This window comes from Talpa europaea, assembly GCF_964194135.1.
Source record: "Talpa europaea genome assembly, chromosome: 10".
Taxonomy (NCBI): Eukaryota; Metazoa; Chordata; class Mammalia; order Eulipotyphla; family Talpidae; genus Talpa; species Talpa europaea.
The window spans coordinates 87,075,460-87,197,465 of NC_140077.1; the positions used below are offsets into that span (position 1 = coordinate 87,075,460).

The following is a 122,006-nucleotide window of genomic DNA, read 5'->3' on the forward strand; positions in this document are numbered from 1 at the left end:
AAGGTTGAGAAAATTTGTATTCTACATAAGTTGAACCATTTTAAGATTTTTTTTCCTGTGATTTTGATATATTTGCTGTCTTGTTTTGGCTAATGCCTCCAGATGTTTTTGTTTTGTTTTGTTTTGTTTTGTTTTTGTTTTTTTGCTTGGACTGATGAACTGTTTTTCCAGTAATGCAGGGCTTTTGCTTTCCACAATGGACAATACCTGGAGGGACTGACTGGTTTTCTTTCACACTGGAACCTGGAAAAATTTTTCATCTGAGACTGCATCCCAACATCCATATATTCAATCTTCATCACCATGGAAATGGTGGCAAAAAGGGAAAGGGGGGAATTGTTAGGGGGAAAAGGATGTCCTGAGCTAGTTCCATACAGGCTTTGTAGACTCCACCCCCTACTCCAGACCAAAGCCAAAAGACACTGGAAACTCCAAATCCCATCACCACCAAAGGGAAGGTGGCTGGGACCTGAGGGTGGGGTTAAGCAACCAGGTTGGTATAAAGCCAGACACATGGGCTTTGGAGGGATCCCCCATTTTGGCTCTCCGCCAGCTCACAGCATCTGGCCAGCTCTGAGAGTGCCTTTGGGTTTCCAGGTGGGCGGATTGGGTAGGATGCATTAAAGACTTTATTTCCCTATTTTCTCCCTGAGTTGTACATTTCCTTAATTCCCTTTCCCTTGTAAATAAACCTTTTATTAACCTTTTGTGTGTGCCTTTAGTGGAGTATTAATAAGTCCCTTTTAAGCACGCGGGTGAGGACCCACAGCCAGGCAACCCATTTTATTTTATATCGGGATTGCCCTATAACATCAGGAGGGCAGGGGCTTCATTTCTCTTGTTTACACCACATCCCCAGTGTTGGCATCAATACCTGGGATATTTCAGAAGATCGGGGACACTAACCCTGCTTTGATCCACTTCCAAAGTGGGGATATGCACTTACCCTTCAGTGTTCTCGGTGAGAAATCAAAGAGAAAGTCTTTCCCTGGATCCACAACTTACAGGAGTAAAGTAGGCGGGGGTGTCTGTGGCCAGCTCTTTGCCAGCTAGAGCTGGAACATGAGAAACGCATCAAGGAAAGATAAGAACCATGGGAGGAGAAGCTTTACTTCTACCCCTGTTTTTAACTGAGCTCTAAAGACAGATTAACAAGCACACCACATAGGAGAACCCAAAACCAAAGTAACTCAAAATGGCAACTTACAGGACATCTTCAACAAAAGCCAATACCCTTTTAGAGAAATGATGGGAAAACTGTCATTTCCAAGGGAAGCAAATTCAGAGAAGGTAAATATATGGGAGCTAATGAAGTCACCTATTGTTTGCAGATTGCCCTGGAGGATCTCTGGGCTGATAAGTATCTCCAGTAGAAGGAAAATTTATCTCCTACCTTTAGGCAGAAAAGAGAGATTTCTTGGGTTTTGTGCTGCTTAATTGCATTCAGTTCAAAATAAGTTTTAGTGAAAAGGGTCATAGTTCAGGGTAACATATTCTGGTTTTTTCACATATCTCTGATCCAAACAAACCTGAACTCTGACCCATTCCCAGTTGCAGGTGCCCTAGAATTTCTTTGCTTTATCTAAATTCCATGTCTGTCGTTTGCAAGAATCGCAACAGTGGAAATTGTAATGAGAACCATTATGGTGCCTCAGCCTTGGTTTGTGTTCTTACTGTGTGTGTTGGCAGATGGAGTTTCGAGATTTTTCTTGATTGTCTTCAGGTTTTTAATTAAATGAGAACAAAATCAAAAGATGGGGCACTTATTAATCACCAGGATGACTTATTTATTACTGAGGAACTGTCTGGAAAAATCAATTTATTGCAAATGTTTCTGCAGGTTTGCAGATTTTTAGGTAATTAACAAAAGCTGTTATAATTCACACAAAAAGAACATTCATTGTGTTGCCAATAACACATTTTGATAAATTAGAGCCTGATTGTGTTGAATTTGTGAAAAGTGTGGATTTAAAATTGCAGAGTAGCACAGGCACGATTTGTAGTTATGACCCAACTGTTAGGGTCACTGGCCACATATAGCATCTAGAGACTGCCAGGGCCAGTAAAGGGGTGTGTGGTGTGTGCATGGGGGGAATAGGAGGGGGAGGAATGGGAGGAGGAGGAGAAGAGAGATATTTATTAGGGATTTACCTACTTATTCATTAAAGATGATAATATGGATATTGGGAAACAGTAATAACCTGTCATCTTGCAAGAAATGAAACAGTTTAAAAAAAAATACTCCCCAGAACCAGATAAGGGTAAAGGCTCTCTTATGCCTTGCAAGAAGAGCTATGCATGGTCTGCAGAGCTCATTTAGCTCTCTAGCACAAGAAGGCCAGCAGCCTCTGAATCATCAACAATTAAGGCTTTAATTGTCTCTCACTGGAGGGTACGCCAGTCAGCAGCCCAGACCCTCTCTGATAAAGCAGTTAACTTCCATTTCTGCCTTGGGGGAATATTCCCAACTGCATAGGCTTTGGGCTGGTAATTAGTCATACTTCCCCAAAAGGCCTTTGCCTATGACCTGCTCTCCCAACCCTTGCCCTGTTCCAGAACCCTGGCTACCCTAAGCTGCTTCCCACACCCTGGCACAGTGGGTGACCTGTCAGGAAGCCTTGGGCAGCCACCCCAGGCCTGTGAAGCAAGGGCCCAGCATTAGCTAACTGCATAGATCCCAGGTTGGAGAGAGCCCACATCCCAGACACCCTGATTTGACTTGTTACATGAGGGGGTGCCTGGCTTCTCCAGCAGCCAGTTCTCCCAGGGGTCTCTAATTGGAGAATCCTCTGGTCACCTCATGTGTCTACTGCCTCACCAAGCAGTCCAGAAACCTCAGGGCCCACCTTCTTGCCAGTTTTCCCCAAGAGCCTGCTTTGGTAACCTTGCCTCTTAGACCCTTGAACTTTCTGAGCCCGGCAGGCTGTTCAGCTAGGCACACAGGTGCTTATTAAGCACTCATTAGCAGGCCTCGGCAACTGGACCTTCCCCACTCTCAAGAATGAAGCCGGGGCAGAAGGTCCCAACCTCCCAGGGTAGAGGGAGCCCATCCCAAGCCATCCAGGAATATCATGGAGGCACAGCTACATGTTGCCCCATATGGACATGCTGTGCTGAGTCCCACTGCTCTGCCACCAAGTCTCCAGGGGCCTCCTACCCCCTAGGAGGATACCCCTGGCAGTGAGCCCCTCACCTGGCAAGGCAGTAGAGAAATCTGCAGCTCAGCCTTCGTGGGAAATACATGCAGTTGTGTAGAACAGTGCTTGCAAGCACACGGCTTGTCCCCCAGGAGTCTCCTCCAGCGACCCGGCCATGCCTAGCAAGCCATCCACCCCGTGCTTGCAGCGCATGCTCGCGCCTAACCATCTGGCCAGCCCGGATCTGGAAAAGTTCACAGCACGGGAAGGGCTGGACCAAAGCCTCCAGCTTGGGGGAGGGGAGGGGACAAGACCACTTCCTAATTCGTAGCCCTATCCAACCTAAAGGTGTCTCTTTTCCTGAAGGCAGAACTGGGGGCTCTCGAAAGTCTTGATAGGGCCTTTGGGATGGGCTAAGGGGATCCTTGCCTAAGGGACCTGGGAAGCCTCGGCCTCTCTGAGCCCTGGGCTATGTGGGCAGGCAGGAGAGCCAGCAGCACTTGCGGGTAGCAATTTGGAACTAGGGGACAATGGACCCAGCTCAGCACCCAGCACCCAGGTTGGGATCTAGGTCGGGAGGGCCCAGGGTTCTTGGGGCCCCTCGGCTTGGCCCAGTGTCCCATCTGCACCTGACAGAAGCCCTTCGCCAACTTTATTGGCCGCCTGGGCTGGGAGACATTGTGAGTGCTGGTTCAGGAAGTGTCCTGGGAACCGAGCAGCAGCACTGCCAAGTGGGGACCAACTATCGCCACTTGGCAGCACAGAATCAGTTGAAATTCGGGGTGGCCCCCAAGCCATGAGATGTTCCCTTTTGGCTTGGAGGTGCCATGACCCTGTCTGGTGGTGGACCCAGGGTGCCTTGGACCTACAGACAAGGTACCAGCTGCACATGCTCATAGCTAGAGGTTCCGGGAAGCAGGGGCCTAGATGACTTTCAAGGGCCTGGTCAATGGCATGGGTTTCGATGGAGGTGGTGGGACTGGGGTGGGGGGCTATGACAAAAGAGCTGCTTATTCCTAACTCTATCCAACTTCAAGGCAGCTCTTTGCATGAGGGCCAGCTGGAGGGACCTTAAAAGTCCTGATAGAGGGCCTCCCTGGTGGCGCAAGAGTTTAAGAGGCAACCTATGAAGCTATTCTCAGCCACTGCAACACGAGTTGGATCCCACAGCCAGGGAGATACCCACATGGCGCTACAGACCTCTCCTGACTCACCCGCTGCTCCCCTCAGTGGTGTATTTCAGTAAATCTGCCTGTTCTGCTCCCCACTGTCTCTGATGAATCCTTTCACCACCCACACCTCTGGCCTGTACCCCAGTTCTTGTATGTATAAATAAATCTTAAAAAAAATAAGTCCCTATAGAGCAAATACTGTTTTAAAAAGATCAATGGGGCCTCCCCTGGTGGCGTAGCGGTTGAGTGCTGGGCTGCGAAGCTGCCCGCAGCTTCTGCAGCGCCAGTTCGATCCCTGGCCACCAGCAAGGGTCCCACATGGCGAGATAGACCTCTCCTGCCGCGCCCGCTGCACCCCTCAGCAGTGTATTTCGTCAGTTTGCTTGTTCTGTTCCCTGCTCTGGCTCTGGTGAATTCTCTCACCCTCCCACGCTTCTGACTGTACCCAGTGCTTGTAAAAATAAATAAATAAATCTTTAAAAAAAATAAATAAAAATGAACAATGATGTAAAAAATATATAAATAAAAGAAAAAGTCCTGATAGGGAGAGCCTGGCTGGGGTCCTTCCCTGAGAGACTTCTGGGAGGCTCCCCTGCTAGAGAGGCCTTTGCTGCAGGGACTGGGGGCAGAGAGCAAAGTGTGCATGTACATCCTGCATCTAACCCGAGGGTGTTTGCACCTGCTAGCCCTCCCTGTTGGGGCCAGGACTTAGTTCCAGGGGTTGGATGCTATTTCGACCCTTCCAGGGACTCAGCCTGTGGCAAGGCCTCCATTCCTCAGGAGCTTTTCACTGGTTATCTCATTCTTTACCACCTTGACATCTCTGTAGCTGGTGATTGGCCTCACATGCGGCAGTTAGCTTCCCACAGAATGAGGTCTCAAAAAAAAAAAAAAAAAAAGAGCAAAAGAGGGCCTCCCTGGTGGCACAAGTGGTTAAGCACTGCACTATGAAGCAATCCGTAGCCTTTGCAGCATGAGTTCGATCGCCGGCCAGGGAGCAAACCACATGGTGCAAGAGACCTCTCCTGACTCTCCCGCTGCTCTCCTCAGCAGTGTACTTTGGTCAATCTGCCTGTTCTGTTCCCCACTCTGTCTCTGGTGAATCCTCTCTCACACACACACACATCTCTGGCCTGTACCCCAGCTCTTGTATGCATAAATAAATAAAATCTTTTTTTAAAAAAGAGAGCAAAAGAGTAGCCATAGTGTGTGTCTCTTCGAGTTATCTCAGAGGTGCATATCATCACTTTTAAAGTGTTCTGTTGGGCACAAATGCCACATAACTTCAGTGAGGAATGGGGGATGGATAGCTTTGGCTGGCTGAGCCCTGCATTCCCCACCTCTTGGGCTACCAGGTTGCCCCTTTCAGGCTGGGAGCAGATCATGCCTATGCTGGGCCCCTGAAGGCTGGACACTGGCTAGGAGAGAAGGAAAGATGTCTGTGTAGTGCCGTGGTCTGAAGGAGGGGGCTGCTGGAAGGAGGCAGAGCTGAGTGGCCATTTTGGGAGCCTTTAATAGGGAGCAGTGCACTTGGGCTGGCTCTGGCTGTGGTTGGAACTGTGGTGGACAGCATCCTCCAAGTTCCCATCATATGAAAAAAATTTATTATTATATGATATGATGGATGTTAACTGAACTTCACATATATACAAATACTAGATAATTGTAGACTTGAAACTAATATAAACATATATTTCCCCCCCCAAAAAAAAATTTCTGTTGTTGTTGCATAAACTAATGTTCTTCAAAAGGGAAGTAAATCCAATTTGAAGAACATTAGTTTATGCAATAACGACAGAAAAATTTTTTTGTGGGGGGAAATATTGAGGCATCTCATCGACCCCAGTGCTATATGTTTCAGTAGTTCTAGAACAAATCTGGCAAGCAAATACCTAAGCAACACTCTCTATTTCTCCTCTTTCTTATACCTGAAGATGACCATTGTATATCTATTTTAAGTGAATCTTTATTCTTATTGAGATATGACATATATATTATATGTTTATATTATATATGTTTATATTATATAAACATATATGTCAATTATATATGGGCTTATATATGTCAATTATATAAGTGAATCTTTATTCTTATTGAGATATGACATATATTATGTTTATATTATATATGTTTATATTATATAAACATATATGTCAATTATATCTCAATAAGAATAAAGATTCACTTAAAATAGATATACAATGGTCATCTTCAGGTATAAGAAAGAGGAGAAATAGGGAGTGTTGCTTAGGTATTTGCTTGCCAGATTTGTTCTAGACCTACTGAAACATATAACACTGGGGTCCATGAGATGCCTGTATCAAACCTGTTTTACAAATGGAAACACTGAGAAGTAACTTGTGCCACCTGGTTAGAAACAGGCAGCAGAGCTGAGACTCAACCAATATCACTTTGACTCTTGAGCCCATCATTTATCCCTTAAGCTTCTGGAATAAAGTGTTTCCCTTTTTCATCTGCTGTAGGTAGTTCATACCCTTCATGTGAATTGTGACTTGCTTTGATGGAAGAAGCAGAAACCGCGGTGACATGATTCATTCTTAATGGAGACACTGGCTGCCAGTACCTCACTTTCCAGCCCACTGCTGCTTCAGCAACCCTGATAGCATCTTGGTAGGGAGGAAGCATAGGTCAGACTCATCACACTGAGCCAACTCATGGAGAACATTCGAGAAGCCACCCAAACCGAGTTGGTGTCTCATGAGAAAGACATAAACTTATTTTGTTTTAAACCACCGAGATTGGGGGTTGTCTGTTTATGCAGCATAATCTAAATATTCTGATATGTTCTACCAAGCATACCTTATTCTCCAGACTTATTTCCATCCTTGATTTCACAGCAAATCAATTTCTATTTCCCCACCTCTTAGAGCTATCATTTTAGTTATAGACGACTGCATTGTTATTTCTTGTGATTTTATTATGAGTTGAGTGGGCTCAGCTGTGTGGTTCATCACTTCCATGTAGTCTAGGGAACTAGGCTGGAGCTGAAATGTGTAAGATGGTCTTTCTTTCATCCTTGGGGGCTTGTCTCCACGCGGCGGCCTCTTGTCATTCAAAAAGAAGCCCAAGTTTCTTTACAACAAGGAGTTTATCAGCCTTCCACTTGCATCATGTCTCACTGGCCAAAGCAAGTCACATGCCAAGCGCAGAGTCAGTGTAGGTGGGACTGGAGGAGGATGTGAATTCCAGAAGGCCTGGTTCCCTGAGGGCCTTCAGTATGACCATGTGTCACAGTCACTGATAGTCTTAACAAGCAATACTCACAGATTTTGAAAGTTTTCACATTTATTATCTCATTTTGTTTAACAATAACCCTAGAGAAACAAACAACAACAACAACAAAAAAATACCATCCCTGTTTTACAAAAAAAAAAAGACCTTGGCTCAGCTATAGGGACACATATCACCCACTGGTAAGTGGTGGCCTGGAGCCATGAGCTGTGAGTCCCAGGCTGTTCTTGTAGATCTCAGCCACCCCTGGCCAGCACCATCTCTGTTACCCAGCTATGACTTCCATGTCTGATCATTCTGGGTTTTAAAATTTTGTTAACGAGGTCATTTTTCCAAATATTTTCTTTTCAGCTTAGATGTTTTGATTATTTGGGGAGAAATGCAGCCAATTCCCAGTGACTTTGATATTTTTACTGCATTACTAGTAAAGCTTGTTTATTGGGAAACAAGCCTTAAGTAAACCAAAGAGGCTATTTGTCAAACCTTGAAAGGAAATATATTTAGATTTCATGATGTCCATAGTTGCTTCTGAAGACAAGCTTTTTTCTGCACCCTGGTGCCATGACCAAGTGCTCAGCCTAAAACTTCCAAGCCCAAGTACCTTAACGCATTTATACTACTGACTGCACAAATGTCAATACTAACAGACCACAACTGACCAACACAACTTCTATCACTGCGGTAGAGTTGAGTTGGGGGGCTTATAAATAAAAATTTATATTGAAAAAGAATAATCTAGAATTATTCTCATTATTGCTTGTAATTCCTGGATACCGGAGATGAATCACAAGCAGATTGAGGTCAGATCAGGCTCAGAAGTACTAGCTGTGATGCTGTTAACATGGAAATCAATGGCCTAGGAAGAGAGATCCAGGGAACTACCATTATCAACTGGAATCTGCCCTCCCCAGAAGAGGCCCTCACCAGGGAACGCCCTGGTGGGACTCCTGTCCTCTGGTCCCATAATCAAGGCCCCCAACTTCCAGGGAACTCTTCTCATTAGGAGCCCTGGCTGGCTGGGCCTTGGATCCATTCCCTTCACCTTCCTGGTCACTTTCCTTGTGTGGAGAGAAGGAAACATTTAATTGTAAATTCAATACCCTGTGACCTTCAACCCTGCCCTTGGAGCATGAGAAACAGTCTCAGGGGTCACCCATTGACCTTTTTACAAGCCAGCATTTGGCTTTCTAACTTCACAGGTGTGAGGCAAATACAAAGTGTCACAGGGTGGGCACATTCGAAAATTAGTCAGTCTGACCATAGGAACTCAGTGAAATTGTATGTGGTATGAGATTACCAGGTGGACAAATGCTCTTCACTGTTGGCCAAAGCAGGAATGACCACCCTCCCATCCCAGGGCCCTCAATGTACCCAGCAGGAGATCACATACCTCATTTTGTGTTCGATAGTATTGTTTTAGCATATACTGATACTTGGGTTGGTTAAGACCAAACAAGACAGCAAATCTTTCACCAAGGAAGTCACAAGCTAGAAGAAAGAACAAGCATTTTGGTAAACTGAGTTCATAAGTAAACTTAGAGTTGGCTTTAGTACCAACTCTAAGTGCCAATAGTTTAAACTTCCTAGAAGTGATCTTTTACGATACATAACATCAAGGCTGACAAGAGATTTCAACTGGTCTGGGGGCCTCGAAAAATTCGAGAACTCAAACTTGTTAAATCTTCTATGTTCACATGGGATCACATCTAAACTCCCCTTTCCAGATGACTATCCCAGCAGAGATCTTCAGATTAGAACAGGTGCAGCAGGCGTCCTGAGCAATGAGCATCAATGCTGCCCATCCCCATGGGAATTAATTAATCTTCAGCGTTAGCATATTTCAAATTATATCAAAAATTTGATCTAGCATTACCTAAATGCATGTCAGAAATTCTTCCAGACAAACTCCCCCTTAGCAGTTTAAAGCCTGCCTGGTCTGCCTGTAGTCAGAGTAGCGAGGCGACTGGCAGCCTCAGCATAGCATCTCTGATTGTTAGAGTGGACAAAGGTTTAGCTTGCATAATGGGTAGTTTATTCCATTGAAGAGTTGACTCAAAAAGGATTGCTTATTGTCTTCAAAAATTTGAAGTTCTGCCCCATAAAAAAGTAACCCAGTTTTTGGTTTTGGAAACAACTAAGATCAATAGGAAGAACTTTAAAGAAGACAAAATATAAGTTTACTAACAAGAAGATAGAAAAGATGCAAAGGTTTGTCAGAAGATGTGAGTTCTGTGCATCGAATGTATAAAAGCAAAAAGCTAGAAATGATCAAATCATCACTTCTTCAGAATGTCATGGAGTATATTAATTATTGGCAATCCCATATAACCCTGAGGATCTTTCCATCTTAATTAAAGACAAAAAATAACCTTACTGGTACTTACTTGAAAATGAGATGCTTGCTATTCTCTTTGTCCAAAACCATAGGTAGGGTCCCCATGAAAGTTTAGACTGGAAAAAGAGAGAGAAAGAAATCAAGTTAGAGTAACTGATATAAAGAGTGGTAACTGAAGGGCCTCCCTGGTGACACAGGGGTTGAAGCCTGAGCACTATCAAGCTATTAGCAGCCACTGCAGCATGAGTTCCATCCCAAGCCAGGGAGCTGACCCACACAGCACAGCAGACTTTTCCTTTCTCCCCCGCTGCTCCCCTCAGCAGTATATTTCAGTAGCTCTGCCTGTTCTGCTCCTCACTCTGTCTCTGGTGAATCCTCTCATCCTCTGTACCTCTGGCCTACACCCCAGTTCTTGTATGCATAAATAAATAAAAATAAATCATAAAAAAGAGTGGTAATTGCAGTCTTTCATTTAGAGATTTCAAAAAGCTTATTCCATTTTTGCTATTAGATGAGAAAACTATAATTATCAAGATTTTGAGCTGACTGTTCAAGTATCTAGAAAGGAGAACAAAGAGTTAGCTCAAAACTGTATCTTCTACAAATCTGGTATGACTTCATCCAATCCCTTATATTCACTAATATAATATTTTAAGCTTACAGGGTCAAGTGTTGTATCCATTCTCTCTTGGTTTTCTTCCTCTTCCTCTGTACTATATTCTTCCATGATGTCTCCATCAACAAAATGGATGATTCTTTTGGGAGTAGTTCTTTTAGAAGGGTCACTCATTTCTAGTTCTAACTTCTGGATACTGTCTTTTCCAGAAGAAAACAAAACAACTAGTAAGTTAAAAATAAATTATCTTAGGGCAAGTTTTCTGAGGTAGTATTTGTATAGCAGAGAAGGGTCTAGTTATCTTCAGTGGATGGTAAAGACAGATATCAGAGGCAGTCACAGCTGTGATCTCATCAGTTCTTCAAATCCAAGAGAGGACTGTTTAGCTCTGTAGCAAAAAGCAGAAGAGATTCAATAAATAGTGGAAATGTGAAATTTTTGTCTGCAAACAAAATTTTAGCAGGGTTCTCTCAGCCTCTACTAATTGTAAAATCCAAAACTTCAAATAGGAAGGGATCATAGTAGCTTCAATCACTTCAATAAATATTGAGAGGCAGTACAGGTAATGGCTAAGAGTATACACACTTTGCAAAGATGGTAAAAAATATTTGGCAAGTAAAGGACTTATATTCAGAGTATGTAAAGAACTGCTACATTTCAATAGGTAACAAGCAATTCAATTAAAATATAGGCAGATGATTTGGATTTTTTATTGCCATTATCATTACTAAAGAAGATTTAAACAAAATTTGTTAAACAAACTTTGGAAAAGATGCTCAATGTCATAATGCAAATTGAAACAATATTGAGATATTGTGCTCATGAGAGGGCTAAAATTGAAAAGATTAACAATGCCAAATGTTGAGGAGTAAGTGAAGTAACTGGAACTTTCACAATGCTAGTGTAAAGGCAAAATGATAGTCCATTTGGATACAGTTTGGCAGTTTCCTAAAAGTTAAATCTATATCTACAATATAAATCTTGTAATTCCATGTTCTTTTCAGTCCTGGGTCCCAATTCCAATGTGAGTCAGGGGAGGGTTGAAACTGACTATACATTTGAATGTATAGCAGTCTTATAAAATTGAAGAGTAAATGAGTCAAGATACTGAAATTTACAATAATTTTTAGCAAAATTTCTAATAGCTAACAAAAAAATTTTAATAGCTAACAAAAGTTAGCTATTATTAAGTACTCATCATTTCATTAAAAGTGTATGTGTCAGACACTAATATGGTAAGCACACTATTGTCTTAATTAAAACACTATATTTTAAGATTACATCAGCAAATATGGCTGGCTGAGCTGATATGGAAGACTCCTCCTTCCTGTTCAAAAACACAGAAAGTCTAGATAAAATAAACAAGCAGAACATTAAATTGGTTTGCATTAAAGAAGTAAGTAGCAGAGAGACAAACAGAGGTGGGAGGTAGGTTTGAAAAAGAACTGAATAGAAATTCCAGAAATGAAATATATAGTGAACATAGGATTTGTTGCGTGGAGATTAAACATAGTGAAAAAAATCAGGATATCTCTGATAACACAGGGTAGTGAAATTTGTATTCCATTAACAGGAAAGAAAAGTTATGCAATAAAAAAAGCAGATGAGAAATTTCAAAATTCTAGAAATAAATAGAAACAATGGAGGAGGTTATATAAAGTTGTAATGGCTATGAATTTTCCATATTTGAGGTAAGACACAAATCTTCAAATGTGAGTAATACAAATAATACTAAGAGGAATTAGTAAAAATAAAATAAAATTTAGATCACAGAAATCTGTAAATTCATAGATGAGGCATATAGATAACTCATAAAGAAATATCAAATAGACCAGACTTCAAACTAGAAACAACAATTGCAAAACACCTAATTATTGCCAAGAAGAGTTCAATGCCCACCATACCAAATATTAAGAGAGTTAAAATAACACAATTTCAGACTTACAAAAACTGAGAGCTAACCATTCCTGCATCTTTACTGAAAGATAATAATATCAGACTGTATGTCAACAAAAAGGAAACCAAACCCAGAAGTAAGAGCTGGATGCAAAAAACAAATACATATGCATGAGTATACAGAGCAGCAAATCTCAATAAGGAGGAAGCCTGAAAAACTCTGAAGGGTGCAGTATAGAAACAGCAGCATAAGCTATTAGACCACAAGAGCATAAATACAAGGAACCAACCTCTTTATTGTCCTGGAATACATTGGATAGGATAGTTGTTAAGTATGCATGTTAAAATAATATAAAGGTAACTGGAAAAATAATGGAATTAGAATGCACAGCTTCAGAACCAGTAGGAGAAATAAAAAAGGAAATAAGTAATCAACCCAACAGAAGGTGAGAAATAGAGGGGAAACAGAAAATGCATGATTAATGAAACGCTAAATAAGTTATCAGAAATACTTCTAAATAAAGCAATAATCACAATGAACAGAAGTGAATCATGTCACATACTGCAAAGTCTAGCAGACTGAATTTTGCAGATATTTAAGGCAATACAAGCATGACTGAATATACACATGCATAAACAAACATATTTATGCACATATGAATAAATCAGCAAATCTTATTGGTGCAACACTGGATTAATGCCTTTGTCAATGATTAAATGTGTCATCTGGGGCAAGTGATGTGGCACCTGCCCAGCCCTGAGTCCTCTGAGTGGCATTTCTCTCAACGACTTAGTGAAAACTGTCACAAAGGTGCCTCCGGTAAGAAATAGGGATCATTGTTACCATTTAGTTTTGATGCCAAAGAGCCCCCCACCCCAGATCACCATTTTAAGTTCACATTTAAGACCAACAACATGCTAAGCATAATACTGTCATCTCACTGCCAACAGAACACACTCTATGCAACAATAAAAAGAAAAGTACTTTCCAAAGGAGACTCACCCACATAAGTCCTCTACTTTTTCTGCAATGCTTCAGTTATGAAAATAGTGCAAAAAATTGTTTGAAAGTAGTGCAAAATTTGGAGCAAGAAGTTGTTTGGTAAATGAGCAGGCAATAAGGCGAGGCTGAGCCATCCCTCTTCCCCAAGTCTGCCAATGCAATTGTGTATCTTTCGGGCGGGTTGTGTTTGAGTTGTGGGAAGTCAGGGTGTATTTACACACACAGCATGAAACAATCGGTGGCCCTCAAACTAATCTTCACATTAGAATCACCTGGGGGTCTCTTAGCTCTTCCAAGTTCAGGCCACACCCCAGACCACTAAGTAACAACCCTGGAGACAGTAGCTGTTGAAACACTCCAGGTGGTTCTGATGGAAGATAAGAGCAGAAAAGTTGGAAAGGAGGTGCCACAAGACCAGAAACCTGGTTCAGGCAATGCCAGGAGCTGGAGGCAAGGGTGGAAGGGATTAACATAGCCTTAAACCAGCTATAGAAATGAAAACTCCAGAAGCCAACTGCAATAGCTAGTAGCAGACTGCTATAGAGAGTATCAGGAGGCGCAGAGGGGTGGGGTGTGGAGGATAAGGAATTTGAGGGCCTTTGTAGAGACTCACTGGTCCTTACAAATCAACCTAGTCGCATGGAGAAGTAATTAGTTTAACAAAGGTTAACAACTGCACCAGGGACTGAGCCCCTCCCAAAGAGAAGATTATCAGGGTGATTTCTGCCCTGGCACAGGCAGCAACCCTTCTGCCCACCTGTGACTCTGCAGGTGCTTCTCTTTGCCAACCTTTTGCAGAGCAGGGGCAGCAGCCCTTCTGCCCACCTGTGACAGGTGGCCCTGCTGGTGCTTCTCTTCACTGACACACTCCCTTTGCTAAACATCTCGGGCAGCTCCTCCCAAGGCTGCCCACCTGTGACTATGCAGGCCCCTCTTTTACCAAACATGTCCCTTTAGGGGGCAGCTCTTTCTGTCTGTGCAAGTATTTTTTATCCTTCCCTTTTTATAATAAACCTGCCCTTTTGGTTTTGTTTTGTTTTTAAGATTTATTTTATATAAGAACTGGGGTACAGGCCAGATGTGCAGGAGGGTGAGAGGATTCACCAGAAACAGAGCAGGGAACAGAACAGGCAGACTGACGAAATACACTGCTGAGGGGCGCAGCAGGCGCAACAGGAGAGGTCTGCCATGCCAAGTGGGACCCTAGCCAGCCCACCGGGATTGAAACGGTGCTGCAGAGGCTGCTGACAGCTTCACAGCACTTCGCTCAACTGCTCAACTGCTCAACTGCCTGAGCCACCAGGGGAGGCCCAAACCTGCCCTTTTGGATATAAGGCCTCTGTCTCTTGGAGGAACTCACCAGTGCCGCAGAAAGGGGAGCTCTAGTGAAACTTCCCAGAGTTAACCCAAGACTTGGGGACGGACGAGGGATGGCTCAACCTTGCCTTATTGCCTGCTCATTTACCAAATGACTTCTTGCTCCAAATTTTGCACTACTTTCAAGCAATTTTTTGCACTTTTTTAAAAATTAATTAATTTATTTATACAAGCACTGGGTACAGTCAGAATCACGGGAGTGTGAGAGAACTCACCAGAGCCAGAGTGGGGAACAGAACAGGCAGAAGAACCAAAATACACTGCTGAGGGGAGCAGCGGGCGCAGCAGGAGAGGTCTGCATGCCATGTGGGACCCTCGCCGGTGGGTGGGGATCGAACCGGGGCTGCAGAGGCTGCGGCAGCTTCTCAGCCCAGCACTCAACAGCTGCACCACCAGGGGAGGCCCAGTTTTTTGCACTATTTTCATAACAAATTAAAGCATTGACAGAAAAAGTAGAGGACTTATGTGGGTGAGTCTCCTTTGGAAAGTACTTTTCTCTTCCACTTTCTGAACCCAACATCTCCAAAACTGACCTCAGTCTGATGCCCAGGCAGGTTTGGGCACAGGAAGGAATTTGGGAAAGAATGTGGCTTTTAGATGAACAGAGACTTGTGTTTGTGATTTGCCATGCTGCCACCCAGCTAGTGCTCTGAAATCTCGTCTACGTTTTTTGTTGTTTTTTTTTTCCTACGAGGGCTTCTGGCTTTCCGCTTGCTTTCTGGTCTTTCCTGCCTGACCTCGACCTCAACTTAAAAACTTCAAAGTTTAAGAATAATGCCTAAATCATTACAATTTTCTCTTCTCAAAGCCATCTCTCAACTCATACATTTCCAAACCAGAGGGAACAGAGACACACCCCCATCCACCTGTCACCCCTATTATAAACTAACATTTTGTTCTTCATGATAACCGTGTAGTACATTAAATTCACACATGCATGTTTTAATTCAGAGGGCTTGGGCCTCCCTGGTGGCGCAAGGAAGGGGTTAAGACGCAACCTCTAAAGCTGTCCACAGCTGCTGCAGCACAAGTTCAATCCCTGGCCAGGAAGCTGACCCGCATGAGGCAACAGACCTCTCCTGCCTCTCCCACTGCTCCCCTCAGCAGTGCATTTCACTCAGTCTGCCTTTTCTGTTCCCTGCTCTGTCTCTGGTGAATCCTCTCACCTCCCCCACCCCATACCTCTGGCCTGTACCCCAGCTCTTGTATGCATAAATAAATAAATCTTTAAAAAAGTTTTTTTTTTTTTAAATTCAGGTCATAAAGGAGAAGGTGAAGAGAGAAAACTAAGTTGACTTAGTGAGTGTTTTTCTGCCACCTAGTGGAATCTTTGGAAAGTGCTAGGCAAAATTAATCTTAGTCATCAGAGCTCGTCATGTGGTGGGGCTTAATACCCAAGAGTTTGGAATCTATTTTTATTTATGGAAACTACCAAGCATTGACAACTTCACAGCAAGTATCTTGACATGGATGTTTTGTAAGTGTTGTAAATGACCTTTCAAAGGGCTACATAGTCCCTAAAACATGACTTTTATCTCCATTTAATTCTTATAAACACCTCTTTGTTTCTTAAAAACCCCAAATCTAGGTTATCATGGAGCACTTTTAAGTATATAATGCGATTAATAGGCCATACAATCTCCCTGACCTTTCTACAGTGGGGTACCCCAGGGATTGGTGATTGAATCTTTTTTCATCTACTCCCTTAACTGCCATTTGGTTCTACCATTTTAAATACTCCCTTCGCACACTCCTATGTCCAATACTTTTATCTCTAGGTCCGATTCTTTGATTCAACTGCCTACTTGATGTCTTCTCTTCTTGGATGTCTGATAGAATCTTGGTCTTGATATATTGAAATCTTTGCTCATATTTTGTGCTCTCTTCCTTTTTTGTTCCCACCAACCCCCCACCACACTCTTACATCTCCACCCCTGGCAGTATTCCCACTTCAGTAACTTCATTCTTTCACTTGCTCAGACCAAAAATGCAGGAGCCCTTCATTCTCCTTTATCAGATGTCACATTAAATCCATCAGGAAATTGTATTCATTATTTCTGGAATCCAAATACTACCCCATTCACTACCAACACCCTGGTCTAAGCCAAGGTTAAGCTTCTGTGAAAGCAGGATACGACACCCAAAGCCCCACTTCACAGAACAGTATTCACTCCTGGTTTCTCGAGGCCTGTCACCTGAAACTTGCCCACTCCCATCAGTTACTGCCTATTGGAGTGAGGAAGAGTCAGGGCAAGCAGGGTAGATTGAGGAATCAGGTGAGGAAAAAGGTGATATACAAAGCACTGCTCCTCCTTGAAATTGATTAGGACCTGGCAGGATTTTATGTATTTTCATTATCAAACTGAGTCTCTGGCCCCAATCACCAGGGCTCAGCAACATTACTGACATACTTACCTCACAGGGGTGTTGCCCAATTCTCCATCACGGCAAATGTAGGAAATTGCCTAAAATTCTGGAGGTGGCATGTGTGGTAACTTCAGCCACCAAGAATCCTGCCCAGCTAGCCTCAGACAGCCAGGATCAACTGCTTAAGGCAAACTACTTGAGAAGCTTCAAATATACAATCTCAATCAAGTGATTGAGCTAACACTATCCCCATGGGGCACACCCAAGGTGTCAAGTGCCCACACCTACCTCAGGCACACCACTGGCACTAGATACATTGAAATGCATGCTCAAATATGGCTTCCTGTTCTATAATTCAGAGGTATTTTAATCCCTTTAATAAATGTTTTATTACTGAAACTTTTAAACAAAAATTTAAATTCTAACCATATTGTTCAAATATGAATGTCTTTAGACATAGTTATGGTAACCCAAAGTGACACAGCAAATTTATTTTTATGCACATTAAGAAAAAAGAAATGTATTTTCTAAAGCACAAAGACTGAAAAATAAGGAAATGTATTTAGAGTTTTATCTGAATACATTTAGATAGCACTGAAAATGCCATCTTGTTTCCAAAGTACAAAGTTTTCTACAGTATACTATAGTGCCAATGATAAGCTCTCTGGCTTAGTGTACAAGACTGATTGTATTGCTCTGGATAACTGAATGAGATATATGGTATATACAACCAATCAAAATCCTACTTTGAGATTAAGAGATGATAGGTACTAGAAAAATGTAAATAGAACCAAAAAGGTCAAGAGAATTTAATATTTAATAAACTCACTAACATAAAACTACTAGCACAAATGCTTGTCATTTTAAAATGTTACTGTGAAGAATTATGATTTTGCTTTGCATTAAATCTGTTATTGGCTTAATAAATGTAAAAACATTTATCAACAAAAAAATCCCAGGGACATTGTAAGTGAAATACCTTTATTTTCATAAATAAAAAGATAATTCCTTATACAAACACCTTTTAGCAGAGTATGTTAGCTCTCATTATGGGTCTAAGTATGAAATGTACACAAAAGTTAACACAAATAGTTATCTCTAGATCAGTCTCATGCAATCTCTTTACACTTGTAAACTTTCCAAAATTTCCAACACCATTTCAAATATTATGTATAATGGGATATTTAAGTCACAAAATTTCACCTTTGCTGAGTCAAGAGGATATTACTGCTTATGTCAAAGTTACCAATTACTGATTTAAAGTAATGCCAGTATTTACCTCATTTTACAGAAGCACTGAGCAATTGTTTCCATTGCTGATAAGGTGGTATCACAAAATCCACAAAATGTCAATGTGAAAATTTAGTTAACTAGGTTAATAAGCACTAGTAACTAAAAAAAGATCCTATAGTCAGAGTAATAAGCTGGCACAAAGTACTGTTTAAAGTTTTGTCAGTAAATGGCATAGAGTAAACAAATGACTGATTTTGTAGTAATGATCACACAAAATACAGTTAAACTTAAATTTTTTTTTTGGATACAGCAAAATAAATGTTCAGATATCACTCCGCTTATTCTGGAAGCTGCAGATTTAAATATTAAATGCTATATTGCGAAGAGTAATTAGCATTTTCACATATTTTTTAAAAAAATCTTAGTCTATGTAGCTTTTTATCAGAGGTGTAAACTATGATTTATTATCATTTACTTGAACAGAATATTGATTCAGATAGGTATAATCTATTCTTCATAATGAAATGCTTATTCCTATTTCAACACTTTATGTGGATTTACAAATTTTTCCCGAGGCTGCTGCGTGGACTCAGTGGTTTCTCTATGTTGAGAGTTCAGCACAGTGCCTGACACGTTAAAACCTCTCAAAAATAACTATTATCATTCCTATTAAGATAAACAATCCCTCATTTATAATAGGAATGAGAAAGGTAGCTAATACTTTTGACTAAATAATCAAAAGATGATAATCCTAAAGATGTATAACTTGTGTAAAAGTATTATGCATCCACTATTTCCCAAGTTTGTGTTTATACTAGAACTAATGGTTTCAAATACAAGCTATTTTTAAAATCATACTGTATGTTTTCTAAGTTTTTGCTACAGCCTTTGGCCTAAAGCAATACCAACTCTGAATCAAAACGTGTATTAGAAAATCATATAAAAATAATGTAAGCTGAAATCAGGTAGCAAAGGCATTTTACTGTAACTTCTGTGACAAAGTAGTGTTACCAGTGTAATTCAGGACAACCTATCTTGTTTAAAGTTTTTTTCTTTATATCATGCAATATTTGACTTCTGCAAAAACATTTTCTTCCTTTCTCTGTTCTCACATAGAAACACCAAGAGCTGTTAGAAAGTTCTATCCTCTAGGTAAAAAAAAAAAAAAAAACATTAGAAAAGGTACTTGTAGAAAATCTCTGAGCTGGAAATGAAGAGCAAAGCTACCAAAAAAGAGCATTTCAATGGTCACAACCTCCCTATCAACACTCATTTCTAAGGGAATTCTGGAGTCTAACATATGTAAAGAATGAAGATTTTCTGACCCTTAAGTGACTTTTTTTCACCAGAAAAGATAAGGGACTCAGAATTAACATAATAGTGAGGAGAGGGAAAAACTGTCTTAAAAACCCTTTTTTCTGTCATTCTCTGCTATCAAATAAGAGAACAAAAAATAGAAACAGTTTTTGTGAAGACAGAAAAACCTACCTGAAACCACATGATTCTGACCTATATTAACTTGAAATTTATTACTACCCCGAGTCTGGAGAAAAAAACAAACCCCATAAATACCCTTAAGAGGCACCATAATAGTCTTTCAAGTGTTATCCTGAATAAAAGGAGTCTGAACACAAAGCATGGAATGAAAACAAACTGAAGGCAGATTCCCTCTAAATGTACTTGATTATTCTATATAGAGGCTTCGGAGAAATCATTTCATGAAATATGAAGTTCCAAGGTTCATCTTATCTACTAGCATCTACTAGCAGAGAAATTCCAAGTGCATGTTGTAGTAATGCATTTTAGGAAATGGAGCACCCTGTGTCCTTTTGAGGCTTGATATCTGGTTCTTTCACAGGTTTCACCACCTCTTCTGGTTTGGGTTTGGTCTATGGAGGAAGGAAATTATAGTGTTAAGTACATTAACCAAGATCTGGAAAACAAACACTGTGTCCTTTTTAACTCAGACTTTTGAAAGAGGTCATATTACATCACACAACAGATTAACACAGCCATTCCAGAAGCTACATAGCAACTAAATTTAAGACAAAAGTAGAAAGCAACATCCCCATGAGGATGCAAGCCCAGAGAAAAATCAAATTAACTGTACTCTTCTGTTCTCTGAGGAGGGGAAGTCGAGTGATGATGGCGCCATGTATGTGAGACTCTTAAATTTGGAAATAACCAATGAAAGTAATAAGCAATCACTTAGGGCATTAACTTAAGAGATTGAACAGGATACAAAGATAGTTATGTTAAGAAATAATGGCTTCAGGGGCCTCCCCGGTGGCGCAGCGGTTGAGCGCTGGGTTGCGAAGCTGCCATGGCTTCTGCGGCGCCAGTTCGATCCCCGGCTGCTCCCGGCCACCGGAGGAGGGTCCCACATGGCGCGCAGACCTCTCCTGCCGCCCGCTGCTCCCCTCAGCAGTGTACTTCGGTACTTCTGCCTGCTCTGCTCCCCGCTCTGGCTCTGGTGAATTCTCTCACCCTCCCACACTTCTGACTGTACCCAGTGCATGTATAAACAAAACAAACAAACAAACAAATAAATAAAACATGCCTCCATTAAAAAAAAAAAATTAAAAGAAAAAAAAAATAATGGCTTCAGTACGGGTTTGAAATATTATAATGAAAACAATCCAATTTCAAGGAAGGAGTTATGGCTGAAAAACAATCTCCCATCCCCTTTTTCACAGATCTTCTCTTTGGTAGTCAAAATTCAAATCTTCCACTTAGTCAAACGTTTGATTTCCTACACCAAGATGTACTTAGATACAAATAAATAAAAGTAGTCTTGTTTTACTCCTGATGATTTCATAGAGTTGACATTTGGTCAAATCTTCACATACCCTGCATTATGCTAAATCAAAAACAGCATTGCTATAGCAACACAAACACAGAGGAGCCACCTTTTCCAGCTCTTTTCTCCCACACTCGCCTTAAAGACGACATGGACAAGCTGTAAACAAGGTAGGATAATGTGCTGAAAACAACATCAGTTACGTAGAAAATAAGAAGACATGTAAGGCCCAGAGATCCTAACTCTGAGTTCTACATGAATTATATTTGCAAGTAATTAACTAATTTAACATTCAGACAAAAATACAGATCTACTTAAAGAGAGAAACATATCAAACTGCTAACTCTGATCCTTCTAAATTTTCATGAACGAATGAACAGAACCCAATCTCATACACTGTCATCCTTGGGTCTTTTGGTGAGATCAAATGCAGCCAGTGTTTCTGGTGTCCAGTGTTCATTCACAGGAGGAAACTCAAAAGGTACAGGTTCTACAAGACCGTAATTTGCTTTGAGTTCCAGTTGTGGGGCTTCTGTTGGGATTTTTTGAAAGTAACTGCAAAAAGCAATTTAAACAGCAATTCATTCTTAGAGAATAGAAACTGTGCTATTACTAACAATATTAACATTTAAATATTTTAAACATGTATACTATTACTAATATTACTAAACAGTACACTATACTCACATGAATCCATTTTCTCTCTCACATTTTTCTAGGGTGTTCTTCACAAGATTTCCAAGTTTCCTAAAGAACAAGTGCCCTGAAGGTTTGACTGTTGGTCCAGGGCCTTTGGTTTCTCCATATTCTTTGCATAATGCTTCTGCCTTTGCATAAACTGCATGTGAAAGGGATATACAGTCATTTGACTATACTTGTTGATTTATACCAAAAAGACATTAAATCAGAAATGGGAGAAAACGGGGCCTCACCGGTGGCGCAGCGGTTGAGCGCTGGGTTGCGAAGCTGCCCACAGCCTCTGCAGCGCTGGTTCGATCCCCGGCTGCTACCCGGTACCAGAGGAGGGTCCCACATGGCACGCAGACCTCTCCTGCCGCCCGCTGCTCCCCTCCCCTCAGCAGTGTACTTTGGTCCTTCTGCCTGCTCTGCTCCCCGCTCTGGCTCTGGTGAATTCTCTCACCCTCCCGCGCTTCTGACTATACCCAGTGTTTGTATAAATAAATAAATAAATCTTTAAAAAAAAAAAGGGAAATGGGAGAAAACGTTGTTCTCCTTGACGTAGTATAGTATAATAGCAACAACAACAGTGTAAGGGAAAGGTGGACATTTCTACAGGTTCCTTGGTCTTTGAAATATGTTTTGCTTTTCTCCAATTACCTCATTCATTCCCAATTCCCTTGCATGAACTCTCTCAAACTTTTAAATGCCTATTTAAAAGTAGTACCTATTTTGGCAGGAATACTTACATTTTTCTGCTTCTTGGAGAGCCCTGATTGCTTCACCACACTTATCACTAGACAACAGAGTCTGCCCATGATAACAGTAAGCCTGATTAAAAAAAGAAAAAAGTTTATTTTCTACCCAAATCCTGCTTCCCACTGTCATCTTATATATACAGCATGAAAATAAATGCTTTTGTCCACTGAAGCATCAAGGCAGTCCCTTACACATTTCTGTATTAAAACTTCCCCCCAGTCTGTGGAATCATGTCAAGCTGTGAGCCCAGCTAGCCTTCTAAACATGGGCTAAAAGCAAGAAATATTAAGTGAAACTTTCTAAAATTAGGGCATGGGGGGGAAGGAGGAAATTACTATGTTAATGCAGAGGGAGAGGGAAGGATGGTTTTGAGGTTATGGAACAAATACGGATTTTTTGGTTTTGTTTTTTAAGATTTATTTATTTATGCATACAAGAACTATGGTACAGGCCAGAGCTGTGGGGGGGTGAGAGAATTCACCAGAGACAGAATGGGGAGCAGAACAGGCAGATCTACTGACATACACTGCTGAGGGAAGCAGTGGGCAAGTCAGGAGAGGTCTGCTGCACCAAGTGGGTAGCTCCCTGGCCGGGGATCGAATTTGTGCTTCAGTGGCTGCTAATAGCTTCATAGGCTGCGTCTTAACCCCTTGCTCCACCAGGGAGGCACAGGAACAAATATGTTTTAAGAGAAATTAGGGGCCTCCCTGGTGGCACAGGCAGTTGAGCGCAGCGCTGTGAAGCTGTCTGCAGACTCTGCAGGGCCAGTTCGATCCCCGCCGGCCTTGGAGCAACCCACAAGGTGAGCCGATATCTCCCGTCTCGCCCGTTGCTCCCCTCAGCGGTGTATTTCGTCTGTCTCCCTGTTCTATTCCCCACTCTGTCTCTGGTGAATCCTCTCACCCTCCTGCGCATCTGGACTATACCCTGGTTCTTGTATAAATGAAAATAAACCTTTAAAAATATACATATATATGAATATAAAGTAGGACATGTTCATTCTATAAATGTCTTTATTAGTGCAGAGACTGCAACTGATCTTACGTAGTGTGCTTGAGAAGAGATATATAAAATATAAGAAATGAAAGATACTTAGACCTAAAAAAGGTTTCTGATGATCTCATATATGATATTCTAATCAACAAAATTTCTTTGGTAGATATGACAAGAGTTTCTAAGTAATTTCCAAAACAGTGCTTATGAGTTAGTTCTTCACCGATCCAGGTGAAAGATCATGCAGGGTAAGCATTAATATAACTAGTAAATGCCTTTCTCCATGTATATATAAGATAAAACAAATGAGAGAATTTTTGCTAAGTATGTGGAAGGTTCCAGCTGAACAGTGGGATTCCATCACTATCATCCAGTTCCACATTTCCACAGCTTCTCGTCTCCCACTTCAGTTCACAAAGGCTGCACTGTCAGCAACCACTTACTGAGAGTGGCCCATTAAACATGAAACACCGATAGAGGCTCTGAGATGACAGAGCTGGCACTTAAGGGGCTGGAAAGATAGTACTTTACATCATTTTTAGGGCTATAAATACTTACATAAGCTGTGTAGAAACACATTTTCAAGTGAAGATATTTCCTCCATTTAGCAGTGTACACAGGCTCCAAACTGGATAAAGTATGATCTAAAGTTACATTTTAAAAAGCAAAATATAATTTTACCCTGATTCACTAGAAGACTTTTAGTTCACGTGTTCAGATGCTACAGGCAGAATGCCCTTCAAGTTTAAAACTCAAGCACTTACACATTTAAAAAACCTTGTTTTATATAGAGTGACTTATTTCCCCATAACTGTATTTAAATACCATGGCAGGGGCTTCCCTGGTGGCACAAGGGGTTAAAACACAACCTATGAAGCTATCCACAGCCACTGCAGCACGAGTTCGATCCCCTGCCAGGGAGCTACCCACACGGCGCAGCAGACCTCTCCTGACTTGCCTGCTGCTCCCCTCAGCAGTGTATTTCAGTCAGTCTGCCTGTTCTATTCCCCACTCTGTCTCTGGTGAATCCTCTCACCCTCCCACATCTCTGGCCTGTACCCCAATTCTTGTATGCATAAATAAATCTTTAAACAAATAAATACCATGGCACCTCTATGAATTGATGCTTAATGTACCTTAAGTTCAAGGTAATGACAGTAACAGATGAAACTAAGAACTTCAAGGTATATACAAACTCCACTGTTATCTTTTTTAAATTTTTTTCTGAGATTTTATTTTTATTTATACAAGAACAGGGGTATAGGCCAGAGGTGCGGGAGGGTGAGAGGATTCACCAAAGACAGAGCAGGTAATGGAACAGGCAGACTGACTGAAATACACTGCTGAGGGGAGCAGCGGGCAAGGCAGGAGAGGTCTACTGTGTCATGTGGGTATCTCGCCGGCCAGCTGGGATCAAATCTGTGCTGCAGAGGTTGCGGACAGCTTCATGGTGCAGCGCTCAACTGCCTGCGCCACCAGGGGAGGACCATCTTTTTAATTTATATGCAAAGAGTATTCCACATCAGAAACATAGAGGATGACTTTACCACCCTTTTCTAAATCCCCACTGGATCTTGTATAAGACACACACATATCTTGCCAAACATCCCTCAAAAATCAGTATCTTTCTATTTCCCATTTTGCCGTTTTTGTCGGTTTTCATCATTTCCTTCATACACTATAAAATCATCTCTTCACCAGTGTTAAGCAGAGTCAGGGAACTGCTCCTTCACCCAGCAAGCCCACTTTTCATCCTGCAACCATAGGGACTTTCCTTAAATTCAAATTAAGTTACTTACTTGGTATCTTGTAAGGGGTACCAATCTACCATATAAAGGTCACGCTTCCTGGAGAAGCTTACCAACCATTCCTGACCTCACACACACACTGTACTTTCCTGACCTTTTCTCCCACCACCATCCTGTGTTTCATTTGAGAGCGTCTGTCTAAAGGGTCCGGAATATATACATACTACAGAGTGTGTTCTTCTCTTCCCATGCTCTAAATAAAGTTCCTGGACAAACTCAGAACTTCTATTTACATTTCATAACAGGGCAAAAATACCACCTTTCTTTGTAAACCTTTCTCCAGCATGCCTGGATCCTTTATGGTTTCCTTTTTTTTTTTTAAATCTCACTGCTAGAATGTCTTATTTCATGCTATAATAATGTGGTTATATGCTTGTCTCCATATTCCTAGACTGTAAATATGTTCTACGGATCTACTTTGAATGCCCAACAACTGTAACAGTAAGCATCATCTCATCAAGAGAAACATACGCATGTTTCCTAAATAAGTGAATGAAAGGAACACGCTATTCAGAACTCTGTAGTTCCCAACTTCCCACCTGCCAGCAGTTAAATAACAAATTAGTTACATTAACTCTCTGGATTTCAGTTTTTTGTCTAAAAAAGGGTAGTAACTACAAAGCTGTCACAGAGACCAAAAAAATTAAAATGTCAAAAGCAAACTGGCTGTATCTTATGTTTCTGCTAAGTATGTACAGCATCCTACTTTCTATTACAAAGTATGCTGCATATTAATTGAACAGCTCTAATTCTTTCATTTATTTTAACTAAGATTAATAATACAAGTATTAATACACTTTTGCAAATGAAACAATCAGAATCTTTTGGTTTACTTGTTCTCTATTGAGAAAAAAATCATCAAATCTGAAGAACATAGATAAAAAATATGACTTAAAAGCTTACCAGCTTTTTGATAGAAATTGGCCGTTTCATATGCCAATGCAGCGATTAGGCCAGGAGCATGTTTTAGTTCAATTGCTCGAGCAATTGTTACTGCAACCAAAATATAATAAAGTGTTAAGTTCACCTGCATTCAGTCTAAAATCAATTACAATAGCAAAAGACAGCCTGATCGTCTATTTGGGATTTTGATAAAGCTTAACAAGAAAAGTAAGTTACAGGAAACTGCAAACCTGAACAAACAAAACACAGAGCTTGTTAATTTTGATACCATTTCTTTAAATAAATCACTAGTCAATTACTAGTTAATCAAAGAAAATATTATGATGTAAAAGGAAACAAATACTTTCAGGGTATGGAGTTTAAGTAGAGAAAAACAAGTCTACAAAGGTTTTGCCTACAAAGGTTTTGCCCTTCTCATTTGCCGACACTGACAGGAGGATTTCAAGAGAAGCCCAATGGTGTAAGAACAAAAGGCACAAGCAAGGAGAGAGGGTAAAAGATGAGTTGCAGAATTAATTCATGCTGTCAGAAAAGATATGAAATCAAAATCTTCTTATGAAGAGCCAATAAACTGTTAGGCTTTTTCCTGTGAACTACAAATGAAAGCAAAAGGCTAGATGTAAAATTATTCCTCATTGAAAATTTCTCAAAACCTGAAACTCAGTTAATTTTAAAAACAGAATCAAGTGCCAGTATAGATTTTCTTAAAAAAAGAAAATCTTACAATATTTTGGATACCTTCTTGAGCTTCAGCCTGACACTGGATAACATAGGTGTCTATGAGTCGTGCTTCTAAGTCCCGCCCCTTCTCTGCAGGCGTAATGAGTTTTGGGATATGACTTTCCTGAGGAAAAAAAGAATAAAACCAAACAAGTCAATTTTATTTTATCCCTGTTATTAGAGATAAAAAGATAAGTTATGAGGTACTCAAATTACATGTACAAATAAAAACTGTAAAAAAGAAGCAATATTATTAAGTTACAAGGAATAAAAATTCTTGTAAACTAGAACTTCTAAAGTCTTTTATAAGCTTTTGCAAAACACAAATTCAAAAGTAGAATTTGGATTATAGACTGCTTAGAGATGCAAATCATGTAAGATTAAATGAAAATGAAGTTCTCTTTTGCCTGAAAGCAAGAATTATTCACATTAGTAAGTATAAATGTAAAAATGATTACAATCCCACAGCTAACTGAGGATCACAGCTTTTCATTGTAAAAGTGTCTTATTTACCATGAGAAAACTGAACTTTGGCCTCCAGTAAATAGTGGTTTAATTAGAAAGGGCGGGGGATAGTAACCACTGCTTTGTCAAATAATTTAGTATGAGCGTGTACTGGCTGCCCTTCTGTCATTTCACTGAGAGACAGACACTCAGTTCAGTTTTGCAGACTACTGAATGCTACTGGCAACTGCTGCAGAGATCAACAAGAAATGGTAAAAACCATACATTGTTCTGCAACGCTTTACCTTTTCAAAAGAAACAGAAAAATAAGCAGTGCATTAACAATTTAAATCTTCAAATTCTAAAATTTACCGGTGATTTTCTAAAATGAAAACATTTACTATTTTGTAATTGGCTACACTTATCAACAAAGTACTTAAAGAGAAATGAACACATACTAGCTCTTTTTATGTAAAGAAATTTTCCCCACCCCCGCAAAAGCCCTAAGATTATTTAAGAATTAAAGCATTAAGAATATATATGTGTAGGCCTCCCCAGTGGCGCAGCGGTTGAGCGCTGGGTTGCGAGGCTGCCCGCAGCCTCTGCGGCCCCAACTCGATCCCCGGCTGCTCCCCGGCCAACGGAGGGTCCTACATGGCTCGCAGACCTCTCCTGCCGCCTGCTGCCCCCCTCAGCAGTGTACTTCAGTCCTGCCTGCTCTGCTCCCTGCTCTGGCTCTGGTGAATTCTCTCACCCTCCCGCGCTTCTGACTGTACCCAGTGCTAGTATAAATAAATAAAAATAAATCTTTAAAAAAAAAAAGTTACCAGTGAATGGCTGGCATAAAAAAAAAGTATATGTGTATCTTCATTAGTACAGAGTTATTTTACCTTTAAATGTTTAAAAATCCCAGCTGCAATTTTTAGGCTTCGATGAACTTCCTTTGCTTCATCTTCTGTTATGCTTAAAGACAGTGGTTATATTAGAGGATGAATCCCATTTCTGACATAAAAGCCAGTAACTAATACACCATCATAAATGGCACTTGTGTTTCTCATCACTATCTCCTTCATTTTAAAAAATCTGACACTTAAAAAAGTAACAAATGCACATTAAAATTACCTAAAGATAAAGTACAACAAATGAAAACAAGAGCGCCCCTGTATAGAGGAATGGACAAAAGGCTTGTTTTTCCTTCCAGATAACCCGTGCATAAACAAATGTAAAATCTTACACACTCAATGAATGCACACACTTAAAACACACAAACAAGTTCTCTACCCACTCTTCTCTTGCTTTGATCACCCAAGTTACTTTAAAGATAATTTTAGATCAGCATTTACAATTCAACTCATTTTTAAAAGGCTCATGTATTGATGCACCCTAGTAGGTAGCTAGCAGGTTCCCATTGCTAATATATGCTTTTGCTACTATAAAAATGTTATCTCATTTTATGTCACATACTTTTTAAGCCTTTTGTATTTCTTTTCCAGTGAAATATCTATGTCTTTTCCGTATTTTCAACTGATCTGCTAGTCTTTTTCATGTTCAGCTTGAAAGCATATGTCATAAAAACACTTTGTTACATGCACTGCTTTTTTTTTTTGACTTATCTGCCATTCGTTTAACTTTGTTTATGGTAGATTTCTATTGAAAGATCTTCACTGATAAGATTATTAAATTTTTTTTCTTTTAATGCTGGGCTCCCTATTTCTGGTTAAGTATATTATGAGGCAACCTTTCAACTATCAAAGTGGTATTTTCATCAACAGCCTAGACAGTCTAATAATGAAGCTACACATATTTGAAAACTAAATGCATATGCATACAACGCTCCCTTTTAACTTACTTTTCTTTTCCAGCCAGTCTTGAAGCATATTTGGTATACCATAAAGCTACATTAAATCCCATGGAAATTAATTCAAAAACAGCATCTTGCTGGGCACTAGAATTATAAACATAATCATTAAATTCTTTCATTGACAAATCTCTGCACGAAGTCAACTGTACATAAAACTCAAAAAAATAAAAAGCTATATGCTACTGGTATAAGGGAAAAACAGTCTGTGTTTAATACAGAAAGAAAGACACACACACACACACACACACACGCACACAAAATGGCCCAGTACAACAGTAAATATCAATAGTAGTTCCAAAGCTTATTGTACCTAGAATAGCTCTAGAAATGCAGACCTCTGGGGCTTATGCCCAGAGAATCAAAAAATCTGGGACGGGTCCCAGAATTTGCATTTTTAACAAGCATCCATTTTATTATGATACAGATGGTTAAGAAAACAGAATTCAGAAAGCATTTCAAGGTAGAGCAAGGAAAGGCGGCCTACTGGTATGTGCACATAATCTGAATTGTACCTTGAAAGATGGTTAGAAGGAAAGGACAACCCAGGTGAAGGAATGACACTATTAAAGCACAACAAAATATAAATACTTTTCTGGCAGTAGAGACCCAACTAGCATCATTAGAGCTTGGGGTTTGCAAAAAGAAATCAAAGAACAGAAGAGCTAAAGGCCCAACTAAGAGAAACTACAAGATTCCCCATGTAAGCCACTCAGCATACTGCAGCCTTAAAAACAAGTACATTTTATATTATATCTTTTAATTCTATGAATACCAATAAGACTGTAACTATATTAAGCAAATAAGATCATACTAATTTTTGTTCACTATCATTTTTATGAGATCATGAAAACTCTTGGGACATCTATTTCAAATGAGTAAGAAAGCACAATACCCGTATTTTACATATGCAGCGCTGAAATATAGAAAAATTACCCAAAGGGAAGAAACTAGACTGAGGATTATATTTTTTTATAAATCTCTATCCTTCAAAAGGATAGAGATTTTTTAGATTAAAAGATTTGGTATGAGGTTCTCCCTGGTGGCGCAAGGGATTAAGATGCAACCTATGAAGCTATTCGCAGCCACTGCAGGATGAGTTCGATCCCCCACCAGGGAGCTACCCACATTGCGCAGCTTACCTCTCCTGTCTCGCCCACTATTCCCCTCAGCAGTGTATTTCAGTCGATCTACCTGTTCTATTCCCCGCTCTGTCTCTGGTGAATCCTCTCACTCCCCAACACCTCTGGCCTGTACCCCAGTTCTTGCATGCATAAATAAATCAATCTTAAAAATAAAAAGATTTGGTATAAAACAGTTCAGGAGAAACAAATTATATTTTCACTTAATGGAGAATATTAGTTTAGGTCAAATGTTTTTTTAATTTCTGGTAGGAGAAAATGCTGACCAGACTTATTTAATCCTTCACCAACAAAGGTTATGAGTGAACTACTGGCAAAACAACTACAAAAAGGGCTTTAATTTACTGTTAACACTGCTTACCTTGGAACCTGTCCTTGTAATGTATCAGTCCACTTGAAATTTTGAATATATCTTAACTTGCTTTCTTGAGTAGATTCATCCAGTGAATTTATGAAACCTATAAAAGGTATAAAACATTTCACTTTTAGCTTATCAAGTGCTTTGCTTAGAAAATTTTTCAGGTAATGATTTACCCACGTGTCTGAATGAAACTCATAGTCCCTCTGTCCCTTTCTATATCTTAACATGCCCCCTAAGTAACATAATATGAAATATGTACACATTCGATGTTACAAGACCACATACCACCCTTACATTCTCACATAACTGAAGCTCCAGCAGACCAAAGAATATGGCCTAAAAGTCTAAGCTATTCAAATCTGAAGTCTAGAATTTCCTGTGAACTTGTCCTGTTTTTGTTTTTTTTTAACTCAGAAGTTCATATAAATAACCAACCTTGTAAAAATGAAAAATAGGTATCTGCTGCATTCTTCATCATTTCTGGATTACAACTCAAATCAGTGAACAGTTCAAGCAGTCGTGCTCTGGATGATCTCAAGTCACTAATATCAGAAAGAGATAGAAATGTTAAGTCAGCTGTTAAGAGGGGTTCTGGGACCCAATTCCAAAGGGAAGGAGTGCTTTCCCCCCACCAAGTAATGTTCCAACACAAGCTGGAAGTCCTACAAGTCAACTCAATTCTGACACCATCCACATGCAGAGAGCATCAGATTCTACCGGTGAAGGGTTCAGTCCCACAAGACTGCCCACCATCTCTCCATGTATAAGCTGCCAACAGCAACCCCAGTTTGTTGTTACCTGTATTTCTGACCAATTGGCTTTAAATCAGGCTGTAACCCAACCTCCTCCTTGGGTTCCTGGAGCAGTTCACAGAACTCAGAGAAACCTTTCACTTACTAGCTAATATAAAAGATGTAACTCAACATAGTCAAATGGAAATCTAAGATGCATAGGCAAGGTGGGGGGATAGGGTGCAAGACTTCCATGTCCTCATAGAGCACCCTACTTCCAGCACTCCCACAAGCTCACCAATCTGAAAGGTTACAGAACCCCATTCTTTTGTGTCTAATGGATGTTCTATTAGAGCAGCATCACTGATTAAATCACTGGTCTTTTGGATGGGGCTCATTCTCCAGCCTCTCTGGAGGTCAGGGGATGGCGACTGCAAGTTCCAACTCTTTTTTTTTTTTTAAACGATTTATTTATTTATTTACACAAGCACTGGGTACAGTCAGAAGCACGGGAGGGTGAGAGAATTCACCAGAGCCAGAGCGGGGAGCAGAGCAGGCAGAAGGACCGAAGTGCACTGCTGAGGGGAGCAGAGGGCGGCAGGAGAGGTCTGCGCGCCATGTGGGACCCTCCTCCGACGGCTGGGGAGCAGTCGGGGATCGAACTGGCGCTGCAGAGACTGCAGGCAGTTTCGCAACCCAGCGCTCAACCACAGCGCCACAGGGGGAGGCCCAGTTCCAACTCTTTAATCACATGGTTGGATTTTTGGAAAATCAACCCCAATCACTGGGGAGGGGTCCAAAAGTCACCTCACTGACACCTTTGTTGCCCTTTACCACTTAGAAATTTCCTAGGTTTTTAAGGACTCTGTGCCAGAACTTGGGAAGAAGACCACATCTGTATTTCTTATTATAAATCACTATGCCACAGCTCTATTATGGGAACCTGCATAAAAGTGAGTTAAACATTTAATTGTAAAAGAATTAAAAAACAATGCACATACCTCTAAGGCACTACTATGTACTTAGGAATGAATTTAATTGGGGCTAACACTAGAGATAAATGAAATATCCAGTAACAACTGTTGTAAAAGTTGCACTAAAACAAACTCAACCCTTAAAGAGGAAATCATGGATATAATTATGTAATTAAAGCATATTACAAGTTTTAGCATTAAGGAAACAAGCATTTAAGATGGAGGAAGGATTAAGAACAAGCAAGTTACGCTGATCAACTCACAATGAAAGTGTTAGGAAAAATGGAAATTTAATGTGTTTATGATTTTAGTATCACATTATTTTAAGTTTTGACATTACACACAAAATGTCAAAACAGACTTAAAGAAAACAGTGTAAAAATGTAATTGTGTTCTCTCATTAAGCCCACACATAAAGAAAACGGGACCATGGGCTCCATTTTCCTTTACTTTCCTGCAGCAGTAAATACTGCAGATCCTTTCTTCTTGAAATTCTTTTCTCTCAATTCCAGTAACACTAAATTTCCCAGGTTCTCCTTTGTCTCTGAAAGTTCCTTCTATATTTTTCTCTGTCCCTCTTACTCCTATGTCCAAACATATTCAGTCCTTGGCGTTCCAGTTTTCTCCCTGTTGAGATCCCATCTTTACATCCAATCCTATATCTATATCAGCTCTAACTTGGTCCTATTCCAGTTCCACCTCTAATTTCAGAAGGTACCTAGCTTACTTAGGGTTCCAAAATCACATGATAGGGGAAATGACTAAAGACACTTGAAATGCCCTTAAATGAAAAAAGACAGTAGGCACCGTATACTCAGAAATTAGTAGGTGAAAGCAAGTTAGGTGAAAGCAGATTCTCGAAATTCTTTGGCGAGTAAAATTAAACTAAGATTTCAAATATCTTCCTAATGTAGCAGTGATATTCCAAGAGAGCAGACTTTGTTGTCAAATGTCTAGATAATGCTAATTCATTGTACCAGCACTGAGACCTATTCCAAAAAAGCATACCCAGCATACCCCCACAATTGCAGAAAGCTGACCAAAAATCAGATAAGCTTCTTGAAATTCTTTTCTCTCTATCCCAGTAACACTAAATTTCGCATGTTCTCCTTCCTCTGAAAGATCCTTTTTACTTTTTTCTAAATCTATCCTTATTGAATTATTTAGCTAGAAGTTGGGAAGGAATAATTCCTAGACTAGGAGAAAATGGAATCCTTAAGGCCAGTTCAAGACTCCAATAGTTGGCTGGCCACTTCCAAGCAGGCACTCAATCATCCCGTGCAACCCAACTGAAGTAGCCATATACATCATAAAAGTACAGAATTTGAGAAAAACGTGTATTAGAACTATTTAAGCTCTTCATTGTCAAGATGAGTAATTAGACCCAAAGAAGTTAAGAGCCTTGCCCAAACCTACAGACAAAATAGTAAAACTGGGACCAACTTCTAGGAGTCTCAGCCCAGAGCAAACTATAAGCTGAATGGTGTTTTTGTATGGCCCATAGTTAACTTTTGTAAAAATGATAAAAGAATATGCAACAGTGACTGTATGTAGCTCAGCCTAAAATATTTACTCTTTATCCCTTTACAGAAAAGTCTGCTGACACCTGGTCCAGATTAACAAGCTAGTTTCCCTATCCTTCACTCCAATTACTTCTTTCCACAAGCAGCAACTCCTGCTTTTCCATTGTTGGTAGCAAGAATGTCTTGACGATCTAGGTTCTGTATCTCATAGGCTGTCCTGTCCAACTTCCCATCAGTCAACCTGGTCAGTGATTTCTCCTTTGAAATCTCTTTTGCACCTACCACTTTTATTCCAGTCAAAGTGCTCTACTCATTAGCCTGAGAACAAGGTTTTCATGACAGACTGATGTTTTTCCTCCCTTCTTACTATAGAATAAATCTGAGATCAGCAAATGTTTTCTTGAAGAGTTCAAAAATATTTTAGGCTGTTTGTGAGATAAACTATTTTAGTCCATATGAGTTTGCTACTATGGAGGAAAGTAGCCAGACTATAAATAAATGGGGGGTGTATGTGTGTGGGAGTAGGGGTTTACAGGTTAGCTGTGTTTGAACTTTATTTATTTAAAAAAAAAAAACAACAATGGATCAAATATGAGACACAGCTTGCCATTCCCTGATGAAAGTATACAATTTATTCAAACCTGTTCTAGGTCATCCCTCTCTCTCCCTGCTCAGAACCCAATGAATTTACTGTCTAGTAAATCAATAATTTCCACCTACAACGTTAAGGAGTCTAATTGTGTAATGTAGAGCTTAACCTTTTTATTGTAATTGCTTACTAATCTAAAATTAAGAAACCTGGCCTAGAAGACTCAAAAGTTAAGTAATCTGTGGTTTAACTCTTCAGATGTCATTTATAAGTTTATAAGTAATCTAAGGTTAGGGATATTGGGTCACATACATCTTTACTGTCCAAGAGATCTAAAAAAAAGTACCCTGGATCCAAAAGCAGCAGTCAATACATACTGGTTGACATAGACTAAAACTTACCTGCAAATTTTTGAAGCAGCAGTACTGGTAGCCACGCCATAGTAGTTAAAGGAGACAGGAGCTGTGGCTTTTAATGGGTTCCTATGAAACCAATGCGTCATTTTCTCCAGATATTGTCTGAAAGCAAAAATGAAGTGCATAAAAATTAAATGTTAAACATTTAACAAACAACGTCCATAGCATAAAAATTATTTTTAAAGTGAAAGATTACTAGAGGATATTTATTTTTATATTAAACATACATATACAAACAAGATGCTTCATGACTACAAGTCAATATCACTGTCTGTAAGTAGTCTGTTTTGATCAGGCCTATTTAAAAACAGCATTTGGAGATTTAGCCACAGTAGTGACAATGTTAAATATATCAGAGTTGTAATATTTCCACATTACCGTGCATAAAAATCACTGTAAATGGGGGGGGGGGGTGTGCTTGTTAAAATGCATGTTCGGGGCCTCCCCTGGTGGCGCAGCAGTTGAGCACTGGGCTGCGAAGCTGCCCGCAGCCTCTGCAGTGCAGGTTTGATCCCTGGCCGCCAGCGAGGGTCCCACATGGAGTGCAGAACTCTCCTGCCGCACCCCTCAGCAGTGTATTTCGTCAGTTTGCCTGTTCTATTCACTGCTCTGGCTCTGGTGAATTCTCTCACCCTCTCGCGCTTTTGACTGTACCCAGTGCTTGTATAAATAAATCAATCTTTAAAAAAATAAAATAAAATACATTTTCAACAGTTAAGTTAGGACCTAAGATAATAATGCTGCTGGTCCCAAACTCCCCTTCTGAGTAGCAAAGTACAGTGAGTCCTCACTTAATGTGGTGCACAGGTTCTTGAACTACAACTTTAAGCAAAACAACACAGTAACACCAAGTCCTCAAATAACTTGGTTTCTTCCCAACATTTTAATGAGAGGACATTACATGAGGACCACCTAGACTGTGATTGGACAGCTCCAAAAGAGAAAGGCACAGGACCAGATGAATGTAATTTCTCAAACAGGTTCAAATGGCCCTTATTTAGGCGAAGTATTCGATTACTTGAAAGAGGTTTTAAATTTATTCCCACATGATGTTGCTAATAGCAACTGAGTGGTTTCTACAACAAATACACTGTATACGAAACAGTTAATAAGAATCACTATCATAATAAAAGCAACATGATAGCTGACCAATAACTTTTTTTTAATCAGGTAAATCAGTTGCCCCTTCCAACTTGGATATCTGCTTTCTTGGTCTCATCCTTGGTTGCTTAAAACAGTAACTTCTATCTCAAAAGAACATTGAAAAGCTACCTATGTGAAATGACAACTTAAAAAAAGTTCAGTGCCACACCATTTTTTTTTTCTCCTTTGTTTTTCCAAAAAAGGAATGTTTGCCTACAGGTCCTTGGGTAAACAGTGCAAATAACGCAGGAAGTCCTAGCTAAAGACTTAAAATATGGCAATTAAAATCCAGGAAGTAACAAATTCTGAAAAGGTACAATTTTTATGAAGACATTATACAATGTTGGCAATTGATGTTTTCTTATTTGGAAAATAAATGTATACCGCAGTGTATGATTTATCTACTTCAAGCACCTCAACTACAATATTTACTTATTTACGACAACACCGGTTTTGGAAATCTAAGGTTAGGGATTTTGGGTCACTTCTTTCTGCACTGCCCTAGAGACCTATTTTTATATAAAACATACATGTACAAACAACATGCTTCATTGCTTTAAGTCAATATCACTGTCCAGATATTTAATGAACAGGAAACGAACACATCGTGTACTCAAACATTGAGCAAGTTAATTGAATTCAAAACTTTTACCACGTACAAGAGAAATATACCATCTTCCGGACATGGTCCACTGTAAACCTGTCTTATAACTTAAACTAACACAAGAATCTACGTCCATATAAATCAAGCTTCCCGAGGTAAAAGTACACAATACACTTGATTTGGGGAAAGCAGCTTTTCTCTTCTACTCCTTTACCGCGGCCTTCCCCCTCCTGGATGTAAATGTCTGGACTTTTGGAACCTTTACTTCAGGAACGAAGAGGTTAAGTGCCGCGTTCTCTGGATCTGCCCCATCACATCCCTCTGAGCCTCAGTTCCCGAGTTCTCAAGAGTTCGGGGCAAGGTTGTTGGGGAGGCACGACACACCCAGCCCCCAGTATGCGGGTGCCCCTCGAGCCACCGAAGCAACATTCGGATCGCGAATGCCTCCGAACAGGAGGACTCCCATTACAGACCAGGAGCCGCCACTCACCGGTCCCCGGGTCCCCTTAGGACGCCACCCACCTGAGCAGCTCAGCCGAGCCGGCCCGTTCGCTTCCTGTTTACGCCCCGCCTCTTCCTTCCGCGAAAGTACGGGGGGGGCGGTTTCACTGCGCAGGCGCCGACCCTAATCGAGCGCCACTACCCGCACAGGCATTTTTGTGGAAAGCCGACACCATCTACCCGGCCAGAGAACGCAGAAGGAGCCCCTAATTAGTTTATAAGCCTCCAGCTTCCCGAGGCGGGCAAAGGATTAGGCGAATCCAGCTGTTAATGTCGAGGATTCGCGGAATCCTTCCTGTCATTCGCTTCAAAGTATTAGGAGACTTTTTGGACCACTCCCCGGTGTCTATGGAGACCGTGTGACAGGGGATGACCCTACTGCTGGGGGCGGCGGGGAAAGGACAAGGGCGAGGTGGTACTGGAAAACCTCCAGCCTGGTGGACAGACTCACCGGCTTTCTCGGGATCTGTCCCGCAGTTTTCCGGAGGAAGAAAGGCCAGGTCCGAGTCCGCCGGCGGGAATGGGGGGAGGGCGTCGCAGAGCCGGGGCTACTGGGCCGGAGCGACCGGAAAGCTGGCCTGCGACGAGGCGGGGTCACGTGGCTTGGAGGCCATGACAGTTACCGAGGCGGCAGTGGGGCCGCTGGGGGCCTAGGGAACCGCGTCGTCGCTGCTCCCTCAAGCCCCTCGGGTTCCTGGCTCTTTCTGGACGTCTCCTTCCCTGCCCGGCCTCAGGCGCCGCGCCTCTTGTCACAAGACGAGCGCCGAGGGGCGGGCCGCCCCAGCCGAGGAGGAATGCCGCGGTAGCAATGGCGGCAGCGGGTGGGAGCGGGGCGGCCTCAACCTAACTGGGGCGGGGCCAGGGGCGGGGCCTCGGCGGGGCGGCCGCGCCGGAGCCGCCAAGTTTGGCTGTGGCGGCAAATGGGCTTGGGCGGCTCCTCGGCGGGTGGCGGTGGTGGCCAGCGCGGTTCCTCCTGGCCCTGTTAATGTCGGGGCCCAGCCCGGGGAGGATGGCGCCCTAGGACCCTGCCTGTCGGGGGTCGGGGCGGGAGGGGTCGGGGGCGGCTGGCCGGCCATGTCGGAGGTGACCCGAAGTCTGCTGCAGCGCTGGGGCGCCAGTTTTAGGAGAGGCGCCGACTTCGACTCTTGGGGCCAGCTGGTGGAGGCGATAGACGAGTATCAGATGTGAGTGACTAACCGCAGCAGCGGGCCAGCCCGGCCCCCGTCGGCCGCCTCCCCTTCCTCAGGGTCGGGGCTCTCACCCGCGTCTCTGCCGCCCCGACTTCTCAGGGTGGGGCCCCGCAGGCACGGGGGCTGAGGTCGCACTGGCACGGGGGAGGTGGCCCGGGGCGCGCGGTCCGGCTGTCCCCCCCGCCGCCTCCGTCCCAGGTCCATGCAACAGGTCCCCCCGCTTTCCTGGGGCGCCGGCCCGATCGGGCTACCTGCTTGGTGCCTTCCCACCGTCTCCCAGGTCCCCCGCTCCACCGGCAGTTTCCTTCCCTCCTCGCCTCGCCCAGGTTGCCGCCCCTCCATCGCGCTCTCGGAATCTCCGAGGAATTGCTGGTGCGTTCTCCGCCCACGTTCCGGGGATGAGTGGCCTGGCTCTGTCTGCCGCGCCTGCCTCCTCCCGGGTGTAGGACAGGAGGGAACTGGTCGCGATAGTGGGGTGGGGGTGCCCCGGATGCAACGAGGCCAAAGGTGCCTGGCCAGCCTAGAAGAGGGTCTCCTCTAGCGAACCCCCTTCTCCACCCAGCTCGGGCGAGCCGGGTTTTCGTGTTTCACCTCCGATCCGTTTCGGTTTCTGGAGCTGTTATTTGCTCGGCTGTGCGAGTCCCACCCACCCCCTCGCTCACTGGTTTTGGGTGGAGTCCGCGCAGGATGTGAACAGAAGAGAGCAAAATGTGAATTAACAGACGGCGCACGGGAGCCCCCGCAACCTCCTTGGGTGGCTCCTCCTTTTCCTGTGTAGAATGTATAGCCCTAGGGTACAGAGTACCAGTGTTGCTTTGATCTAAAGAAATCCTATTTCTTCCCCAAAACACTTCAGCGATTTTTTTTAAATGAAAGGACAAGATATACGTGTATTTAAGTTTTTGCTTAGTTTCTTGCAACATTTTACTGAAAATAAGAGCTGCTTACTAAAAATGCTGTTTGCAGAACCGCTACTGTTAATTATTTCCTGGTTTAAAGCAAGTTATTATTTGAGAGGTTTTGGCCAAGCATGAAACCATGTACAGGGAAATCTTTTTCTGCTTTTGTGTCTTCTGCAAAAGAATCTTAGCAGGGGTAAATTATCCTTTCACTTAGTTTTCACTTTTCTCATAGTTTTTATTTGACCATTAAGATAGTTGCAATGTGTAATTGTTCTCCACCCCATCTTACTGGCTTTGAATTGCCCTTAGTTTCAAAAGCCCTAAAAGCACCCATAAGCCTTGGGCCATTTTGCAACATGTAACAAACTCTCATTTCTGTTGTACTTTGACTTGATTTCACTTTCTTCTGCAGCTACTTAGAAAGCATTATTATCCTCATTTTACAAAGTGGGTAAACTGAAACTCAGGCTAACAAATTAACTAGAGTCACAAAACTACTCCACTTAAATCTTGTTGTGTTTTTGTGTTTTTTTGTTTTTTTTTTTAAGATCCAGATCCTGTCCACTAAACTAGATAGTGCTTTAGATGCGAATTAGATGTGAATTGGACAAATTAGTAGATTTCCTTCATTACCAGGGAACAAAGACATTTATACTGTAACCAATAAACAGTGAGAGTTGACTCACTTGTATGTTAACTAAAACTGTGTACCCTGACTATCAAGCTGCCCCTCACTTGTGATGTGGTGGGACTTAGCAGCTGTTGGCACTCAGCTGCAGGCTTCACAGTGAAAAGTGGGGAATACCATGTCCAGTTGGAATTACAAAGGATAAGTGAATACACAAGCTGTTTAGTTGGAATTTCTAGAAGCAGCTCATTGGGATAATAATAGGGACACACAGATCCATTGTTGGAACCCCATATTAATCTCTGAAGTGCGTGATTTAGAGTTATGACTATAATAACTGCCACTGTCAAATTGATATAGAAATATGTAATGATTGGCTCAAATTTTATTGACATGCCATAGGTCCACATAATACATTTATTAATTTATATATTTATATATACTATATATGTGTGTGTACATATATGATCATGTTTTAAATCACCTAGATATTTTAGAATGGAGGCAAATTGTCTTTTTGATTTGAATAAATCTGGGAGGAAGAGCTATAGAAGCTACGAGTTGGGGGCCACCAAATGATGAGAAAACATTGGCTGGATTTAGCCACTGACTGGCAAATGGAGTAAGGAAGGCAGAGGAGTAGAGTAGATAATGGCATTTTTAACTGGATGAGCAGCTACTTGGTACAGGAGCAAGCTTATGGTCAGGGGGAGTTTGGGGGCAAGGGAGAAAGTGTGTTTGTACTATTACAGTTTAAGAATACAAGTGCTTAAACAGTTTCATCACTTAACAAGTGAGGACTGGGGATACAATGATGAATGAGATTGGATTTCCACCCTCAGAGCAGGGAGAGACAACTTGAAGAACTTTAGGGGAATAAGTTGTTTCACCTGAGTGATAACACTTGTAGATATTAAACAAGGAATTTTGTACTTTTGCCTGAGGTCTCTCCCCAGTAATGTTTGGATAGATTGGTCACCTTCTTCAAGTCTTTGTTGAAATATTGTCTTCTCAGTGAGGCACTCTAGCCACTCTGTTTAAAATTGCTTCCAACTACACTCCCTCCTTCTCACTCTTGTACAGCCTAACCCCCTCCCCAATGCTGCCTCATTTTGCATATCACCATCAAACACATAGTTTACATATTAGCTTGTTTTTTTGTATCTCCACTAGAATATAAGCTCTTTGAGGGCAAAGTATCACAGGGGTTGTTAGTTTTGTCCTCTATTGTATACTTAATAATACTGTATCCTTCCCAGTAGTACATTATCAAGAAACAATTGTGATTTAGATACAGTTGCATTCTGTTAAGTGGATCAACTTGGGAGTGTACTATGTGAGCATGAAGGCATTGAGGTCAGACTACTCTTCAAAGATTTAAACAAATTACATCAAAACTAAAATTGTTGTCAAAATCCACACAGTCAATTATAAACCACTCCGCTTCCAAGGGATAAATGATCTCTAACTTAATCTTACTCAGGACCAAATATTTCACAGTCAGTCCTGGGGTAGTAACTTAGCATATGGACTCTCAATAAATAAATGGATGAACATGAAAATAGGATACTACCTACTTTTTGTCATCTTTTCTTTCCAGGGCATCATTGTCACTCACAGTGCCCCACAGATCTATGCTGGTCTGCAGACTGCTGTCCACCCTGCCACAGGATAGATAAAGATGCTTAAGCTTTAGAAGCTATATCAACTTGATATCTCCACAGTACTTCTTATTTTATTTTATAAAAAGATTAACCTAAAACCAGCCCTTCACTGTGGATCAAGGCTCATCAGAGAAGCACTTATTCGTGTCATGGTTTGCTTTGGGTTTCTTATCAGTCACTTTTTTATGTGTTTAAAGTGTATTTAAAATTTTTCTTAAGAATAGTCCTGTTTCACCTTTAGGCACTCTTGTAAGTGAGCTGATTCTCTAGAGAAGAATACTTGACACCTTTACTAATAGACTGTCAACCCTTTTACTACTCATCTGATATCTAGCGCCTATGAATTTTCCCTCAGGGGACAAAATTATGATTCACCTTGTCCTAAAATGAAGTGGTCCTTTGTGAATTTAGAAAATTATATTTTTGCTTTTTTTTTTGGAAGTATGTTTTAAAATAACTATTTTAAGTTATGGCATACCATTAATTTCACCTATTTCAGATGTACAATTCCATGAATTGCTAGCAAACTTACCAAATTGGGTCTCTGATAAAAGCCTTGTATCTAAAGCATATAAAGACTCTTATTACTGAACAGACAAAAGACAACTCCATTAAAAAGGGACAAAAGCTTTGAATGGACACTTCACAAACAATGTTTATAAAGGGGAAACAAAAGCAATCATCACTACAGTCAAATGTTAGGACTTTTCCAAAACCCCCAAAAGATCCCTTGGGCCCATTTATTCCCACTCTAGACCCGGGCTAATTCTGTCTCTGGAGTCTTCTGTTAGAACCTTAATGGGGGGCTTGGTGTGGCATCCATGTGAGCTGTACTCCTAAAGTATAGGTCAGCATTACCCATCATCTGGCTTTTCTGGACAGTTGGTTTGAATGGAATCATAAGGCATGATATTTTGCAAGTGGCTTTCTTCATTTGGTGATAGAGTTGCGGTTCATCCACTTTGATGTATGTCAGCGCTTCCTTTTCACTGTATAGCATCACACTGTGGATAGACCATGTTTTGTGCCTCCATTGACTAGTTGATGAACATTTAAGTTGTTAGAATCTACTTTTTTGACTTGTCAATAATATTGCTAAGAATGTTTACATGTACATCTTTTTGTGAACTTATGTTTTCATTTTTCTTGGATCAATACCTGGTAGTAGAGCTGCTGGTTATTGTAAATTTATGTTTTTTGTTTTTTGTTTTTTTTAAGGGAACTGCCAAGCTGTGTAAACTGGCTGTGCCAATTACATCTCTAATAGCAATATGTGAGAATTCCTGCTGCTCCACATGGACAGCATTTGTTATTCTGTCATTTTGATTGTAGCCTTTAGGGTAGGTATGTGGTTTTCATGTGCCTTTCTCAGGACTAACATGTTGAGCAATGTATCTTATGATCCTTTTGTTTTCCATCTATAAACTTTGTTTATGAAGTGTCTGTTCAAAGCTTTTGTCCATTTTTAATGGAGTTGTCTTTCTTTTTGTCTGTTGAGTAATGAGTCTTTTATATGTTATAGATATAAGACTTTTACCAGATACCTGATTTGCAAGTATTTCCTCCCACTCTGCTGCCTGATTATTAAAAGAGGGATTCTGTTTGAGATTGACAACCTTGGCTATGGACCTGGATTTGAGCAGTTGTTTAGAGCAATGCGCTTTGTTCTGCTACTGACCCTGCCTATATTAACAGCCACTGGGAGCCAAGTCTATAGAGATACTCACATAAGGAAATGTGCCATACCATAACTTCCCTGAATTTGGGTCTGTACAGAGTTGGCAACAAGAGTTGGCATCAAGTAGGCAACAAGAACAGTGGCTTCATGCAGAGTTATTTGTACACCCCCAAAGTTGTACACTTCTATATAGAAGCAAACTGAGAGTGGCATTTTAGGAAAAGCATAATGGAGTTTCCAGCTTTTCAGGAATAGAAATTCATAAACTCAGCAATTTAAAGTAATATGATGGTGCTTTCCTGGCAAGTTTTAGGATTTTAAATTTCTTTATGATAGGGAGGATGCAAACTTTTCGTGAATTGGGCAGGGATCATTAAGTATCATGAAATTTGCACCTGGTCTTTAAAAAATAAGATTTCATAGAATAGAACTCTACTGTAAGACTTTTTTTTTTACCCTCCCTGCACAGAAATGGAGAGACACTATTATGATCAGAGATGGGGGTGAGAAACAAGCTCTGCCTAACTTACTAAATTTATTATCTAAATCAGGACTTTCTTGAATTCCTTTTTCCTATCTGTTCTTCATAGATTTGCTATTACTTTGTCTAAAAGCTACAAAGGGCCCCTCCACCCCACCCTCGGTGGCGCAGCCAGTTGAGTGCAGTGCTGTGAAGCTGTCTGCTGCCTCTGCAGTGCAAATTCGATCCTGGCTGGCCAGGGAGATAACCACATGGCACAGCAGACCTCTCCTGTCTTGCCCCCTGCTCCCCTCAGCAGTGCTTTCAGTCCATCTGCCTGTTCTGTTCCCCACTCTGTCTCTGGTGAATTCTCTCACCCTCCCGTGCTTCTGGCCTGTACCCCAGCTCTTGTATAAATAAATTAAAAATCTTTAAAAAAAAAAAAAAAGCTACATAAACTAGCTGTTGTACAATTCGGTGGCTTTGAGAATATTCTCAATGTAATGCAACCATCTCTACTCTCTAATTCCAGAACATTTCCACTGCCCTCAAAAGAACCACATACCCAATATAATCAGTCCGTACCAATTTCCACCTTCACCTAGACCCAGCATCTGCTGATCTGCTTTCTGTCTCTATAGACTTACCTCTTCTGGACATTTCATGTAAATGTGGTCATGTAATATGTGATCTTTTGCATCTAGCTTCATTCATTTAGCAAAATGTTTTTGAGATTCAACCATGTTATAAAGGATACTTCATTCCTCATTTTTATGGCCAAATATTCCATTGAATGGAGGTACCACATGCTGTTCATTCATCAGTTGATGGACATTTTGGATATTTCCACTTTTTGGCTATTATGAATAATACTGCTGCTATGAGCATCTGTGTATATGGTTTTGTGTGTGAAGATATGTTTTTAGTTCTCTTAGGTAATACTTAGGATTTTGAAATTGTAGGTGATTAATTTTTTGAGAAACTGCCGAACTTTTCCACAGTGACTACATCAATTAACATTCCTATCAACAACGTATGAGGATTCCTTTTTTCCCACATCCTTGTAAACACTTGCTATTCCCTCCCTTTTTAAAAATTATACCCTGCCTAGTGTGAAGTAGCATCTCATTGTAGTTTTGATTTGCCTTTCCCTGATGACTAATGATGTTGATACATGTGCTTATTGACCACTTGTATATCTTCTTTGGAGAAATGTCAGTTCAAATTCTTTGCCCGGTTTTAAAATGAGTTATTTGTCTTTTTATTGTTTAGTTCTAAGAATCAGTTCTTTGATTTTTGCTATCTCAGAAATAGTTTTGGATCTTTACTTTTGAACTGCCAGTAACATTGCCATCCTTGAAAACTTACTCAAGGTCTAGCTGCTATTTTTAAAGCATGGTGATAATTGAGCAAACAAGAATTTCCATGTCTGATTGGTAGTGCATTTTCTTTATTTTCCACGAAGGGTGTTTTCAAAAATATAACTTTTTTTTTTATAGAGGCATGTTATTTATTTATTCATTTGTTTGTTTGTTTTTGTTTATACATGCACTGGGTACAGTCAGAAGTGCGGGAGGGTGAGAGAATTCACCAGAGCCAGAGTGGGGAGCAGAGCAGGCAGAAGGACAGAAGTACACTGCTGAGGGGAGCAGCGGGCGGCAGGAGGGGTCTGCGCGCCATGTGGGACCCTCCTCCGGTGGCCGGGGAACAGCCGGGGATCGAACCGGTGCGGCAGAGGCCGCGGGCAGCTTCGCAACCCAGCGCTCTACCGCTGTGCCACCGGGGAGGCCCTCAAAAATATAACTTGATGAAGTATTAGTAACTTTGTTATTTGAATTGAACTAATCTCAGCAAATTAATGATTGATAAAGCGCTCACTGACAGTGTTTAAGCTGAAGCTAGAGAACTGCTTATTGGCTTATTACAGAAAATAATATTTAAGAGGAGGAGAAAATAGAGTTAGGAAAGTTGGATTAGATGACATCTGAGATTCCAGTTTTAAAGTCTACTTTTATTGCGTAGAGCTAATATGTGTCCCAGTGAAATATGAAAAATATTGTATATTCCGTTCATTATCTTGAATAAAGAGATTTATTCTAAAGCTAATAAAGATTTATACATTGAAAATAGAATCAAGTATTATTGTACTTCATTCTGTTTTTTAAAAGATTTAAATTGTTTCACCTTGTTCTTGAGAATTTACTTTCCTTCAATTTTAAAAAAATATGTTGTTTTCTTCCTACAGATTAGCAAGACATCTACAAAAAGAGGCCCAAGCTCAACACAATAATTCTGAATTCACAGAAGAACAAAAGGTACCCAAAAAGCAATCTCTGACTATATTGAATTCCAAATGAAAAGAGTTGTCTTTCAAGTCCAGTAAGCAAAAATAACAACTGTTATACTTAAGTAGAAAGAGTGATACTGATTATACTTTTCTGCACATTAAGTGATCACTTAGAGATGCACATGATTCACCAGTTAATAAATTTCTCACTTAATGAATTTCTTTTCAGACTTTAGTAGGGACCATCTACACTCTGGTTGGTTGGGGGTGGGGGGTGATTGTAATCAGTACCTAACTCAACTTTCTTAACTCCAAAAAAAGAAAAGAAAAGCCACCACTGGGGAAAAATTAGTTTAAGTTAAGAATTTGGCTTAAGAATCTGTAAACCGGGGTCCTCCTAGTGGCACAAGGGGTTAAGTCTCAGCATTATGAAGCTATGAGCAACCACTGCAGCTTGAGTTTGATCCCAGGGACCTAACCCACATGGCACAACAGACCTCTTCTTTCTCACACACTGCTTCCCTCAGTAGATCTACCTGTTCTGCTCCCCACTCTGTTTCTGGTGAATCCACACACACAAACACTCTGCATCTATACCCCATTTACACCCCAGCTTTTGTATGCATAAATAAATAAAATAAATCTTTAAAAAAAAAACAAACAAACCTGTAAGCCAAATGTTTCAGTGGTGCTTTCTCCTTGAATTAAAATTTTAATGTGTCGACTTGGTGCCTTTTATCATCAGAGATAATGAAAATGGGATACTTTAAGAAGTTTACTTTAAGAGAAGAAATAGTTTGTTTTTTCCCTGGCCCAAAGTCAAGTTTTATCTCCTAGGTAAGGAAAAAAACTAATGGATCAGTCTTTCCCTCATCCTGTAAGAAAAGACATTGTGAAAACTAGGGTGACTTAGTTTGCTTTCATTAATTTTTGTAGGGGTGGGAATGATTTTTTGCTCTCTGTCCGTTCTGTGGCATGTATTCATTTTACTCTTATTTGTAGGTGTTTGGAAAGAAAAAAACCCCAAAAGTTAAGATTAGTCATTTTTCTTATACAAATTAGTACTTGTATTTTTTAAAACATGGAACCTGTATTATTAAATGTACTTTTTTGTGTTAAAAAAAAAACAGCACGTTGCAATTTATAAGTATATTTTTCTTTTTTCCTTAATAATTGCTAATAACCACAGTAGATTTAGGAAATTTAGGACTTGAGCTTTGAACAACAATTTCCACCAAGGAAATGACTGATTTGCTTAGGGAAAAATAACAAGAATATGTTTCATCACCTCTGTAAGATTTCCAAAATTTATCTGGGAATCAGTTAGGAAGTGATGAACTAACATCACAGAATTGAAAGTTAAAACACCTAAATTTTGAAGCAGAATCTCAGATATTTAAGCATATAACTAATAGCTAACAAAACTGTTCTGAATATGGAAACAAAATGAAAGCTTACGAATTAAAAAAAATTTAATGACCTCCCATATTAATCGCTTGTTCTCCTTGGTTACTTAACATGTTTTGTCTCCAATACCTGTTGCTTAGGTAATGCACATGGGAGCAATAGGACCTCAAGTATAAAATGTATATATTAAAATTATTATTTTCAAAAAATGCCCTCAAGAAATGAGCTTTGTCATTTGATGATGATTAGACGAATGAGAAATAATGAATTTTTCTTGTCTTATGCTTTCTAAGGCTGAAGCTGATGTTTGATAATGCTATTTATTCCTTAGTAGCAAACCAGCTACTCTCCTTTTAGCTTATTACACAGACTCACAGATTTTTATGTTCCTAAAGGCCAAAGAGCCAACCTGATCTCCAAGGAGGAGCCTGCAATCTGGAGTCAGTGGTCTTGGCCTTGAGTCAGCCTGCTGTCCTTGGGCCTTGATTTCCTTATTATGAAATGAGGTATTAGATAACTGTAGATTTTAAATCTTCTAATGACTTCTACCTTTGGAGTATCCTCCTTTTCCCCCTTCCCCAAAGGCCAGATTTCTGAGGTCTTTATTATTTATAACACCTGCCTAGGAGGCAGTTGTGGCTGCCAGTTGTGACTACAGAGAGCTTGTGTCTGCCTGCCTATTCCTTGGCTTGGAGAAGGACCCCAAATTAGTTTGTACTCCGTTGTCAATATAAGGCAAGTTGTGTGCATTTATAAATTTTTCTGTAAAATTCAGCTGAAACATTCAACCAAAAGCCTCATATTTGAATGTCACATAAGAAAAAAGAGACTCCAAGTTTGTAAATGATTAGAAAACAAAGATTTTCCAAATGTGTCCTGGGAACAGTGGCTCTGATGAACTAAGGTGTTATTTGAACAGAGAGAATTTGTGATTTCTTGGGGCTTTTAATATACCAATGCATGTGTTGAATTTTTGTAGAGTTTGAATATGGAATATTTCTTAAATTTCTTTGCTTTTAGAAGTCTGTAAAGAAAGCTAATGTTTTGAAGAAACTTGTTATGGGAGATTTTGATACCAACAATAGGACTGCAAAACTAAATGAATGTTTGGCACATAAACCAAAGGAGAAGAAACCTGGCAGTGTGTCCTCAAGAGGAAAATAGAGAATATTCATGACATTGGTCTTAGCAAAATGGTTCTTTATGTCTTCTATTTTTTATTGTATTCTTTATGCTCTTACTATCTTCAATATTTTTGTGGCAGCGGCAAATTTTAAAATTATGTCAATGATTCGGTAGTTTGTGGAAATTGAAAAGTGTTTTTTAAACAACCATATTTCAAAAGCATTTTCTTCATGAAGTTTTGCCTAGCTCACAATAAGCTTTCAAAAATATTGAGTAAAAACAAAAATAAGAAAAAGAATAAAAAATATTTAATGAGTAAATGCTTTGTTGAATCTTAGGTTATTGATATTTATTCAGACATGATTATTATCCTAATTTTGAGGTAATTATTTAAGTCTGAAGAACCTTAAAGCCAAACTACTGATCCCTCTAAACTTTATTAAATTTGAGAAATAGCATAAAATCTCTATGTGGATTTTCTATTCATAAGATTCTCAAAGATTCCTGGTGGAAAATAAGCAAGTTTATAATTCTTATTTGACCCTCCCTCATGATTAGTTGACTTAACTTTCATTTCAGTTCTCAATAGTTTTGTCATTGTAACAACTGGGTTTCAGAGCCAAAGAATAACTGCCAAAAGTTTTCATTTCATCAAATTCCCTATTTTGGTGTAGTAGATTTTCTCATGTAAGTTTCTGGACAGAATAGAACATCCTGTCTCATGATGCTTAGAAAGTTTTTCCCTGTTTTGAATCAAGTTTGGTGGTAATGAGAATTCCAGCACTTAGATGCTTGTTTTATATTTTATATGTTCCCCCTTCATCTACCCCTCCCCCTCTTCCTTCCTCGCTTACCCTCGGTCAGCTACCCCAGCTTGAGTTAAACTGCCTGTTTAAATCTAAAAATTAAGTCTGGATGTGACTATACTACTTGATGTACATTTTTTAAACTTATTTTTCCTTATTTGAATATGACTTAGCAAAGTTAATATTAATTGTCCAGTTTCATTCCATCATTTCCCTTAACTGCACTTTTTGCATTGCCAACTTCTCTAGCAATGATAACATAGAATAGCTAATATTCTGGAAATGAGAGCATTTTCCATTTCTGCACCATACTGAGCACAAACGATTAATGTCAGTGAAATGCTAATAGTTTAAACCTTTCTTAAAATGAAATTGCACTTGTTTTCAGTTCTTAGATTTAATGTACATTACTTCATAATCAGTACTTATACTCTGACACAAGTGACCTTGAGCAACTGCATTTTTCTGAAGAATTTGTTTCTAAGAAGGTGAAACAATTACAGTAGCAAACACTTGATTTCACATCCAATAAATGCCACATGTTTTCAAAGTCATTGCTGCAGCTGAAAATGATAGTTTCACTCCTTTTTTTTCATACTGTTGTTGGGTGTGGTCCCTTAAAATACTTATGAATAATGCCTATTGGTATCTTGCCATAGTTCAGTAAAGTCTGTAAAAAGCTGTTGCTTCTTAAAGAAATGTTTAATTTTAAATCCTGTTGTTAGTGGATTTATAGCTGTTAGGCCACATTTAACTTAAATGTTAAAAGCATCAAATCAAATGGATTTTATAGTAAAGAAGGAAAGAGAGTTGCTAATATTTTTAAGGACTTACTGATATATCTCAGTTAAGAGAACATAAAAAGTATAACCAAATGGTATTAAAATAAGTGTATGGCTTTGTTTTAGTGTTAATCCTATACAAAGGTAACTTAATCTTTCTTCACATTTCATATCTATAAAATGGTTGTATCTAACTCACAGGGTAATAATAGTGAGGATTAAGTGAATTAATGTGTGTAAATCACTCAGGAGAGTCTCATTCAGTAAGTGCTCAATATCTGTTAGCCATTACTACTATTGTGTTAATATATTTATGTTTAAAATAATTCATTTTGTCAGAGTTGAGTGATTTGAACAGTAATGATGGGGATACCAGTATTTCTGATTCCTATAAAACTGCTATTTGAGAGGGTGAATAATCTATGTTTTGAATCCTTTTTGCAGTTACCATGTTCAAATATAATTTTTATATGTAGGAACTGAGGCAAGCAGAGGGGGAGGGGGTGGGCTGGGTGTAGGGGAGGGAAGGAGCCCAGTGGAACATGGTGGAGGTTTGTTGGGACACTGGTGGGGGGCAGGGTATCAAAGTACACATTTGTAGAGGTTTGAACCTATAACCCCTGGAGAAGATATGAAGATATAAACCTACTTTACCTCAGTGAACATAATGTGGGGGCTAAAATTAAATAAATAAATAAATAAATTTAAAACCTAAATAAATAAATTAAATCTTCATAATAAAATGGAACATTTTCTAAGCTCTTGTCTTGGGATGTAAAGAAATTCTTAAAGATTGTGAAGATAACTTAGACATTGTTACTTGTTCTCTGGTCAAGAGTCAGACCTTGCTCAGTAGGAGGTTATTTTGTGAGTCCTTATACCAGCTGTTTATTATCTTTACTTGGTTAGGTAGAGCCCACTAGCCTACATGCCAGGCGCTAGGCCAATATTTGTTTTGTTCCTCATTTATCTTCCAAAGAAAATTAACAGAAGGGAAAACCACAAAATCTAATTTACTATACTAAATGTTTGCAAGTCATCAATAGAATTAGAAAAGCATTTTTCCCCAGAATTTTTCATTGTAAAGGCCTTGCAATTAGCAGAAATATCTTGCTTTTTAGTCTGGATTTATTCCTAATGAAAACTTAGGAAATGTCTTTTGGGAAAGGACTCAAAAGGCTTTGGTGGGTCTAATTCAGCTGCCTGCTCTTGTAAATATTTCTTCTATGGGTCTCCTTTTCATTTCCAACCCTAGTTATTCATGTGTGTTCTTGTTCCGATAATAGTTGGCCTGCCCAGTTGAAATAACCCAATTAGTCTCTCCATTGGTCTTTTCTCCTTTCTCCAAAATATATTTTTTTGTCATTTATCATTACAAACTTCTTAAAAGCAAATCTGATAGTCATTCTTCCATTCAAGAACCTTCTATGTAATTTGTTGCTAAAGTAAGACTCTTCAGCTGGTCATTGAAGGTCCCCTTCAGAATGATTCCCACCCCCACTTCACATTTCAACCCCAGCTCTCCTACTTCAGTTTGGGACTTTAGGCAACTGAACCAGTTTTCCAAACTCTTCAGTTTTAGAATGGCTTCCAGTCATTGGAGCTTAATTCCTAATATATATTCTTGTCCTGTTTCTTCAGGACATAGAGCAGCTTACTTAGTTGAAGCTGATAGAATCAAGTTTCTCTGCTTTATGTTATTGTGGTTCTCTATATGTCTTATCGCTAATAGAACATAAGCTTAATTAAAGGTAGGACTAGGCCCCTGACATTTTTTAGCTCAGATTGCATATATATATATATATATAAAACATACCTAACTGTAGTATTTACCACTGTTCATCACAAGTATTGATTTTGCTTAGTTTGTCACTTTTTAAATTGAACAAGACAAGATTGGACTTAATGTCAAAGTTAAATTATACTATTGTACTAACCTTTGGGGTTTTTATTTTTGATCTTTTAGTGAGTTTCAGACTTTATGGAGAAGAAGACAAGGCAAAGCTAGGAAAGGAAGATAATGAAAGATATTAAAGGCTGCTTGGCCTTTAATCATAGCGAAAGCTATCATCAAAGCAAACTTGATTTAAAATTGATTGTGCCATACTAGGTCAGGAGAGAATATATACTCACCTTCTCTCCCTTATCCCAGCCCTCTGCCTCCCATTTTTCTTCTCTAAAGTCTACAAGATCAAAAATAAGAGGTAAAATTTAACTTACTTAAAAAATTATAGAGCTCCTATGAACAAAAATTAACTTGATTTTTTACAACTATCTGTTATAATGTATTTGGTGCTTTAGCTTTTTCTTTTTCCTACAGAAAACCATAGGCAAAATTGCAACATGCTTGGAATTACGAAGTTCAGCTTTACAGGTAAATGGGGTTTTCCCCTCTTTCTAATATAAGGAAAAGAAATTATTATGAACTACTCTAATAAAACATAAGGCATTCATGCCTAAAGCAGCATTGTCTTAGAATATTTTTATAACAATGGGAATTAATAGGTTAAATTCTAATAAAATATTTAGTTCCTATTTTTAAGCTATGGAAGTAAAAAATATAAATGTAATTTTTTTTCCTTATATTGTTAGCCTGACTGTTCCAAAAACACAAAAGCAAACAAAAATCAGTTTGGGACTTTTCATTCTCTACCTTGAAAGCAAGAAATGGATTCATTTACTTTGACTGCTTTTTGACTATTTAGTTTTTGTCACTTCAAAGCATATCATGCAATGAAATCCTTCTAATAATATTATATGATGTGCATATTTTGAATTCAGTCCACACAGTCCCAAGACGAATTTAAGCTGGAGGACCTGAAGAAGCTAGAACCAAGTAAGTTTTATATCTTTTAGTGCTATTCCTTTAGAAAAATATTGAATCTTTTATAGATACAAAGATTATTTAGCATACATGCTAGTGTTGATTTATTTCTAGTATCTAGTCGTATGGGTTTTTATGTTTTTATAATTCTGGTAGTAATTATTGTTTGTTTCATCTTCATTATAGAATATGAGAAATTATTTGACTCTTGGTTATACCTCATCTGTATGTTTTAGCCTTTATTTTTTATTAATCTCCTCAATAAGATTTACTTTGGTAAACATTTACAGTAGACTCCACTGGACAGTATAAAGTTATATATATTGATGCCCATTTATATTACATGTCATCAAAAACTACTGTCCAGCCAATTCAGCTGCTCTACAAATTACTTCCTTGGGCCTCCCCGGTGGCGCAGCAGGTTGAGCGCAGCGCTGTGAAGCTGTCCGCAGCCTCTGCAGCATGGGTTCGATTCCTGGCCAGCCAGGGAGATACCCACATGGCACAGCAGACCTCTCCTGTCTCGCCCACTGCTCCCCTCAGCAGTGTATTTCAGTCGATCTGCCTGTTCTGTTCCCCACTCTGTCTCTGGTGAATCCTTTCACCACCAACCCCTAACCCCCGGGCCTCTGGCTTGTACCTCAGCTCTTGTATAAATAAAATAAATCTTTAAAAAAAAATTATTTCCTTGTTGTTCCCATTTTCCTTTCTCTTCCTGACTTTTTTATTTATTTATTTATTTTAGTAAACCATTCAAATGTTTTGGTGGTTAGCATGTTGCTAAAGAAAGCTTTTTTTGTTGGTTCAAATGAATGTTTTAGAGGAAATGTTTGTAATGCAGGCAAAGGCACAAGTATCAAATGTCACCACAATCAGTTTTAGGACATTGTCATCACCCCAAAAAAGAAACCCTGTACTGATTAGCATTCAATCATTTCTTCCCAACTCTCCACCTTAGGTAATCTCTGATCGACATTCTGTCTTAATAAATTGGACTATTCTGGACGATTTATATATATGGAAACATAATGTATGGTCTTTTGTGACTGGCTGTATATAAGATTACTTTAAGAAAAGCACATTGATCGTTTTAAAAAAAATAGAACAACTGCAATTAGGATGTCTGTTAGATAACGGTTATAAGGAAAATTCTAATGTCCAATTTTTTAAAATGATAAGAATAGTTAGGATTTGGACTCCTTATTTTATCACTATTTTTTTTCAAGTTTTTTGTTTTGTTTACAAATAAAATTAAAGAATCTTACAGGTACAAATGATGACAGCAGATATTATAAAGCACTTATCAGGTACTTATTCCTATAAGCATGCTCAATAATTTATCCTGTTACCTCATGGAATCTTTTACTGGTAGATGTTTACCTTTTTCAAGTAGCAGCTCTGTGTGAAGCACTGAGCTCTGTCCTCTCAACTCTGTTTTTCTAATAGGCACTTGCCCATTATCTTGTAGCATATAAATACTGGGTCTTGACCAGAGTTCTGAGTGACCCCACAGCCTATGTCCCTTCCACTGTTATTAATAGCTATTGTGGAAAAATATTGACATGAATCCTTAATATCATAGTTCTCCAGGTCATGTTCCTGAGAGATTATTGATCCATATTAATGGAAGATTGGACTATAATCTGCTTTAGTCTTCTTTTTTATGGTTGGTTGGTTGGTTTTGTTTTAAAATTGGGGTGGGAATGAAAAAGGAAGCATTATGATACGCTTTGTTATATTTTGCATTTATATACTTCTCATTTGACTCTCTTCTTGGTACTTAATATCTTTTTTAGGTGATTTTAATTTGTGGTTACCTCTTAAAGAAACATGAATACTGTGTGTGTGTATAAGAGAGAGAGATGTATCTCAGTAGGATATGCTCTATAATTTTGAATTTATCAAAGCTAGGCATGAATTAATTATTTTATCAGAATTAGCCACTTTCTACAAATTTTTGTGTGCCATATTTCAGATTAAATGTTTTCAGTCAGTCTGGCCTCTGCCTCTTCTAAGACTATAAGAAAGGAAAATCAATGAATGACTCTGTTTGAGTAATTAGTTTATTTTGCTAATGTGTCTTTCTTTTAAGATTTTTTAAAACTCTTGATAATCCTGTCTGAAATTCATACTAAAACTAAGGTCTTGAAACTACTAGTCAGTTAATTTTCTTCTGTTACTCCTTAATAGTATACTACTTCATGCTCACACTTACCTTCCTTACGATCATTCTATGAAATTCCTCCCATTAATCTATCCTTCAAGGTCCAAGAGAAATCCCCCTTTCTCTGAATGCTTTCTCTGCTCTCCCTAGTCATAATTTAACTCTGCAATAAAGCCTCCCATTCTTTAGAGGAGCTCTGTTTATGTCCAATAGCATGACCTGCTCTGTATTCTCATTTATATTTCTTTCTTTCTTCAAAAAGATTGTGAACAACCTCTGTATTTTCTCCACAGAGCCTAATACAGTGTTTTGCATTTAGTATAAACTTGACAAAAAAAGTTGAAAGCATTTGATTGCCTTCAGGGAATCTTCTCCCATAATTAAAAAATAAAAATTACCTTTCAAATGGGACACCCTTCCCCATTTGCCTACCACAAAAATGAAACAGCTCAGCTACCAAAGCAGAATGCATTCTGATGTGTGTGTCACTGTGAGAGAGTCAGCTTCTGGGAAGTGGGTGGCTCTGTTGACATTTTCCCAGTGGTACCGCATCAGGGGCGACAGCCTCAGCCTGTAAGTTCTGGATAAACCAACCGGTCCCCCAGCCCATGATGGACTCTGTGCTTAGGCAGTGCCTTCTTTGAAATGATAAACTTGCTTCTCATGTTCTCCAAATTCCTCTAAAGTATGAGCACTGGAAGCAATGGAAGGAAAAGTGGTACACATAAAGTTTAAGTGGTACCCAGTTTTCAAAGGTCATCAGAATCTCTGTTATTCCACAGCTGGTGAAAGTGGAAACCTCCCTGCAACTCCAGAGGGAAAGAATCTCCTTCTCCTGCTGAGGCTGTCAGGGAGAGGGAGGCAGAGCAGTGACCTGGGTTGTCAGCGCATATCCTGCTCCCTCCAGTCGTGACCCTTATTCAACCTTCTTCTGTTGACTCCAAATGTTGTTCTGTACATATTTTAAGGGATATTGAAGGACAGCTGTGGTTTTTCTAATAGGAAAGATACATGAGCTGTTCTGTTATCATCCATTACCCCATCCTTAGTATGTAGATTGATACTTTGTAATTAATGGGTGTTCATTGAGTTGAATAAATAGCTTACTTACAGTGGGCAAATGTGCAGCAAGTTTAGAAAGGATGTTCTTATCATTTGAAAGTTGTGCTTTTTGGTGAGACTCTGCAGTACTGGAATTCCAGTCAGCAGGATCCAGGGAGAATCATGTAGAGGAGGAGCTGCCATATAATAATTAGGCTTACCCTTGTATGGTAATTTAAGTCCTTGTGCAGTGTCATTTACACTGTTTGGTTCTCTCAGCAATCTGTGAAGGAAGTGCAGTCATTTCCACTTTAGAGCTGGGGAGACTGAGATTCAGAGCAGTTACGTGAATGTTCAAACTATTGTGCAATTAATTGTCTGCCTCAATTCTCACATCAAATCCTCTGGCTTTCATCTTTGGCGGCTTCTTTGCTTATCACACTTCAGCTCCACAGTCCACTTTGTTCCTTAAACCAGCCAAACTAGTTCCTGCCTCAGAGTCTCTATTATTGCTTTTGCAACAGCATACTCTCATCCTAGAGAGCCCTTGCCCCAGACCTTCTATGGACATCTCCCCTGATGCCTGTCACTGCTCTGATCCAGTCTGCTACCAGTTGTTTTGAAATGCCTTTCCTACCCACTTGAGGTGCAGTTCTCCCCCATTCCACTTACACAGCCATCCTGTTTCTGTCCTTCACAAAACGGATGAGTCTTGCATCACCTGGTCTAGTCTTTTTTTGGTCTTTTTTCTGAGTTGTGTCTAAGATACATATTTGAGGTCAAGATCCCTCTCTCCAGGTCATTGTCCTTAAGTATCTAACACAAGGACCTCCCTGGTGGCGCAAGGGCTTAAGCACTGCACTATGAAGCAATCTGCAGCCTCTGCAGCATGAGTTCGATCCCCAGCCGGCCAGGAAGCAACCCACATGGCACAGCAGACCTCTCCTGTCTCACCCGCTGCTACCCTCAGCAGTGTATTTCAGTCAGTCTGCCTGTTCTGTTCACTACTCTGTCTGGTGAATCCTCCACTCCCCGCATCTCTGGCCTGTATCCCAGTTCTTATATGCATAAATAAATAAAGCTTTAAAAAAAAAAAGTAACAGGGACTGGAACTGTGTGTAGACCTGTACACACTGGTGTAGAAAAAAGAAGGAATAGAAGTGAGAACTGAAGGGAGAGAGAATAAGAACTAAGGAGAATCTAGACACACATCTCCAACTTGGTAGGTGTTCATATAGAAGGTCTGATAAACAAATCCAGCTCCCATTGGAGTAAGTTATATAATTGCAACCTGTGCACTTGAGAGTTCCTCCTTTGGGATGACAATAAGCCACACCAATTTTAGATGTAAACCCAGAGTAAAAGAGGCTGAATAAGGCAAATACAAATCATAGATTCCTTTTGGATTACCCGCATATTCCATTACTTCACCTTCATGTAATTGCTAGTAGTTTACTGGGAACCCAGCAGGCCAGTGATGAAAATACTAAATTACTACTTATCATACTTCTCCAGATGTAGCCAAAACTGTAGAACATCTCTAAGTTACATGCTAGAATGTAATTACTGAAATGTTGATCGGCCACCTCCCAGAGGCAGGAGGTAGCACCCTTTTGTTTGAAGACAACTTTGTATATCTGTGCATATAAATGGGCCAGCTAGCTCCCAGCCCAAAGCATATGAGCATTACAACCTTGCCATTACGAACTTTAAAGTTTTCAGGAAGGAAATATTCCCCTTCACTGGTGCCCTGGTGTCATTAGGACCTTGTACATGGACGGACTAGTTTAGGGTCTGTTTTCCACGAGGGCCCTGAGACCTCAACCTGACTGTGCTTGGAGATCTGCCAGTGTCTGAAATTGCTGGCCCCTGGAGTACCCAGTGAGTCTCGTCTCTTTTTGCTGAGACCTACATTAGCCAAATGCGTTATGGCTCCAGATGGTGATAGTTGGGAGGATTTTTTTAATGTATGTTAATATGCTTAGTAAAACTGATTAAAAAACAATATGCATAGTAAAATGGAGTCATTTACAGTATAACTTTGGATTTTGAGTCATTAAAAATTCATGTATCTTTATCTTTTCATTCTAGTCTTGAAGAATATTCTTACCTATAATAAAGAATTTCCATTTGATGTTCAGCCTGTCCCCTTAAGGTAAAACAAACATGCAGCAATATTTGTCCTCTTATATTATCATCTTATTTTATACCTGCTTATCAGCTATTTCTGGACCTTTTATGTGGCAACCTTATAAATGTGGCAACCCTTATAAATCAGCATTTTTTTTATAGCAACATCTTACCTGGGAAATGAATAGCTATGAGACTTCAGTAGTGCATTTAGTTTTTAGCTCACTGTTTTGTTTTTTGCTCTTTTTCATGTAGAAAAATTTTCGCACCTGGTGAAGAGGAGAATTTGGAATTTGAAGAAGATGAAGAAGAGGGTGGTGCTGGAGCAGGGTCTCCTGATTCCTTTCCTGCTAGAGTTCCGGGTGGGTATCACTTGTTAAATATATCACTTACCATGACCTAAAAGTTTGGGTGTTTGGAACTTATTTTGTATTTGCAGGTGGAGAGTGAAACCTCTCTGGAGTATGCCAATTGTAAGCAGATTTTTGTGATCATATTATGGGCAGTCACTGTTGACAAGTATAGGCTTAAAGTGCCTCACTGTCTGTGTCAGGTCCTCAGGGCCAGTGATTTGCTGGGACACTGAGTGTGGACCTTCACTCACAGCTATGACTGATCTCAGTAGAAAATATAAGAATAAAATCAGCCAATGTAAAGGCGCACTGGCAAAGTCTGGAGGAGGCCAGGTACAAAATTCCACTGTCCCCTCCCAGTGAAATATTTTTCTTTCTTTTGCGGTGTATTAGGAAATTTCAAGCTGGCTGAAATGGTATCTTCCTATTTTACTGACTGGCTAATTTTTATTTCCTTTCAAATTACATAATGGATGTAGTTTCCAATTCTATAAATTTCTATCTGATTGGGTTATTTGCTGACTTGCTGTACTTCTGTAGCAGACAAGCTCCTTTAAAGCAGGTGCGGTAAACCATGAAACAGAGAGGTGAAGGTCTTCTTGGGGTTCAGGTTGCTGAGTTGATAGAAAGTCTACCATAAATTCAGTCAATGTGCTATTTAAAATCAAACCTACACTGAATCAATTTTGTGTTCTGACATAGCATTGTAGTACTTTTTTCAGAGGTACATGAAGCTTACTGAATTCTTCTAGTGCCTGCTTAAATTTATAGTAGATGCCTACTAGAGAAAATTTAAGTCATTATACTCATATAGACATTACACAACTTTTAATTTCACACATCTAGATATATTGTTATTTAAATGAAAACAGCCCCTATGACTATTTTCAATCTTTTAAAGTAAATTTAAAAAATGAATAAATTTCCTATATTTTGAAATTCTTTCTCTTGAAAGTATAAAGAAACAATTGTCTCTCAACTGCTAACCAATGAGTAGCTAAAAGAAATTGTATGTGTTTTTGACTATTTTATCATAGTTTCTACTTTGAATTTAGCAACTTAGTTGAATTTAGTAATTCAAACAAAAATTTGGTCTCTTTAATTTGCAAAGATTTTTTTGCTGCCAGAATTTAAATACACATTTGATGTATATTTTATATTGATGTATATTTTATATTGAGCAATATCATTATCTAAATTGTCTCCAAATAACAGGCATACTTTTTTTGAAATAAAAAAAATGCTACTTAGGGCCTGCCTGGTGGCCCAAGGGGTTAAGCACCACACTATGAAGCAATCCACAGCCTCTGCAGCACGAGTTCGATCCCTGGCCGGCCAGGGAGAAACCCACATGGCAAGGCAGACCTTTCCTGTCTCCCGCTGCTTTCCTCAGCAGTGTATTTCAGTCAGTCTGCCTATTGTGTTCCCCACTCAGTCTCTGGTTGATCCTCTCACCCCTGCATGTCTGGCCTGTACCCCAGCGCTTGTATGCATAAATAAATAAATCTTTTTAAAAATGCTATTTAAATGCAAAGCATGAGTATGCATTTTTAAGTTATATTTAGCAGTACAAAGAAATGTGGACTTAAAAAATGTGGATGTCAGAACCTGAGTCAGTAGTACTAGGTATGTGAATGTAGTTACAAATATGAAAAATCTGAAACAACAAAAACTAACAGACTATATGTTATTTGACATTGCGTAGTCCAGTTCGGACACTTGCTTGAACTCTTAAGTGAGGATTAAAAAACTTCATCCTCCTTGGTGATGATATGTTTGTTTTTTTTTTAATTTTTTTTTTAAAAAATTATTTATTTATTTATTTACACAAGAACCCGGGTACAGGCCAGATGCGCGGGAGAGTGAGAGGATTCGCCAGAGACAGAGCGGGGAAAAGAACAGGCAGACTGACAAAATACACTGCTGAGGGGCATAGCAGGCAAGACAGGAGAGGTCTGCCTTGCCATGTGGGACCCTCACCGGCCGGCCAGGATCGAACCGGCACTACAGAGGCTGCAGACAGCTTCACAGCACGGCACTCAACCGCCTGCACCACCAGGGGAGGCCCGTGATGACGTTTAACTTCTGAAGCACCGGGGCAATATAAGGACCTAATCACCCCTCACACTGCCAGTGCCTGTAGCAGACAACTGTGTGTGTCATAGGAAACACCATGCAGTAAAATGCCTTCCCAGGTCAACTCCATCCTTTGATTTTAAAGGATGCATCCTAGTCACTTCCAAAAGAGGCACCGTCTCTTCCACCTTCTGGTTGAGGCAAGGAGATACTCTGTTGTGAAACAAAGACCATTGTGCCATTTTTCCCTTTGCCACCAGAAGGAAAAACCTCCCTTTTGTTGTGGTAGCTGACTGTAAAGGCAGGAACGGACACGGGGCAGGTTTTCTGATCCCATGCAGACCGGGTAAAGGAGGAGTCAGAGTCCTCAGTAGTTTTGCAGGTTTTTTATTTAGATTTACCAGGCATATGGCAGGCAGGGGTGCTGGCTGGGGGGCTGGGAGGCTGGCAGGCCTCCCAGCCCCCAGCAAGTCTTCACTCTATCTGGGCTCTCTGGAGTTCGTTCTGCTGCTTCTCGGCTTCTCTTTCGGCTTCGGCTTCGGCTTCGGCTGCTGCTACTGGTACTGCTACTGCTGCTGCTGGTGCTGCTGGCGTCCCCCCCGTGACGCCGCCCTTAAAAGCACAGTCTTAGCTCAGCTGAATCCCATCTACCTATGCCCACACCCTATTCCAGGTTCTCGCCATCAGGCATGCATTCAGGACAAGGATCCATCATCTCTCCTGATGGCGGAAGGGCAGAAAAGCCTGACATTCATTCTCTTTACCCTACACTGACATTTCAAAATAAAAACAACTGATAAAATTAAAAAAGAGAAACCACTTTCTCATCAATGTAGGAGGACAGGGTCTTTTAGGATTTCATTGTCTTAACATGGCCCGTTTTCTTTCATGGACTTCAGACTCCTTGTGCTTGAGTTGAATTAAGTAATTCAAGTGGTGGTCCAGTCTGCTCCTCCATAATCTGTCACAGTTCTTTGTCCCCAACAAGGCCTTGTACGGCAGGAGCCCTCCTCAAGCATCTGCTTTGTTTGAAGCTGCTTCCCCTAAGCAGAGGCATTGTTGGTCAGGGATGAGGGGCCACAGAAGCTGCTCTCTTTTTCTCATTGTCAGCTGCAGGAGGAGATGGTGCTTGTGGCTGGGCAACTGCAGGCCCAGCAGGCAGACCCCTACCTTCCCACATGGCTGCTGAGTGACAGGCTCAGCTGAGAGACCCCCAACTGTTACTCCTTTAGACACTGCCACACTGTTTAAAAACATTCTGAAATGAACTGGTCTTTATTTAATAAACTTCACCATTTTGTGAGATCATCCAGGACTTGTTTTCACTCCATCTGACACTCTCACCTTTCTGCGAAGAAAACCATGAGTTTTACCTTTTGTGTAAGAGGAGGCCCAGCTGTTGGTGACACCTCAGTTCAGATGCCAGTAAGTTCTTCAGAGACAGGTGAAAGCCAGACACTAATTCCCTTTTGGCCTTTGCTTATTTGAGGCCTTTGCAGCAGAAAACGTCTGCATCTTCATCATCATTTATAGAACTTATTAAATGCTACAACATGACAACATAACACTTAGTGACAAAAGCTGTAGACTGAAAAGAGACGCTGTTTTTATAGTTGATCACAAAACCTTTTCAGCATAATGTGAAATGTCGTCAATGTGTCACCTTACTGTACTATTGAGAGTGGGACCTTTTCAATTTCTTACATGATATTTTGTCAAAACTCCCTAATTGTGCATGCCAGCATAGTTATATTGTCACCAACTGTTTGACTTTGTCTTCCTGGGCTTTAAATTCTGCTATGATATAATTTTCTGAGCTTTTGAAACTGAATTTGACTTAAAAAAAATAAGTTTTAGTGGCTGTTAAAATCTCAATCATCAGTGTCTTAGCAGAGGTTATGATTTGCAGTTAAGTGACTCCTTGGTTTTTCTGCATCCACCACTGTACATATAAATTGTTTTCCACAGCTGATGCTCATTTGAATAGGACAACTTGCATTGCCAGCTGAAGTACAGCTTGTTAATTAGTCGTGTTCATTATCAAGATGGACTTTAGCATTCGCACAGTGGAAGGACTCCCCAGCATGGCTGTTACCTTGTCACAGCTGTCTGTATAATCTAGTTTTAGAATCATCTCTTCGCTCAATACTTCTTCTTCAGAAGCCACAATGAATCTAAAAATTCCAGCAGATTTCCTTTGACACCAGCAGAACATGTTTGCTCCGGGTCATGGTGTGCTTGCCCCAGGTGATGGTGCCCGGGGGAGGTTGGGCAGGTAAATCAGAAGAGACTTTTGCCATACTTCCTGCAGTGTGGTGCTCACCACCACCCACCTCCCCTGAAAACCTGAAAATGCATCACCCAGATGAACATGGTTCTGTTGCCATAGAGTCTCAAAGACCTGTCATAAAGTCACCCCGCTTCGTCTGTCCCCACATCTGCAACCCCCACCAGAGCTCTGCTTGAGAAATCTTGGTTTAAACTGTTACCCATCACTTATAGAGCTTCTGTATTTAAAAGTGTGAGGCAGGAGGAATAGCCTGAGAGGTCCTCATCCCTCCGCAGAACCCGTGAATACTCTTGACAAAAGGGACTTTATGAATGAGATTATGTGATGGACCTTGAGACGGGAGTTGTCCTTTCTAGACTTTGTGGACAATGAAATGGGACATAGTGGTTAGGAGCAGGCACTCCAGAGCCAGACTATGTGTGGAAAGCGGCTAAGTCACTAAAGACTTACTACTAGATTCTGGTATTAAATTTCTCAAGCTTTAGGATAATATCTAAAAAGTTTTTTCTGTCTTTGTTCTACAATCATATTGAGATTTGAAGTTTATTATATATATATATATGAGTCTATATGGAATCTGTATATGAGTATACTGATATTTTATTAATTACGTGATGATTTGTAATTGGACTTCCTGGAATGAATTGAGTTTTTAGCAGGCTTTGTTCGGTGATTTTTACTTTTAGTGTTCACAGAGATTATGGAAATGCAGATGAATCTTCTATTTGTCTGAAAAGAATAATACCAAGTGGGTCTTCCTGGTGGCCTAGGGGTTAAGTGTCAGCACTATCATTGTTACAACCTGAGTTCAATCCCCAGCCAGGGAGCTGACCCACATGGCAAAGCAGACCTTCCTATCTGACCTGCTGCTCCCCTTAGCAATGTATTTCAGTAAATCTGCCTGTTCTGCTCTCCACTCTGTCTCTGGTGGAACCTCTCACCACCCCCACATCTCTGGCCTACACCCCAGTTCTTGTATGCAAATAAAAAAGAAAAATAACAACATCAAGTTTCTAGGGGATTGGGATACCAGAATAATACCTGGCTGGTTATGCATAGTTACATTTGGAGCAAGCCTGTATCTCGTCTGTGTGGTTAAAATATTTATTCTGGAATGATTGGCAGAGCTCATTTTCACTGCTGTTCTTCTGTCTGTTGCCAGGTACTTTGTTACCCAGGTTGCCATCAGAACCAGGAATGACGTTGCTCACTCTCAGAATTGAGAAAATCGGTCTGAAGGATGCTGGGCAGTGCATCGACCCCTACATCACAGTTAGTGTGAAGGGTAAGTAATTGCGTATTCTCCCTCTGGCACACTCCATCGTGTTGATTCTCCTTGGAGGCGTGTTTCGAGCAGGGAGGGGCTCTTCTATCTGTGACAACTCATTTTATCTCATTCTACACCCTGGCAAAATCCCTGGAAAGAGGTCATCATGTCACCATCCAGCATGTCAGAGAGCCTTACTAAAAATACTACTACACATAGTCTACACTCACATTTGCTTTTTGGGTTTTTCTTTGTATATGTCTTTCCTTAAAATTTCACCAGAGATGCTAAATAGACACCTACACTGTCTTTAACCACAGAGAAATCCTCCAGAAACAGGTTGGAAAAACAGCCTCCGCCTTGCGAGGGGTGTGGTTTTCTGTGCCAAGCCCAGTATTCTGTTCCCCCTGCGTCCACCTCCATCTTCTCGCTTCTGTGCAAGAGAGGTGTGAGCACCAGTAGGTACCTCAGAGGGGTTGAGCCTCAGCCTGCCATGAGCATCCGTGGAGATGGGGAGCTGGCGCCCAACCATAAACACCCATACCCTGCAGGTCACCCAGGGAAGGGTTCGTTTCTTGTCATTAACTCTGTTGCTGTGGTTAGTAAACATGACAATTCTTAGGATTTGTTTTCTCCTACTCTCTGATATGACAAACCATTTATTCTTTGCAAACAGCCTTTTCAGCTTTTGATAAGAGAGTTGAATTCTTTTTTGTTGCTGAGCATTTTATACAGCACTTTCTTTATAAAGCACTGAACTGCCTTCTAAAATAACTACTGGGTGATTGAGGATGAAGTTGTCCTACTATTTAGAAATAACCTAATTCAATCTGCAGTTAATCTGCATTTTGAGGCAAATCAAAAGAACACATGCAGACTGAAATTAAGTGACTAGAACTTACCACAGTCGTAGAAATCCATTCAGACCATGGGTTCATTAGTATCAAGCAAAGACAAAGGAATTGGGCCACAGAGAAGAAATTTAACACAGAGCAACCCATGTCCCACAGCAGTAATGCTGTGGTGTGTTAACATCTGGTGCCTTCTCATGTCAGATCCACAGTCTGCTGGACAGTATTTGCACTCAACTCTGTTTGGTAGGCCATTTACAAACCATGAGCCTCACTGGGAACATACAGGGGAAACAAAGATGTGATAGTAGTGGTGGATACTTGTACCTTTGTGTACGCATTGTACTGAAATCTGCTTTTGTGTAGCAATCTTTAGGAACTGAAATGATCAAATGTACGAAATCATTTTAAATTCCACAAGATGGGTCTGTTGAATAATTCATAAACACTGAGTCATCAAATGAGCCCATGTTGAATTTGACTAAACTGGAAGACTCCTGACTCCGGAAAATTAAAACCATACACCCTTTTAGTGTATCATCTGCTTGCTGTAAACCAAGATGTGGCGTAGCAGAATTTAGGTAATATATATTAAAAACTGTTTGTTTATGGAAGGATTTCATTGGCAGATTTCATGAAAATCCATTGTTTTGGTCCTTGGACTTGAATACTTCAGGATTTCTGGCAGTATTAGATTTCAAGGCCTTTCTGTGCCATTTGCTTGATCAAGATTGGAAAATAGGGGCAGGGCCCTTGATGGTATATACTCACACTCCAGATTTTTATCACACACAGCAGTACAGTTGTGTGCACTGTGGACTGTTCTGTAAGGAAGGTAAAAAGACCTGATTGTTTTTCCGAAAGTGAAACTTCTTGCCTCTTAACTCTAAGGATATAAGGACCTTCGCTGTCATCAAGCTTTCTTTTGTACCCAGTGGTGTCCAGGCTTCCTCCTGCTACCCCTGAGGTCTCCCCATCCCTCCCTCTCCTCAGCTCTTCCACATCCCTGCAAAACCATAGCTTTCCAGTTACCTACTCACACAAAGTGGGAGTTTCAGTGGGCCTGAGAATCTCAGCTTTCACAAGTATGTTAGGAAACATCACTTTTGTGGCTCATTGGTAGGTTTTGAGTCTGTGAGTTTGAATGCTCCTAAGCACAACCTTTCTTCACCTCTCTAGATCTGAATGGCATAGATCTCACTCCTGTGCAAGATACTCCTGTGGCTTCGAGAAAAGAAGATACATATGTGCATTTTAATGTGGACATCGAGCTTCAGAAACATGTTGAAAAGTTAACCAAAGGTCAGAATCTCTGTTAGAAGAACATGTAGATGGGACATACTTAAGAAATAATGGTGATGAAATTTCAGAATAAATGTCTTCTGAATAAAAATATTTAACTGCCTTGCATGGGGAAAGGTTCCTGATGTGGACGGGAGGGCATCACTCGCAGGACTGATTTCTTTTGCGCTGTGCTCTTGATGACTCTATTCACAAGACGCTAAAAGTGGAAGTGTATTTAAATTTGACTATTCATTTTCGCTGGCTTTGAATTTATTATGTACCATTACTGTAGTTTTAAGGGATATTCATGGCAACGAACATATTTTCTTCATTTTTCAAGCATTTTAGTTAATCTTCCTAGCCCATCTCGTTTCACATTTTGATCTTAAAAATACCATGAAGTACAAAGCTATGCATACCAAGGATATTGGAAATGTATTATTGACTGATGATGCAGATGAGTAAGAAATTCAAGTTCCAGGACTCCCCTGGTGGCGCAGCGGTTGGGCACTGGACCGTGAGGCTGCCCGCAGCCTCTTCAGCACCGGTTCATTCCCTGGCCGCCGGCGAGGGTCCCACAAAAAAAAAAAAAAGAAAGAAATTCAAGTTTTCAAGTTCCTTAAAAGGGTGGTATCATATTTGGACTTTAATATTTCTTTTCAACTCTGATTTTATTTTCACATTTATTTAGACCTCAGCCACAATCTTGATGACAAAGAGCTGGGTCTCGGAGTTGAAGAGACTAAGAAATGTGATCTGTCATCTTAAAATTTTGTGAGGTTTTTTAAATAATAAAATGCCTTGAATTGTGGCTGTGGAAGCGAAGAAGCTGCCCTTTTGGGGTGGAATGTCACCATCAAGCGAACGATTGTCACTGGTCTGTGTGTATCGGAGCAGGTGGCCCGTCTGCCCCGGGGGCTTCCCCACCTCTCTCTTGAGTGATAGGTTTTTCCTTCCTTCCCTCCTTCCTTCATTCCCTTGTGAAGCGTTCAACTTCCAGACCCTACTTGCAGGGCTGTATATATATTTCTGAACATTGTTTAACTTCTAGTCACTCGAGTTTTGTCACCAGTGAAATTATCTCATTTATGCCCATTGTCTTTAATGCCAAACTGAGTCCTGCTTAAAGGAGGGTTAGTGAGCAGCTAGTTCCCTGTACTGGCTGCATTGGTGAGACAAGTTCATATTCTGTTTCTGGCTTCTTTCTTCTGTTGGGGAGGCCATGAAGCTTCTCTGTGAGGCTTTGAGAAGATAGGACTACCTGAGTTGTTTATTCCCTCTGACTTATGGGGAAGGGAGGAATAACTTGCTCTTCAGACCTTTCTCTTCAGTGGTGTGCTGTCTTTACACAAACACGTCATTCCAGGAAAAGCAGAGCAGTGCCTTGGTCGCTGGAACATGTGTTAGTGTACAGGTAACATTTGAAAACTGAACCAGTGATTGACTTAGGCTGCTTGAATGTGAAAACACTCCCAAAAATGAATATTTGAGTTTTTCTCGGAGGTAAGAGGAATGATTTGGGCTTGGATGTTCTGGTGATCTCCTTAGCTTTTCTACCTAGTGAGTTCCCGGGGGCTATATTAACACTTAGCAAGTACCCCCAATGTGGGGCTATTTCATATTTTATACTCTTAGCAGTTTGTGATTCTACCTGTGTGTACATTCTTGAGTCAGTCAGCACACAAAGTGTTGCTGTACTTTGTAGGCACTCCGTCAGAGAAATTGTTTGACAAAGGTCCCTTTGTAAAATTATGCTTGTTCATATGCTTCCAGGGTCAAAGAGCATGCGCTGCATAGGCAGTGTGCTGTCTGGCTAATGTGCTTTGGCTTCATTACTCAGGTGCAGCTATTTTCTTTGAATTCAAGCACTACAAGCCTAAAAAGAGGTTTACCAGCACCAAGTGTTTTGCTTTCATGGAGATGGATGAAATCAAACCTGGGCCCATCGTGATAGAACTGTAAGTGACACGCATCCACAATCAGTACTAATTGAATATTGACTGGAATTTCTTCCTTTTTGTGCCCTGGGAATAGATTAGTTATCAGTGTTTGTTCTATTGTGGTTACAGATACAAGAAACCCACTGATTTTAAAAGAAAGAAATTGCAATTATTGACCAAGAAACCACTTTATCTTCATCTACATCAAACTTTGCACAAGGAATGACCCTGACACAGATAACCTGGAACGGCTGTGACCCCAGCCGCCGTGTGGAGACCATCAAAGCTGTGTGCATATTCACCCTTTAGCAGGCAGGAAGCAAGCCCCACCATGCCAGCAGGCCAGAGTGAGTCCGCTGCAAAGCAGCAGCGCAGACTTCCACGACCAGCACATCACTGACTTGTCAGCCTCCTTTGGATGCAGGCTTCTGGTAGATATGGAAACGTTTTCACTTTTCTATTAATTGTGCAATTAATAGTCTCTTACCTGACTCACCACTACTCCTGCCCTGCATCCCAGAGCAACACTCTTGTGGGTAGGATATGCTCATCTCCAGACTGACTTCAGCAATAAGAATGTGCCAGAGTTTACATCTGTTCACTCCTGCACCAACGTGCTCTTTGGGTTTTTGAGTTAATGTCCAACATTGGGTTTAAGTGGGTGGGATGGTATGAAACTGCTTAGAGAGGAATTAAAGAATTATGCAGCCCAAGCAAGTCAGTCTAAGAATGTCCAGGCTGTCCTCAAAGGTGGCCTCACATCACCCTGATCTCAGAGTTTACCTGCTGAGAAATAGTGTGCCTTGGCCAGACCCATGCCCTCAGTGGACGTGTTCCCAGGTGAGCAGATTGTTTTCTCAAAGTGAACATATTTTTAGTCATGGCAACTAGCTGTCCTTCTACATCATGTTACTCTTTCTGCAAGTGATCCTAGGGGGCATGCTGGCAGCACCTCAGAATCACAAATTTTTAGATGGTTTTGTAATGTCTTACTAAATCATGTCATTTGAAAATAATTGGGGTCAGATGCTAAGATAACTGCTGTTTTTCTGACAACTGATCATGAACCCTGAAAACCTGCACACTTTGAGTGATAAGGATGCAGGATCTGGGGATATGCTATTTTTGAATCAGTAGATAGGGCTGCTGTTTGTTTAGATGTGCTGACATCCTGATGGAAATATGCAGGTCATTATCTTGTTATAATTTGACTATTTACATTACTTTTGAGTAAGGAGACATAAAAATTCCAGGTACAAGGTGGGTACTTGACACACAGTACATTAAGATTTGAGGCGAGCTTTCTGCAGACTACACAGAGCCCACATTTAGTAGACACTGTTTTAAATGACCAGTGGTAGCAGGAAGGGAATGCAGTGCCAGTACATGGCCTAAACAAGTGCATTATCCCTGGACATACCGTTCAGTACATTTGCTTTTTAAAATAACCACAATTAAGGTGTTCTAGCACTTGCACTTCAAGAGATCTAGTCTCTACTTTCAGTTGCCTGTTAGGTCAGTTCTCTTTACTAAGATGTTAAAAACTCCACGCGCCTGAAAGAATTCTCAACCATATTCAGTCACGCCTGTCTTGGTTAGATTTATCAAAACAGTTAGGCCCACAGCAGCTAATAGGGACAAAGAATTTGCCTTAATAAATTGTTTTATTGATTCCTCAAAGCTTAGACTGTGAGTTGTCAGCCCCCAGACTGTACGCTCCTCAGGGGCAAGAACTTCATTTCTCTAGGTCTTGTGATTCTGAGCACATTTTTCCAGGACTTGTGATTCTCCAAGGTGCTTGGCAACGCTGTACCCTGTGGGGCACTCGGTACCTTTTGTGAGATGTTGCTGATGAGACCCTAAAAAAAAAAATCCCTTAAAACCTATTATTAAAATGTAGCAAAACCGGTATGTTTTCTCTTTTCTTGTGACCATACTACTTGTATATCAACATAATTTATGAGGCATCTCTCGTTCACCTAAGTATGGTTTCTATGTACTGCAAGTGCCTTTCATCAGTATGAGAGAAGCGTAATTGGACAGTGTGATTAGCTTCACTTTCAGAACTGAATGACAGTTTAAAAGCAGTAGACACAGAATACCCCCACATCCCAGATTGCTTGAATTTACTTTCCAATGATAAAAAAATCAGTCATTGAACAGTAACCAAAATAAACAAATGAATTTACTTTCACACCAACCCAGAATCACAATCAGTCATAAACAAACTTTTGAAGTACGTGACTTGTGGGATGCTGTGCTCACACCATTGTTGGCAGCTCACCTGAACTCTGCTACAGAAGTGGTGCCAATGAGGTGGCTCTTGAGAGGTGATCATGGCAGGTATAGAATTGCCCAGATAAACATTAGAATTTCTCCATCACTTAATTTTCAGTGTGAGATATGGAATAAACAAAGGTAAAGACATCAGCTTTGATTCTAAAAATAGGTGTACCTTCTTCACTTGCTCTTCCTAACTGGTGTAATCTATATGTAAATGCTAGTTAAAATTAGAAATTATTTAACTTCACCATTTTGTGTCCTCAAGAGATATATTCAAAAGTTGTATTTGTGAATTAACCTATCTTCTTTGGTTAAAAATAACCTATGCTATGAAGTACTGCATTTTCCCCTTAAATATCTTCTGTTCTTGATACAGAGTGATATATTACAAATGGAACTTTCTTTTCCTTAATGGACTCTTACACCTTATGAATTTTGAAAGTGTTCTTTCAAAGGTCTTTATAAATTGGTATCTTTTAGCATAAAAGAAAGTTTCACAATGAAGCCTTTGTTTGTCTTTAAAGGATTATTCTTACTGAATCACATTTAAACAGTGACAAGTCATGTTCTAGGCAGGTCTCAACGATGTTACAAGATTGCAGAGAATGGGAGAAGACAGTCTAAGAATAACAATGAAGAAGACCAGATTTTTATAATTTTGATTTTATCTAAATCATGACGTTCTTAAAATGTGCTATATAAAGTTACTAAAAAATGTTTGGTTGAGTTAGTTCTTAGAAATACTTGAAAAGATGTGTAGTAATAGAAGAAATAGTGTAATCTCAGATTCTTAGATATAGTGATTTTTATATTTGAGGTATGGTTGGTGGCCTGGGTCCTACCAGAAGACTTCAGTCCTCAATCAACTTTCCTCATGCTATTATACTCATCTTTCTGGCCATGTTCCCTGAAAAACCACTGACAAGGTATAGAAGACAAGGCAGTAAAGTCACAAGAAAGCACACGTAAAAGGGACCCATGGCCTCTCTGAAGAAGGCATCATCATGGCCCTGGCAGGTGACTTGGCCACTGCCCCTCCTGAGCAGGAAGCACCAGGGAGCTTGCTACCAACGTCGGCATCTTCAGTCCTGGGAGCCCGAATTCACACATTTCCAAAATGGTCCAAATCTCATTAGAAAACAATCCAATGAATCAACGGACACTTGGGAAATAACCACCAGATTTTTATGAACTATTACTACAAAGAACTTCTGCAAGAGGGGAGATAAAGTTTAGTGATCTTTTAGTAAACATTTTTTAGTGTAACAGTCTTTGCAACCAGGTTTTTTTTTAAAAAATCAAGCTTATAAACACCATTGCTCTGTATTCACTGGTGTACACTAAAAATAGGACAGTAAATGGAAATACATGTTCTTAAAGCATTTCCACAGGAAATGTTCATATTTTTCATGACACTCTAAATCATTTAGCAGTTACATATGCTACATCAACTAAAACACAGGTATTCTTTATTGCACATTTTAAAGTTATAAGGAGGCTCTAGCTTATGAGGTGATTTTTATTTGGGGGGAAATAATATTTTTAATTGTTTGGCTCAAAAATGCATACTGCCAGGGCAGCTTATGTCTGAAAATAAACCTTTTAAAGGAAATTTTTGATTTTAAAGCCAATGAAATCTTTGACTGTTATGAGTAGTACACAGTCTGCTTTCTTCTCCGACTAAACGTCAGAGTTATGGGCCCTGTTTGAAAGTCTGCGAACAGTCCTGGCTACTGGTCCGAGAGGCAGGAGGGGGCTGGTCTCTAGAGCCGGAAGGCAAGAAGTCTCTTGCAGCAGGTGGAGGTGGATAATCCTGGGGTCCAGGGGCTGGGGGTGGCATTCGGGGACCAGGAATAAAATACTCTCTCGGGCCAGGAGGACCCAAAGGTCTAAAAGGTGGGTGTCCTGGTGCAAACTCTCGAGGATCAAAAGGCATTTTTCCCGGTGGAATGCCTGGGACATACTCCCTGGGTCCTAGAGGTGGACGCATACCAGGACCTAGAAAAATAAAAATGAAGTCATGTGTAAGTACAGAGAAACATAAGTGAAATTTAGATGATTCCAGGTATTTTAATGTTTCATTTTTCACAACCCTAGACATCAGGTGGTGGCATCCCATTTTCCTGATGAGGCAAATGGAGGTGCAACAAGTTTCAGGTACATGTCATGGCCACACAGGCAAAATTTAACAGGAGGGCTGTACCTGTGTTTTTCCCACTATACAATGCCACCGTCTTTACATCAGAAGAAATGAACTGTACTTGAAAGCACTATCATACCGAGATGACAGATTATATAATATGTTGCTTCATAGCAATGAAGAAACTTTAACAAAGGAAACTGTACTGTCTACTACTAAAAATCCACACACTAGCTGAGCATGCCATCAAAGTCAAGGTACCTTCCCTGGTGGAAAAGGCCTCCCAGATCCACCCCACTGAATTCAGCAGAATTCATTAAGGAGCAATTAAATTCTCCCTTGCCTTACACTTCCCGTTTATTCCCCAAATAGCTATTGAGTGTTTACTCTTTCTAGTCTATGACCCAATGTTACATCCCCATTATGGCGACAAGTTCTATTTTGTATAACGTGTGGCCTAGGTCCAATAGGACACCTTAAGCTCTTGGAATATTTCAGTTCTATCCATTACAGAGCCTGGCACAATGTCACAGAAGTTTAATAAACAATCACGGAAGTCGTATTTCTGGCTTTCAAGACAACTCCTTTCCTTGTCTACAAGTTGTGCTTACAGCCGTCTGCATGGAGGAGACAAGCAATGCCCATGAGCTCTAACAAACTTGAGTAAAGGTAAATATGTACTGGGTCAGTTTTGCCCTGTAACTGCATAGCCCCGCAACTGCATAGTCCTACACTGCATAGCCCCGCAACTGCATAGTCCTGCAACTGCAGAGCCCTGCAACTGCACAGCCCCACAACTGCATAGCCCTGCAATAATGTAACTATTAAAATGTTAGCAACAAATAGTTAAATCATCATACCAAATGGTGGAGGAAGTGGTCGTGGCCCAAAAGGCCCACAGAATGCAGGAGGTGGTCCATAGCGTATGGGTGGTGGTGGAATAGGGCCTCCCATGGGGGTGCTCATGTATGGTACCGCCCCTGGAAAAGGAGGGGGGCCTTTTGCAGCCACGTTAACCTGCAAAACAGAAGCAATTCAAGTTTTAAACACTTGTTAAAACAAATAAAACACCACCACCAAGAAAGCTGAAACCCAACAAAGCAGATGTCAGGCGCCTGTCCAAAGCACACAATCAGGCCAACAAAACACCCTCCCATCTGCCCCACTGATGCTGAAAAGGGTCACAGGAGGAGGAGTTTCACCACAGCCAGGTTACTGCTTGTATGTGCAAACAGAAAAGGACAGAAGATGGTGACAGGATTATTAACAGGTGAAAAAGAGTCTTACCACACACCTCATAATCTATTTGTAGGGCAGCCCTTCCTACCTCAATCCCCACTAAGCCACAGTAGCTCACTATTTCCATAAGAATGGGGCAGAAGGGAAACATGAAAAGTCCATTCTCTACACTCATCATAGTAGCCACTATTCAGAGTACCTTCAACTCCCCTTCATATGTTATCTAATTCTCAAATTGCTAGTATTAAAATATAGTCATCTTATTTTAAGTATGAGAGAAGAGAGTATTAGATAATTTGCTGAAGATCACACACAGGTAATAAGCCAGCTGAAATTCAACATCTGTTCTGACTCCAAGCCCATGCTCCTCCTCCTTCCCACCTTTGCCTCACTCTCTTCTCTTTTTGAAGTCTACTTCAAACAGTGCTTTGGTCTTATCCCACCCCTGGATAAAAAGATAGAGAGAGAGAGGTGTATTCCTGAAGCCCTGCACTAACTGGGGATTATTCCTCCACAGAAACAATATTCATACATCAGTAGGGCAGGCCTAGTTCCAACAGTCACCTTAACTCATCAATTCTGTTCTTGGTAACACGAGATGCTGACTGATCCTTTCTTATGTGAGAAACTGGGTTGGAGCTTCTGAATAAAATACCATTTTTTGTTTCATCATAGGAGAAGTAGAACCAGGGGACTTACCACAAGCTCTAAGAGAATGCATTTATGTGAATGTAATTTAAGATGACTGCTAGGAACTGGTACAACAGGTAATTACAGATTTTCATAAGCAGTATTTCACTTTCAACAAACATTCTGTGAGCAATCTGTAATTTTAGATTATGCAAAATAGGATTTTCCTAGTGTACTGCTGAAAATATTCATGAGTAGCACCCTTCCAGCACATACTTAATAATGATGAATTATGCAAATACATAATACATTTCCAACACTGAAGCATACAATGTAAAGTTGTAGTGATGACTGCACATTTTTTTGTTAATAACAACAGCTGTTGTAAACAGGTTAATCACCTAACCAAACCAGGAAAGGGAAGAAAAGACAAACAACCAGTCAGACTGCAGCAACCCACCAAGGTCAGTGTTGCCATGCAGTTTAAATCAAAGCAGGTGTCATGCTCTTGGTATCCTTTCCAGAAATAGACAGGAAAAACCCAGATCAGCCCTCAGCCTCTAAGTACTTACTGCTACTGGATGCTCAGGCAAGGATGGAATGCTGGGAACAGAAGGGCCTTCAGACTCTTGGGGCACAGTTTGCTTTTAGAAAAATAAATGAGATAGTACAGATACAACAGAACTCACAAACAGGAGATGGAGGAGGCAGAAGATGCCGCAAAAGATTTAAACCTTTCCTGAAATACCTAATACAATTCCAAAGCACCACAGCACTTACCTTGCCCTCATCCAGCACCTTACTAGGTGAAGAGCCTCTTGAGTTGCTGTTCATCATGGGAGCTGCGCCAGACTCCGGATCTGCCAAAGGCCAGAGAACCGACTTAAGGCTTTTTCTAACCCATACACGCTTTGAAGAATACAAATATTCTCTACCCAAGTCTTCCATGCATTTATAGACTCTGAACACACTCAGTTTCCTTATCAAAGGCACAGGGTTTTCAAGATGCCTCAGACAAACACTGAAGACAAGGCAGAGGCCTGGCCACTGACCCTTGAAAAAAGAATTAATAGCCCTTACATGGATTTTTTTCCTCCCCCCAGAAAAAATAAAGCAGTGGTGGCCAGGTTAGGGCTCAACTGTACTTAGACAGCAACACTAAATATAGAGGGAAATTACTTATAATTTATGCTGAGACTTAAAGAAGTAAAATAACTGTCTTGCATTGAAAGAACAGCAATAAACCATACACATTATAGCACTGGTCAGGCAGTTCAAGCTACTAGCTTGTCACAATTGTACTGGCAGGTTTGTTTGAGTGTACATGAAACCTGACTTTTACCTCTTAGCAAGGTCTACACACTATGATTAGAAACACAGCATTTCATATTGTACTGATGAGAAATGAATGTATGCTGCAAAATTTATAAAATTATAAAGTTTTAAGGCTACTTTTTATAATATTAAAGAGAGAAATGCAATAGAAATTCCACTTAAAGGCTTAAACGAAACAGACAAAAAATATTTTATGTGTATATATTTGCAGTTCTTACATATACTAATGCTATTAATAAAAACTACTTTCTATTCTAAAGCATATTTTACAACAGACTGTCCACCAAGATAAATTCAGAAGTATTCTTTTCATATTGGACAGACCCAAATTCTAAAATGTCTGCATTAGAATTCTCAAGTAAAAGGGCAAAAAACTCTTGAGACAGTTGACAGCAAGGCGCCATGCAAAATCTTACCAAATTCACCTGGAGGCACCTCCCTTGGACCAAGTGTAGCAGAGAGCGGTCTAGCAGGTGAGTCAGCTGTCAGTGGAGGGGAGCACTCCCCACCGCTCACGGGAGATGGGCCAAAAGAGCCGTTACGGCTGAAAGGACCTAAGGACGAAACAGACTGTTAACCACTCTAAGGCAATCTTTCATTCTTTAGTAGTTTTAGGATTATTTCTTGGGCATCATAACTATTACACACAGAAATTAAAGACATCTTGCATCAAAAACTAGATTGCTGCCCTTTGAAAGTGCTCCCTACCTCTCCGAGGAGGGTTCTGTATAATGGGCCTTCCTGGCATAGGTTTTACAATCACCGGTTCTTCTTGCAGCATTGCCATCTTTTGGGTTACTTCCAATAATCTTGAATACAGAAAAAGAATGGATGTAAACATTAAGTAACAAATCATTTTCTTACTAGATGCCACATAGCATGACCCTAAAAAACTTAAAGCCACAGGGCCTCCCCTGGTGGCACCGGCAGTTGAGCGCCATGTTGTGAAGCTGTCCACAGCCTCTGCAACACCGGTTCCATCCTGGCCGGCCGGCGAGGGTCCTACATGACACGGCAGACCTCTCCTGTCATGCCCGCTGCTCTCCTCAGCAGTGTATTTCGTCAGTCTGCCTGTTCTGTGTCCCACTCTATCTCTGGTGAATCCTCTCACCCTCCCGTGCATCTGGTCTGTACCCCGGTTCTTGTATAAATAAATAAATAAATCTTTAAAAAAAGAAAAAGAAAAACTTTAAGCCACACCAAAAGAGTAGGTATCAAAATCACATACTTGTGTCTTAAGTTAGCAGCTTCCCTTTTCTCTTCAGCCATAGCGCGCTCTGCAGCACGAGCTTTGAGCTATTGGGGGGGAGGGGGAATAATCAAATTCACAGCTGTGGTAGACTATGCACAAAATGAAGTAGAGGAGAAAAAAATCTTTACCCAGTTATCATGAGCTTTCTTCTCATGAGTAGCTATCTGAAAAACACAATACAACAAAAATATTTGTGTGGATTCACTATAATAGTCTGCACTGAATATCAAAGAATTTTGCAGCTGTATGGTAGTGTAACTATTACCTGGTTTTTAAATGAGCGCTCAGTTTTCTGTAATTCTTCCTCCATTTCTTCAATTCTCCGTCTGAGAATTACAATTACTTTTATCAGTTAAAGCACAACAATTCAAACACAATATGATTAAAATTAATACTCTATAATTTATTATTTAATGCCTGGAAATTCAGAGTTACATATTTCCTTAACTTTTCTTCAGTATGTTCTACAACTACCCTGCTATGAATAACTTCCCCCATAAAGCTTTTTCTTATTTAAGTGTATAAAAAATTTCCCAGAACTATGGGAAATTGGGTCTATCCAACTGCATCATTTCACTACATCCTTAACAAGCTGCCTTTGTACTCCAAAACACAAAACTACACAGAACTAAGTTGGCATGAACCAAGCTCCTTGTCTGTATCGGTGTAAGCAAATTTTTATTGATTTTATTTTCTTTTCCTTTGTAAATTTAAAAATCTTTTCTCCAGTGTTAATTAAATGTATTTCTATCTTCTGGCCATGTTTTTCTTTGCTCTTTGTTCAATATAATGCAAATATGATTCTTAAAAAAGCTAAGCATTTCATCAGCCACTGATACCCTTTCTAGAAGCTGAACTCACTTGTAAGTTTTTACTTCCTCTGCAGCCAAAACTGCCTTCTCATCTGCAGCTGAGAGCCGTTGCTCTCTCTCTTGACGTTCATACTCTTCTTGACTCAACTTCCTAGGATAAAATCAGTGTCAATGAAAAGTGTTTCTCTTTTTCCCAGCAGTCTGTCTAAAAGCATTATCCTAAATGTTATTTTCTAGCCTCTCTAAAATGTGAAGACACACAAACAGTCGTAGGAGAGAATTCAAACCTGACCTCCATGGATAAAAATCAATCTGTGGTCTGTTGACAACTCACTGGCATTTTCTAACTTCTCATATTTCTCTATTCACTAGTTAACAAAACAAATGTTTAAAAAAAAAAACAAAAAAAAAAAACACCCTTCCCTTTGGACAAATTCCCATCACTTGAAAGACAATGAAAACTCTTTGTGTTTAAGTGTGGAAGGCCAGGTCTGCACAACCTAACATGATTAAGACTATTAGGATAAAGAAGGCGTAATTACTGTTCTTATTTTTACCACAGAAAGACCTATAATTATTTCTCTTATTTCTGTCATGGAAGACCTGATCTCAAGCCAAGACTGGTACCATGATAAGGACAGTAGCCAAAGAAAGAGCCTTTCTGAATTTATCTTTTAACTGTGCAATTAACCACAACATTTCCAGAGATCAGATATGAAATGCCTACTACCTATCTCAATAGAACTGTGATTAAGGAAAAATCTTAGAATTGGTAATGTCTGTTGACTCTGAAAGAAAGACTTAAACTCATAATCGACATATAACCTACCAGAAGTGTGTTTAACCCAATAACCTTCAAGATCAAGATGTCAATCTATTATAGCAACACAGACTTTAAGGTAGCAACATTCACTATTTTAAAAGAACTATTTTCTTATCACCCTTGTACTTCATGCCTCCAGTTCTGATTCAGAAGATACTTAACCTGAAACTTAATTTTCTATCAATGAGAAGCAAAATGAGAAGAGCTAGTAAAAAGTATTTAAAACACCAAAGAGAAAAAGATTTATATAACTGCCCATTAATCACTTCAGCCAATATTTTATGAGTGGCTATAATAAACTGGTTGCCTAGGAAAATGCCACAGATAAAACTATGGGCAAAGTACTAACAGAGTCCACAGTTTAAAGCTTGTACTAACAGAGTCCACAGTTTAAGATGTATAAGAACATAAGAGAACAGTCTCTGACTCTAACTTAAACAATTATGGGAAAATAGACTGGAAGAAGGAATTTTGCTTCTGCTGATGCAAAAGCTAGTCTGATAACAACCAGAACACTGGACAAAAATATAAAGAACATGCTTAAGGAATGAATCAGAGAGTTAAAACGGAATTTCATTATTACAAGCCTAACATATGAAGCTACTTTTCCACTAGGTTCATTCACACATTGAAGATAATGAAGAGATCCAGAACTTCCAACCAATTCCTGAGTTCAAAGAAAAAGTGAAATTCAAGGCTGCCCCTTGGGGGAGACCCCTCCTAAAAGCACCAGGCTGTGTAATGAGATTAAAAAGAATTGTGCATTGCAGCACCAAGCAGGCAAGACTGCATTATTTCTGAATGATCTTAATTGGATTAATCAATCTCGCTTAATCGGGTCTGATTTAACTTAATTGGATTAAAATGATTAAGGAAAGCTTGGATTAAAGTAATGGGTACCTGCTAGAAATAAATTCAGTTATTTTCTTTTTCTTTTTTTTCAGTTATTTTCTTTAGGAAAATTACATAGTCCTAAAATTTAAACCTCCCCTACAATTATCATACACCATGTCTGCCAAACTAAATTGACCCTGTACTCTACAAAACACTATGATCAAAATCTTAAAGACAGAAGAAACTGACCCACTGGAGATATACATAATGGAATTATCACACAGATTTAAAAATAATTATGTCCCATATACCCAAGGAAGTGAAAGTCAGGATTATGACTTTGAGCAGGGGATTAGAAAAACTGTAAAACTGAAACACAGTATCTGAAGTTAAGAACTCAGTGAATTATTTTAGCAGCAGATTTCACAACTAAGTGAGATTTTCGCACCCCCGAAGATAAGTGAGATCAAAAAAATTCCAGAATGAAGCAAATACAGATAAGAATGTAGGAGACAGCTGGGGAAATAACCAATGTTTAGTTAGAATCACAGAACGAGAAGAGATAATGGAGAATTAATACATGGAAAAAGACCCAGAAATCCATGAATCTGAAAACCTTAAGCGGCATAAATGCAACACATTGAACAACCCAAAAGATAGAGAAGAGGAAAAGGGAATAGAGAAAGGCAGTCAAATAGCAAGTCAACACCCCTGTGTAGATGTAAACCTAAACATATACATTATAAGAAAAAAGAGTGTTCACCAGTCTCCATGTCCACCTATTTACTTACGCTACAACTCTTTTCAGAGAAGATTTTAAGGAACATACATATCTGACGTGGTAGGAGACTACCAAGCGGAAGTCATGTGGGAAAGGACACCACGCTGCAGGGGAAGCAGTACATGTAATGACGAAGAGGTGCGGAGCAGCAAGAAGGAACGGTGTTGTGTGGCTGGTGAGGGAGCGTCAGGAGGAGCTGCAGCAAGTGCACCAGGGAGGCACTCAGGACAACTGAGGGGAAATGCCCTGGGTGCCTGGATGGAGTCTGGACCTGATCCTGAAGGAATGGAAGCCCCTGATGACATGGACTGACTTGTGTTTCAGAAAGTTCACTCCAGCGGCTGTGGAGAAAATCAGAGGTTGGAAGGAGGAATATAGGAAAAGGAAACAGAACAGGTGATCCATTAGAGTCTGGTAGAAAAGATGATAAAACACACAGCTTTGGCGATGAAGGCAGTGAGTACTCCAACATGTCCAGACATGGGGACGGAGTGGGTGTTGGAGGAATTGAATGAAGTTGTGCCACACCGACAGGATTGTGAAAAACAACAGCCATCTGGGTAGTCCAAATACTAGGACCTGAGTAGTCCTTTTTTTTCAAAAAAGCAACAAATAAGAACTATTTCTCTGAAGTGGTCATGTACTTAAGAGGTGGCTTTGAACAAAAAATGGAAAATGTAAATGGATTGCTTGATGAATAAAGAATTAGAGAAACTGTGAAGTGGTTTCAGTAGCAGTACAAGCATTTTAAAAAGATTAACTTTGCTCAGCCAGACAAGCCTGCTCACACCTGCCATGTAAGTTAAAGAGTGAAGTACAGAAGCAGACACAATCAGCCACTGCCACTAACAACCTGTTTTTCAAGAATTCAGGTATTTTAGTGAAGGAAAAAAACCTAAAATGAACTACAAAAGTCTGTCTTGCAAAAGATACTTAAGTCCAAATCTGAGGTGTCTACTTCAGAATACTAGTACCTAAACATATACATCAAAGAGTTATTTCTATACTCAAAACTCCAAGTATTCTTTTTGAAGTTCCTATTCTACTAAAAAGCATAGCACACAAGCCTCTCGGGATTTCAAAAAGCCATATATTTACAAACCAGAGCGAGAATGCAAGGTCAAGGAGAATGATGTAACTGACCACCAAAAAAAATGGGGAGCGAAGTGGGGGAGCTGTGGAAAGAGCCCAAAACTTTCAATGGCACAGCAGTCACTGCTGGAGCCAGTCAATCATTCCCCTCCACCCCCAAGTAGATAGGCAGCAGGTTCTGACAAGTGGTGAGAACAGAAAAACAACCCACATTATGAGAAGCAATGACAAACCTTGGTAATCATAGTTGGAAAAAAACTATGAATGATTTAAGAGTCCAAATTATCTGTAATGGCACACATGCTTGGTAATGACAACACTGTTAACAGTGGCCAGGATAATCTATCTTACTTTTGCAGAGCCATCTCCTTCTGCTGGTAGAGTTCATTCAGAATCTCCACCTTTTGCCTCAGGGTTTTGCATTCATCCTCCAGTCCAGCTTTGACAGACTGCAGAGAGTTGCGATCATCTTCCAGTTTCTTTATTTCATCTGTAAAGGATAAAACATGAGCTTTGTGACTGTGTACAGGGACCTGAGAACCTGTTGAGGGGGTGGGGAAGGTGGAGAAACATGTAAGCAGGAAGCCATGGCTTATCTTTCCAAAGCAATTCCATATCTTTCCACTATTTGGCAATTTCTTCTCAACAAGCAACCTACCTTCCAGGACACATTTAGTGGACATCGAGGCTCTTAGTTTACACTGTAAAATTTTCAGATCCTCGTCAACTACTGATATAGCAGTTTGTGTCTGAAAGTTGGAGAAGAGAAAAGTATTCTTAAGAATGAGGCACAGGGGCCTCCCTGGTGGCGCAAGGGGTTAACACGCAGCACTACGAAGCTATCCGCAGTCACTGCAGCAAGAGTTCGATCCGCGGCCAAGGTGGTGACCCACATGGCACAGCAGGCCTCTCCTGTCTTGCCTGCTACTCCCCTCAGCAGTGTATTTCAGTCAGTCTGCCTGTTTTGTTCCCCTCTTTGTCTCTGGTGAATCCTCTCACCCCCCTCACCTCTGGCTTCTATCCCAGTTCTTGTATGCATAAATAAATTAATCTTTAAAAAAAAAAAAAAAAAAAACGAGGCACAGTAAGAATTCACAGCACTTAAAACATTCTAGCAAAAGGCTTATACCCGAGAAACATCCATCAGTTGCTTGATATGGGCTTTCATTTTCTCACTTGGATCACCTGAAACACAAAAGGTTTTTCACTGTTTTTTCCTCCTTTGCTTTTTAACTATATTTTCTAAAAACAATTACCACATTTGAACATTCAAAGAAAAAAACAACACAAATGATTAGGACATTTTGATTTTTAGGAGAATCACATACAGATTCAAAAAGTGAATCCCCAGTTGGTGCAAAGAAAGTGTCTTGCACGCCATTCCTGGGCCAGCATATGGGAGTTCTTCTCTCAGCTCTGCCTCCCCCTGGTCAAGTGCTTTATTTAGTCTCATTATTTAGAAATACTCACTCCTCTGCTCTCTCCCTGAATCTACCACCAGGTGTGGCATAAACAGCCACCATGAAAGCTATAGTCAACGTTGGACAGTGAGCAGAAAATGATGCTCGTCAGTATATACTGCTGCCTATTAGCCTCTGCTCTCACAGCCTGAGTTAGCTTATGTCTCCCACCATCTCAGCGCTCTTAACTTAGCTGTGGGCCTGAAGACCACAAAGCTACAGAGATCAGCATTAAATTTCAATGTCATCTCCATAAAGCTGAGAAACACATTCTCCTGATGAATATTGTTCAGTAAGACATAACTAATGCTGCTTTAGCTCAGGCGCCCACATCTGTATGTGGAAAAACAGAGTCAGTACTCAATGCCTGCCTACTGCTGCACCATGACCTCAGCAAGCCCCTCTGCCCAAGGCACATGACCTTATGAGGAAATTCAGTCAGCTGCAAGGTAGCATCAGTATACGCAAGGGCAAGAAGGCCAAAAAAATGCAGTTCCTCTGACATCAATCTTACCTGCCACTTCTCCATTTGCTAATTCATCTAAGTCATTTCCTCCTTTAGTTTGACCCTCAGGTTCAGATTCACTATCTAACCGATATAACTGTGTAATGCAATTAGTCAAAGCCTAGAAAAGAAACAAAAAGGGTATTTAAAATCCTCTCAATTTAAATTTAGCTGGTTTCATGATAATTAAGCATAGACTCAAGAAAATGAACTTACACTAATATTATCATCCTTATGAGTGAGAGTTACTTCCAAATCTTTCTGAGATCTCTCAAATGATTTGATTTGCTCACTGAGTTCAGAATGAGATTTACTCCAGTTGTTTACTTCTTGCTGCAACTGAGAATTTAAAACACATGGATTTCCAAAGTTAAAACTTTTGCATTAGAGACATTAGGACCCCATCAATGAAACAGACAAGTAAGGAGCCATGCTTCTCTCTGGGCTGAGGCCTGGGATAAAGGTCAGGGAAGAGTGGCTCCAACTGTCACAACTGCAGTGAGAACAAAACAGCAAGTTTAGAAGGATTACAGCTAATTCAAATATTCCTACTCCAGTAGGAACAGAAAGACACGTAAGCCTGACAGATTCCAGATCATGTAACTTTCCCTTGGTCAATAAAGCAAGAACTTCTCAAATAACGGTTATAATTACCTAATTCTCAGTTTAATAAGTGAATCCAATGCCCATTAAAGCTGTTTAATTTGGGCCTCTCGGGCGGTGTAGCGGGTTGAGCGCCACACTATGAAGCTGTCCGCAGCCTCTGCAACGTGGATTCAATTCCCGGCCGGCCAGGGCGAAACCCACATGGCGTGACAGCCCTCTCCTGTCTCGCCCGCTGCTCCCCTCAGCAGTGTATTTCGTCAGTCTGCCTGTTCTGTTCCCCACTCTGTCTCTAGTGGATCCTCTCACCCTTTCGCGCCTCTGACCTTATCCCCAGTTCTTGCATAAATATATAAATCTTTAAAAAAAAAGATGTTTAAATTTGGTGTTTGACACAACGAAGACTAAACCTTTGACAGCTACAAGAAATTACATGAACACAGAAAATTCAAAACAAATGGAGAACATGTACTGAAATTTTGAGAGCAAATGAACTCTGCATATCTAAAAATGGAATCCTGATGACTGCATTCCCTTAAAAACAGATCTGAGAAAAGATATGCAAGATGTTAATGTTCTGTTCTCTAGTTCACATAATCTGTGACATGAACTCTTCTTTACCTGCTCTTTCTTCTTTTTAAGCTTAGCATTTTCTTCCTGAACTCGGTGGCATTCAGATTTCACCTTCTCTTCACTTAGTTTTGCCTCATTAAGAGCAATTTGAACCTAAGAAAACATTCCTATTAGTTAATTAACTCTAAAAAAAATAAAAATTATGTTTTCTGAATTACACATCATATAGTTTTTGGTTTCCACATATTCTTGCGTGTGTCAAGTGTTTGTCCTTCAACAAAACCAAGACACAGTATTAATCTCTTACAAAAACTGCAAACAGCTTACCTCTGATAATTCTGAGGCATTCATTGAAATAACATCCTTTAACTTCTCTATAGATTTCTTGTTTTCCAGAATCTTCCATGTGGAAAAAGAACACAAAAAAATGTATTAGGATTTCAATAGACACATGGGGATATAGTCTAAAAAGAAGAAACATTAAGGATATATAGTCTAGAGTTATACCCTGTAAGTCAGTAAAAGCAAATGATATATTTTTGGTGTAGGAGAAAAATAAAAAAGGTAAGAAATGAGAAAAAAAAGAAAGTAATAGAAGGGATAAATATTTCACAGCATCAAAAACCTTCCTGGTTATGAGTAATGTGGCAGATGATCATACAAACAGGTGAAAACAAAGAAAATGAAAAAGTCTCAAGTAACCAGTTTGAGTAATTTTTTTTTTTTCATAGAGAGCACTAAAAAAGCTCTTAACTAAAGTAAAAAATAGTTAGACTCAAGGGAGAACAAACAATTTTCACATATAGAGAAATTCAAAATAATTTATGAAAGTACTGCCTCCTCAAGGAGGTGGAGCATAAGCCCTTGCTTTCTCATACTTTGCAAGTAGTATCTTCCTTGCATACAGTGCAATATACAAAGGAATAGGGAAAGACAACTGCAGTGGGAAATACTACCTCAGCCAGGTGATAGAGCCTTAACTCCTTCTACAATATACAGAAAGACTCTATGCCATCTCTGCAATTTTCAATTAACTCTAAAATTGTTCAAAGAAGTAAAAGTTGGGCCTCCCCGGTGGCACAGCGGGGGTTGAGTGCCACACTGTGAAGCTGTCCACAGCCTCTTCATTGCTGGTTCGATCCCCGCTGGCTGGCAAGAATCCCACATGGTGTGGCAGACCTCTCCTGCCGTGCCCGCTGCTCCCCTCAGCAGTGTATTTCGGTCGTCTGCCTGTTCTGCTCCCCACTCTGTCTCTGGTGAATCCTCTCACCCTCCCATACCTCTAGTTTGTACCCCAGCTCTTGTATAAAAATAAATAAATCTTTAAAAAAAATAAAATGTGTAAAATATTTTAAAAAAATAAAATAAAATAAAAAGTAAAAGTTGAAAAAACATAAGGCATGAAACAAAAAGTACTAAGACTTGGTTATGGTTTCTCAATCTACGTTTCAGAGAGCAGAGTCAAGTGATATGAAAATCACCTAGGGCTGAGGACAAAAGTATGTCCTAGGCTCATAAAAATAATAATCTGGGCCTCCCTGGTGGCACAGGGGATTAAGACGCAACCGATGAAGCAGTCCGCAGCCAATGCAGCACGAATTTGATCCCCGGCCAGCCAGGGAGCTACCCACAGGGCGCAGTACACCTCTCCTGACTTGCCCACTGCTCCCCTCAGCAGTGTATTTCAGTCAGTCTGCCTGTTCTACTCCCCCACTCTGTCTCTGGTGAATCCTCTCACTCCACACACCTCTGGCCTGAACCCCAGTTCTTGTATGCTAAAATAAATAAATCTTTAAAAATAATAATAATAGGGCCTCCCCGGTGGCGCAGCGGTTGAGTGCTGGGTTGTAAAGCTGCTCGTAGCCTCTGCAGCGCTGGTTCGATCCCGGCTGCTCCCCGGCCACCGGGGGTGAGTCCCACATGGCGCACAGACCTCTCCTGCCGCCCGCTGCTCCCCTCAGCAGTGTACTTCGGTCCTTCTGCCTGCTCTGCTCCCCGCTCTGGCTCTGGTGAATTCTCTCACCCTCCTGCGCTTCTGACTGTACCAACTGCTTGTTTAAATAAATAAATAAATCTTAAAAATAATAATAATAATAATAATAATAATAATAATAATTTAGCACTGAAAATTACACAAAAAAGGGACAGAAATAGATTTGACTTCTCTGACTCTTAATCTTATTGTAGGTACAGAATGGGAAAATGCAGAGTGTTCAACTAATCCAATCAATGACACAGTTCAAAAATACTTAACAGGGGGCCTCCCTGGTGGCGCCAGGGGTTAAGCACCGCACTATGAAGCAATCTGCAGCCTCTGCAGCACGAGTTCTATCCCCAGCCGGTCAGGGAGCAACCCACCTGGTGAAGCAAACCTCTCCTGACTCACCTGCTGCTTCCCTCAGCAGTGTACTTCAGTCAACCTGCCTGTTCTGTTCCCCACTCTGTCTCTGGTGAATCCTCTCCCCCGCCCCCCCACCTCACCCCCCACACCGCATCTCTGGCCTGTACCCCAGCTCTTGTATGCATAAATAAATAAAACCTTTAAAAAAAAACAAAACACTTAACAGCAAAACTCTCACCAAGTCCTTATTCTTTGCATTTTCTTCTCTCTCAGATTCTAACATAACACGCAGACTTTTAGCTGTGTCATCCAGAGCTTCTTTACTTTCTTCAAGTGTCTTGATTTTATTCTACCAAAAAAAAAATTAAGATTAATAACAACTATTCATTTCTTTTAAGAATGTAACTAAAAAGGGCCTCTCCTGGTGGCGCAGCAGTTGAGCACTGGGCTGTGAGGCTGCCCGCAGCCTCCGCAGCGCCGGTTCGATCCCCGGCCACTGGTGAGGATCCCCATCACCCACATGGCGTGACAGACCTCTCCTGCCGTGCCCTCTGCTCCCCTCAGCAGTGTATTTCGTCAGTCTGCCTGTTCTGTTCCCCTCTCTGGCTCTGGTGAATTCTCTCACCCTCCCGCGCTTCTGTCTGTACCCAGTGCTTGTAAAGTAAGTAAATACATCTTTAAAAAAAAAAAAAAAAGAAAAGAAATGCTCACCTTAAATTTAACTGCTTCATCTGATAGAATAGAGTTTTGTTTTTTGGTTTCCTGGACATGCTTCTTTGATTCCTTGATCTGTATTTAAAAAAGCAGTAGGGATTCAGAAATACAGTGTGTCATATGTATCAGAAAATAAGCAGTACTTTATATGACTGCTCAAATTTGAATGGTTTATAGGAAATAATGAAATAACTGTTTCAAAATTAATAACTGATTTATAAAGGCAGATTCAAGCAGGAATCACTGGAGGAGGGAAAGGGAATGAAAATAATAATTATACCTTCTGTTCATAATCTAATAACTTTTGTACAAGTTCTGCGTTTTCTTTCTTGATATTCTTCACTTTCTCAGATATCTGCTGTTCAGTGACTGGGGGGTGGGGGGGAGGGTCAAGAAGATCCATATGGTTAGTTTATCTGAAACAGCCAATGATTTAGCAGCAGAGACACGTTACCTAAGAGAACATCTCAGCATTAAATAAGTCTTTAGAAAATAACCCACTTGATATCGTATACGGTATAAAAATGTCTAAATTTAAGAAATATATAATAAGTCCTATTTCACTGAGATTCCAATTTAAATTTCAAAGATAAGAAATACAGTAAAATATTTTTGCTCAATATCCTTTCCTTTATAAAGCACCGATCTTTTTAGAACATGTGACTTTAAATATAAGTCATTTGCAAAAAAAAAAAAAAAGAAAGCATACTGACTTATATCTCTAATTACTATTATTTAAACCATTAGCATAAAACACTGTAAAAAATATGCATTACATCCACATGCAAAGTCAATCTGCCCCAATTAAACTAATCCTCTTCTCCCTACCCCCACTAAGTGCTCCACCTCATCTCTGTTCGCATCTGGAAGCAACACCATCTACTCTCTATCACCCAAGTTAGTCACTTAGAACTAATAAAGCTTTCAGAAGTCAGTAAATCAATCAGATACAGAAGCAACTGCATCTACTTCTGGCTTATGTAAATTCATACCAAACAGCAATATTGAGGGAATAGCACAAGTAACAAAATAACTAAATATTTACCTTGATATACTCTACTCTTTACCTAAAAGAAAAATAAAATAAAATTTAATGTCAAAACATTTTATGAACAGGAAGTTTAGTTCTTAATAAATAGCCAAATCGTAACCAAATAAAATTTAATAATGGTTTTATTTAGCATAATGTAAAGCATTAAAAAAAGTTAAAAAACACTTCAAATTTAATTGGTAGTGATACTTCACAGCTTCCTTGTATCTGAGAAAATGCCCCATGAGGCTCGAGGAGACTTCACAAGTATCCAGGAAAAAGACCCTCCCTTTCAAGTGATTTTACAAGCACATGTAAGAAAAGAAAGCTTATTAACAACGAAATGTCTCTCAGAAAATTAAGAAATCAGAAGAAGAAAACTCAATGTTAGAAAGACATGCACGCAATTCGTTTAAACGCTTTTAACTATTGTGCTTGGATTGAAACTGACAGTTTTTCATCTGCAAAGCTCATTTATACAAAATAATTTTCCCCAATTATTTTATATAACTATAAAACAGAACGACATTTAGTATAACCATTAAATATATAGAAGGATATATACTTATATAAGCAAAATACATAAACATACAACAAAATACTGAAAAACTACAAGTCCCCTGGATATAAAAGTATTTTTACAATTTTGTTCTATTTCCATGCAGCCATTTTTACTGTGTGGGTGTTATGTATTTATATAACATATGGTTTAACTATGCTTCAAAGTCTTGGATTCTGCTTTTTTCCCACTTGTGATCATTTTCTGAGCTGCCTAATCACCCATTAAATTACACATTACTTACTGCAATTTAACAGTTCCCTACTATGTATCATTTATGATGTACCCTAAGAATTACAGTTCTGACTATCCTCATACACTATTCTTTAAGACATGACTGGCTTTTTTTTTTTTTTTTTCAAAGGTAGATTACTTGAGAGGGTATTAGATTATACACAAGGTTATGGACATTTTTAAGATTTCCTACACATGGTATACTACTTTTCAAGATGGCTGTAAGAGTTCCCAATTCTACTAATAGTAATCCTGCAAGTTTTGATATGAGATTTATAAGGTCTTCTGATTGAGATTATACACCTGTTGTCTTCACTTCAGTCTTTACCAACAAAGAATACACAAATTATTTTACAAGGCTATTTTGAATAAGCGTTAATTTGTGTTCATGTTGATAAATGAAAAAGAAAAGGACCAGTGATTATAAATAGCTCCTGTATTATGAGTCAAAATATAAATTATCTTAATTTACTCACAACAAGAACAGTTCTCCAGAAGAAAATAGAAAATGAAACAATTCCCAAAAAGACTGTCATGAGAACAGGCTTCCACGGCAGTCCATAAAAATCAGGCCCAGGCTGAACATCATCAGGCAACTTAGCAACCAGCTGAAATAGAAACATGAGAGAAGAAAATGGGAAACTTTAAAGGAATCACAGTGAAGTGATCACAAGAGACAGCCACAAAAATTCTACAACCACCACCATCAGGTAACTATGTCAACAAAAGTCTCCAGTGGTTTCCACTGCTTCAAGAAAGACAATACTAACAGCCAATATTTTGTGTTTGGCTTTAAGTGTTTTTAAAGTCTTTAATCTGAGTATTTTCAGGTTTGCAATAACCACTACTGCATCGTGTTACTTAATACACATCCAGAAAGACTCTGGATCCTACTTTGCTCTTCGTTGACTTTTATGACTTTAAAAAGTGACATGAGACCAAAAAAAAAAACCCCAAAAAACAAGGAACATATTGTAGAGATAATCACGTTTATGGCAGCTAGTAAAATCAAACTATAATGAATAATATGCTTGCAGATTTTCTCTCTGAATCCTTCTGTTTCCCACAGACACAGGCTGAGCGAGCAGAGCCAGCCCCGGGCCAGCGCGCAAGCGGGTGGGCGAGCCCGGGGCCCGCCGAGGCCGGCAGCGCAGCGCGCACCTGCCACTTCCGCAGGCTCGAGGCGCCCGGGCGCGCACGGCTCGCGCCGGCCGGACCCAGGCTCCACAGCGCCGGGCGTCCAGGGGACGGGACCCGCCGGGGGTGTGGACCTCGGGGGTGCCGACGCCCGCCGTGCCCGGCTCGTCCAGGGCTCGATCAAGAGAGGGCCACGGCAGGTGCGCCGCGGTCGGGGGCCCGGGCTCAGGACGCACGCGCGCGCCCGCCCGCCCGCCGGGGGCCTCGTCACCTCCAGGAGCTTGGTGATCAGGGCCGCGCAGAGCATCGAGAAGGATCCCAGCACCTCCGGGTTTCCCGAAGAGACAGGTGAAGAGGACACGGCACCCGGCACCGGGTCCATGGCGTCCGGACGGCGGGGGGAAGGTGATGCTTCCCAGCCGAACGGCGCAGGACCCGCTCCTCGACCGCTTCCTCCCGGCGAAAGCGCCAACTCAGGGGACGCCCCGCACCGTGAACTTCGCCTCCCCGACTGCGGACGCTCCTGCCCAGGAGCGCAAAGCGCGCTCCGAACGCGGCCCCGGCCCCGGCGGAAGTGAGCGCACAGACGCCCGGAGGGCGGGGCCGGCCGAGACACCAACGCCTGCGGGCGGGGGTGCGGGCGACATCAACGCCTGCGGGCGGGGCGGGGGAGGAGGGCGATGGGAGAGACCAACGCCTGCGGGCAGGGGAGCAGGAGAGACCAAAGCCTGCGGGCACGGCGGGGCACGGCGGGGGGGCGCGGGTGGGCTACCAGCGGCCCCGGCGGCTGGGGGTACTGGGAGCCCGCGTGCGCGCTAACCGGGGAGCTTCGAGGAGGACCAGGAGGAGGAGGAAAGTGGACGGGGCCAGCCCCTCACGCTGCCCGGAGCATCCCCTGCGCCCAAAAGAGACCAGAGTGCTGGCTGCCCAAGGCAGGACTGAGAGGAACCACCGCACCCAGGCTCTTTTAGCTCTTTTGGCCCCTCCAGGCCCCTGAGGGCTTTATTCCTTCCAGACCTTACAGGGTTCACCCTGCCTCCCATTCTCGCTGCTGCCCCTTCAGAAAGCCCTAGCCTGAGGAGTCCTGTCACTACCAAGTGCCTGTGGCGCCCATGTGCCAGGTCACGTGACTCGTGCCAAGAGGCCCAGGAAGGGTCTGGAAATCACTCTAAAACTCGAGGACAGAGCACGTTTCACCTGGGGGAACAATGTTTGCTGATTTTTAAAGTATGTCTTCTAGGTGACCACGAGGTCCGTTCAGAAGAACAATCAAGCAAGAAGGAGCAGAGATTTCCTGACCAGGAAGAAAGGTGGTAGAGGGTGCAAGAAGAGGTGAAGGCTGGCCCAAGAATACCCACACGCCCTGGAAAAACACAGAAAACCTGGACCCAACTGCTCTGGAAATTTCGGATGCAATAAAAAACTGTTGGGGGCGGTGGCTGTTTAATAAGTGGTGTTGGCATATGGATAGATAGATTTGGATAGCCTAGATAGCCATAAGGAAAATTCATAAGGATAAATTCCAAGTGAATCAGAGACCTACCTGAATCTAAAAAATAGAAAGTACTAGAAAAAATATGGGTGAATTTATTAGTGGGGAGCAGGCAAAATCTTCCTAATTATGCCTCAAAATCCAAGGGAAAAGATTTGTAAACTTGGTTAAAAAATTTGTCTAGCTCACAAAAATATACAAAGTTTTGGACAATGACAACTGTAGAAAAAATATTTGTAACACTATTACAGATATATCGTTAACATTTCTAAAATATGAAGAACTTTACAAATAAATGCAGAGGAAAGCCACTAGCAAACCTATAGAAAAATGGACTGAAAATGAATGGACAGTTCTCAGACAAATGAGAATAGCTGGCATATGAAACATGCTCTGTCTCATATATAGTACAATACAAACTGAACTTAAACTGTGATAACCAACATCTGACAAGTTGTTAGTGAATGATACAACCCCTTTGGGAATTTAGCGACATTACCTGCAGATGTCACAATCCCACTTCTAAATAGCTAGCTCAAAGACCAAAAAAGATCTATGGACAGAACTACGTTATTTCAGTTTCATTTGTTACAACAAAAGACAAAATAACCAAAATGACCACCAACAGATTGGCCAAATACACCAAAGTGTATTCCCCTCTGGAGATGGAAAAAAAAATCAAGTAATTCTATGTATTGTCAGGGTACAGTTTCCAGAATGATTTTTTTCTTTAATGTGAATGCAAGAATAGGCTACTGGGCCTCCCTAGTGGCGCAGGTGGTTGAGCGCAGCCCTGTGAAGCTGTTCGCAGGCCCCGCAGTGCCAGTTCAATCCCTGCCAGCCCCGGAGCAACCCACATGGCGAGCAGACCTCTCCTGTCTTGCCCGCTGCGCCCCTCAGCAGTGTATTTCGTCAGTCTGCCTGTTCTGTTCCCCGCTTTGTCTCCGGTGAATCCTCTCACCCTCCTGCGCATCTGGACTGTACCCGGGCTCTTGTATAAATAAAAATAAATCTTTTAAAAAAAAAAAGTATAGGCTACTACCTTTTATCTAAGAAAATAATGCGAGATGAATTTTTTTTTACAACTTTGAGGTAGAATTGGTGGGCAATAACTACACATAACTAAAGTGCACAACTTGATAAGCTTTAACATGAATACATCTGTGAAGCCATCATCCTGCTCAAGACTGAATAGATCCTGTACCTTCAAAAGTCTCATCCCCTTGGTAATTCCACCTCCTGCCCTTTGCATCCCTCATTGCCCCACCAAGAATAATTCGTGTCATAATAGATTACTTTGCATTTCCTAGAGATTTATACATGGATAATACACTGTGCTTTCTATTTTCTCTGGCTTCTCTCACTCACCATAACTTGAGACTCATTCGTGTTGCAGTTTATCAATAATTCATTCCTTTTTATTACACTTTCATTGCACGACTACCTCATAATTTATTCACCTGTTGATGGGTATTTGGGTTATTTCCAATGTTGGGCTGTTACAAAATGGAACTGCTTTAAGCATTGATAGACAAGGCCTTCTATAAATGTAAAATTTGTTTTCTGGGGTAAAGACGTAACCCAGAATGGATCATTTTACAGGGATATATTTAGCTTTTTAAGAAACTGACAAACTGTTTTCCAGAAGTGGTTGTATCATCTACATCCCCACAGCAGTGTATGATTATTTCCATCCTCCACATCCCCCTCTGCACTTGGTATAGTCAGTCTTTTCAACTTCAGTCATTCTAATTAAGTGTGCAGTGATAACTGATGGTGACTTAAATCTGAATTTCCCTAATAAGGATATTGAGCATGTCTCAAAATGCTTATTTGCTATCCTGTTATCCTTGGTGAGGTCTTATTTTACTGGGATATGTCTTTCCTTATTTATGAAAATAAATATTTGTGAGTTCTTTATATAATCTTGACGTGAGTCTTTTATCAAACATATGCTTTGTGACTATTCCTCCTATTCTGAAACTCATTTTTTCATTCACTTGATTAGGTATTTTGAAATGGATCAGTTTTGGTCCACGGATATTTCCAATAGTCCCACAGCCCTTTGTTGGAAAGACTTGCTCCACTTAATTGTTTTCTCCTCTTTGTCATAGATTCACTGCCATATTTCCATGGGTCTATTTCTGGATTGTCTATTCAGTTCCAATGATCTCTACCTTTTCACTGATTCTATGCTATCGTAATTACTGTAGCTTTATAATAAGTCTTAAAATCAGATTGTGTTTGTACTAGTGTAGATTCTTTGGAGTTTCTATATGAGCTGTAGAATCAGTTTGTTATACAAGAAAATCTCACTGGGACTTTGAGATTATGTTGACTATATTGATCAGCAATTTAGTACCCAGAAGGTAGTCTTTAAATACCATTTCCCAGTACAAGGAACCAAGACTCCTTAGAGAAATAGCTACTTCAAGATCTGGGGAAGAAGTATACAAGATGAGTTTGGAATATCTTGTCACTCTAGGAATCAAACAGGGTTTCAGGGACCATAAGGGGATGTCAGTGGAGTCCATGCGTCAAGCTGGAGAGGCTCTCAGCAATGGTGGGATGAAGTGAGCGATAGTAAGAATTACAACTGGGGTGAACTGAAACACAGCGCACATTTTTAAATCCATGACATATCATGGTTCTTAGAAACAAGTTAGAAGAAACAAAAAAAAAAATCATTTGGGCTTTCTTGGATAATGCAAGGAAGACAATTCATTATTTTGAAACACATGGAATCAAATATTTATTCTGTGTAACTAAACAAACCAAATCTCAATTTAAAGAACTGTTTCCCCAGGAAGAAATATTGCAGCCTTTAGATGAAGATGGAATGATACAATCAGACTAGCACCATTTTGCACACCGTAATATATTAACAAGGCTATTCAGTGTCACCAATGATAGTAACATTAAAAAGACAGGTACATCCAGACTTAAGATGTCTCCTGACAGACATACACAACATCCCCTATTAACTATTCTTGCCCCCCAAAATTAGACCTGAATCTGACTATCAATTCCTGGAAAATATAGAGGAACAGTCATACTAATTTATATCAGGTGATGGCAGTTAGCAAACTCAACCCATAAAGGACACCCAGAACCCAAACAGATGTAGTCAATGTATTCAATGAATACATTGTGGCAACCACAAACAAAAGGAGATAGAGTGAGTAGTGTGATACTTACCCCCCCCCCAAGATAGCTAGAAAACTAGATTAAATATATGGGGGGGAAAAGTTTTTCAGACCAAAAAAAAAAAAAAAAATGACAGGCAGCAAACAACTATGATTCTAAAGGGAAACAGATGAACCCTGTGATCAGCCAGCTTTCTATCTCCAGGCAGAAGTGTGCAGGGAAAGGGAGCAGAAAGATGGAGCTGCTAAGTACAGGAGATCCAAAAATCTGCAATCTCCTTCCCTCTCAGGTAGCACTGGAGCAGCACATGTAGAGAGTCAAATTCCTTGAGGATGGGCAAAGAACAACTACAAGGAAAAGAACCAGGAAGCTGAACAATCCCCAGAGTTCACAGAAGGTTGAGGGGAAGTGTGGTTGGGGGGACATTTGTGTTCCAGCTAGTCAGAGGGAAGTGCAGTGCTAAAAACTCAAGGCATTCTGTAAAACTGCAGGAGAATCCCACCTTAGCAGGAGGGCTATTCAGCTCTGGAGTAAAGACTACCCTACACACCTCCCTACCATTCTAAAAATAAGACTGATCCACAAGTAACCTAACAGCCTAGGCAAAACAAAGTAACACTTGAAAGGAAACCACTAAGAACAGGCACTCAACAATGTAACATTCACAGTGCCTAGTATCTTAAAAAAAAAAATCCTAGACATGTAAAATAGCAGCAGGAAAATGTATTCAATAACCAGCCGACTAATCTATCCACTAATACACCAAGAATTTGCAACATAAAAGACAGAATCAGGGCCAACCTGGTGGCACAAGGAGTTAAGCAGGGGATTAAGAAGCAATCCACCACCTCTGCAGCTCAAGTTCAATCCCCCAGCAGGCCAGGGAAAAACCCACATGGCAAGGCAGACCTCTCCTGTCCCACCCGCTGCTCCCCTCAGCAGTGTATTTCAGTCAGTCGGCCTGTTCAGTTCCCTACTCTGTCTCTGGTGGATCCTCTCACTCCCTGCATCTCTGGCCTGTACCCCAGCTATTGTATGCATAAATAAATAAATCTTTAAAAAAAAAAAGACATAATCAAATAGCTTACATATCAGATAATCAATAAAAGAACAATCCACATCTCAGGAAGCTTCTTAAACAGAAATTAATAAGCCGATTCTATAATTTGTGGAAATGCTAAGGAACTGTAATGACCAAAACAATTCTGCAAAAGAACTACCCTACTACTGCAAGACTATAAATACTATAAATAAAAAATTAAAAAAAAATGTGGTACTGCCTTAGGGAAGAAATAAAGGGAACAGAATAGAGTACAGAAAGAAGAGCATATACATGGTCAACAGACTATAAAACTCGAGGTCATGTGAACTGGGAAGAAACAACTGAGTCTACATGGAGGAAAAAGATGCAACTTGGCCTTACTCTCACACCCTTCACAACAATTAATTAAATTAACTAAAACACAAACCTAAACATGAAAGGTATAATTATAAAACTTTTGGAAAACATGAGAAAATTCCTTAGGTAAGAAACAAAAAGGACCAACCATAAAAATGAAAATTAATAAAATGGTGTTTATCAAAATTTAAGACTTGCTCTTCAAAAGACAATGTTAAGGTCAAGCCATATACTGAAAGAAATTATTTGCAAGATATGTATCTGAGGAGTTGTATCCAAAACAGATGAACTCTTAACACTTCAGTATTTAAAAGGAAAAGAGATCAAGTCGGTACCCAATGATACCCCAGACTACCAAGTAAGAATCTATCTAATGAGTATTTGACACTTCACAAAAACTATTCCATAGGGCCTCCCCGGTAGCGCAGCAGTTGAGCGCTGGGCTGCGAGGCTGCCCGCAGCCTCTGCAGTGCAGGTTCGATCCCCGGCCACTGGCGAGGGTCCCACATGGAGCACAGACCTCTCCTGCCGCCCGCTGCTCCCCTCAGCAGTGTACTTCGGTCCTTCTGCCTGCTCTGCTCCCTGCTCTGGCTCTGGTGAATTCTCTCACACTCCCGGGCTTCTGACTGTACCCAGTGCTTGTATAAATAAATAAATAAATAAATCTTTAAAAAAAAAAAAAAACTATTCCATAAACATTGCCCAGTTTTCTACTTCTCATCTGCTTTTGATGTACCCTTTTCTTTAGACTTTCAGAAATCAGAATTATACCTTTTCCCTCTTAGAATTTTTTATTTCTAGCATAAATCTCTGTTCACATGGGCCATCAGAAGGCTTTCTTGACAATACCTTTCAAATGAGTGTCAGATGTGTTCTCCCTCATCACCAGAGGCCACATCCTACACCAGCACCTTCACTCTGCCCAAGCCTAAAAAGGGCTCTGCATAGCTTTACAAATGAATAAAGGATTCCTTCTGTATCTGGGGCTGTGAGAATTTTTAAGGCATGATGATTCATTCAAATAATCTAATAATGAGTTCTGACACTCACTTACTTACTGAAAATTTCATTATTCTAACTACAAGGTTCACACTCTTGACTGGACAGCTGCCGTGGACCACCCGACCATGGAGAGAACCCTAGCTTTCCCATCCTGGTGGCCTTTCTCCCGATTTCCCCAGGTAGTTGATGTCTATACTGCCCATCCACACCCCTATCTGGGTATAGATCTGTATACCCAAATCTACAGAATGCTGGGTATACACTGCGCTTCACACTACTCTGGACAACAACTACTCTGGACAACAACTTCATCTACTCTGGACAACAACTGGAGTCGGAATTACCTGCATTTTAAAGATGAGGAAGCTGAGGTCCTTAGTTCAGTAACTGCTCAAGCTTCTAAATGACGAATCTGAAATTTGAAATGGGATCATCCTCGCTTTCCAAAACCCAGGCTTTTTACAGAACCAACCAAACAAACAAAAACCCTCATTCTTAAATAAGTCTTGAAGTAATGGAACCCAGAGGAAAAATATTTTTTATGGAGGGATACTGGATAACACCAAGGGCAACTTTGCCTTCTTCGAAAGCTATCTCCAAGAAAAGTCCGATTGCAGCGAAGACCACAAGGGGGAGCTAAGTCCTAAGGAGCTCAGTGTAAATGTCTCCTTTGGACCATGACTTCTTTTTTAGAAGGCGGCACATACCCTGCTGTAATGACTCTTTCTAAGAAACAAATCTGATCATATTCCTTTTCTTGTTTAAAATTTTCAAAGGCTCCTCAATCCCTAACAGTCTAATACCACTTTGAATGACGTACAAATGATACACAACTCCCTTCAGCTTAGCCTGTCTTCCTCGGAAAGACCACCCTCCAACACTACAGTGCAACCACAAAACTAAGCTTCTCCAGCTTCTCCTCCAGCTCTCTGGCTAGGTTACTTCTTTCTGACCATACCCCACTTCACCGCCTCCTCCAGCACCTGTATTCGGCAACAAAATAGACATCAAACTCCCCTTTGTCCTTCAACTCTGCTCAGAACAAGTGTCACTCACTTCTACCTTCTCAGACCCTCCTCCCAGGGGAGTCAACTCACTGGACATCCTGCTCCACATGGTAATCCTCTTCCTGCCCACAATCTTATGTTCTAGGGGAATGTCTCTCTCTCCCTGCTAGCCTGAAAGGCCCTTGAGGAGAAGAACCATGTGTTTGTACCCAGCTGACAGGCAGCAAACCCTCTGCTAAGTGCTGAATGGAACTAAGACCCCATGACAGCTACGCCTGTGACCTGTTTCCCAGGTCCCCTTCAAAGGACCAGAGCCCTTATCATCAAGACACTAAGTTCTTCATGCTCAAAGTCAACTTAAAAGCTGGATCATCAACAGTCTATCTGAAGATACTGTATTGGTCAAACTTACCATCTTGGTTAAATAAAATATGAATGAAGATAATAAAAGGACTGCATTTTCCAAAAGTGTGCCACTGGCCGGCTCCTCAGCAATTGCTTCTGGCTGCTCTTTTGCATCAATGATGGGTGTGGCCTCTGTTCTAATTATCCCTAAAATTGAGGGGGAAAACAAGTATTTTATGTTTTATAGTAAGAATTACTTCTCTTCATTTTCATTATTTATGGAAAGTCAGTCACCATGCAGATATGTAGTTCTCTCCTTTTTTTTTACAGTTGAAGCGCGGGAGGGTGAGAGAATTCACCAGAGCCAGAGCAGGGAACAGAACAGGCAGAGTGATGAAATACACCGCTGAGGGGAGCAGCGGGCACGGCAGGAGAGGTCTGCGCACCATTTGGGACCCTCCCCTGTGGCCAGGGATAGAACCGGCGCTGCAGAGGCTGCGGGCAGCATCGCAACCCAGCGCTCAACCGCTGCGCCACCAGGGGAGGCCCGGATATGTAGTTCTCTTAAAGACAATCATAGAGAGAAAAAAAAATTCAAATCCCCACTAGAGGCCTCATAACTCAACTACACCCAACCTACTCTATCCTTCTTGGTGCCTCCCATCTCACTGCTGGCAACCCACTGCTATCTCAATGATATTTACTTATGGGAAGTGAAAAAAAACGCAATTTTGTACTTTCTCCACATAGACAACGTCCTATCTGCCCAATATTTATTTGGTGCGGTGAAGCACTGTATTAAGACACAGCAGGCAAAGAATGATTACAAAACAATCAGTTTGCAGACTTGTCAGTGGGATGCACCCAGGCTTATTATGCAGAGGCAGCACCTGGCAGGTACCCAGGACTTGGAGCTGAATGGACGGAGCTACACAACAGAGAATGTGGTCAATGCCAAGGTAGACTACAAGGAATCGCTTACAGGGCAGCAGCGTGACTTGGCACTCTGTGCGAGAGGTAGGATTCCAGCATTGCCAGGAAGGATTCCTGCATGAAGAGGTGGTAGGGAGGGGATTTCAGTATGGGTTTGGGATCTGGGTATTTTGTGCAAACAGCTCAAAGTCCAGCAAGCACATGTGAGAAGCTCAGTTCTCCTCCAACCTGGGGTCTCCTTCACACTGCCTCTGAACCTGACCTATGGTGAAGTGTCCCACCTTGTGTCAGCACTCAGCCTGAGGGTAGGAAGGAAATTTTGGAAAGATAATCCTGCAAAGGCCGCTGATACTATTTTGGGGTTGAACTTAAGGGGCAGGGCACAAAAATCTGCTTTTAATTCTGTAAGAATTTTTTCCAGTCCTGAAAGTTTTTGAGAATAATAAGTCTTAATGGTGTGTGGCTCATTTTCAACAAACAAGATTTTTTTGAACTGGGAATTGGGGAACTGGGCCTCCCCTGGTGGCGCAGGCGGTCGAGCGCCACGCTGTGAAGCTGTCTGCAGCCTCCGCAGCACCAGTTTGATCCCAGCCAGCCAGTGAGGGTCCCACATGGCGCCGCAGATCTCTCCTGCCTCGCCCGCTACTCCCCTCAGCAATGTGTTTCACCAGTCTGCCTGTTCTGTTCCCCGCTGTCTCTGGTGAATCCTCTCACCCTCCTGCACATCTGGCCTGTACCTGGGTTCTTATATAAATAAATAAATCTTTAAAAAAAAAAAAAGAAATGGGGAACAGTATATGTGAATGCAACATCCTTGACATGAAGGCCTCTGATAGGTCACTTCCTCTCTGCCAGGGGCAGCATCACGAGTCCTGCTGGACCTGTGCTTACAGACTAACCTTTAAAACACAAAAACAGCAATGACATCATGCATTCAAGTTGTACAGACACACAACTGCTATTCACTGACTGGAAAAATGGGTGGGTTATACAGACAGCAGAAAGCTACTGAGACCATCACAGGTGTTTTTTTCTTTTTAAAACTATTTTCTGGGCCTCCCCAGTGGCGCAGCGGTTGAGCGCTGGGTTGCGAAGCTGCCCGCGGCCGGTTCGATCCCCGGCTGCTCCCCGGCCACTGGAGGAGGGTCCCGCATGGCGCGCAGACCTCTCCTGCCGCCCGCTGCTCCCCTCAGCAGTGTACTTCGGTCCTTCTGCCTGCTCTGCTCCCCGCTCTGGCTCTGGTGAATTCTCTCACCCTCCCGCGCTTCTGACTGTACCCAGTGCATGTATAAACAAAACAAACAAACAAACCAGCAAACAAATAAATAAAGCATGCCTCTATAAAAATAAATAAATAAATAAATAAGTAAGTAAGTAAAAAATAATTAAAAAAATAAAAAATAAATAAAAAAAAATAAATAAAACTATTTTCTCATTCAAATCAAATCCATTTCCCCACACACATCCCCTGGGATGTTTACTAAATTCTGGAATCAAGTGCCACTCACAAACATGGGCCCACACCGCCCAAACCATTCACAGTGTTCAGATCCTTTCTATGATCTTATAGTAAAAAGACACCTGGACATAAATATCCCCTTCGTGGTTTGAAAATAGGTTTCACCAAGTCCAGATGGCAAATGAAGAACCAACCTTTTCTACTGGGGAAGCAGGTGGGGGCTGGAGAGAAGGGGCTGGGAAGACAAATACCATTTGTGAGTTTCATAGCAGTCTCTCAAACTAATTTCAATGGATCAGAATTTCCTGAGGGCTTGTAAAACAGATTGCTGGTCTCCACCCCCAGAGTTTCTGATGTTGTTGGTCTGGTTGAAAACTACTGTTTTAGAGCATAAGGCTTTTTAAGAATAGTATTTTAGACTGAAATTATTTACATAAGCTAACAACAGCCAAAGAGTGGTTTGAAGGTTTGAAGTTACAATCTCTGGCCTCTTTCCTACTGTCATCTCCATCTGTCTCAGCTCCTGCTTTCCTCTCGTTCCTCGTTTTAAGCTCTTTCATACCTGTGTTATTCTCCTATTTCCTCCCCATAAGGTCTTCATGATATGCTTCTACTCTGCAAAGAAAAATTAGCAAGCCTTACCTGGGTCTACTTCGGTCTCAGTTTTTGGCTTCTGTGACACTTCTGAGGTCCCAGTGTCACTAGTCACTGGTTGATCCCAATGGCTGGGCTCCCCGGGAATCTGCATATTAAGTCCTTCTGTTTTATCGTGTGGGACGTTATCTTCAAGTGGTGGTTGGAGCTCTACGGGGAAGAAGAGTGCTTGATGACCCCTCCATTCAGCACCTCCCACTGGGCAGCATGCCCTGTGCTCCACTGCAGACACCTTGCCACTGCCCTCCTAGCAGGCATCCATGCAGCAGCACTGGGCAGGATGGTGAGAATTGCAGCTGCTTTCATCTCACACCAGAGATGGCTAATCTATATAACAAAACTGCCAGCTATTATTCTAAAATATTTCATAAATACATTTACAGCAGGGGCTTCAATAACCAAACTTTCCTTGGCAAACCTGCACATGGCCACACACACTTCTTATGTACATTGTACAAAAGACAGTTTTCCAGTCAAAAGCAGAAACAGGAAACACCCTTCTTACAGAACGAACCTGACCTCTTGCCTACTGGCATGCCTGTCTCACTAAGCTGGTACGAGGAAGTCATGGCCGCTTGCTGAGATGTCTTGCAAATATTCCCAACTATATCACTCTAAGAATCAGAAAGTAAACCTGGTTCATTCCTAAGGGGCTCAGGGCATAGTCCAGTACAGCCCACACCAAATAGGAATTTCTTTGAAGCTGATAGTTCACCCTGAAAATTCATTTGGGTTTTGCATCCTAATCCAAAATACATCTACTTTGATAAAATATTCTACTCTCCAAATTCTCACCAAAAAAAAAATGGCATTCTGGAAAGACATTTATCCTGTGGCCTTACTGTGTCAGTACTCTATCATAAACCCTGGATTGAAATATCTCAGTTTGAAAAGCATGGAAGTAAAGAGAGTGGAACCAGGAATCAGATTATGTGAGTGGTGCCAGGTCAATTCAATTGGTATCTACTGAATGGCTTCTGGGCTTAAAAAGCAGAGTTAGAATCCTCTGAATTCTGGTTCCATCCTTGAATAATTTGAATTCAAGAAGCCAAGGGTGAGGTAGAATTTAACTGACCTACCTAATTGTTCCAAAAAGGCAATAAAGAACATGCACCCCCAAAGATGGAAGTTGGGAAAATGAAGGAACTCAGGCGAGGTATTTGATTTAAAAATTATGCAGATCGGTCCTTAGTAGGACAGCAGTTATTTTATGATTAAGAAATTGTGCTCAAGGGCCTCCCCAGTGGTTCAGCGGGTTAAATACAGCACTGTGGAGCTGTCCACAGCCTCTGTGGCGCAGGTTCGATTCCCAGCCAGCCACGGAGATTTCCACATGGCACTGCAGACCTCTACTGTTGCACCCGCTGCTCCCCTCAGCAGTGCGTTTCGGTCTTTCTGCCTGTTCTGTGTCCCACTCTGTCTCTGGTGAATCCTCTCACCTCCCGTACCTCTGGCCTGTACCCCAGTTCTTGTATAAAAATAAATAAATCTTTTAAAAAAGAAATTGTGCTCAAAAAGAGAGAGAAAAACTGGGGTGGAAGGAGAGATGGATGGATGGATAAGATGACTGAATGATAAAGGGTAAGATGGATGGCTGGAGGATGGATGGAGAATACATATAAACAATGTTCAAAAAACACCTTTCATACTTTTCCATGAAATGTGTACCTTAACAGGTATAATTTGTGCATCATTTTCTTGTTTATATCTTTGTCTTTTTATCACAGGTCCCTTTGACAAAGCTAACAGTCTCAACAGCCCTAAGGCAAAACAAGGCAAGAAATCCTTACCCATGCTCCAGCCTAAAAGGATGGCAGGAAGAATGTCAACTGTGGACAGAGCTTTACAAATAAAGGTGAGGCGCACAAACGCCTGTCTTTCAAGCCCCACTTCATGGCCACAGGCAGGTACTTTACCTTCCAGGGGTCCACCCCAGTCATCTTCTGGAGGCTGTGGTGTTCCCAGTGGCACTGTCTCCTCCACTGTGGAGTGTTTGTACCTGACAAAGTAGATCAGGTCCTGAATATCATCGAGCACAGCCGCCTCTTCAAATATGATATTGTCCTTCATTCCTAGGTCTCCATTTTCCGTGACACGAGCATCAAGCATCTTCTCTGCTACACTCAGGATGTGTGACTCGGAAGCCCGAAAGACCTTGTCTAGGACTTTGTCCACATTATAAGGCAGGCTGTCCTGTTGTGCTTCCTTCAGCTTTAGTGACATTTCTCGAAACATGGCTTCTAGCTCTTGGACATCAAAGTACTTCTGGAACCTCTGCAAAGACTGCTGGTCTTTAAAGAAGCTGTTTATTATGGGCAAGTCTTTCATGCTGTCACTATGCTCTGCCGTTGCTTCTGCATGTGGGGTCCAGGGTGGCAGGTCCTCCTCATGGCCCTCAGAAGCAGATCCCTGGCTTTCTGTGCCCATCAACTTCTCCTCTGAGTCCTTCTGGCCCTCCTTTGAGAGTTCTTCTGGCCCAGGCTTCTGGGAGAGCCTGGAGTTCTTCAGGAGGTCCTGGCGGTCGTCATCTTCAAGATAAGCAGAGTCTTTATCCTTAAGCATTTCCCCTAACCCCGGAGTCCGATTTTTCTTCATGTCAGGAGAGTCACTTATTTCAGGGGGGTTCTGGGCTTCCTCACTCACAAAAGGACTTCCTTTTTCAGGCACAATACTCCCCAGTCCTCTGCCTGCTGGTTCTGTACCTTTGTCCCCAGTTTCACTTTTTCTTTCCCTTTCCAGAATCACATTAGTTTCTTTGATTTCTTTAGTTTCTGGATCAGCGTCAACAGTGCCTAAAGCAGCTCCTTCAGGGACTTGCGGGTTGGCAGCTAACAGACCGTCTTGCACTTTAGGGGGTTTTGCTTGGGCCTGCTTTGCGCTTACAGCATTTTCATCCTCCAGGAGTTCTTCAGAGGGGTCATCATCTTCTGCCCCTGGTTCCTCAGGAGGGAGCCCTGGCACTCCTACGCCCACAGTGAGGCCTGCAGCCACTCCAGCCCATGTACCGGGCACTGGACTGTGAAGAACAGACTCTTCATCAGTGGCCTCTTCTCTCACCTCGTCCCTTGAGTGACTCATCTTCTCATCCATGTGCTTATTAGCTGCAGCAGCCACCTCTCTTTCCTGATGTCTGGAAAGATTTCGTCCCCAAATGGGAACCTCCTCTTCCAGCTCTCTTGGCAAGCTAATTTCATCTGGAGAGGAGAAGCGGGGTTGATTTTGGGTTTGCAGAAGCCGTTCTTCTTGAAATGCCTCACCTGGATGCTCCACTGAAAGTGGGTGTGTTTTCGACCCACTTCCAGCCACAGCGACTTCCTGCACAAGGTTTTGGGATATATTGTGCTGATTATCTCCCCCAGGCTGTGCAACATCCATGGATTCCTGTTTCACCTTTTCTCCGTCCAGTTGCTTCCCTGTGGCCGGGGGTGCCAATTTGCTTTCTGAGTCCCCTCCCAGAATCTGTTCCCCAGGCTTTTCTGCCCCGAGCATTTCTTTTGAGATTTGAACAACTGCTACTTTGGGATCACTTTCTTTATTATCAAAGGCTGATTTTAATGTTTCTTGACCCTTTCCAGAGGCTGGCAAAGTGTTTTGGTTGCTGCTTTGAGTCAAATGGGGCCTGGTCACACCTTCTTGCTTTTCAGCCTCGGTCTCATCTTCCACGAGGCTCCTCTTGGATTCTACTTTCTTTTCTTTTCCTTCAGCATGGATTTCTTTGTCTGCTTCTGGTTCCTTGTCATTATCTGTCTTAGAGACTTCTGCAACCAAAAGAGCATCTCCTGCCTCTTCAGGGTCAATGTCATCTCTTGCTGATGATGGCTTTCCCCATTTGCTCTCATCAGCCCCTTCCTTTCCTGCCTCTGTATTAGAATGCTCAGAAAATGTATCTGTTTTGTCTTTACCCCCTGTAGCAACAGAGAAAATAGTGTCCTCCTCCCAGGTTGTCAAAATATGTTTAAGGTCATTTTTGATGCTGGGGAGCTGAGTTTCCCTAACCACATCCCCCTGGCTTGGATTCTGCTCTTTATCTGTTGAGTGTTTCTCTATTCCTGGTTTCCCTGAAATTTCCTTATCTTCTCCATGTGTAAAGGTTAGCAATGGTAGCTCATCAAAGTCTTCCTGACTCTCCTCTTCTTCCTTCCCAACTGTATAATATTCAGCATCCAATTCCTCATCAAAATCGTCTTCTAATGAAGTAACCAGTCTGGTTGTCTCATCATCAGAGACCAAGGCATCAGCAGTTGAGGCAAATTTGGTTTTCAAGTCCAGAGTCATTTCTGTTTTCAAAAGTTTGTAAGCATCAATCTTCTCCTGTTCAGTTGAGATTGGAGAACTATTGCTAGTTTTGTTGTTTTCACTTTCTGGCACTTTTAATTGCTCGTGCAGAATTTTTTCAAAGGGCTCAAATGCAGACCTCTCTCCCTGAGTGGGATGGGTCTGACTGTTGACGTGGGGCTGTTTCATTTGGCCCTCATGTCTGTCCTTGAGTACTTTATTGTTTTCTAAGAAGAGACTTTCGCTTTCCTCTGAGTTGAAGTCTTCTAGTTCAGGTTCGGGGTCACTTTCCTCGGATACTTCAGGAGATTTTCCCACAAGCTGAGATTTTTCTACAGTTTTCTCAGAATCTCCAGTTGTGGAATCGTGCAATTCCAAAAATCTTAACAGTTCTTCTACATTATAATTATCAAAATCATCTCTTTCTCCATCAAAACAAACAAAATCTGTCTCCTGTGAAGCAAAGAAAAACAATGGTGTGTCACCAACCAAGTGTTACAAGAGTAAACTCTCCACGCTGGTGAAAAAGGCAGCCTCAAATTCATGTCTGGCGTTAGAGAGGCTTTTGTGGCAACTTTGGGCAACGACTGTAGTTGGACAGCCAGCAGATGAGAGGTGGAAACCCACTTTTCCTGGCTTCCTGAATCCATGAGAAAGGATTCCTACTTGAGTAACACTCCTGGCCTCCCTTCATTCTCTCTTTCCCAGGGGAGGAAAGTGGCCCAGGACTCTGCTCTCCACCATCACCCCCCTATTTTGTTTGGGACCTGCTGGAGGGAACACACATCCTCCCCTCCATGTTTTAGTCAGACGGTCCACTGTGGGAATGCTCCCAGTTAGTGAACTCTATCCATGGCTGGGAGAGCCCACCTTCTTATAGACTGTTGTGTGAGAAAGCCCATTCTTTCTACACACTTAGCCCATATTTGCCAAAAAGCTTTATCAATAAATAATGGTGACATTATGCTCTCCATCTCTCTGGCTCCTGTGTCTCTCAATTTGTTCTGAATACAAGTAGAGGAAAGGCCCCACAACTTGCAACGCCTGTGCCTGATTTTCTAGGAATTCACCTCATAATAACTTTTCCATGAGTACCTGGAAGACCAGCCAGTCTCTCTGTCATGGTTCTGTTTAAGCTGCACTTCTCAGCTTACCCATCTAGACCCAGCAGAGTCACCCTGCTGTAAGGCTCAAGGTCAGCACAGACTTTTGACTTTTAATTTCCTTGGGTTGGGAAAGATAAATCAGCTTATGAAGTATCTTACTGAGATACAGGTGTGTGTGGTAGGGAAAGTAATTTAAAGGGACAAAGAATGGTGTCCAGGGGGAGGCTCCATTTAGTTATCACAAGTACAATGTGAAAACAAGATTCAGTGAGGGATATATTCCACTGTAAATCAGGAATCTAGCTGTCACTAAGATCTGCTTGCAGGTATATATGTAAAACTATGTTCTTCCTTTCCTCCACTGATAAACAAATTGACATAAAAGGGATGATAGAGAAAAGTTTAAAAAAACAACAGAGATATTTTCTCCAATCTAAACTTTTGCAATACTCTGAGATTTGGTCAATGTATTAGGGCTGGATGATTTTGTCTTTCTGTCACATGCATTTATAAGTGACAAAAAGAAGCATGCAGGGAAATTCCAATGAGAAGGCAGAATCCAAACCTGAAGGTCTATGGGACCAACAACTGGATGTTTCACATATCTATCTCTTCATTAGGAATGAGACCAAAATGCAACAGGGCTGATTTTGTGACCCTCAAGATTAACATGAAATTTTAAGGACAGTAGTATTCCCACCACTTCCTCTATTCTGCCAGTCTCATCTATGAATAGCCCCAGACCAGATGCCTGCATACTCCGAGGCAACTCCCAGAGCTGTTCAGAGATTTGTGAATGAAGGTGCCCATCAATGACTATCAATTTTAAAACTCCAGAAAATAATTAGCTAGAACACAAAATCCTTTTCATCACAAAGCCAGTTTCCATCAGTGCACTCTGAGGAAAGCTTTATAGGATGTGCACTTCCATCTTGCAGATCTGAGACTGAACCTTACCAGAAAATCTCAAATTCCCTTTTACAAATCTGTAACATAATATCCTCATGATTATGGATGAAAATTCTCGCAAACCTGCATTTCTGGCCTAGCATATCACTTATGGTTTGATTAATGTATCTTGTTTAATTAGACCTGAGAGGTCTAACTGCTATCCAAAGAGTAGTTTTCAAATCGGGATGCCTTCCTTTTTTGCTCATAAAAAGAATCATTCATTCCTAAATTTAATAATTAATAACAAAGATACTGAAGTCTTAATTTTTCTCATATAAGGTAGCAAAGAAAAGCCTGCATAAGAGTATAGCCCAGTATAAGAACACCAGCTTCAAAGTGAGAGGTAAGTGTTAGGTTATGATAAAAAGTTCTGTAAATGCTTTTCAAGCTTTCCTTTCCTTTTAATTTTTAAAGGCAGTCTGAGTCTCACTTAAAATCTGATACACAAACGTTAACTTGCTTCTATTTTTTCCTGGCCAAAACACATTCAAAGCCTTTCAAAATTAGTTCATAGAATGTAACTTATGAATCCGTAAACAAATTTATAGCTGAGAATGAAAAAAAAAAAAAAAAAAGCCCTCAACTCACATCTGCTGGAACTTGTAATTCTTCTTTAGTATATTTGTGGACAACTTGGATTAAATCCTTTGGAAAATATCCAAAAGTACGCCCCACCTATATGAAAGAATGGGCAAAAGAGAAAAATAGCAATCAAACCTCTATACAAGAACTAAAATTAGAGACTGCTTAGTCATGAGAAAAAATACACAGATATAGGAAGTTATAACCACAAGGAGAAACAGTTGCTAGCATGATTCTATAGATTATTATTGCCATAAAAATTAAGTACAAAATAATGCAAAGTAAACATTTTCAAAACCAGAGAAGTTTTCTTTCAACATTCAGTCTAATTCAAGCATAGGGAACCTAAAGTTAGATTTGTGAAGCAGATAAAAGCTCCATAAAAGACAAATTTATTTTATACTATATGATTAGAAATTATGCAAATCAAAGCTAGTTAGAAATCCAATTCCAAATAACTTCCAGCAAGAACTGACCTGCACATTTCACAGCACTGCTCATAAACCAAGATTTGTATATCTCTATGAAATCAATCAACAGCAGCCATAAATATTTGTTTATTATTTTTTAATATAAATTTTTTTAATAGAGGCATATTTTATTTATTTATTTGTTTGTTTGTTTGTTTGTTTTGTTTATACATGCACTGGGTACAGTCAGAAGCGCGGGAGGGTGAGAGAATTCACCAGAGCCAGAGCGGGGAGCAGAGCAGGCAGAAGGACTGAAGTACACTGCTGAGGGGAGCAGCGGGCGGCAGGAGAGGTCTGCGCGCCATGTGGGACCCTCCTCCGGTGGCCGGGGAGCAGCCGGGGATCAAACCGGCGCCGCAGAGGCCGCGGGCAGCTTCGCAACCCAGCGCTCAACCGCTGCACCACTGGGGAGGCCCAGCCATAAAAATTTAAAAGCTAAAAGAATGCAAAATTTCTGAAATGTGTGACCCCAACATCAAAAAGCTAATACTGGTTGCTATTATGAGTTATAGCAGCTTTTTCAAAAACTAGATTTTCAAGTATTTGGAGAGAAAATAAAATTCATACTCCTCTACACACACATCAAGCAAATAATCTCTATAGTAAATAATCCCATTTGTCTACACCACTAACAGCTAAGGGATATGCAATGTGTCCTCTTGAGACACATACACTCTTTTATTAGTACAGTCTCAAAGGGAGATCTCTTCCCAATCACTAAAGAAGGCGCCTGACACGCAGATCAAGTGCGGAAAGAATAAAAAGACTATCTTATCACTAACTCCTAAAATATCCTCATTATGAGTGTTCTTATTATATCTGGCAACTCTCTGAAAGCCTGTAGTAGTGGTGGAACACTGCCTTGAGATTAGATAAAACAGGGCAATTAAAAACTGCCACATGGGCAGTTCAAGTCAGAAAACTCTGAGAAACCAAAAAAGACTGCAGGATGAAAACTAGGGAGAAATGATTCATTTTTAAGAAAGTGAGAGTTTTTCATCTACTAAAGTATAAGCCTCATGAAATGAGAGGGGAACCTGAGGGAAAATACACTTCCATCCCAGGAAAATTTTATTAAGAGAAAAATTTGGGGAAAAAGGGAAGGAAATCATATATATGTGGAGAAAGGAAAACCATTTCTCTTTATGTAATCTCTGTGAATGAGATGACAGGCAATAGGACTCCACTTTTACACTGGGGGAGGGGAGGCCCTATTTCTTGTTAAAATGTTGCAGGATCTGAGCTTTCAAGACTAGAAATGATCTTCATGTCTCATTTTGTTCCATATATCATCCCTGCCAAAGACTGTTGATTTGATTTGAAAAAGGAAAAAAGAAAAAGAATATTGTTTCAAAAGAACAAAATCTGCATAAGCAATGATCAGGACAAATGTCAAGAAGGGAGACTATGAAAGGAAATATTCTCCCTGAAGGATGGGTAAGACAGGGCCCCTCCAGCAAGTAAGTCTTCCAGCAAGTAAGACTGTGCCTTCCAGTAGCCGAGACAGCACGCTCACCACCTGTACCGCCACAAAGCCATAAAGGGAGGGAGGACAGGGCAGTGCAAACAAAGCACCATCTAACAATGAAAGAGACAGCCAAGGTCTGTAGCTGGTGTTATGGATAGTGTGGCCCTGGGCAGGCAGACTGGGACACTGGGACGTGGGACCCCGGGAGATAGACAGGCTTTCTAGAGGTGAATGCAGTCAAGAGAAAAAGTATAGAGGTAGGAAAACTCCAGTGGAGTTCACTTACTTCAATGCACAAACTCCGCCACTCTATAACAAAGCAGGTACAGGGCCTCCCTGGTGGCGCAAAGGGTTAAGATGCAACCTGCGAAGCTGTCCGCAGCCACTGAGGCATAAATTCAATCCCTGGCTGGCCAGGGAGCTACCCACATGGCACAGCAGACCTCTCCTGGCTTGCCCGCTGCTCCCCTCAGCAGTGTATTTCAGTCAGTCTGCCTGTTCTGTTCCCCGCTCTGTTTCTGGTGAATCTCCTCACCCCCCACACCTCTCGCCTGTGCCCCAGTTCTTACATGCATAAATAAATAAATCTTTTTTAAAAAAAAAAAAAAAAAGGTACAGGGCAAAAAATTCCCAAGAGTAAATATTATCAAGTAATCTCATTGATGGGGACAATGAAAGAAAAAGAACTGATTCTTCCAAGTATACAATGGCTCACCACAGGGGTGGTGGCCTTTCTGGATTCCTGTCTGTCTTTCTGGAAGCAGGTTTCTCGAGCCTTATTTTCTGTTGTTTGCTGTTTTATTGAAAGTGATCATTTTCCCACTTGGGGCTGGGTACTTCTCTCAATTTGGACAACCCTCAGAACACCAGGGACTCTCACTATTTCAAGTTAATAAACAGTTCACACATCACACTTTTTAGGAAGGGACAATAACTCATAAGCCGCTCAATCAGGCCACCGCTAATGAGTCTTCTTGTTGCAAACATCAAAGCCAGATCCATTCATGGATTTCCACCCATAAAACTGGCTGGGAGCCAAACTGCTGGGGGACCTCCAAGAGCAAGTGTCTGAGAAGCAGGTAAAGGGTGACCCAGATATTGCAAACAGAACAAACACACACACAAGTGAAAAGGACACTATGCTTTTCTAAGATTAATAACAGATACAAGATTAAGTTGATTGTTCCCCACACTGCCAGTTTTTCACAAATACTAATAATTAGGAAAAAAGAACTACACATAAAACCAACATTAAATATGAATGCCTGAAACACTACCTTGCACACAGTGAAAAGAGATTAAGCATTAGCCCATGAACGTCTCCATTTTGTTGCAATAAACTAAAGGATGTTCTGTTTTCAAACAAAGGGTTAGATAAAGACAAACTTAAAAACTATTACTTGAAAGTTAACTACAGAACTAAGGAATGCTGAGTGGGGAGAGGAGCCAGGACAAAGAGGGAGGGACCCCAGAAAGGGATGGAACACAGTGGACTATGGAGGTGGACTATGGGTACTTTGCTGGTGGGTGAACTATGGTTATAACACGTAGAGGTGGGGATCCTACACTCGCAACAAGCAAACAACAATGTAAACCAACATTAGCTCAATTAAAAAAGAGGAGGGAAAAAAGGAAAATGATTTATGTAGTTATTTAACACAAGAATTGGCCTTGGAAAGGAAGAGCAAGTAGAATGTTCCTGGCTGGCTTTTTTGAAGAAAAGCGAGGTCAGAGTGTCCACAGCACTGTGGGAACTGAGGTCCAGAAGATAACAGGGCCAATTTTTCCACAAATTCCTTATTAACATCTGGGAAAGACTTCTAATATATAGGAGGTGGCACCCCTGATTTGCCATGTCTGATATTAGAGCACACTAATTGATCCAAAGGAAGAAAATGGACACAAGTTGGCCAATCAGGTTCTTCCTTCTGGAAACTTCAAACCTGGGACACATAAATGCAGAGACTGGGAGATGTTGGAGTTGAGTCTTCTTACTGGCTGAATCCAAGAGACCCGTCATTCAAAACCAACTCTAGTTGTTAAATTGTGGAGATGGCTTACTTCTTGTCCACGTTGAGTCTTGGATAAACTTGTTTTTAAGTCTGTGGAAAAACTTGTTTTTAAGTTTGTGGAATACTCCTGAACCATTACAATAAATTTGCTCCTCCACTCCATCTTTTTTCTTAAGTAAAGCTAATTTCTGTTGCTTGCAAATTAAAGGACATTAACATAAAAAGAAAAGAACTTTCCAGTTTTCACCATTTCATCTTTTACTATGTATGGAGCACTACTGGCTGATAATGCGTGGAAGATGACTCTGGGGAGCAAAAGGCAGTTGGGCCTTTTTCAATGGCCTCTGCTGAGTCCCTATTCAATGCAGGTCCTGAATCCTATGTGGACACAGAACCCACTTCTTAAAGAAAAGATCTGTGAATAGTATCAAAGACCACATGAAAACAGTTATTTACATCTATAATACTAATCAAACCAGGGAAAATTGGGAAATTAAAATATGTAAAATTTTTACTTACACTTCCAGCCCAAACTTCAGGCCATCTTCCCTCCAGTTTATAATAGACATAAATAGGGTCACCTTTTTTAAAATTCACAAAACGACAATCCGGTCCTGTAAAATCTTCTAAAGCCTCACCCCGGTACATTAACACTATGTAAAGAGAGAGAGAAAAAAAAAAAAAAAAAACCAGACATCAGGTTTCAACTTTCACAGCCCGTATCGATTATTCCGGAAATACAAATACTGGAGACAACCATCAAGTGTCTACAGCACTCTGGAATTAATCACATTCAATTCATGTATGCAAAGCACCCACACTCTTTAGAGCTTTATTGCTGCAAATCATCACAATCCCTCAAGCAGAAAGGGAAGAGGTAAACTTTCCTTTTCCTCTAAGGATAATAAACAAAAAGCAACATACCCTTCACCACACAAACCTGGTCTCAAGTGAAACTTGGTTCTTTCGCTAATTTTCTAGTCCTAGATCTTTGCTGTTTTATAACATAAAGAGCTGCATTTTACAAGTAAATTCAAGTACAAATGCTGACAGGCTTAAGCAAGGAGAGATAATAGGAAATAAGAAAAGCACCCAGGAATCCCCATGGGGTCAATTAACTTGAACTAGCCACTAAAAGGCCCTCTCTTTAAGTGGTTGTAACTGCTAACACACAGCAGTAAACACTGTCAATTTCAAGTGTGGGCCAAGGTACTCTCTTTTCAGCATCTGGATGAATTAGTCGGGAAGGATATAACACCCCTTTATGTATCCAAATCTATTACAAGGAAATCTTCTGAAAATAATGTTGACTATCAGCAACATTAATAAGCTTTTAAAACAAAGAGAAAATACCCTATTTATGTATTTCTGTGTATAAAATAAAAGTGGACATCATGTGTAGCAGAGATAAGCGAAACTATGAGGATTGTTCAGTAGTTACACTCAGCCTAAAAATGCAGGATTTAAGTCACACTCAATCTAGGAACTGACAGGACTATGTTTCTTTTTGCTGGCCAAAAACGCAGTTTCTGATGTATGATGAAACAGACAATAAATGCAAGTAAGTAGCAAATAAAAAGAAGGGTGACATGGAAATAACACATTTCTAAGAGTTGATTGGCAATAAGTACAATGACACATCTCTTCAAATACTTGTCTGAGGAACAAACATAGATCTGAAGGAGGTTATTTGACGTTTGAAGCTAAAATTTGGCAATTTTAATATATGTCCATATGTTGATTCAGACAGCTGGGTGAAAGGTCAAGTGGAAGGTGACGGATAATTTAAGATTGGAGAGTCCCTCAGGTTTGGAAATGGCACTGTTTTTCTTGCCTCCCTCAGAAGAGATCCTTGAGGATTTATAACAACACATCAGATGACAACACAATACATTATATACAACACCTGTCTGGAAAGCACACAAGGGCACACACCTCTTTCTAAATACTTACATCACACAACACAACCCTGGACCCTGCTCTGGCAGCCTGTGTGTTTGGTAACATCTGTTTGGACACACGCCACTTCTCACAACTCAGGGCCCTTCCAAAGCCACCTCTCCTGCTGGGGAAGCTCAGGGATGCCATTCCCTCATCACATCACACCCAGGTTGGATAGTGCTCAAAGGCCAAGGAAGCAAACGCTTTGCATACCCAAGCCTGCTTGCTAATAACCTGCATCTGCTAGAAGAAGAAAGGGGGGAAAAATCGTGGAAGCTGCTCCACTTTTGCAGCGTCTGTTTACATCAGCCCTAGACTTACTCTCGGAATCGCTGAACAAAAATTCCAGATCACCCTCTCTTTCTCTTTTTTTACAGCACTGCAGTGATACGAACGCCTCAAATTATGAAATTGATGATTTAATAGCATTAATTTGAAGATGGATCACTAATCTGTAGGTCTGCAGATCTTTTCAGATTGAACATGTTTCTATAGGTATTGATCAGAATCTATGAACAACCGTTTCTGAAGCAGTTCTCGGTTGACTACGTGGATATCTGAGACCCGCCAGGAGGCCATAGGAATGACCCTGGTCGGGCAGGCAGATAGGAAGCGATACCAACAAAACAAGTGACTAAGGCTAAAACTGGTTTAGCTTATAAAACCCGTGGCATATATATCATTGCTTTAATAATTTCTGCATCTGAGTCGGGAAATGTCTGTCCTCTTTCACCGCCCACAACCCACCCCCCAATCCCAATCTGAGATGGGGAGAACAATTCTGCTTCCTGCGCACTGAACAGGCTGCAGGTCCCAGGTGGCCCATGCAGATCCTCGGCCTCTTCGAAGAGCGAAAATTTTTGGCCTTTCCGGTGTCCTCCCAGCCTGCAATTTGCAAGGAGCCCTTGTAGAAATGACAGGATGAGAGCGAGCCAGGACCGAGACCTCGCAATACAATGCGTCCCCGAGCGTCCCGGCTCGCCCCAAACCTAAACTCCAAACCCTGTCCTAAGGCGACAGAGCCCCAAACACGAGTGGAGCAGAAGAGTGATGGGGCAGCGCCAGGGCGCCTTTCCCCAGCGCCACCGGAATCTGCCCGCGCAGTCCTTAGCGCATCTGCCTGAGGGCTGCACCCGCCGAGGTCCCGAGGCGGGGGCTGGAAGGCGCCCGAGGTAGCGCGGGGAACCCGGCGCGCCAAGGGCGCACCCCATCCTCCCTGGCACCCCGGAGCCACCGCCGGGAGCCGCCCCCGGGGGACAGCGGGGAGCACCCTCTGGCCCCCATCGGTCAGCCCGGGAGAAATAAACCGCTGGCAACAAGTGGGAGGCGCAGTCCGCCGCGCCCCGGCCGGAGCCGCCGGGACAGAAAGGGGCCGAAGGGCTCGCGCAAACCCGTGCTCCGCCCGCCCCGCGCTCCCCGGCCCGATCCCCGGCCCGCATGCCGGGCAGCCGAGCTCCCGCCCCCGCGCCGCGCCCGCTCACTCACTGCTGCATTCGGGGTCCGCGCAGAGTTTGTGCTCCGAGAAGCGCCGGCCGGGGCCCGGATCCTGCTGGCCCCGCGCCCGCCCGGGCGGCCCGAGCATGAGCAGCCAGAGGAGCAGCCCCGGCGCCGCAGCCATGTTGTGGTCACCTCCGGAGCCGGTGACGCGGAGGCGGCGGCGGGCGGGGCCGGGGCGGAGCACTGGGGGCGCCGCCCGCCCGCGGGGAGAGCGCCCCAGCGACACGTCAGCGCCAGCCCGGGAGGAGCTGGGAGCGGAGCACCCGCTTCTCCCAGGCCCCGCCCCCCGCCGCTGCCGTGGCAACGGGGACTCGGAGGGCCTCTGCCCCGCCCAGCTCGCGACCCCCTTCATGGCGCCACGCACCCCTCTCAGATACCCCAACGCGGCTCTATCCCAACAACTGGCCCATTCTGGTGTCTTCTCCCGGCTTCGGATTTCAGGGTCGAAGCAAACCAGCGACCCCCCAATCCCAACCTCCCATCCTTGGTTTGGTACCTCCTCTGCTGAACTATGGATCCTACCCAGAATTTGCCACTGTTCATCTCTGTGGGGATCCCCCCCTTCAAAATCCCAGGACATCCCTTAGGGTCCCATAGTGCTCCCTTTTGATTAGGAAAAGTGGGGTTGGGGGGTGTAAGTGGAATGGTGGGTGGGTGATGTGACAAGAGGTCACTCTCTTGGTCTTTTAGTTTTATTTTTTGTTGTTTTTCTATTTAGAGCCTCTTGAAAATCTTGGGTCTTTAGGTCTTTATCCATGAGTAGCATTTTAATCCAACACAAATTTGTTGTGGTTACATTTTATGCTGTTGTGTTGCCAGACCCTGGCCAGAGCACTAAGGTATGAGTAAGAGGTATATCTACAGAAGAGCTATGTGGTCCTTTGAATCTTCCACTAAAGACACAATTTAGTGGAAACCAGCGGGCAGAAACCATAAAGAATAAATGTCAGCGTAGCAAAAAGCTAACTAACATCAGTGAACAGTCCCTGCGTGTTATTTCAGGTCTTCGCATCAATTCCTTTCATCTTCACAATAGTAGGTCCTATTACTGTCTATATTCTAAAGATGAGAACATTGAGACTTTCACATATCAGGTAAGTAAGGAAGCCAGGTAGTACTCTTTCTTTTTAAGCACATCTCTGTAAAGCCTCCATCAAACAACAATTAATTTTTGTACTTTGTTTCTTCACCAGAAGAACAAAACTCTTTTAAGTCTCAATATAACATCTGTATGTGCAATAACTCACACACACAAATACAAAGATCACAAGCTCACAGGTCAGCCTGGTGAAGACTGGCTACACTGTTCCAGTTGGAACACTCTGCACATGTGACCCTCCAGTGCTCACTGGGGTCTCTGCCAATGATCTCATCATGAGCATAATCAACATTATAAAAGAGGATCTAATCAGTAGGGAAAAAAGCAAAAATTAAAAATTTAGAAACCAAATAAAAAATTGAAAAAGAACATTAAAATTAAAAAGGAAAAAAGCAAGAAAAATAGGAAAGGTCTACAAATTGGAAAGGGAGAAGTAAAGTTTGCAGATAACATGTAGGATATCCTGAGAAATCTACAAAAGAAATACTAGAATTAGTGAGTTTAGTAAGATTTCAGGGTACAAGATCATATGCCTAACTTAACTGTGCTGCTATACACTGGTAATGAACAATCAGAATGTGAAATTAAAAGAACAATACTACTTACAATAGCAGCAAAAATGAAATATTTTGGGATTAATCTGACAAAAGATGTGAAAGAACTGAACACTTAAGGGTATAAATGATTGCTGATTAAAATTAAAGGCACTAAATAAATGGAAGGAAATGTCATATTCATGGACTGGAAGACTTAATATTGCAATTAAAAAGCCATGTCAGGGTCTTCCTGGTAGCACAAGGGGTTAGGCACAGCACTGTGAAGCTATCCGTAGCCTCTGCAGCACGAGTTTGATCCCCATCAGCCAGGGAGCTACCCACATGGCGTAGCAAACCTCTCCTGTCTTTCCCACTGCTCCCCTCAGCAGTGTATTTCAGTTAGTCTGCCTGTTCTGTTCCCCAAGCTCTCTCTGGTGAATCCTCTCAACCTCCCCATACCTCTGGCCTGTACCCCAGTTCTTATATGCATAAATAAATCTTAAAATAAATAAATAAATAAAGAGCCATGTCCAAGTCATGTCCAAAACTATGTTCTATTGGGAGTGAGTCATACTCAGGGTGCAGTCTTCTATCAGCATGGACTATTTGTTTAGTCCTAACAAATATTATAGCAATTTCCACTGTACAAAGAAAGAACTGCAAACATCTGAAATTGCCAATAAAATAGGCTTGCATGTAAGTTCCTGCTTCCGGTTCCGTCTCATTTACCTTGGCATTATTTTCACATAAGTCAAACATCTGGGACTTAGGAACACATACAGAACAAATTCCAGGGCGGGGTCAGTAGAACTCATCATCTACAGGGTAAACTGTTTGGTTTCATACATTTCCAGTTTTCAGATATGACTGAATCTAGTCCAAAACATTAACGGTGGTAGCAGAGTCTAATGGCATGAATCTACGCCAGTCATTCATTTCTCTCAGTCCCGAATTCCTCATCTATAAAAATAGGGCAAATGCTAAAACTTCACAGTGTCTCTAAGAAGCAAATGAGATATCTAAATAATAGCAAAATGTCAGGCCTCTAGCCAAAAGGGATGGTTGATGGTGAGACAGCAGTCTCAAACACACTCAAATCAATTAAGTTTGTCACAAAGGAAGCATTTATAGATAGTACCTACCCTGGAAACTGTTTCAGTCTTATTAAAAGACAACGTGAGGGTAACATCCACCTGAGCAGTGCTTGGCAGTTCAAAAACACCTCCTGGAGGAGACAATAAGAACTGAGAGGAAGAAAATACGGTCTCGAGGATAACATACAATTACACAGCAGACCGCAAATAGACAAAGCAAACATCCTGAACCTTCAATATCTTCATTGACATACAGTATGAAATTAGGAATAGGAACATAAATGCCTTTACGAAGAAGATACTCCAGTACAGATACTGAGTAAGCACATACAAAAAGTGCAGTGATTCTCTATAGCTCAGAAAGCTCATTCCCATTTAAATCTACGTGGGACCTGGAATGGCATGGAATACATAAAAGGACCAAGGAATGACATAAAACCATAGTGATTAAACAGATAATCTAAACACAATTTGATATTTCTCACTGAATCTTTTTTCTTAAAGATTTATTTATTTATTTATTTATTTATTTATTTATTTATACAAGCACTGGGTACAGTCAGAAGCGCGGGAGGGTGAGAGAATTCACCAGAGTGCCAGAGCAGGAACAGAACAGGCAGACTGACGAAGCACACTGCTGAGGGGAGCAGCGGGCGCGGCAGGAGAGGTCTGCTGCACCACGTGGGACCCTCGCTGGTGGCCAGGGCTCGAACTGGCACTTCAGAGGCTGTTGGCAGCTTTGCAGCCCAGCACTCAACCGCTGCGCCACCAGAGAGGCCCTTCTCACTGACTCTTTAGAACAATACTGTCCAACTGTAATATAAAGCCAGTACCTGTGTAATATGAAATTTCTAGAAGTCATATTGAAAAGGCAAAGCAAAACTTATAAAAATTAATTTTAATAGCACATTTTATTTAACCAATATCCAAAAATCTTCATTTCAACTTGTAATCAATGTAAAAATTATTAAAGGCATTTTATATTTTTAACTTCATATGAAATCTTTGAAATCTGGTACAGTACATCTCAATTCAGACTACAGCATTTAAAGACAGCATACCTCTAGAAAGAGGAATTAAAATTAACACCAGATTATACACATAAGAAAAGTAAAGTTGAGTTTTAGGATTTAGAAAATTTTGACCAAGCTCTCTTGATCTTCCATGAAATGATAAGGAGATGATTATATCACCTCAAATCTCTAAATACTATGATTGCTTGAAATCAGTGGTTGAGTCCCTCCCCAGTGGCGCAGCGGTTGAGAGCTAGGTTGCGAAGCTGCCCGCAGCCTCTGCAGCGCCGGTTCCATCCCCAGCTGCTTCCTGGCTACCGGAGGAGGGTCCCACATGGCGCGCAGACCTCTCCTGCCGCCCGTTGCTCCCCTCAGCAGTGTACTTCGGTCCTTCTGCCTGCTCTGCTCCCCGCTCTAGCTCTGGTGAATTCTCTCACCCTCACGCACTTCTGACTGTACCCAGTGCTAGTATAAATAAATAAATAACTCTTTTAAATAAATAAATAAAATTTTTAAAAAATCAGTGGTTGAAATTTTTTTGTTGGGATATCTGAGAATTTCATTGTCATTTCAGATGAATCTGAAGTCTTTAATAGAAAGTATAGATTGTAGTCATTGACCTCTACCATTAGTCATGCTTTTATTATTTCTCATGATCCCCTGAATCACATTTACTATTCTTGACAAATATAAAGAAACCAAGAATAACATTTAAATGTGTAATAAACCAATTTAACTGCATGAGAGCCCTTGAGATTGAATCACATGAAAACTCAGTAGCAGTTAAGTCAGGCACCAAAGTACATTATTTGTTTAGGCAAATGTTTCTCACTAGAGCTCTCTTGGCATTGTAGGTGGAACATTTCTACCAGTATACAACCCTGACCTGCGCCATGAAATTTTAGTAATACCTTTAGCCACGGTGACAGAATAAAAATAGTCCCCATGCATTTTCAAATGATCCTTGGCAAAAGTGGTACCTCTCTCCAGTTAAGATACACTGCTCAAGACTTTTGCTACAATCTGGTCAGTCAACAAAGTGTCTGTAGCTGTGAATATTCTGTATTCTGTAATTTCTCTTACCAGCTAAAAGGAAATGATTATAACATCAACCTGAAAAATATCCCTTGTAAGTCCAAGACACTTTGCTTTACAGGTTTTTTCTTTTCTTTGTTATGTTGGTCATTAAAGCTAATAGTTATCTTGATGGATGTCTCACACTCCTAAATCTGTATTTGCCTTCCTTCAAGATGGGTCTTTTATTATTCTACTTCCATATTACCATATTTGTTCCCTCTTCTGTGCACCTATTTTAAATCTTTTTAAATTTTGAATCTTTATAAAATGTAATTTCTCTGTGTAAATAGTTAAATCATGGATATATTCTGAATTATTTGGAATGGACATGGAGTGGGGGTTTCTTTATTCTTAACAAAAGAACATGTTTCTCAGTGATAGGGAATATAGGCTGAGACTCATTGTGTTAAATAATAGTAATGAAAGAAATACACATCATCTTCATGATGGCTAATTTCATTTATCCCATTATAATCAGATTTCTCTATACCAGAACAGCAAAATTATTTCTTAGCAGCATTACATCTACCCAGATCAGCAGAGTACCCAGGAGAAGCAATACAGAGTCAGTGATATCATAATGACT

General features: G+C 41.0%; 4 protein-coding genes across 5 annotated transcripts; 1 reads left to right on the forward strand and 3 right to left on the reverse strand.

The window, feature by feature from the left end:
* Positions 1–8,481: 8,481 nt before the first annotated feature.
* On the reverse strand, positions 8,482–14,358 carry FAM177B (family with sequence similarity 177 member B; the record flags this gene model as incomplete). Its single annotated transcript, XM_084245557.1, has 5 exons — positions 8,482–8,619; positions 8,952–9,049; positions 9,946–10,012; positions 10,558–10,736; positions 14,169–14,358. 5 exons carry the CDS (start codon positions 14,356–14,358, stop codon positions 8,482–8,484), a joined length of 672 nt encoding a protein of 223 aa, XP_084101683.1.
* Positions 14,359–20,190: 5,832 nt separating this feature from the next.
* Positions 20,191–35,173, reverse strand: BROX (BRO1 domain and CAAX motif containing; the record flags this gene model as incomplete). 2 transcript variants are annotated; one of them, XM_084245958.1, is made up of 12 exons in its annotated part: positions 20,191–20,277; positions 21,584–21,743; positions 21,876–22,026; positions 22,616–22,697; positions 24,177–24,262; positions 26,330–26,419; positions 27,068–27,173; positions 28,384–28,456; positions 29,343–29,438; positions 30,855–30,951; positions 31,290–31,396; positions 35,073–35,173. In XM_084245958.1, 12 exons carry the CDS (start codon positions 35,171–35,173, stop codon positions 20,191–20,193), a joined length of 1,236 nt encoding a protein of 411 aa, XP_084102084.1. The 2 variants fall into 2 exon arrangements, with proteins under 2 accessions (XP_084102084.1, XP_084102085.1); XM_084245959.1 differs by lacking the exon at positions 29,343–29,438.
* Positions 35,174–38,409: 3,236 nt separating this feature from the next.
* On the forward strand, positions 38,410–68,710 carry AIDA (axin interactor, dorsalization associated; the record flags this gene model as incomplete). The annotated part of the gene is made up of 10 exons (XM_084245825.1): positions 38,410–38,519; positions 46,103–46,172; positions 52,585–52,638; positions 53,046–53,100; positions 58,385–58,448; positions 58,679–58,785; positions 64,305–64,427; positions 66,440–66,562; positions 68,385–68,502; positions 68,614–68,710. The coding sequence occupies 10 exons, from the start codon at positions 38,410–38,412 to the stop codon at positions 68,708–68,710; spliced, it is 921 nt and encodes a 306-aa protein (XP_084101951.1).
* Positions 68,711–72,460: 3,750 nt separating this feature from the next.
* On the reverse strand, positions 72,461–116,722 carry MIA3 (MIA SH3 domain ER export factor 3; the record flags this gene model as incomplete). Its single annotated transcript, XM_084245558.1, has 28 exons — positions 72,461–72,765; positions 73,768–73,924; positions 75,349–75,420; positions 75,557–75,671; positions 76,503–76,665; positions 76,820–76,920; positions 77,340–77,407; positions 77,492–77,527; positions 77,629–77,689; positions 78,225–78,326; positions 82,057–82,195; positions 82,364–82,454; positions 82,835–82,890; positions 83,680–83,791; positions 83,887–84,009; positions 84,895–84,999; positions 85,174–85,245; positions 87,426–87,536; positions 87,899–87,976; positions 88,182–88,270; positions 88,947–88,968; positions 90,201–90,332; positions 99,321–99,460; positions 102,288–102,449; positions 104,216–107,027; positions 109,220–109,306; positions 113,683–113,816; positions 116,590–116,722. 28 exons carry the CDS (start codon positions 116,720–116,722, stop codon positions 72,461–72,463), a joined length of 5,778 nt encoding a protein of 1,925 aa, XP_084101684.1.
* Between the last annotated feature and the right edge of the window lie 5,284 nt (positions 116,723–122,006).